The following is a 144,179-nucleotide window of genomic DNA, read 5'->3' on the forward strand; positions in this document are numbered from 1 at the left end:
GTGTTCTGTGTATTTTCCCTGTCCTTGTACATCAGCAGTACATGAGGACAAGCTATAAGGTGATCAGGATTAATGCAGAGAAGATTAGTTGTAACCTGATTCAGCTTTCCCAGTTGAGCAGACGGTCTAGCCCTGTGATGCCATGCTGGCAGGCAGAGGTTGTGCAGGGTCATTCTGTGGCCAGGGTTGCCTGCTTTTCATTGCAGTATTTACTGACTTGTGCAGGCTCAGTGCCTTCTAGAAAACAGAGAGGCAGCCTCAGGATGAGCCTTCTGTGCTGGGTGAGGGCTGTGTCCCTGGGTGTGCTGCGTTCCTTCTTTCTCAGACCATGGTGAATGAAATTTGGCTTCACATTGAACACACCTATAACAGCAGTGAGCTTCTGAGGTATTACTCAGGTGCTACTCTGTTTCTTCTCAACTGAGGTACCCTGAACAGCAAGATCATTGGACTGTCAGCACTAAAGCAAGGTTGAGTGTGGTCTGCAGTTGTAAGGTTTCACAGCAGTGAGGTATTTTCTAAATAATCACAATGACCTCACCATTTTAAATGTAATCCTGGCCATACTGGAATCCTGCTATTTTACATGTTTAATTTTCTAGAATTTATCTATATTTACTCATGGTTGGTTTGTGTTGTTTTGTTTGATTATTCGTTAAGTGATTGAAATGTGTTCTTTGTATGTGTGTATTCATGAGCAAGTTGATAATTTGGGAGTGTCACTGTACTGGTGTGTACCTGTTGTGAGGTGATGATTGCATCATGCTATGCCTCAGCAATGTGCCAAATGGATTGGGGTACTGGGAAGAGAATAAGAAGTGTAAATATTGTGAAATCAAGATGTGGAAACCCATATTCACAAGGTGAGCTCACATTTCTTACACACGCTTAACAATGTACTTGACTTCCCTTAGTTTTTATTGCTTTTGAAGTGAATTAAATGAATTAATCAGGCTGCCTTCATTTAGTTTAAACTGAGATATAAAGAGTTTTGTCTACTTACTGGTAGAACGGATCCTGTTTATATTCATTCCTTAGTGATAGCTTGTGCAGCAGGAATGTTCTGAAGTGTCTTTAATAATGTTGTTGAGTTGAGGCATGGAGGAGAATAATAGAATTTCTTGGGGATCAAGATCCGTTGTCCTCTATGGGATTACCAGTGGCAGGATAAAGGCTTATTCCATAGAACAGAAACAGATGAACTCTTCTCACAGGACACTTCCTAAAGTGAATTAATACAATGCATGAGTTCATGCTGTCAGCAGTTGCATTTTGGTTTGTTCTAGGTCTGATGTGAGAATGTTTACTTGGGAAAACAACCCTGATTTTTCAGTAGGACGCAGCATCTTCTGATTTGTTTGTATTCCTTTTGTTGCCATCCTGGTTGTCATTGTTTCTTTGCCTTTGTGAGGAGGAGGAGGAATAAAAATCAATAGTAGAAATCTACACTACACAAAGAGATGAGAAAGCCATCAGATTTCAGAAGGAATGTCCTGGTAAAAGAGTACCAAAGGGAACACCCAATCTATCCATATTTAGTGAATAGTGAAATGGATAGAGAGTTAAACAGTGGTGTTATATTTATGTTTTTTTAATTCATAGATGCTCTACCAACATGATTCAACTGTATGTAGTTCTCTGACTAATTCTTCAGCTCCAGCATGATTCTGACCATCTTTTATTTTCCACTTGGTATAAATGAATAATATATTAATATGCTGCACCAACATAGTTTCTCTCATAGAAGAAAAAAGATTCCTTTGATTATTTTCTCTTCTTATGGCTTTCTGAACGAATGTGTGCAGGAAACAGGCCGTGGACTTTTGTGGGAAGTCAGATCTTCTGAATGTGACACAAAGGGACTGAATGTCTGCAGTGGATTTAGTGTGGTATTGACTCTCCTGAGGCCAAGCTGTTAGAGCTGTGCTTACCTGCTGAAATAAGCATCGTGTCCTACTCTGCAAGAGAAACTGAGTGCTATTGGTAAAAGGTATTCAACTGAAATTCAGAAGACTCAGATTCCAACCTCTACTGAAAATTTATCTGATTCTTTTCTAGACTGCATGATGTATTGCATTTCATATGTTTGCCGGATACCGCCTTTATCTATCCTTGATCAATTTGTAATTATATGGTAGAATTGTTATCTCTTATGTTGTTACCATGTATGACACAATCTTGATGCTAGTCTGTAAGTGCTACTGTAGTATAAACAAGCCATTGTGAGAAAAAATGGTAAAAAATAAGCAAGAAGAGGAAAAACACTAATGAAAGGGAAGCACAATACAGCTACAATACAGCTAGTATTATTTACCCTCACCAAAAATCAGTTGGGAAAATAAGGCTTCTGCATTTTACATTTATTATTTTATTATTTTACATTATCTGGAATTCTAACGGATATCCTCTTGTAATACCTAAGGTTTCATGTTGAGAAAATGCTAGAGCTGTTTTTTTATTTTAGTTTTGTACATAGACATTTGTTGCTTAATGCTGCAATGATATAACTATCTTCTTTATTTTTAAGGAAATGAGTTATTCAGCTGTGTGATGGTAGGAGTGATACACAATGCCTGATCAGGACAAAAAGTTGAAGAGCACAGAAAAAGCAACAGATGCAAAACCTCCTAGGATTTCTATGAGGTATAGCACTGATGCCTGACTTTGTTTGAACTTCAGCAGGACCCGTGTGGAATTTGCACTAGCTGCCAAAGCAGAATGCCTTAATTTGAAATGCAGTATAAACATGACAACTGTTACTCTGGTCACAGAGTTTATTTACACCTTTGTTGATTTAGGGCATTCTGGAGAAGTTCTAAATTCTTTTCAATGCAAAATGAGGGCACTAGACAAATTTATTTTCTGTCAGTATCATTTGTTGATTTTCTTCACTCTTAAGAAGTACTTCTGTGCAACTACTAACATATATATTATGCCATTGTGTTTTATTCTAGGGATTATGCTGACCTTAAAAGACTTCAGTCTCTCTTAGATGCTCCATCGAGCAAACAACAGGTATTTTTCAGTAGCTGATATTAAACATACTGTAGAGTTGTATAATCACAAATATTGTTGACTATGGTTTGTAGCAGATGCTTGTGTTTCATTATGATTTAAAGTGTTAGTAAAATCTTGTGTGGTGGTTGTGGTATCCTTTTACTTTTCCTCTCCCTTGGCAATATTAATGCTTCTCTGTGGGATAAATCCTACTTAGAAAGGATGGAAGAATGGAACTGAGCCAAATCCTGTTATACTCTGCCATAATCATTATTTAAATCAGAAAAAATATTCCTTTGTTACAGTCTTGAACAGATTGTACTCAGCTATTAACAGTCAAGTAACCTTGTGTATTAATTTTCTTCCATGCCCTTCTAAAATCTCAGTAGAAGGTAGGATTAGGGATTTATTAGTTACAATATCTAATAAAATAATGTAATAAATTAAGAGTAATAAAGAACAGAAAATAAAAAAAAATCTGCATTTTAACCATACCGTCTTCAGAGAATAACAGTTCAGCTAAAAATCTTCTGGGCATAAATATCAGTGCATGAAACTGTTAGGGTATTGTAAAATCTTCACCTCAACTCACTTGTTGAAGCTTGTGTTTGCCATTTCAAGCAATGAAAACCAACATGTGAAGATAGGTGTGAGTCCTGGGGATACCAAAACAATTTATCTATTTCTGTTCTGTAAAAAGAATATGAGAGAGCTTAGGGAAATGTCCATGGAATACAGGAGTAAATCATTTCCTTTACTGGGTAGAGGCATGAATTGCTTCTGAGCAGAAAGCTGAAACAATGAGTTCTACAACCTAAAAGAAGTATGGAGGCTGTGCAAATAAATAATGTATAAGTTGGAGATTCCCTTGAGCATTGCTGTTATAAATTTTAAAAGGCAACTTTCTTTACATTTTATATATTTCTAGGTATTTGTTTTCCAACCTTACTTTGCATCAATTTTCTATCACTTCATTTTTGTATTATGTGATGTATGTGTTTGTATTGTACAGTGGCAGTTAAAGATTGAAGTTTTAACAGCATCTATAGCTCAAGTGAGAAATTGAGAAAGGGTAGTATTGCTTGTTAGCATTTTTGTAAGACTGTTCAAACACACCATTTGCCTCATGATTACCTTCTCTTTCCTCCTTAGCTTTCAGCTATACGTTTTGAAAATGGTCTAATCAGCATAACAAGATCTCTGCAAAATGTTGACAGTGATGGACAAAAACTTCATGATCAATGGCAAGAATCAACTGAAGCTATTGAACTTGAAAACTTCAGGTAAAAGAAAGAGCCAGTATGATGACACCATGTTGTATTTCTGAACATCTTAGTCTTAGACTTGTTGAGTTGTTGAAGCTGTTCATACTTGTGTGTCTGTTACTGGTAGTTTCATGCTTTTACCTTTTTAAACCAATATATCTTTGCTTTGTAAGTTTGAGAACGCTTCCACTCAGTGGAGTGAGCTGTGCAAAGTTAGTATATTCAATTTAAATAAAATAATGGATTGTTTGGAAAGCTCATACTATAACATTAAAATAGCCTCAGGTTATGCAAAACAGACTGTTCTTCAAGATTATTACTCTCTGGAAATCTGAAATTGTGTTATCCTATTGCAAGTGTTGTATTGTATGACATTTCTTAATTTTTCTTATTAGTGTAAAGTTTTGGCTTGTTGAAAGATAATTACCAGTTCAGCATTTTCCTTTTTTTTTTCTTTTTTTTCCCCCCATTAGCATGACCTACAAGAATGAGAGAAATTTTAGTAAACATCCTAAACATAAGCTGTTTCAAGATATTTTTACCTCTTTAATTAAGAACAGACTTAACTGCAGGTCAGTATATTAAGCATATTCATCTCCAATGAGGAGAGATCACTCTTTCTTGCCTTAATCAAGGAAGTAAGATGCATGGATAAGTCCTGGTATATATCTTTCAAGGATAGTCTCTGTGTGGAAACTAGTAGTTTCATATTTTTACATAATCGGATATAATTTTTAAATGATCATTTTAAGTATTAGCTTTGAAGACAAAATGCTTGGGTGGCTGGGAGTGAAGAAGGAGGGATGGAGTATTTTGTTGAAATTTGGATGACCAAAGTTATAACAACTGCTGTGTTTCTTTTGATCATTTGTTATCTATAGTTCGTTATTCTAAATAATTTTCTTGTTTTGATTTTTTAATTTGTGTTTTATAGAAAAACCTGTTTCTTATGCTGCTGTCATTTGAATGAGTAGGAAAACATTGCAAGATCTTCAAATATAGAGGGGTAGAGAACAATGTTTTCTGAAAAGAATCTCAGAATTTCAGGATTTCTATTTATGTTTACCACTGCTATATGCTGTATTTTTCCTTTTTGAATATCAAATACATTTTATAAAGAATTCTCAGTGCAAAATCTTAAAGGAGGAATCCTAGATCATTTAAATATGCTAATATGTAATGAATTGATTTTACAGATGTACTTGAAAGCCATCACAAAATTTGCTTAGTTTGCTTTGACCCCTTGGCAGATTAAACTGAGGAACCATCTTAACTTTGAGAATTTAACTATGGTTCCAAAATGATTTAGATGCCCTTTGTAAATATTCCATCATGTTGGTTTCCTGTCTTTGGAACTGCTGTCACTGCAGTGTGTCAGAATATTAAAAGCTGTGTCCCTGGCCTGCATTACACAGCTTTTTAGGTGAAAAAGTTGATTGGGATTAAAAAAAAAAAAAAAAAAGTAAAATGAAAAAGTCCATCACACCCGCTTAACAACTTCACTGTGTTGGCAGAAGTCCTGATTGGAGATGGTTCTGTTGGCAAAAAAACCTGTGAAACGGCAGTCAGCTTAGCTTAAGTTGCTTGGGTATGAAGTATAACTAAACAGGCAGAAAAAAGATCCTGCTGGCATATGCTGAATATTATACTAAGTTCTCCTGTAATGTGGAATGTAAATGTACCTATAGTAGAAGAGCCCTGCAAATGTTTAACAGGTTCAGAGAATTACTGTCTCTGCACAGAAACGTGACAAATTATTTGCTTAATTGAAGATATTAACTGTCAAGAATCAAAATGTTTTGAAAGAACAACTTTTAACACCCCATATAATGTGAGCTGAAAACAGTTTCCCAATCTGACATACTAACTTTTGCTTGTCAGTATATGATTGCTGCCCGTGAAAGTTATGCACTTTTCTGAAGTGGCCAAATATGGAAGCATAATGAAAAATACTATTATTTTGGATGGAATGTTGGCATGGCAGGGCTGAAATTTTGCTAGTATCTATTTGCAAAACATTTATTTTTATCAAAGCATGTTTAGCCATTGGCATCATTCCCAACTGCAAATGATAAATTAAGAACTGCCATATCACGTACACTTCTGTTCCTTGGAAACTTGCCCAGATACAGATTCTGTCCTCTCAGTGAAAACAACAACAAAAAAACCTTGAAGATACCTGATTTTACGTTTATTTAAATAGGAGAATAGAGACATCTACCTTCAACAGACAATGGAAATAGTGTTTCTCTTACTGGTATTTGTGCAGGACTGCTGTCCCTGGATGCTTTGTATTTTCTGTCAAGTCTTGGTGTTGAACTATATGCCAAAACATAAAAGAGGAAATTCTATAAGGAAATACAACCTTGTATCAAGAACTTTTTTTTTTTTAAGTTTGTCACAATATTTGAATATAAATGGTAAAGAATTACACAGAATGGCATAGAATTCTATGGTGGCGTATATTCTTAAGTTGTTGCAGGCCAATAATCTTATAGCCAATTGCTTCCTGAATCATAATCTTCTGCATAAGTGTGTTTGTACTTGTTTATTGTATTTGGCTCATGTTTTGGATATTTCTTTTACAGGGAGTGGGTTAATCAAGCTCCATCCATCCATTTTCTTAGAGTATTAATTTGCCTGAGATTATTAATAAGGGATCCATGCTATCAGGTCAGTATATCAAAATATGTGTTGAATAAGAGAATGTGTATAAACATCATGTTTATGGTTGTTTTGTTAAATGTATGTATAAATGTGTACATTCTTATGAATGCATATTTTATATGTATATATGTATACACCTGTATTTCTATGTCTGAAAAAAACCCCACAACAGATTGCACATGTGCACTCTCATTGTTATTGGATAACTTGCTCAATTTTTAATACGTTTTGTATCTTCTGGTGTTGCTAACTCTAATAAATGACCTTCAGATTTCCATAGCAGATGATTTGGGCATTGCCCATTGCCATGGACTACATACTTTACCTCTGTGTGTAAATACATAAAACTTCCTTAACATAACAAGTGAACAAAACTGAAAGCTGCCTATTCCTTCAAGCAGTTCAGATCTCTGAATTAGAAACTGCTATAAAAAAAAATATATTTTTCTGACAATTACAGCTGTTATTAAAAAGACTGAACCCCAGACATCTGTTAGGTATTTGTTTTCATGTATTTTTTTTAATGTGTACCTGTGATTACACTACTGTTCTGATTGTAGAACCTTACAGATTTCATGTCTGTACTTTTATTTATCTAATTATTGTAAGTAATTCTAAACTCTGAAATTGCTAAGCGTATCCCAAATCCATTGACTTTGGTGTCTGGAATTAAGATTTCTCAACATTCATAACGATCAGGCTACTTAGGTTCAAGTATCTCTTGTTGCAGTGTTTTCTCTATTGTGACATTTTCTTTTAATTATTTTTTTGTTCATTTGTTTGTTTCATTTTAGGAAATACTCTCCAGCTTAGGTGGGATTGAAAACCTAGCTCAGGTAAAATTCCTCCTGGAATTTTTGCCTACAGTGTTGTATGCTTGTTTGTTATGAGTGGAATAAAATATACTGTAAAAAGTGGTGAAAGTGTGCTTTTGTTTTTTGGAAAGAAGTGTATTCCTCTGTTAGCATATAAGCAGTTGATGTACTTCTTCACTAGTGCATAAAACAACTGACCTTATAACATAGCAGCATTTAACCCAAGACTTCATTAGGAGGTTTAACAAATGCCTCCTGTACTGACAAAAGAATTACATAAGTCAGCACAATTGGTTTGGTCAAAAGAAACTGTAGACTTATGAAGGAAGATGTTTAAAAGTCTCCTGAAATTAAGCAAATGACTTCTCAAAGGTAAAAGCACAGCAAGAGTAACAGTTTGATATCTGTGAACAATATCGATAATCAACTGCTGTAGTTTTTATTTCCTTGGGGATTTTAACATTTGTTCCTCAATGAATGGGAGCTGCCCATGTAGCACTGAAATATGGCATATCTTAAATATGCTTGAAATTGAGACTTATTGTTAGGAGTTTGCATTCATGGAAAATCATGATTTGCATATTTTGTGCAAACAAATGTATATTCTCGTAATGCAATCATTGTTCATTAATATCTACAGTGCCACCTGTATTTCAAAGAAATAATGGTGTGCTATAGTTCCTAGTTCAGGCAGTCACCTGTCTGAAATGCCCTTAATGTCGTAGGAGTCAAAGATTATGTGTTTTTAATATAGTTCTCGTTCAAGTAGTTTGGTTGGTTTTGGTGATAAGCTTTCAGATAGAGAACTGTTCTCAAGTCCTTTGAGGTATGCTGGTGCAAAGCACAAATTACAAATAATACTTTACATAGTAGTGTACTGCTGCTGTAATTCTAGTCTCTTTGTATTACATGCTTGATATTGATGTAGATTACTTATGCAGTGCTTTGGAGAATACAAAATGCCACCACACTGAAGATTTTGACAGTATGTAAAAATATGTTAAGACCAGTATGTATAGATATGTAAGTGATACTGAGAATCTCATCATGAGTTTGTGTGCTAACAGAGATTGCATCCTTGTGATAATTTTAATTTCTTGGTGATTATGCTCCACTATATAGTTATTAGGGATATTAAAAAAAGGTGGACTATCATTTCCCACCTGTTGGACGTGTTCAACACCCCCAGCTGCACCTGCCAGTCACTATTGTGTATGCTGAGCAGACTCTGAGCCTGTGGACTAGCTTTTCCAAATAGTGGCCAATAGTAGATGCTTATGGAAAAGTATGTGAAGAGGAACATCAAGTGATAATTAAATTCTACAGAAAATTCTTTTCAAACTCGAGTAGATTGTAAGAAAGGAATTTTGCCCCTAAAAATAATGCCTTTGTAATTGGTGGTGTTCAGTGGATTTTCCACCGGTGTAATTTTTACATTTGATTTTGAATTCTTATAAGATCTCTCCAGTACGCTGACAACTTTCACAGCAAAAGTGTCACATTAATGTTTTTTTGTGAAACAGATGCACCACCTGCAGGCTATTACTGTACATAACACCCTAGACCTGCGAATTAATTAACTAATTAATCTGTTTCCCCACTTGTAGTGTATGGAAACAGTAGCAAATGGCTATCTAAATTGTGGAGAAGAGAAGTATAATGTAGACAAGTTGGTCAACATGACATGTAAGTGATTTCACTAACATAACTATTTAATAAAGTTTTATTAATGTAATAGTTAATAAGAATGTAATAAAGTGCTCTTAGAATATTTTAATATGATGTTTAAAAACATTGAAAATGCTTGAAATGATCAGTAATTAAGATATTACTAGATTCATTGTAGACTTCATCATAAAAATATGAAGATAGCTGAAATTTTTGTGGAGCAGCATGTCTCGTCTCTATGCATGTGTAATGTGTCTTAAGAAATTAATAGCTCTTTGAAATGGAACAGCATAAGATAATCGTGTTTCAAATACCTTACTCTTGCTTTATTATGAAATTAGTAAAATGGAAAATGCTAAGTGATAAAACTCTGAAAGATGTGACTCCCTTTGTTCCATAGACATTCTTCAGAAGATTGCTGCTGTTAAAAATCAAAGAGAACAGGTTATAGCAAGTGGAGCACATAAAGTAAGAACTTTGTAAATTTACTTATCAAAAGCAATTATCTACTTAACTAAATGCCTTATCCACTTCAGATTTAGTTGACACTAAAATCCTTATAATACTAAGTTTGTAGAGTAAGATAATCTAAATTCTGTTTTCTTGGTATGAGTTAGTATATTTTTTTTCTTGTTTATGACTTAAATGACCTAATACATGGTTATTTGTCATTCAAGGTAATTATGTCCTAAATGTTTCAAATAAACCAATTCCAAATTCTAAATGGTAGTCAAGTTTACACTGTCCTGAACTACATATTATTTTTTCAGAACTTATTTTGAAATTTCTGCTATGATTATTCACTTAGACAACACCGTGTGCCAACCTTGCTAGAGATTACTGTCAATGAAAGGTTGTTCACAATGTATTTTATTGCTGCTTTCTGGCCAAGCTCAGTGAAGTTAGAGAAAAATCAGTAGAACTTGTGATTTGTGATTCTATTGTGCTGCAGTTGGCAATTATGATTAGATAGTAATTTTACTATTTTTTGAAGATCTAGACAAATATTATTTTTTCTATGATATACATATTTAACAAAATATGAGGTTTTCAATTACGTACTGTATAATTTTAAATACAGGCTTAAAAATAGTTTTTTACATCAGGAGGCCTTGATTCAGAGTTCTGAAATGTTTTGCACAGAACAGTTATGACAAGGTTACATTAAATTGGACAGATACTTGTAAGAGTCATAAGAGATACATCCTTAAAAAGTGAAACATTTTTGCTTGTTCTAAGTCTTGGTGTATTTAAATGTACCTGGAGCATACTTTAAAAGTCTCTGAATCTTCTATTGCATTCTTTTAGACATTTTTATCTTTATTTTCAAAATTTATGACTGTTCAGTACATAATTCTTTCTATGGTTGAATGATAAAATGAAAATGTAAAGTTTACATTCATTTATCTTGTTCTGTATTTTCTAGACTTTAGTAAATTTGTTATGTGCCAGAGACAAAAATGTGCTTTTGGGTGCTCTCCTTGCCCTGATTAGCTTAGCAGAAAGGTAGGCTGTTCACAGTAAGCACTTTAATGTTCTGTCTTGATGTAATATTAAAACTGCTGCTTCTGTGGAAGACTTCTTTAAGAAAAAAGAATAAAATGAAATTTTGTTCTGAAGAAGTCTAGGAAGTGTGCTTAATTTTACATTAAAGCAGTAAGAAAGAGAAGTTAAAAAGGCTTTAATAGCTTATACTCTTCAGTATAGTAAATTATCATAGAATTGTTTGAGTTGGATGGGACCTTTAAAAGTCTCCTAGTCCAACTTCTCTGCAATGAAGAGGGACACCTACAGCTACATCAGGTGCCCAGAGCCTATGCATAATGAATACATAACATTTGGGTACATGTACCCTTTCTTTTCTGATGACCATTTTAAAAAAATATTTGTTTTTTTCTCTTTTTTAAATTTTTTATTATTTACTCCTGTTGTGAGTGGGAATAGTAGAAGGAAAGATGAATGACACAGCATCTTTCATTCTTAATAACTTAATTCTTAATGTCTGACAGACCTGTACGACAATTTTGTTACTCAAATGAAAAATTATAACAAAAATTATAAAACTGAAAAGGATAATACACTTCCTTGATATCAGTAATAAGTTAACTAATAACTTTCTCTAGATTTTCTTTTTCCCAAATGTCTTTCATTCTGTTTTTATTTCAGTTTATGAACTTTAAAATATATATATATTTATAGCAGAAATAATATTTCAGCCTATATCCCATCTGCTTAATTTCTAGCATGAAACAAATTAAATACATTTGCATCTTTACTTTTCTGCATTCAGATGTTCACATTTATGTTTTCTGTACTGAGAAAATTGGAAATTGTTGTAGAGACAGATTTGACATAATATATCTTTGTGGCTTTAAGTATTTGTGATATTATTAGATAAGACTGGAGGAAGAGATGCTGGTCAAAACAATGTATAAGGAATGACATTAAAGAGCAATGTGATTTTGGTGTACCTTAATTTGATATAAATGCCAGGAATAATCAATTTGTAGTCCAGAATGTAGGGAGAAGATAAGTGAGCTCACCATTGTTGAGAACTTGCTGGTGATATTACATGAATACGATTTGCTTTCTAAAAGGTGAGAGTTCACTTATAGATTAATTATGTTAAAGTATTTTGTACTTTCTCATTTAGAGATATGTTTATTTAGAGGAATTAGATAATGTGCTATTTTAATGCTCTCAGGGTGAAGTTCTGAAAGCTGTGTATTTTTTGTTAGTTATAGTAATGGTAAATAGTTGATATAGTGACATCTTTCATAGTAATTGTTGTAGACTCTCTTTCTAATGATGTTCTACTGTACAAATAAATTATAATATTACTAGACAGTAACAGCAAATGAGTTTTTTGTTGTTGTTTGTTTGTTTGTTTTGATGTATTCTTTTAACTGCTGAAACCTGAATGGTTTGATGGGAAACAAGTTGAACTCAGACAGTTCCTGGGTTGTTGATTATAAACTAGTAAAAAACTGCAATACATGTAGCTGCTGTAGTTTATGTAGGAGGCTGTGTCAAAACCCACATCACTCTAATCAAATGTCAAGGTCCTGAAACACTCTAAGCTCAGCTGAGCCCGTTAGCTGAGCATAGTGTATCTTCAGTAAGAAATGAAAAGACTTTCAAAGCTGGCATTTCACATATGCTATCCATGTTTCAAAGTCAGAAGGTTTTAAAAATTTAATGCTTACTGATTTCTCATATGTAAATGTAATTATTTTGCATATGATTGGAAATAATGACAATGTAAAAATATTTAACTTCATTTCTGCATTGGAAATTATTTTGATCATATATAAACCAAAGGGTTTTTAGAAAAATTGGAGTTTGAATATAGACAGGAAGCTAATGGACTTAATAGCTTGTTACAAATAATTTCAAATTCAGGTAGGGATCTTCTTGTTTCATCAAACATGAATGCAGCTTTCTGGTCTCAAGTGGAGATGGAAATCTCTTAACTACAGTTGCTCTAGAAAATCCATCTTATTTACAGTGAATTTAATGGAAATCTAGTAGGAACTTTTTAAATTATATGTTCAGTCCTATTGGGTATTATTCAAATCATACCAGTGAAGAATCCAGACTGTAGGGTTATTCTGTTTCCACCAGTGTACTTTACACTTGCATACAAACTTTTCACATGCAGTACTATTCGTATCAGTAATACCACTGACACAAAGTTTTCTTTAAACTCCTTTTTTTCATTATGTGGTCTATTTTCTTTTTTAAACATTTACTGACTTTTTGTCCTCTTTGCTGACAAGAAAAATTAATGAGAAAGGTGTTGTTAAAATCTTTTACTGAATTTTTTAGGCTCACAGCAGAGCTGTTGCGTCTTCTCTGTGCAGAGTCACAAGTCAAAGAACAAGTTAAAATTTATGAAGGTGTTCCAGTTTTGCTCAGTTTACTCCATTCTGATCATATCAAGCTTCTGTGGAGTGTGGTTTGGATTCTGGTACAGGTTTGTGAAGACCCTGAGACTAGTGTGGAAATCCGGATTTGGGGTGGAATCAAGCAGCTACTTCATATATTGCAGGGGTAGGTTTTCTTTCGTGTGCATTTTGCCAGTTATGTGAGAATATGTCATCTTTTGAGATGCATTTTACCAGTCTCCATTTTATCTAATCGCATCTTTGTCTTCCTCAGTTGTGTCAGGTGTCTACAGAAATTAGAAAGCAATTTTAAATGTACTGAATGATCTTGTTGTTTTTTTTTTCCAACTGTACATATTTCATTGGTCTCTTACAGTGTTTTTCATGTTTTTAATTAATTTATTTTTAATTATTTTCTCAGGGAAAGAAATCTTGTTTCTGATCGCACTTCAGTTGGAAGTTTATCTAGTGCAAATGCAGCAGGGAGAATTCAACATCTTCATTTGTCAGATGATTTGAGTCTCGATGAGATACAAGAAAATACTTTCTCCCTTCAAGCAGGTTGGTTTACAAGGCAGAGTTCTTTGTTGTGCATTCACTTACACTTGGGCAAAGGGATTCAAACTATTTCAAAATTGAAATTGAAAATATAGACATTTATACCTGCTGGTATATATACTCCCACCTAGAATGTCAGCACCAATTCAGTTCTGTTTACTTCTAAATGTGCAATATCAGCACATATTTTTAAACAACACTTTTTTTCAGAAAAGAACAAAGGATACAGTGTTAAGCACATGGAAATCATGTATGTTTCTCCTCACTGTATAAACATATTGTGGTTTTTTATTTATTTGTTTTTAGCCTAAGATTCATTTTATTTTGTTCCCTCTTTTCAAACTTACTGTGATATGCCAGTAATGAAATGATTATAGTGGAACATTTTCAGAATGGTATTTGAAACAGGAAAGTGAGGAACTATTTACTGACTAAAACCCTCATCCATCATCCTCCCTGTTCTGCTTGAGGGATGTCTTGTTAGAAGAGCTGGGTGTGAAGATGATTTTGGGGAAAAGAGTAGGAAGTAACGTGAAAGTGTTTGTTTGTTTGTTTTAAATTTCTGTTTCTCCCTATCCAAATCTGTTCTAACTGGTGATTCATTAAATTAATTTTCCCCAAATTTAGTCTATTTTGCTTGTGATTATAACTGGTAAGCAATATCCTGGTCTAGACCCATGAGCTATTCTGTCCTATTTTCTCCCTCTCTTCTGTTGAGGAGGAGGAGTGAATGAGTGGTACGGTGAGCATTTTGCCCATACCTGCTATGCCATCTGAATAGCTTTGTGAATCTGGCCCTAAATATTACTTCTGAATTTTTGTTCTAGCTTGTTGTGCTGCAATTACTGAACTGGTGCTCAATGATACTAACGCTTACCAAGTAGTACAGGTAGGAAGACTTTATTCAGTTAAGTAAGGCACTGTCGTTTAGGATTTGACTTATTTGTTCTTATTGGCCACCATAATTTAATTAAGAAGCAGAATGTGTTTTAATGTGATTGGAGAATATCTCTTTATATAACTTTTGTATGCTTTTTATATAATAGTATATATTTTTTCATACATGTAGGAACACAAAAATATGTGCAAAAATATCAAAGTATGCATGAAGGTGTTTGAAATAATAATAGACAGCTTTACGGATGCACTATTTTCATTGGCATCTCCTGTCATGATTTTGCTGCAATTTTTCTGCAGACTATTAAGTGCCATCATGGAACAATCTGAGAAATACAAACTCCCAGTTCCCAATTGTGCAGCTGAGCTTTGTGTTCTTTCACAGAAAAAATTCCATTTTCTTCAGAGTCTGATATTTCCATCTGCAGGGATGTGCATTTTACAGTGTAATATTTTAATCAGTTCAGGCTATGGTTCTGAAAACTGTTATTAAAAATCTCTGAAATGTATGGCATGCATTGCCAAAGACATAAATATTTAGAACAATAATTCCAGCTAAAGTCCATCACCCACATATTAGCTTAAAATTCTAGAGCTAGAGGTATTTCTAAAAGGAATTAAGAGAACAGAGTCTTGAATATATTAGATAAAAAAAAGTTCATGTATATGTCAAAATAATTGTTCAGGCAAAATGAAATGGAAGTAATTCTAAGAAAAATGTTATATATTTATTGCTAAAATTGTCATTAAACGATATAATTTAGTTAACTTTTTATCTGAACAACATAGCTTTTCATGTTTTAGTCTGATTTGGTTTCATAGAAATAAAATGTCTCTCATTTACATTAATTATATTTTAAAAACATTGTGACTCTTAAGTGACTTAGGAAGTAGAAGTCTGATTTTAACATGGATCAGGGTTTTTCTAAATTGCCCCAGTGAAATGTGATAACTGTACTGTCAGTTAAAATTCCTTAAGGTTAATGCAACACTGTGCAAGCTGGAAGTAAGGTTTTTCAGTCTTAGCATATTCCTCACTCATCCTGTTAAAAGACAGAGATGTTCCCCTCCATCAAAACCAACTGACATCCACCATACAAATCTGAACATAGTTTTATCTATTTTCATTGCAACTGGATTTCCACCCTACAATAGCCACTTCCATTTTCAGTCTTGTTTCTTTCTCTGCTGTTATAACTGTGAGTGAACAAGATGAAGAGACTCAGGTTAGAAGCAGCAGAAGAGTTGCATCACTTTTGTTTATTACTGGGGCTTGTGTAGAATTTTGTCAGGCTAGATATCCTCTAAAGGTTTATTATAGAGGCAAAAGAATCTTGGTTCAGGCCATTGAGTACCATTTACTTTTGCTGTAGCTGCTTTCTACTTGTCCATCCGCTGTCTTTGTCTGAACTTACAGCCTCATTAGAAATCTGCAGACCAGAATGTGCTTATCAGTCAGTGGCACAACTGCGCTGTCTAAAATCTTAGCTTAACTCTACCTTGTGAAATTTAAACAGATACATCAGGACTCACTCAAACTATCATGTCTGATGTCTCTCCAGCTTATGATACTGCCTCATTGTATGCATGCAAAACTGTCTTTGTGATATCTGTTTAAGTGTTAGAATGGTTTCATTCTTACGTATGTTTAAGTTATTTCAGCTTATAAATCCAGTATGCAGTAGAAGGCTGAGATTTTGCAAGACAGTATTAGATTCTGATTTATTTGAAGTAACAATGACTTCTAGCATTCCTTTGCACAGAAACCATGAATAAAAATGTTGACCTTTCTCTGTTTCCAGGCAAATGGAATATATATAATAGCAAAACTGATTTTACCGGACAAAGAAAGGAATGCTGACAAAGCTTATTTATTACAGGTAACTTCCTACATTATAATTGCACGTTGAAATTCCTAAACAGTTCCTGAGATTTTTGCTTTTGTTTTGTGGTTTAAAAGTTTGTTTTAAAGTGCAATGGACATCTTACTTGAAGAGGAAATAAAACAAAATCAGCAATAATAAATGCTCCAAGAAGTAAACACACAATTGTTATTCAGCTTATGGTACTCTATTCTGACCTACTTTGTTTCTCACAATTTATATGGTGTAAAGGAAAATTAATATTTTTCCATTGATAGTCTTTCCCCTAAATCTTCAGGCTTCTCAACATTAGATCTTCTTGTGTGCTTTGGTCTTCATTGGCATTAAGTGAAGACTTTATGTTGTACTAATTTCTGCTTCTTTCTGGTGCATCTTACTGCAGCAGTTAAATACAGGAAAACTTCACATGAAATAGAGCAAACTTTAATGTAAGATAAATATAAGCAAGTAAGTGTAGAATGATTCTTGTTTTTAAAAGAGATTAATTCTCAGTTGTTAGAGGCATTTCCTTATTTCCACTGTTTCAGATGTCAATATCTTATTTCCATTTGATTTACGTCATAATCATCTTTCTTTGATTAGATATATTGTGTAGCATGTAAAGAAAATAACTCTAGATACAGAGAATTCAAGATGCATTACATGAAGAAAGTGTATGTGTTAACTACGTGTTAGTGAATGTTTTACAAATAAACTTTCTTCAGCAGAGATAATTAAGAAACTTTTCTCCACTCTTTGTTTTCTCTAAGTAATACTGCCTACTTTTAAAGAATAGGATGTACTTAAAAATCTGTTTTTACTCTTTTCATTATCATATTAATAATGTAATCTACCTAGACATTTAAGAGCAGAACGTACTGTATGTGTTGGGAATCCCTGATGTTTATAATTGGCTTTTCCATTTGTGCATAGATTTGTTATTAATTTTAGCTTTTCCAACTGTAGTGCTATGCTTTCAGAGCCCTGAGATTTCTCTTCAGTATGGAAAGAAATCGACATATCTTCAAAAGGTATACTAACAAAATGTTTTGTGAAACACCATTACAATACCTTTTAGAAGGTATCATTCCAGTCAGAAAGATATTGTTTTTAAATGCCAGTTTTCAGCAAAAAGAGTAAGTTGCAGGAACTTCTGTCCAGTCTACAATCACAGATAGATTTTGCTGTGTTGCATTAGTGCCAGCCTACAAGATGATGATGTTCAGTGTGGGGACTTCTATTGCCATGCATGCCAGAGAACCTAGGTCTGTAGGGCCTCTTTCCTCCCCTGTGAATCAAGGTTTAAAATTTAAAATATGTTGAGGACATGTTTAAGACCACTGGAGATAAAAACATACTTTAATCTGCAGATTATCAGATGCAATTTGCAGCCCTGGATAGTGGCAAAATATGGATAACTGGATAAATATGTAATTTTTTTGCTGCTCAACCCTCCACTCCTCCTCAAGGGAGTGATTTTACATTGAGACAGTTTACTCAAGAGTGTTAAAAAAGATCTGGATCAATAAGAGGAAAATGCCTTTCATCATTTACCCATTTTTGGTAATTAGCTGGCTGTTTCACCAGGTAGACTATAAAGGCTGTGTAAAATCTAACACTTATATTTGTGGGATTAGAGTGATACTCATATTGCTAATGACAGCTGCCTGGCAGCAGCAGTGTTTCTGTATGATTTTATTCTATATTATAAATTCTGAGAATTACAAACAAAAAAAGATGTATCACGTTTTTACTTAAAAAAAAAAAAAAGATTTTGTACTGGAGTAGGATATCAGTTTGTAATCAATATTGATGGTTGGTGTCAAGTTTTTAAAGTGATAATGTGTCCTGCTTGATTTTTTTTCCCCACCTCAGAAGCCTTCTGTTCCATATTTTCACTTCATTAAAAAGAAACTGACCTCCAGTTGAGAATAACAGTAATCAAACACTGTGTTGTATCTGCTAGCTTACATGCCTTTCTTTTCATCTTTTAGAGTAGATTTTCTGGGACAAAAATTCTAGAATGCATATTGTGGTTCTTTAAATGCAGAAAAATGTTAATCCTATCAGAGGTAGAAAGAGCTCAGATAAGTTAACTGCGAGCATAATGTAAAATACTGCATGAAAAATACAAAAGTAAATGGAAATTTGAAAAGTGCATTGACTTTAAAGAGGCTTAAAGTGTCCAGAGAACTGGCATTTGTAGCAATACCCTATCCATGGAGGCCTTAGTCTAGTTTTGGAAGGTTTCTTTAGATCCTATATGGGTGTTGAGTTAAAAAAAAAAAAAAAGTTAATATCTGATACATTATTCAAGAATAAGTATATCATTTAGAAGATTCCGAATTAAGTACTAATAAATACTTGCTGTAGATTAATAGCTAGAGCGAACACTTTCTGAAGTACATAAAAATGTTAAATTTTTGTAGAATTTTTCCTACTGGCTTGTTTGAAATCTTCATTGATATTGGACATTATGTGCGTGATATTAGTGCTTATGAAGAGCTGGTATCAAAGCTGAATTTATTAAAGGTAAGTAAAGAACACTGTAGCTTTGAAAAGCTGTCTTATTTGCACATACTTAGCACAAGAAAGGCATGAAATATTTTATATTTACTCATTTGTCATTTAATGTATAACCAGGAGGATGAATTGAAGCAAATTGCTGAAAGTATTGAGAGTGTTAATCAGAACAAAGCACCTACAAAACATATAGGCAATTACGCAATTTTAGAACACCTTGGCAGTGGAGCTTTTGGAAGTGTATATAAGGTAAGCTTCCCTTTTGGTATTCGTTTAGAGGTTGTAGAGGAACCTTCAGGAAGTGGGTCTAATACCTATTTTAAACACAAATTTCCTTTAAATTTCAGTAGTGGAATTAGTTACCAAAAGGCTATTATCCCTCTGAGCTTGTTGCTAACAGATGCCCATTTCTTTTAGTGTTTACTGTGATTTTGTTTTTCACTTCCTGTGTGTATAAGATCGATAATATAAGATATTTCTTAGTATGAAGTAAAACTAGTAAACCTAATTTCTCTCTACAAGGAGTTTATCTGTCTATTGCTCACAAGTGTGTGTGAAATCACAGAATTCAAGCAAGTATTATTTCAAAAGGAACATTTGGCACTGGTAAGTTTTTTTAAAACACGATGACAAGCTCACCAGTTTCCTGCTAACCTGCATTTTTAAATTCTTTTGTCTGCTCTGTTTCTTTTGACTAATTGCATTCTATACAGAATAAACAAAGGTTGCAATATTTGTGAGATGGTTTTGGAGTTAGATAACTGATATATATGATAGCCATAATAGTATCCTATCTGTTTCCAACCTATACCAATTTTACAAAGGTTTTATCTTTTTTGTAGGTTAGAAAACGTAATGGACAAAATCTTCTGGCATTGAAAGAAATCAATTTACACAATCCAGCTTTTGGAAAGGACAAAAAGGATAGAGACAGCAGTGTAAAGAACATTGTCTCTGAGTTAACCATCATCAAAGAGCAGGTAGGTCTCATGGACTCCAGATTAATGTACAGGCATTCTGTTAACATCATTAACCGTGACTATTACTTTTTACCTAAATATTTTCAATATAGGAAAAATTCTTTCTGCACTGTTAGCAGGGGTGCAGATGTTTGTTACAAATGATTCTTTTTGTTGTTGTTGGAAGTGCATGAAATTTTCTCAGGAATTCTGTAAACAAATACTTGGATTTAAAAGATAACTGTTTTTGTAATTGTAAATAAATATTAAAAGAAACCTGCAACAGTACAGACAAATCATTAGTGTTCTTTGGCTATGCTAGCAGGAGTGTTGCTATGAATCTTTGTGTAATTGCATATATTTTTATTTTAGTTTTTACAAGAAGCATTTGGGGTTAGTAGTGAAGTTCTACTGCACTGCAGTTCATAAACATAAATCCTTGTTGGATTCTTCCTTCCATTACATAGCTAAATATTATAAATATTATGCCATCAGTCTAATTATTCTAAATAACTAAATTTCTTTCCTCATTGTAGCTTTATCATCCAAATGTTGTACATTATTATAGAACCTTCTTGGAAAGTAAGTATAAATGTATAGACTTACTGTATAGTACATGATGAAGAATTATAAATATACAATAGGAATGCTTACCCTTTGGAAAGAGTGTATTGAATTTGAGAAGTAGGCAATAAAATTTTCTTCAAGAACTTCTACAATTCAGACAGGCTTATATTTCTTTAGAATTGAAAAAGGATGAGATATAATAATTAAATGTGTTTATCTATCAGTAAAACTAAAGTGTAAATGTGTAGAATTCTCATTCTATAGAGCTATAAGCCAAAATTTGTAGTCGGAATACTAAGTAGGGAGAAAAAGTTTAGTGACTTGTGGAATGAACAGTAGCGTGGCTTAGCCATATTGTCTTCATTTTCTTTTTAGAGAGTTAGGTACCTACACGTGTGCAATGAATGATTATTACTGATTGATTAACAGGCAGGGAGTTCCTTATATTTGCTGTGATATAAATAAGTAATGTTCTTGTGGTGCAGTGCAGCAGGGAGGGGCTGCACTCTACTAGTGATGGAGGTAGAAAAATACCTTCTCAGAGTAAGTGGTGAGGCATTGGAACAGGTTGCCAAGGGAGATGTTGGAGCCACCATTCCTGGAGGTTTTTGAGAAAGGTGTAGATGTAGCACTGAGGGAAATGGTTGTGGGGATGGGTTGATGGTAAGTCTAGATAATCTCAGTGGTATTTTCCAACCTTTATGATTGTATGTGTTTATGAAAAAATGGAAAAACAAGGAATAGAACTATGAGAAAAATGTAAAAATATATTTTAGTATCACATACTTCATTATCAAATTCCTTCTGTATGAATATATATTTTAATTGAGTTTTCTTTTATGTAGATGACAGGCTGTACATAGTCATGGAACTCATAGATGGGGTGCCACTAGGAGAACACTTTCACTCTTTGAAGGAAAAGCAACAACAATTTACAGAAGAAAGAGTATGGAATATATTTATCCAAGTAAGGGGCATGATTTTTTTTTTTTTTCACCAGGACTCATCTACCTGTGCTTACTACCTCAATTTATGTTTGTTAGTCTGATAAAAAGAAAAATAGTACTTAAAACAGATGCTAATACCTGATATGAATGTAATTTGTTATGCTTTCACTTAGATTGTCATTAAGAATCTTTGTAAAGGCTCTTTCTATTTGTTAGCTTTGCCTAGCTCTTCGTTATTTGCATAAGGAGAAGAGGATTGTTCATCGAGATCTCACTCCAAACAACATCATGCTGGGGGATAAAGACAAAGTTAAAATTAGTAAGTAGAACTCCTTTACTTGAAGATAACTTCCCATAATGAAAGTGAGTAGAGTTTCTTCACTGAAACTCACAGAAGGTTTCAGATTCCAAGGCACTGGCCACCATACTTGGAAGCTAGTAAATTTTTGTGTTATAATACTCTTTTGTAAAGTATATACTATTGCAGCTTCTGTGATCATGTGATCATTGCCCTAAAAAAAACCCCTCAACCCTATAGTTATATGTCAAGACAGCTTGGCTGTATAGCCAGTGCTAATGAGCACACGAAGTAAAATGGCCATCTGTACTTCTCCACTTTCACCAAACAACTGTTAGCATCCATTAATTGTTCTGTGATCAATTGCAGTAAGATTTTAAATCTGTAATGAATATTTGTGATATATATTTCTATAATTTCTGTGCTGTGGAGAAAGTAACTCAGGGACATGAAAAGTTGTAAGTTGTAGGTGTGTGAATAGTACTCTTGTGTATGTCAAAATTTTACTCTTTGAATGAATTAATACAACTTAAAATTTACATCAAGAGTTACAAACAGTGGAGATACTGTAATTTTTAATATTCTCAAAGAACTCCCACTTCATTTCTTAACACTTATCACACAGAACCAAATAATTTTAATATCACTCAATTGTTATGAGAATTCTTGATGCAAAAATTACTTTATCTTCTTTAAAAATAATGGGAAAAGTAGGCATATACATGTACCAACCACAAAACTATAATTGATGATCTATAGTAGGCAAATCTGTTTAAAAACTGAGATTTTATAGTATTTATACCTGATCAGTTACATACTTAAATTTATTATTAATTTGCGTTGCTGCAAAGCTCGGAATCTTTGTAGTAATATAGCTTTGAAAGAAGGTAATTTAATGGAACATTTGTCTCTGAATGATGAAAATAAATACTCTGAATATAATATTAAAGTAAAATACTATGTTGTTGTATTTTATACCAAGATACTGCCACTGTGGGGCACTCTTGTCTTAGTATAAAACCTTAGTCATAGTTCTAGTCCAAACAAGATTATAGAAGTGTAAATCTATTTTTAAATATAAGCCCAAAATTAACTTTGAAAAGCTTTATATCGCTATCAAAGATCTATAGATATTGAGGAAGTTTTTATTTTTAAGCTTATGGAAAATACAAATTAAATTTTTAATCCTAATGAACTGATTCATTTCAATCTGAGGATTGAAAGAAAGATGTGAAGATCTTGATTTGTGTTTCCCATGGCATCTTTTACGCATTAGTTAAATTTGCATTATCAGATTTTTTTTTTTCAGGCTCTTTTAAGTCACATTTTGTTGAAAATTGAAGCAGCCATTTATAGTCTGATCCTGATTAGGCCAGTGGTTTTTTAAATTCAGTTTTCTGAGTTTAAAATGTGTATCTGTTTTTATTGCAGCTGTTTTACTGCAGCAATATTTTGTTTCTAGCACGGCATCTTTCTGTTTAGATAACCCTAGCTGTGTCTATTCAACAAAACAGAAGACCACACTTCTCTTCAGTGGCATGTACTTTCAGTTAGGTTTGGGTCTTGATGGTCCTAGAGGTCAGTGTGAAATTATTTTCACATCTTTCAGATCTGATTTCAGTGAGATTTGTGAAGGGTTCTGTATGCTCTTTTGGGTGGCATGAACTTTTTGCTGTTTGCAGAAAGTATCTTTATGAAACTGTGTGAAACCTAGGATTATTATATAGTAGCAGAATATCAGATTTGAGACAAATATTCTGTCTTATGTACTAGTTCTAGCATAGATATGTCAGAACAATTGAAACTTCAAGAGTTAGGCTAATGCCAGTTGTTGGAAGAGAGCTTGTCAATGGTTTATGGGCTGGTTTGGCCTGGTTCCATGATGTTGGAGTGAGGGACCCACAGACCCACGTCCCAGGGAAGGGGGAAAGGGAAAAAAGAAAAGGGTGATGGGCCTAAAAACAACAGCAGCAACAATCTGAGGAGGAAAGCTAATTTACTAAATAAGATATTGGAATGCAAAATAACACAATATAATTGGAATTGAAGCTAATAAATAAAATGAAATGAGGGAGAGAGAGAGTGCTCAAGAGCTGAAGGCCTTATGCTAAATGCTGAAGGCAAGATGGCAGTGAGCACCCACTGCTGGGTTGATCCAAAAGGAAAGAGCCTGTGTCTTGTGACACGCAAGAAGTTTTTATCTTTCCCTCTGAATGGATCATGGAAAAATGCAAAGCAATGCAAAGTCCTCTGGGGTATGTAGTTCTTCTCTTCTGAGACAGATGTACCCACAGCAATCAATGATACATAGAGCTGGAGCATTAACTCTTTAACTTCCAATGCACTATGTTAAGATGTGGAATACCAATACCAAAAATCATAAAACTGTGACAGAGCTACCTGTTAATTTTCTAATTCAGAATGTTTGGTTGTTCAGTGCAAATTTTTAGAAGACCTGTTGTTCTCTGATTCTGTGTCATAAAGGCAGTATTCAATAAGTGATACAACTAGAGTCTTCTGTGTTAATCCTTGCTTTGTGGAACCACAACATTGCTTTTTTTTTTTTTTTTTTTGTAGTTATATGACTCATTTAACCTGTCCTCATTAATGGGATTACTATTCTCCATACCATGACTCAAGGAAGTAGTTACAGTACTTAATTATTAAAGCCTCCTTAATAACCTCAGTGAAATTTTCAACTTTTTTACATTCAAATAAATCAACTGTTCAAAATGCCATTAGTGTCTTACCAGCACAAATACATCTCTTTCCACAACTCCCATTTCTATGTGGGGAACAATGCTATTGTTCTTCATGAGGAAGTTACAAACTTCACAAAACTGACAGTAGACTGAGATTGTGAAGCACTGATATTACCACACAGAAAGGTAAATAATATAATAGCTAAGAAGATGGTTTTTTGCAGTGCTGAGAAATAAATTCTCTTCCCATTCTATTGATGGAAGAGTAGAATAAGTATGTACTGTTGTTGATTAAATTTATCTTGACTGTAGGACACGCTCTCCATAGCTCTCTCTTTTCTTCTTAACATCTTCCCAAGCATAATATTAATATTTTCTGAAACAATCTTATTTATAAGACTTCAATGACATTTGTCCTGCTACGCTAAATGTAACATAAACATGTGAAAACAGCTGAAGAGTGTTTCAGAATCTAAAGGATTGTGATTGCATAATTTTGTGTTAATTTTTCTTCCTACTTGAACACTCTCTTGCATGGTTATTTGTCTATTACCTATGATTAAGGATTAAAAAAAAAAAAGAAATCACACTTGATCCTCTTAATTTCTGATATACATGCAAATAGAGGGGAAAAATGACCACTAGACTTGAATTTTATAATCTGAATGTAAAATCCAGTCAAAAATAATAATATATTGGAGAGAAATGGCTCTATATGTTGGAGAGAAATAACTATATGTATTGAATTGCTGGTGAAATTGCATGTTTAATCATAATTTAAGAGTTATCTAACAGTGAAAGTTTGTTTATTTTTTACTATCTTTGCAAATACTTAATCTCTATTTTCAATGAAGAATGCCACATTTCTAGGCATTAGAGAAATTAGTGGTAAAGAAATCCCTTTTGTTCACATTTCTGATTGGAAAAGATTATTACCTGTGAAAGAGGTATTTTCTAATCATTTCTGAGGACTTAGTATGCTGCCTTCATTTTTTCCAGATAAATAATCACTGATGTTGTATTAAGGTGCACTAATTCTTACAGAACTGGTATGTCCAGCTCTCCCATTTTTTTCTCCTAAATTTAAAGTAGCAGGATCTGAGCTTGTTGAATTATCTAATATCTTCATGCTGTCTTCATGGATAATTATGTGAAGGGCTCCAAAGAAGGGGATTTAGAATGATTCACTCAAATTGATTGAAAGAAGTTTCAACATTGCAAACATCTTTGGTTCAATTGGGATTAATATCCCTTGGAGTGCAATACCCAAGATGAATCTAACTTGAGGGCAAAAGGGAAATCTATTGCTGATCCAGTTAATTCAGCGTTCTTTCTACTTTCTGAGCACCACAGAGCTAGTCTTTTGAGCTTGTTATTCAAATAAGAATGATCTATGGCCTGGGTACCTAGATATGGTTTTCTTACTCATTAGAAATATTGTGATCTAAAGTGCTTATTATCTCACTGTAAAAATAGATGGAATGGGAATGTAGTGGGCTCTGTCATACTTGTCTTTATGTAACTCTGTATCCATGTGGAACAGGAGCCTTAAAATATTTCAAATTATATTATTTACTATGCAAATCTTACCGATCCTTCATTTCAATTCTACTTTAGAATTTATTATAAACTGTTGACAAGTGCAGAGACTTTCCTTTGCTGTTTATGTTTGGATTTAGTAAAGTACAGTACATTGTGTCTTACCTGCACCATTGCACAGACAACAGTATAGTTCTGAAATGAAAAGAATAATCTTGACCTACTTGCATGAAACTTAAAAGCGTGGTTTCTAAAGATATCATGGATTATTCTTTTGTGAAAGAATAACTAATAATATCCAGAAGACACTCATATTAACAGAACTGCATGATCATCTTATCTATAGCTTCTGACATGAAGTAATGTTAAGATTCACCATTATTTCTTAACAAAAGCAGTCTTTTAATGAGAACTTTTCACAGAATTACAGAACTGTAGGGGTTGGAAAGGACCTCTAGAGATACACCAGTCCAACCCCCCTGCCAAAGCAGCTCCCTAGCCCAGGTTGCACAGGTAGGTGTTCAGGTGGGTCTGGAACGTCTCCAGAGAAGGAGACTCCACCACCTCTCTGTGCAGCTGTGCCACTGCTCCATCACTGCGCTGTGAAGAAGTTTCCACATACATTTGTGTGGAACTTCCTACGCTTTAGTTTGTGGCCATTTCCCCTTGTCCTATTGCCACGCACTGCAGAGAAGAGTCCAGCCTCTGTTCTCCTTTGAAATTTAATTTCTGAGAAAGGTAGTCTTTCCCAGCTATTTATCATAACTTGAAGGGAGGCCAAATCACTACCAATGCCTTTACATTATTTTTCCATTAATTTGGACATTAGATTGCTATGTATTAGATACAACTCACCATTGTCATACAATTGACTGGAACATGAAATTAGACATGTGGTTTGGATTGAAAACATCAGAGATTTCTTTATAATATTTTTAAAGCTAGCAGGCCAATCCAAGCATAAGTTATTGTTTTATGTGGAAACAGGAAAACAGTACAGTGCAGCACTGTGAAATGTAAAAGGTGAATGGAAGAAAAAAAAATTCAGTTAATAACCTCTCCTTTACTGTTTGTCATGAAGAGAGAGTCATGGGAGATGAGAGTCATCACTGATGTGTGAATGTTTTCTTTTCTTTTTTTTTTTTTTTTTTTTTTTTGTAGCTGACTTTGGTCTTGCAAAGCAAAAGCAAGAAAACAGCAAACTTGCATCAGTAGTGGGAACCATTCTGTACTCCTGGTAAGTACTACTTCGTACAAAATTATGGAATGACTTCCATTTTCAGGGTGTTTCCTTTCTGTTTTTTTTTCTTTTTATTCAGAGCAAAAAGGCAAGCTGCGATAGAGTAGGGTACAAGTTGCAAGTTGCTTGCCAGCCTTTTTTTCTCTCACCCCTTGTGCATTGGCAGTACCAGCATTAAGTTGAAAGAAAACCAAAATATCTCCTCTTCTGTAGTAACTTATTCATCTAACTATAGACTTAACAATAAGAAAAGGAATTTTCAAGAAAAAAAGGAACGTAAAAGTATGATTCAATTTTAATGACTCTCAGTTGGTAATTGATGCTTCAATATTCAGTTACACTGTACATGGGGACAACTTAATTTCTGAAAAATATTTGAACTTTTTGTAGTGAGTTTGTGTTGGATCAGTAGGATTTGGTTTTAATAGTTGAATTAAAATATTTTTGCTGTTTCAAAGTCGGGAAAGGAAAACACATACATTGTTTGAAATTTACATTTAGTGAATGCATAAATGACTGCAGGGAATTGCTAATTGGTATCACAGTTCCACATCTCTCTTGTACAGAATTACTGGTTAAGCTTTGCCTACCCTTACTGTTATTTTGTTACATAAATATGCCTATAGTATGTTCAGCCAGAGCAGATGAGAATATTCCTCGTTCCTGCACCAGCTTGTTCCAGCTTCTTTGCAACACCTTTTTACATACATCTTCTGTTTCTTCAGCATCCTCCTTTTTCTTCTGCTGTGTTTAGCTTTCTCAAGTCAGATGCTGGCTTTCTTGATCTTCTAGTGACTTCCTGTTGCTCTTATTTCCATTAATGTAATTTGCCACTTCCAGCTCCTGTAAAGTGGAGTTTATTTGACATAGGAAATTGAAAAAGCAAGCTACAGTGAACGACAGATAAACAAACCAAGAATATTGCACAGCACACTATCTATAATACTGTTTTCTATTTTCACCAGAACTTTTCATTTACAAAGGATCTGCCGCTCAGGATAAAGACCTGATGCAGCATAATATCCTAAGTAAAATTGGAAGTGGCTTCATCCTAAATTAATTCTGAGACCAGCACTACTATGTCTGTGGCACTGACAGAAGTTTCTTCTCCAATCTTCTCTTCTGGTGACAGCATCTGATGTCTGTACACCTCCCCAAATTCTTGGCTTATGTCCTTGTAGTAAGTTATTAAAACTTCTGAGCTCTTAGGGGGACTGCTAGTGGTTCTTGCTGTTTTTGATACTTGTGATTTCCTAGAAGTCACTAACTAAAACAGTTCCAAAAGTGAGCCTTTGTAATGTGTTGAATATTTAAGTCCACACCTTAAAGACTAATGCGTATCCTGCAGCTGAGTATGGCAATTGCAATGATGTATTGATTTGTTCCCCCTGAATTCTCTTGTAGTGTAGCACAAACCATGAGTGATAGTTTGGGTAGTTGAGTTGTAAAATTTTGATGTAATTAGCTCTGCACCATCTTTTTGTAGCTTCTTAATAGAATTGATTTTTGCTCACTTATACCTGGGCAGCTGTTGATGGGAACCTGATGTGCTCTTTTAAACAAATTATTTACTAAGTGTTCACAAGCTACAGCAATCTTTGGAAATTTCAGGTTCCAAACTCTGCCACGGTGATCCTCAGGGTCCTAAGATATAATTCTTACTCTGTCTACATTCTCTTCTTCTTTCTCCTATTCATTTTTGTGTGAAATTTAACTGATGTCTCTGGACCTTTTCATACTTTGTAGGAAATTACTGTTTGAGAGTAGCTCTGGAACTCACAGATTTAAATACACGCATACAGAGACACACACATGTAAATGGTTGCTTACACAATATTTATTTTTCTTGTATCTAGTTTTCATTCTTGGAAGTGTACCTAAGAGCTAGGACTTTGGGCAATTCTGTCTCTACCTTTTTCGTCATTTATTTAGCAGAAGGTATGAAGATAACCTTTTACTTAAAAGTTTCAGCTTCTTAGTAAGTTTTTTTTGGGGGGGAGGGGCATTATTTTTCACTTCTACTCCAGGAACAATATCATGGGAGCAGTGATCCTTGCCTGTATGCAGTCAGCAGTCAGAAGACAGAGCAAGAACAAGCTGCTGTTGTCTTTGTACTTAAAACATATACTGATGTGAAATTTAAAGTGATAAGTAAAGCACTAAAGTCTTTCCAGTACCATAGAATGTTAAAAATGTTAAAAAGGTTTTGGAAACAAATGAATGCATGGATTATCACCTTTGATGTATTTGGCTGGTACTGTGCATGTCAGTGTGTTTTCTTTTTTTCTTTTTTCTTCTTCTTCTTCTTTTTTTTTTTTTTTTTTTTACAAAGAAACCAGTTCACAAATAACTGACAGACTTTGAACAGAAGTAATGAGGCTGAAGGGCAGAATTCAGAGTATAGACTTGATCAGAGCTTGAACTAGTTTTTTCTTTTTCTTTTCTTTCGGATGATGTAAATAGAGGTGAAGTGCATTAAAGCAATCAAAATATTGTGATTTCTTACCTAGCAAGAACAGCAATATTAGTTCCTGCAGATATAAAAGAAAGGGTGGAGAGAAAGAGATACGTGATAAGACAGCAGTGTCATTTTAGAGTGGCAGAAATTGCTTTCTTCTGAATTGACAGGAAAATGGTTCTGGGGAGTTTGAATTGCAACTTCCCATTCTTGGAGGACTACAGAAACAAAATAATAAGTGTCAAAATAAGTAGTAGCTGATAGTTATTTTATAGACTTGGCTATATATCATTATGCAGGTTTAGATAAAAACATCTTGATGTGTATCAAACATGACTTGTAAAAGTACTGAATCCATTTGTTAATCCAACTTATTGGAAACTAAGTCATCACAAATAAAAACAGACTCAGTTTTATATTTAGAGAAGTGCTCACAAATTACTTATTGCAATTGTGATATTTTCAAATTCTACTTCAAGTGTTCTTCTAATATCACGTTAATTAAATTCCTTTTAATTGATTGTGTCCTTGAATTAAAAAAATACAACAACATGTCCATTCAGAATACAAAATATATCAAATGGATTTGTTTACACTTAATACATTAAAAATTGAGAAGATGACTGCTTTAGGGAATTTATAATGAATTCTGAAGTGATTTTCCAGCTCATAAATCATCAGAAACAATCTGTTCCAAGTTGACGGTGACAGATTCTTTATTATCCAGCTGTCTTGAAGGCCTTCCTAAAAGAGATGGCAAATTGTGAAGGAAAAAAAACACAAAACAAAACAAAAAACAACAAAAAACCAACAAATGAACAATGTTTACTTTTATGTATACCCACCCCTTATTTGTTTCACAAAATAGATTGTAACTTGCAAAGAAGGTGTATGAAAAATGAAGAGTGAAGAGATGTAAGTAAAAGTTTGTTGAGTCATGTTTACAGTAACTGCTTTTATAATTGTATATACACACAGAATTTTTTTCAGAAGAAATCTGGGAAATGCCGTAAATGTTGAGATTAGTTGGCATGCAGTTACTTAAGAATTTGAATGATCTTGAAAAGCTGTTGAAAAACTCTAAAGAAGAGCAAACCTCTTAGGTGTCATTAAGAAACAGGTAACAACATTCCACACTAGTTGTGGTTTTAACACGATCTTTCTGAAACATCACTGTTCTAAAATATCAGAGAACTGGAACTCAAAGCAATACTGTGTGAGGTTGCTTTTGTTGTTATTTTTGTTTTGTTTTGTTTTGGTGCTAGAGTTTTCCTGATGTTTTGAGGAAAATCATATTTCCCTGTAATTAGAGGTAATACTGTATTTTTGTATTTTCCATTATTGCTGCGGCTGTTAGAGAGGATTCTGTTTCTTAATTTATTTTTATGGAGTGCACATTGAGTTTGTATACTGTGTTATATTACCTAAGCTTCACTGAACAGCTGGCTCTTGGAGAGGCTATTTGCTTTGATTAGAAGAGTGACAGAAGTTGAATAATCCTTTTGTTGAACGAATACTGCATTTTTATAAGAGGATCTTCTGAAAGTCAATTAATAGAATTATTTATTCTGGTAATGAAATGTAGCAATGAAATGTAATTGTAATAGTTCAGCTTTAGTTTAGACATTGATATATAATATGTCAGCAAAAAGCTCTGTGCAATTTGAGGTGGGAATCCTCAGGGACAGTACAATTCAGGACAGGCAGATAATGCCGTTCTTTTTTACCTCAACTTGACATAGAGCATTATATTTTATTATGGACATGCCATTCCAAAAAAAGATAAGAAAGGTGAACTTCAGGGATGAACATTAGATGTACTTGACAGTAATTGTTTTATAAAAAGGAACCTAAATGTCTTAAATTTATATAATTTTATAAAGTAACAAGTTTGACTAAATAACAACAGTTCACATTTGAAATGTAGATAACATCGTGACCAGTCTTAAACATATACATGGGAGATGATGTAAAATGAAGTAAGAAAGCTCAAAAATCTCTGTACTGTGATCTCTAGAAAAATGTTTCAACAGAAATGATAGAAGTCCATACCTAAAACGTAATACTATCCATGAGAGAATGCCACATTCTTGGACTGAAAGATAGCCACTTTGGAAGTGACATTAACTAATTTATACAGATATTTTTTTCCTGTCTATGGATCCTAAGAAGGAAAGGGTTTTGCTTAGAAATGTTTAGAAGTGCCTTACAAAGTCAAAGGGTAGGTTTTCTTGATGAAAGTGCGTGTGAAAACATGCAGGTTAGTTTATACTTGTTTTCTGACAAGTGAGGGGTGCTGATATGGCTTCTAAAGAGTTACTTTAATTACTGAAAAAATGTAAGGGAGTATGTAGTGGTTTTATGAACTCAATGATAAATTTAAACTGCTATCTGAAAGAATAAGTTCTGTATTGTAAACTAACAATGTATTTCTTGGAAATAATCTGTTCTATGGGACTTGTGTCACAGTTATTTTAATATATATATTTATTTGCCTCTTTTGTCTTAATGACTTAAGATTCCGGATTTATAATCACTTTGGAACAGATAACAATGATTAAACTCTTTATAAGAATATTAATGGTCTTTTCATCAAACTCATTTATGAGCTTGTAAACATCATCTAGTCCAATGCTACTGGTATTTGTTTACTGGAGTTACTTGTCTTTTAAGTAATATCAAATGAGCTACACTGAAATGAACTGTATTACTCTGACATCTGAACTGCAAGACTTGAATAGCTTTGGTGGGTTTAATCAACTTGGGTTAAGCTGCCTTAAATTATATTTTTCACAGTGGCAGCACAAATTTTCCACACCTACAGTCCTGAATCACCTTGGTGTGGACAGTCATTGTTTACAGGAGCATCATAAAGATGATGAATATTATCAATACCCCATGATTTCAGAGAGGTATGCTTGTGTTTATAAAATATATCTGTTCTTAAGAATTTTTTTTTCCTGGACTACAGCTCAAAGTCTAGGTGCTCCACAATTTCAGCTCCACAAACAGAGCTCAATGATTTTATAACTAAAGATGTAATACAATATTATCCAGAGATGTAACAGTAAGTTTGCCATATGCTCTCACTTGTAAGCAAGCAGTATCTGTAGTTCTATAGAGATTAAGATGCCCAGTTAATAAACTGAGAGATGTAACTTGAAAACGAGTTGCTAAAGGCTTTAGTTTACTCCTGGAAGGAATTCTAGTGGGAATGTAGAGAAGAAAAATGTGGAATGAAATACTTCTATCTTTATACGATCGTATGACATTTCAGTTTATGTCTGATGTACTGTTTTGTTTCTGGACTCCTTCTCATGTATGTTAGGTTCCAGGAAATCCAATGCTTACAATCTTCTAATTGATATGCTGCTGCCATAAAGAGCACACAATCTCTGTGTGAATGGATTTCATTTTCTTCTATGTAGCCATTCAAAAACAAGACATCTAATTCAAGTCAAGCAATTAGATGGCTACTGAAAGTAATGGGGGAAAAAAAAAAGTCATTTCAATAATGAATTTATTCCCCATCTATCTTAAGCAGCTATTTTAGGATGAGATGAATCAAACTCTTGATGTATTTCTCTCTTCATTTGCGACAGAGGGAGCTGGAGCACTAACTTAGCATAAATCTAACATTCAGGAGTTTAATTTTATGTGAAATTGGTTATTTGAGATTTAGGTTTATTTTGGACTTGTTATAAAATTGGATTTGCTAATGCCTGTAGTTATATTCTTGCAGATAATTATTTTTTCATGTCTCCCTTTCAGTTTTAAATATTCATGGGATTTCTTGTTCAGCTCGTCTGTTTTGTACAAAGTACACTGAATGAAGTTCAGTCTGGAAGGCATATAGCTCAATAAGCAAAATCATTTACCATTTTTAAGCGTTCAGATTTCTGTTAAATTGACAGAAGACAAAAGGCTTTTTCTTTTGTTGATTTGTTTGTAAAGTTACATTCCCTAAAGCATCTTATAGAAACTTATAGTTGTAATTCACTGGAAAACGTGTGTCTGGTTAGAAGGAACCAGTTATGAAAACTATTTGTGATAGAGTCATAGAATTGTAGAATCATTTGAGTTGGAAGACATTCTTGAATGTCATCTAGTCCAACTCCTCTGCAATGAACAGGGACACTTACAGCTACCTCAGGGTGTTCAGAGTCTCATCCAGCCTGACCTTGAATGTCTCCAGGAATGGGGCACTTGCCACCTTTTGGGCAGCCTGTTCAAGTGCTTCACTACCCTTATTGTAAAAATCTTTTTCTTCTATTCAATCTGCGTTTCCCCTTGTCCTATTACAACAGACCCCTGATGCATATTACAAGCTCTGTATGTAATACTGGAACGCTAAACTACATATTGATGAGACTTTGATTCTTCCTTGTATTTACTCAGCCATGCATGTGATAAAACAGTTGAAACAGTTCTACAAATTTTTAGCTTAATTAGGCTTTTTTTTTTCAGTTAATGTGAAACATGTTTCTTTTTAACATGCATTAGTAATAGAAACATTACCTTTTCTGATAGAGCCTGTAATGCTTTTAAGATTGTCTTGAAATAGGTTCTTTAAAAAATAAAAGCCTGGAAACATAGTAGTGTGTACATAGATGCAAATATACATAGATTGCTCAGAATGTAATGCCTCCTATATATTTCCATGGAAACTACGACAGATACAGTAAAAACCCGACAATAACATTATTTGATAGAACAAATTCTCAGCTACAAAACACTATTTTTCAACATAGCCACCACTATTAGCTGATTTGCACAGATGAGTAGATCAAGATGCTCTTTGTTTCATGGAGTGACAGCTGTGCATAGCCACACTTCCATGTCAGACTCCATTTTGTCAGACTGCCCCTTTGCTGCCATCTGCCACATGGCAAAAACATGTAACAGAATATTGGTGAGAAGGCTCTACCTCTACTACTGTACCACCAACGTCTGTCTCTGATGTTGTGGGACAACATCATAAAACAGGAGGTGTTACTGTCAGAGCAGCCCTTAAATGTATAAATAATGTATGCACACATATCTCTATATACAAAACAGGAAGTGTTTGTACTTCTAGAGAAATTGATTCGGTTTAGTGTGAGGCGACAGAGACAGTGAACAACAGTAAGATTTAACCTTCAGTTTTAAAGATATTTAAAGAATAGTTGCTTAAGCAGTAAAGGCTTTTTTTTGCTACTGCTCTGTGAGATCCAGAACGAACTCGCTTTCACTGGCACTGAAGGTTTATATATAAAAGCAGTGAAAATATAAAGTTGTGAGAAAAAAATAAAAGATTCTGTCAGATAAATACATGAATCTTTCACTGTCAGAGAAGAATACTCTTGTAGGAAAAGATTGTAGAACACATAGATGTACATCCCTACTCTAATTCTGAAGTACAACACAGAAGCCCTAAGTGTAAAAGTCTTCTGCTCTGTTCAACAAATTTTTATATAAATTTTGTACTCAGAAGAAATATTCTGAAGGTTTATACATATTTTATTAGTCACATTTTAATTAGCTATTCTTTTCTTACTTAGAAACGGATAAAAAATAAAATTCATATGAACATTATGAACTAAGATTAAACCTGAAAGTTGTTTCAGTAGAAGCTGTTTTTATTTCAGTTAAGGTGACCTCTTGGCAGCTGTATTTATTATCTCCCCTCAGTACAAAAAAACCTGGGACTGTGTCAGTTCTGATTGTTTATAAGGCTGCAGTGAAATTATTCAAGTTAAAAGATAAATGGAAAATAATATTGGCTATGACACTCCTGGGTCAACACAAACATATGTGTAAATACGTATTGATGAACTAGATTAGAGAGCTGACTTAACTGGAAATAATTAATAATTAATAAAGAAGTTTTCTTAACAAAGAAAGGTAATGCTTGCTCTAGAAAATTAAAGTATTGAGATTGCACTGTGGGGAGTGATTATACACATGAAAGTTACCTCCCTTAGCTGACTTTACCCATTTTGAAATTATACTCACCATCTGGTGGAAAGAGGATTTACTACACTGTAACATGGAGAACTGAAGGTAGCAAATTTCATCCATGCCCCTATACATTTTTAAAATTGATGGAAATGATTATTTTTTTCCATAGTTAAGCTTAGGATGTCTGAAGGAGTGTGTTTTATGTGGAAGAAGCATAAATATAATAACTATATGTAATAGTTTACAAATATAATTGCTTAAGATTTTCTATTGAGAAAAATAAATACAAGTTAGTGGACAATGTAATAAATTACTATAGAATTAGTTGAAAATATATTTCAAAATACAAAACTGTGAAGGCAAAATTTCTAACTAGCAACTGAAAATGCTTTTTCAACTTGGTCGCTTGAGGGGCTGATTGAATAGGCTGTCCCCAAAGGGCTGCTTCTTGTAGGTGAGAAAAGCAAATAGCTTTTAACAGTTTTCACAGAACCTCTTTATCTGAATTGTCAGTTGTATGGCTCTTGCTCCTTCTTTTGTTGCTATTCTAGTAATTATGGATCTACCATACCTACTAAATATAACCTATAGCTTACAGTAAACTATCCAAAGAAAAGTTTGTAACAAGCAATTTTTTTTTATTTTTCTCCTTTGGGAAACTAAGGGATGAGTAGCTTTTTTCCCTGAACACCTCCTCTTCTGTGATTCAGAGGAGTGATTATAGAGGAGCTATGTTATTTTCATACTACTTTCTAAATACTCACAAAGTATCCTTCAGTAGTTTAGTAAAAAGCAGAGTCTGAAATGTGAACTTACATTTAAGTTCCTACTTCTATTTTGCTCTAATGAGTTTGACTGGCAACTAATGACAACTAAAAAGGTAATCCACTGCAAGCATTATTTTATAGATATCTTAATAAAGAGATCTGAATATGTGAAGCTAATATAAATACAATATACAATATATATATATATCTCCATAGGGAAGGAAGAGTGGGTTAACCATATTTTGTGCTCTTCTAGCCTCCAACTGTTTATGGCTAGGGTAGCTTCCTGAACCAGATACAGTCCTGTGAGTCTTTGTAGAACCACCAATAGCTACAGAAATATCCATTAAAGTGTACATAATGAATCATAAGAATTATTAGGATAAAAGCGATAATTATCGTTCGTTATAAAAAATCTTCTGCATTGGTATTTGCTTCTTATTTCTTGGAACTTTATTATTTTTTTAATAGTAATCACCTTTCTGGGAGTTAGTAACGAGGATTCACTTCTTTAATTAATCCATAACTACCTAGTTGAAATCATGTCTTATTTGAAGATATGCCTTGTATTAAAGAGTGAAATACACTGACCTGTACTTAAATCTGTCAGAAACACTGAGAGTGAACAGTGAACACTGTACCAGAACACCTCAAAACTGCCTTATTGAAGTTCTCATCAGCATGGCAAATCTTCACTAGTTGTGTCTCATGTAAAGTCAGCCCGATAGCATTGAAAACATTTCTTACAATCTTTAGAAGTTCTAGAAAATTAATGCTGTTTTGAAAAGATCATTCTTTGAGCTCCTTCATCCCGTTCCCTCCAAATTCAAGACTTCTTCCTTCATTATTGGAACATCTATCCAATGAAAACTAATGTGACCATGAGCTAATCCTATGAGAATATCATATTTAATGTAGGTATGTGATAGTATTAATGTAGCAGAATCCAGAATGTGCATGGAAAGTTTAAAGTATTCTTAAATAAATACCATGACAAAATGACGTCAGAGAGTAAAATTATAAATGAAAGTTTGATTGTAATAATGTCTCCAAGACTATAGAGGGATAATTTGGTGAAATGATACTATTTTATAAATAAAATGAATATTAATGAGACTTTATTTTTATTTGTTTTTTACCCTAATAAAAAAAATGTGGGACAGTATAAAATTAACTTTTAAAATTGGTTTTTAATTTTGCAAAAATAATTCAGAAGTCTAAACTCTTCGCATTAATTGATATAATCAAGTTCAAAACTCATTTTATGTCTGTTCATGTAGACTATTTGTTATTAAATGCTGATACGATGAGCAAGAGTGAGCCTTCAGAGAAGCAATTACAAAACAGTCTGTTCGAAGATACTGAGAACCTGGAGAATTATTCTGTGGATATATTTCTGTGTCCCAGATTTAGAAGACTTTATCCTTTTACTGTGGACATTCATTTAGTGAAGGGCTCTCCTTGTTACAGTGCTGCAGAAGTAAGCTTTTCAGCATGAATATATAATTTGGAAATGAGCAGTGATGTGTAAACTTAGTGCAGTGGTTATTATGAATAAGTTAATTGCAAGCACTGGGTGACTAATTTTAAAGTGTCTGCTGCCTCTCTGAATATCTGAGACTGTGGGAATCATAGAGTGCAGCATCTGCAGTGCTGCTTTGCAGCAGTATGATCAGCCCTTGAAGCAATGGAAAGTCCTTATCAGCTCTTAGAGTTTCTCCCTTTAAGTATTTTATTTTTCGGTGAATGTATTTTATAATCTGGACATCTGTTTGCTGGATATTTAATTAAAGTCCCTGTCCTATTTCATCCAATCCAAATCTCTTAATCTAAGAATTAAAGACCTGCTTTTACAAATCAACCTGAAACAATGCTAATGGCACTCCCTTGAATTATTATTCTGTACTTTGTACTAAGACAGATTTTTTTAGGATTTTTATGGAATAAATGTCAGTCTGGTTCTAGTAATTCTTTCTGGTCTTGACCAGACAGTAAGAGTTTATACACAGTTGTCAACTGAATTGAATAAACCGTATGTACTCCCACTACCCTTCCGTTTGTGGGCAGCAGAGCACAGGAACAGAACTAGGACCTTTCTTTGACATCCCTCAGTACTGCTGATCCAAATGGTGCAGCTTGACTGTAGAACTGTTTTGCTAGTAAACAAGTACTGTACTCCACCACTGTTTCTTACTAGCAGATGGTGAGGCTTGCCTTTAGAACATGGTGAGGAATTTTACTACTTCATCTCTTAAGAGTAAATAAAAAATATTTGAAATTTCTATTTAAAATTCTAGATTACTGAGTTCATTAGCCATGAAAGAATAGTATCATATACATTTAGGATTTTAGCTCCTCTGTATCTGTTTGTGGTCACTTTGCATAAATTTTGCTTCAGTCATTTACAGTATTTCTTGAGCATGAGGCAGTGTGTATTTATGGTACTGGCCATCCTCATGTGCTAAATATCACACGCTTTTGACTAAATATATTTGTAAGAAATGGTCAGGTAGTACTCATCTACAAGTCCTCCTTTTTCAGTCAAAAGAAAAGAAAAAACATATTAGGTTTTTAGAACGGGAAGTCTTTCAGCATGAGTAAGCAGACCAAATATTTTCAATGATTTCAAGCAATTACGTGTTTTTGTGAAACCATGTTAAAACTACGACCTTCATAAAGCCTATCAGCATTGTATGTTTTTCTGCAATTTCTAAGTCATAGTAGCAACAAATATATTTTTCCTAGGCACCACCCAAAGGGCTGCTGGGGCAGCAATGGTTGCTTCTGTGTCAATCCCCTTTTGTTTTCCAGTTATTCTTTTGGTGACTGCTATACAAGTGTATTATCACCGTCTGTATGTTAAGTTGCCACACTGATCCTTCCTCTAATAGACACATCTAATATATACAAATGAATTTTCTACAAAGCCCTCTACATAACTGGTATCACAGTGAGGAGCAATGATAGTGCAACTCTAGAGAATGTGTTATGTTTTAATATTGTGTTCAACACCCTTTATTCACCTATTTATAGTAGCAGCAGCAAAATTCAAGGGAAGTACCTAAAGAGAAATCTTTGCCTTGCTTGAAGAATGTTGTAAAAAACATCTGACTTGTCAGTCCGTATCACTTCCCTACAGTAGGCTTCCTTCTGACTTTATGTTCTATTAAGGTCAGCTAATGTCACTTCCACGTAAGAATTTATCTAAGGGATGTTACCCCATTTGTTTTAAAAATATATCTTTTGCATTTATTTTGTACAAATCAGCAGCACACCTTCTAGCACCATATCCAGACCGCATCAGTAACTGAATTTACACACAATCTCTTAACTAAAAAAAAAAAACCATTTTATCTAAGGTGTTTATAGGATAATCATAAAGTTGATATACTGACTCCAAGTTCTAAGCTGAAAGGAAATGAAAAATGCATGTTTTCAAGTTGATTTTACAGATGGATATAGACAACTATGTTTTACCTCTGGATATGGAGTGAAGACATTAGCTGAAATAACTGCCGCGTGATTTGACCTTTACTTGTTAAAACTGGAAGTCCAGTGTCAGGATATCCCTACCAATGTGAATTACTGTCATTCAGATTTATGAAAATTACTGAGGAGGAAGTGGAATCTGCTTTGTACTGTGTCAAAATTGAAATTTCAGCCTTCTTGTACTTGCTTTAATTATTTTATTTTATTTAAGTATTTTATTTTTCAAGGGATTTTTTTTAATTGTCATTAGGTTATTGAGTGTCTATTTGGAATCACCACAGAGAATGAATTACGGTAGTTTTAGCAGGATGAAAAGGATTTCATGAGTAAAGTTTGTTTTCTCACATTAGTAGCTAAGTCATATACATTAATGTTCTGAATTAGGAATGATTCAAATCCTTCCAATATATGATTTAAAAACAGTATGTAATGCATGTATCCATTCATTAGTCCATTTTATTGCATTGCCATAATCATAAGCAAGTTCTGATTGCTCTAGTTCATCTATATCCATTAGTTCTGATGACATTACAGAATTGAAATAAGTGGAACAATGAACAAATTTTAAACTACTACTGTTATGAGAAAAAAAGTCTATTGATTTTACTTTCACTTGCAGAATTTGACTAGTATAAGGAAATGCAATCTTTTGAAAGTAATTGTATATGCTCTGGAATATATTGCAGTGACTGTGGTTTTTTTTTTTTCTTTCTTTCTTATTTTTTTTTTAATTGAGGCAAATGCTAGGTGAAAACTATTAATTAAATACTTGTGGTTTGTATTGCTTTTCACTTAGCCCTGAAATTGTAAAGTGTGAGCCATATGGAGAGAAAGCTGATGTCTGGGCAGCAGGATGTATCCTTTATCAGATGGCAACTCTGAACCCACCGTTTTACAGCACCAATATGCTCTCCTTGGCAACTAAGGTATTCAGATTTGCCAGATCAACCCACCAATTATTTCTACATGTGATTGCAAGGTCCATCAGAATTTAGGCTGTAGAAGCACAAGCTGCTCTCTGCTCTGATGTGTGAATGAGCAGGAGTGTTTATCACAGTATGAGTTACTGTCTTGCTATTCTACTTGCAAAAACTGCTTGTAACTATAAGTATATTGTTACTTCTCAGAATAATATATTTTTATTGTTACATTGTGATAGAATCTTTAGATATAAGATTTCTTATCAGTATAATATTGTACATTCTGTTGGGTTGTGTATTACCCTATAGAACTTTGTAAACTTTAGGATATGATTAAAAATTAAAAACTTCCTTTTTGTAAATGTTTCCCTTATTCAGATATTGCAGCTCCTTGTTCTACAGTGGTTATGTATGTTAATGTGACTACCTGATTACAAGTGATATTTTGAACTCTGGACTCGATGATCTCTTGAGGTCCCTTCCAACCCCTACAATTCTGTGATTCTGTGAATGAAGTTGTGTTCTAAGTTGTTTCATAAGTTAAGCTGATGATGTAATGCCTGCTCATCAGATTGTTTCAAGGAAAAGTATTGTATGAAATTTTTAAATAAAACATTGAGTTGTTTCTTTTTTAATTAACTATAGATTTTTTATTTTGCAGATAGTTGGGGCTGTGTATGAGCCTGTCCCAGATGGACTGTACTCTGAAAAAGTGTCATTTACCATTAAAAGGTAAATCTATTTTTTTCTGACATCTTGCTGAAAATATATTTCCAGCAGTGATTATGAGACACTGACTTCTGCTGACTTTAGCAACTGAATATGAAATGTCTATTGATTTAAAGGAGTATGATAGTAACATATGCAATATAGGTGAATCTAACTGCCTGATGGTGTAAGTTAGTGCATAGACACATAGATAGAATCATAGAATGACTTGGGTTGGAAGGGACCTTAAAGATCATTCAGTTCCACCCCCCCTGCCATGGGCAGGGTTGCCACCCACTGAAACAGGCTGACCAGGGCCCCATTCAACCCTGGTCTTGAATGCCTTCAGGGATGGGGCATCCACACCCTCTCTGGGCAGCTTGTGCCAGGGCTTCACCAACCTATGAGTAAAGACTTTCTTCCTACCATCTAACCTAACTCTCCCCTATTTTACTCCCCCTTGTCTTATCACTGTCTGCCTGTGCAAAAAGTCGGTCTGCCTCCTGTTTATAAACTCCCTTCAAGTACTGGAAGGCTGAAGCATCTGTCTCCCTTGAACCTTCTCTTCTCCGAGCTGAACAAGCTCTACTCCCTCAGCCTATCTTCTTAGAAGTGCTCCAGTCCTCTGATCATGGCTCTTCTCTGGACCAGTTCCAGCAGCTCCACGTCTTCCCTATTTGGGACCCCAGACCTGAACACAGTACCTCAGATGAGGCTTTACAAGGGCAGAGTAGGGGGGGACAATCAGCTCCCTCACCCTGCTGGCCATGATGGCCATGATGCATCTCAGGATACTGCTGGCCTTCCGGGCTGCAAGTGCACTCTGTTGGCTCAGGACCAGCTCTTCCCTCATCAGGACCCTCAAGGCCTTCTCCATCAGTCTGTTCTCAAGGAGTTCTCCCAGTCTGAAGCCATATCTGGTATTTCCTTGACCCAAGTGGGATATCACCTGGTGTATGGAACTTGCTTTGGCAGGGGGGTTGGACTTGATGATCTCTTGAGGTCCCTTTCCAACCCCTATGATTCTAAGATCTTGCACTTGTTTACTATCATTTGGTTCACATGGGCCCAATTTTCAAGCCTATCCAGGTCCCTTTGGATTGCACCCTTTCCTTTTTGTATTTCATGTGCACCGTTCATGTTTGTGTTGTCAGCAAACTTGATGAGATTGCATTCAGTCCCACTGTCCAGGTCACTGACAAAGATGCTGAAGAACACTGGTCCCAGTATAGGGCCCTGGTGGACACATTTAGCAGACCAGAAGAGACTCAGTACAAAAGTTTAATTCTACCAGTGCTCTAGTGAATGTACTATACATCAGATTTTTTTTTTTCCATAAAATTACAGCGTTTTAAGTCATGTTCAAGTGCAGTTATAGATCACTGTATGACCACATCCATAGTTTTGTAACTGGTAGAAATACATTTCCCACTACCTTCTAATCCTGTTAATGAAGCAGAGAGAACACAGTAGTGGAGGAAAAGAAGAACCTGTATTTGTTCCACTCACTCAACACATATTTCATTTAATTGTGATCACATCTTCCTGAGGCAAAGTATAGAAATTGAGTTGCTGAACTTCTAAGAGATTCATCTCCATCAATTGTTCATTTTAGAAAAACTCCAAAAATAGCTTTAATAGCTTTCTTTTCCAGTCAGATGTTAAATTCCACCTCTCAAACGCACTTCATAGTGCAAGGAATGTAACATTTTTGTATTATATTTTCTGCACAAAGGGATTTCTATTATTTAAAGACCTTGAGGATAAAAAACAACAGAGAGGATAGGAGCTTGTGGAATGGATCTAGATTTTAAAGATCATGAAATGTTTTGAATGTTTACAAGTATTTGTAATCAGAATAACTGGATTTACTAATTCCTTTCTCACCACTGAAAAATAAAGTGGTATTCACAAATGTTTCCAGAAAATCAAGTCAAGTCAGGGTACATATCAGTATTGCTATGTATTACATTTCCATAAATTTTAACATACCTTTATCAATGACTTAGATGTATGTGAGAAGATAGAGGGACCAGATTCTCCTTTTCATTCTTGATAATAACAAGATACTCTAAAGTGGGAAATTTTAAAGGTTTTTTTTTCCAAGGTCAGCTGTTGATTTACTATTTGTAATTACAGATACAGTATCAGTATTATATAGTTCTACTCTAAGTCCCATATAATTATGAAACTGGCTGATTTATTAATTATTTACTAAGATTAGACAATTTAAATAGATGAATAAATAGGTATCGGCATGAAAAAATAATACTGTTTTTTCTCCTGTCATGTAAGCACTTTCCAGCTTATTTTAAAAGCAGTGGGAAGCTTGAAAAGTTTAATTTTTTTTTTTTATTCTTTTACTATGGATTAATTCTCAAATGAGATATAAAGTTTAGGTTTTAGCTTATTTTTGTGAGATATTTAGATAGAATAGGGAACGTGAGAGAAATTCAGTAACAGGGAATTCTTACTGATAGTATAGATGAGAAAACATTGTCAGAAACAATGTTAATTTCTGAATAACTCTAACATAATGCCTGTTACAGATATGTTATATATATATTTTTAAATGGGTTATTTTTAAGGAGTAGAAAACATTGAAAACTTCATTTTATGACTGAAAATTTGCATTCACTATTTTCATTATTCAGTATTGTCATTAAGATCCAATTTTATTGGATTAAACTACTAATGATAGTTTTTTATTTTAGAAATAATAGTCATTCTGAGACAATTTCTTTAAAACAGGGTGTTGGATCAGTGTATGCTATTTGTTAAATATTACTCTGCATTCAAATAATAGAAAACAATCAGGTCACTGGATTTAAAAGATTTAAGACAGTTCGTAGTACATGAAGAAATTTGTCTATTGGCTTTCATTCCTTCTCTAAGTACAAAATATTCTGGGGATTTAAAATTTGACCTATTATGGTTACTAAGCAGCTATCTGGAATTCCTGAAACATGAAACATAGAACTTAATTTAGGTTGCAAGGAATTCCGGGAGGTCATTTATTCAATTTACTTAAAGTTCAGACTTTAGATGTAGTTAGTCAAAATGTTTTGAAAGATGGAGATCCCACAGCTTCCCTAGGTCCTCTTCCAGATCTTGTCCACCTTTTAGATTAAAAGTGGTAATATATCCTCATATCTAGTTTGACTTTCCTGTTCTACAGCTTGTGTATATTGGCTCTTTCCCTATCACCTTTGAGAATTCATTTCTATAGTTTCTATACTATCCCACTAAATAAATAGTGACCAGATCTGTGTATCTTGCTCAGGTCACTCTGATCGAGGTGTATTATCTTTCTCTGTATCAACTGTTCCCAGCAACTTAGTTTTCAAAAGCTTTTTAAGAATTCATTCAATAGTCTTGGTTATTAATAAAAATATTAAACAGTACTGACTCAGACCCGGTCCTGAAGATTGCTGCTTTCAGCTACCATCTGGACTTTGCACTTCTGATAACACCTCTTTGAGTCAATAATTTCAGGCAATTAGTTACTAAACCTATTGTCCAAAGGATACGGTGGAATATTATGTCAAAGGCCTTGCTGCAGTAAAGGTATCTACACCATATACTACTCTCCCATTGTCCACAGAGCTGTTATCATAGAGAGCAGTCACGTTAGTCAGGTAGAACTGGAATGTGACAATTACATTCTGGCTGTTTCCAGTTACATACTTGTTTTTGTGTTGTTGTTATAGCAAGTGTTTAAAATAATGTTGGTCTGATCCTCTAGTCCTTATCCATAAACTCTTGACTATACCAAGCCAGGTGTTGACCTGCATCCACCCTGACTCAACATTTACCCCATCATTGAAAGAACTGAGGAGATCACCACTTCAGCTCCCTGCCCTTCTCTCTTCATCCCAGTGCTCTGATATCATATTTGGTATTTTCAGGATTAGCCCTTCTGATAAATGGGTGTCTGTATGGATGAGCAGAAAGTGGGTAATAACCCAAGGTCAGATGCATCTTGACAGTCTTTCAATGAGAGCTTAAATCCAAGTAACTTGTAAGCAATAAATTTCACAGTCTTCAAGTAAAACCAGTATATAGGCCTTGGTTCTTTACAGGGCGGCATCTTGCTATACTGAAGATATACCTGAGATTGTCAGCTGTTGCTTTTAATTTGTGATTTGGACAGTTGATTCCAACTCATCTGACTCTTGTGTACCCTCTGTTAGTTCTTAGTCCTTCTCATCTGTTCCTAGGTGACTATACCTATTATGTAACTGTAGCTTTGCAGAGAGAGGAAGAGGCTTCCTTCTGTTTGCAAGTCACAACTCTCCAGCCTTTCCTATCTTGGGTGCCTCTGTCCAATGCTCCTTTGAGGGTAATCTTTAGAATTTGCCTTCTCTGCATTGCCTATGGGTTTAATCTCTCTGAAGATCATGTCAGTCTCTTGCAAATATCTGTACTCCCTGCAGCCCAAGACCCTTCACAGCAACAGCCCCCCATAGCAATTCTGTCTGGGTTGATAGCTCTGATAATAGCTCCAGCTGATGCCTTGCTCTACGGTATTGCCATCACCAAAGCTGCTCAGTACCAGACTGTCTCTCATAGGCTTGAGCAAAGCTTCTGGGCTCCTATGTGTACCTGCTGTGCTATCTGTTGTGACAACTCCTACATCTCTGTTATCTTGCTCTATTTGTTGCAATCTCAAATGGGAAAATACTGCTTGGTAAATTTCTTGCTATGAAGACTTTTGCAATAACATCTTTATAAGCCAGCAGGTGTTCTCTCTTCAGTCTTTTTGTGTAAAATTATTTATGTCTTTCTGAAGTGCACTCATTTTTAATTTTTGAGAGTGTAAGTAATGAAAACTGTTGCCTTGCTAAATTTCTGATTTGTTCCAAGTGCTGTCTGGCATGGTTTGATAAGTACCAATGGAGGAACCCAGTGGTAGCAAAGTTTTTACAAGGAAGTAATTAGCTTTCGTTAGAGAACATTTCTTTCTATAGGTGCTTGACTCCTGATGCAGAGACACGCCCAGACATAGTGGAAGTCAGCTCACTGCTGTCTGATGTGATGATGAAATATTTGGATGTTTTATCTACCTCCCATCTCGTGTTGGAGAAGAAACTGGATCGGGAGAGAAGACGAATCCAGAGGTACTTCACAGAATCTAACCGAAATGCAGTAGCCCAACAACATCAGCTTTCTATTTTACTACAAGTAAGTACGTGCATTAAGCTTTATTTTTGCTTGTCACTCTTGGCAATATCTGAGTTTGGACATCCTCATAAAGCAAAAATAACAGTATCTTAAAAACTGCTTTCATTCCATATTGGAAAATGGCATTATTGTGGAGGTACTTCTGGTTTTGATAGAATCTGACAATATTTAATTACTAATAAATACTTACTATTAATTAATTAGTAATAAATATTACTAATATTTGATTACTAATAAATATTTAATTACATTTGTGAATAAGATTCCACTACAGTGAAATGAATAGATAATTCTGTTTATAATTCTCAAACAATGAAAGCTAGAAAATGGAAAATACACACAATTTTAAATTACAGATTTAAAAAGCAATAATGCTGATATTTCTTAATTATTTCTTACTGTCTGATACACTTGTGTAGGTACACCTCTTAAAGTTCTTTCATTTGCTTCGGTCTGTGTTTTAAGCACTCTTCATGAAGGATGTCAGCATTTTACATGATAAACCAAACTTGCATGTGATCCTGGGGAATTTACTTAAAAAATAGAGGCACAGTTTTGTTTGCGTAGTAAAACCTCACTGTGATAATTATTGCTAAGGGCAATTTCAAAGTAAAATTATAATTTACACCTCTGCCCTTGTCTGTCCAACTATTATGCCACTGTTAGAAACATCAATTTCTTTGATCATGGCTCAGTAGTTTCCACTGAAGTACCTCTGTGTAGTAAAAAGTTTTTCAGGAACACCTCATCCCAAGCTCATGGATTTCTTTGAATATATTGTCTTCATGTGTCTGATTGAGCATAAGGATTGTAGAAATTTTTATTAAAGATAGAAGATTGTTATTTATATTATACCTTGTTTTTCAGTAAAGTTTGTGAATGACTTCCAGAAAAATCTCAACACAGTACTTTCATTTGAAATATGTAAGGTACTAACATAGAAGATACAGGGTAGGATTTATAAATTAAAGCAGTATGAAAAATTATTTTCCCTATTTTTTGAGTTTCCTTATGCTACATGTTTGAAAGGTTACTCTATATCATTATTTTCCATATCTTGATATACTCATTTTCTTGTGTAACTGTGAGGAAATTGGCAAAAATGCTTAGTATGGATGTAAAACTGGTTGATTTTGGATTTCATTGCAATTTTCTTGCTTTTAGAGAAGAGTGCTCGATCCAGATACTTGGATGATATGATGTGACTAATATCTTTACACTGAACTTAAGAGTACTTCAGTTTTGTGTAAATACATAACAGATAAATGGCAATAAATAAATAAATTATATATATATATACTTTCCTTCTCTTTATACTCCTATCTACAAAAAGAGAAGGGAAGTGCCTCTGTATTGTAGGGTATAATGGTTAGTCTTCTTATGCAAGGAATACTTTATTTCCACTCCAGTGGATATTTCATTTTATATGTTAAGTGAAACAGACACAACAGGAGAATCTGAGAAAGATCAAGAACTCTATGGAAACAGAGAGTATGGATCGCTAATGATAAGTGGAAGACCGGGCTGTAAGTTCTTGTTCTAAATAAGACAGAACATATCAGGATGGGATTTTTCAAAATATCTTAGGAGTGCTCCAGGGCTTAGAATTAGAAGGAGCCGAGTTCTTTGTCTGCTGTATGAAGTTGGAGGATTTTTAATAAAAAGAATGATTATTCCTGAAAATTTTTACTTACGAAAAAGGCAATATTCTGACTTAATATATTAGGAAGAATTTCAAGCAGCTGATCCTTAAATAAAAACTGTGAAGTATGGACAACCTAATTAATCTTAGTCAAGGTTCCAGCAAGTCCATGGCCAGGCAATTTGTCATTTTTTCAGGGTGTCAGTGAATTCAGTGTTTCTGCCATGTAGTTCAATGCTTTGTTGAAGCCAGCTATCTTATAGTCTCTCTACTAAAATGTATTTTTTGCCACCTTTTTCATCTCAGTTGTGTCATGTTGTGAATGTTTCGGAAATAAAGAACATGCTTTGTGTCCTTGCTTTTGGAGCTATACACCATAGACCTTTTAAAGCCAGGGTAGAATATCTTTTAAGCATAGTTTAAGATCAGTATAGAAAATGATCAATAGGCAATGTGAAAAATGAGTCAGTAGATGATGCTGTAGAAGCATAGATACCTTCCCTGATAAGTATGCCATAAAATCTATCCTTTAAAACAATCATAAAAATAAACAGTAAGTATCAGCTTCTCACTTATGCTTTTATTTTTCACTGCCTTCCATAGGCATTATTGTTTATGTGATAATAGATGCAGTTGTAAGGTTAAAAAATGTTTAATATAGTTAGTATGTTCTGTTCTGAAAGGTGAAAATTTGCTGACATAACACAGAGTACAGAGTACCTAACACAGTAGTTATAATAGTAGCAATTGTCTTTTATTTCAAGGTAGTCAGTGTTATATTTCTGTACCCTGGATGGGAAAATGTGGAGAGTTAAAATGCAGTTTGCACAAGGTGGTCAAACAGACTAGTGGTGAAGTTGAGCTTCCTGGCTTCCAAGCCAAATCAGACTCCCAATAACTAATAATAAAAGTATATTCTTTATACATTACAGAGATATTACTCATTAACAGTGCTTGGTCTAAGCTGGTCCACTTAGATTACCATTAGTTGAGTGCTTTGTCCTACGGCTCAAATGCACAAGAATGTTCATTAGCAACATAAAAGTTTGCTTTATTAATTTTTCTGTTTTCATATTTTAACTGATAAGTCTTCCCTAATCTAGAGTGCTAGGCAGCATAGCGTAGAGACCCAAGATGAGTTAATCTTACCTCTAAATAGAATTTTTATCTTCAAGTAAGCACTAGTCCTTCCAGACCTAGATTTATAGATATCTCATTTTTATATTTCTGGTGGAAGATGTCACTGCTTGGAGACATACTCTGATTATTCTACTTGCAGCAGCTTGATTCCAGTCTATACTAAGAAACTTGACTTTATCTCTTCCAGAAACAGGTTGTCTGTTTATTGGCTGGAAGTAATGAAAGAAACAATACAGAAGGTTTTAGACAGAACAACATTTAAATTAAAGAGCTGAGGTAGTTTTCTGTCATTGATGGCATGAGTAATCTACCTCCATAATCCACATGTAGATAATTAGAATATTGTATTGTGTCTTTTCAAGATTGAAACATAAGCAGAAACATAAGCAGCATATCTAAAGTTTACAGATAAAATGAGACTTCTTTGTATTTCCGTTATGTCACCAAGAACCCAATGAAAATATCCATTATGTATTTTGTAGGAATACCTCTAAATGCAGAGCATGTTACTGCTTCCATTTATCTTTATCCACAGGAATCAATTCTCTTTATCCTGATCTATTTTTTTCACTCACAGTGATGTGTGTCCAAAGGGGAAGAGTTAAGACTCCTAGCTTACAAATCCATACTTCAGTAACAATTCTGCAACCTACTAGCAACTCTTGTGATAAAAAAAAGCAGTAATCAATCTATTCAACATTTGAAAAAAGAAAAGAAGGGCAGAAACACCACTATTTGAAAAGCAAAGAAGATCAAAATGATTCAGCTGTTTTCACCTACTCATTTTCCTCCACACCCAAGTTCAGTTCTGCGCTGTTGGCAGTTTGATGCCACTAATAATAATGTTGGCAGTTTCTAAACATCGCTACATGCATTACAAAGTAGTACTTAATTAGCTATTTAGTTTGACTTCATCTTTTTTTTTTTTCTTGTGAGTTTAGATATGGAAACAAAAATGGACTAATATTCATTTTAATCTCTTTTTAATTTGGATCTGTATTTTATTTGTTCAGTTTAGTCAATCAGTACTTACTGCAGTCCACAACACCCTGAAAAGAGGTTGTGGTGAGGCAGAGATAGGCCTGTTCTCCCATGTAACTAGTGATAGGATGAAAGGGAATGGCCTCAAGTTGTACCAGGGGAGATTCAGGTCAGGTTTTAGAAAAGATTTCATCTCCAAAAGACTAGTCAGGTGCTGGAACAGGCTGCCAAGGAGGTGGTTGAGTTACTGTCTGTGACAGTGTTCAATAAACATTTAGATGTACTGAGGGACATAGTTTAGTGGGGAAACATTGTTCGTAGGTGGATGGTTGGACTGGATGATCTTGGAGGTCTTTCCCAACTTTGGTGATTCTATGATATACATATACATATTTTTTTTTTCTTAAAACAACTGTGCATGATCATAGCAGGTGTTTTTGTGTTGGTTGAAGCAAAGAGAGAGATTGACTTTGAATCACTTAGAATGTTACAGGTTATTAATGTTGCAGTAACATGGCCTGATCATGAGTGAGGTCACAGGAATGTCATGGAAGCTGAGCAATCTACAAGTTTTTTCTTCATCCAACTTTCACTTCATTGGTTTTGCTCTGGCAGCTTTCTGTTTTGGAATTTGTGTAGCAGGTAGGACAAACTTGTTAAGGATAAACGTATAATGCATTTAATTCAACTGCAATGTGTATGTGAAAGTACTTCAATACAATCATGGAATTTGAGACGAATCTGCATGCTTTAGAGCTAGCTTCACTCTTGACAGAAGTTTTACCCTTCAGTCATAAAAATGTTTAGTGATAGAAATTCTCTATCATGCCAAGGTAGGTAGGGAAACAGTTTGGAACCAGAAGTGTATGAATAGTAACTGCCTGTACTGTCAGTGACTGTGCATCCCTGTCAATCTTTTTATGGCATCCAAAGATAATGTGTGGAAAACTATGAACTTTCCTGAAGAAACTGGAAATTCTAGGCATGCCATAGCACATCTACACTGTGCTACACACTGTATCTACAGTTAGGGTTTTAACATATTAGTCTCACATTGTATGCTTGACAGAGTACATTTGTTATGTATCTGTTGTTTCTTGGAGATATTAGATGGACATATGCATGTGCATATGTGGAATGTATATGCCATCCTGAAATTTCCATCTTCACTTCTAACTGTCATACAACTGTTCTGAGAGGAGAGCAGTAGGTCCAGCAAGTCCACAGAACATTAGATTTACAGAGCACATTCAGACCCATTTTGTTGTGTGTGCCCACTTCTCTCTGCAGGATTTCAGATGGTGAAGTCCTTCCTTTGTACTGAGTGGTCTTAAAGTCTAACTTAAATTGTATTTCTTACAGTCTAAGCTGCATACTTTCACTTAACAGTGGAAATATCTTATATTCCTTCTCTGTCATTTCTTTTCATTGGGCTAAATGATCAAATTCTATCAGTCTTACTTCCTAATTCATGTTTTCTAAGATCTCTGATGATTCTCATATCTCTCCTTTGATATCTCTCCATTTTTAAAAAAAGTTTAGTTGAAACTGGACTCAGTTACTCCTACTGAGAACCTTATTGGTACTGGGTAGAAATATTATATAGTTATTAGAGATTATTTTCCTCTTCACACATCACAGTGTGATCGTTTTTCATAACAGCGTGGTATTGCTGATTTATGCTTTATATCTTATCCATCAAAATCCCCATATCTTTTTCATGTAGAGATGCTGTCTTGCCAGTCCTTTCTCAAGCCTGTGCACAGCTGTTTCTCCCCTCACAGATCTTTTCATTTTTCATCTTTAAAATAAGTTCTTCTTTTCCAGTTTCTCCACTTTGTCAAATTTGTCTTCAAAATCTGTCACTTGCCCTGATGCAACCTTGTATATGGTATGTATGCTGTAATATGACATGATATGCATGTATCACAGTCTGTGCATGTTTAATCAACATTCCATCTAGATTATCATTGGAATTCAGTGACTGTGCTCAATAATTTTGGACCTAGCTCAAAAGGGATCCTGAAAAATTTTACTCACTACCCATTTTCAGTTAAATAAATGCTTGAAGTACTTCACAAGTTCAGTACAACTTTTCAGTCATATATATGTTTATGAGCACTGGCTTGGGAGCAGACAAGAAACAAGGGTTTTCAGAATGTGCCTTCTGATGTGGTAGGGGAGAAATAGTTAATCAGACTGACTGGGGAAGAAAATTGTCTTAGATACAGTCCAAATTGCTATTGGAACACCTAGTAAGAATAGACTCATTTAGAAATGTATTATACGCTTCTTTTAGTATTGCCAGTGCAAAGTGTGATAAAGAACAAGAGATTAATTATGCAAATCTGTCAGGTTCCCTTGCCTTTGGCAGGTGGGTTGAAACTAGATGATCTTTAAGGTCCTTTTCAACCCAGGCCATGCTATGATTCTAGGATTCAATATCCTGAAATTACCTTACTATTCAAGATAGTCATTTGTTTAACCTGATAGATTTGCATAATTTATCTCCTGTTCTTTATTACATTTCATGCTGGCAATACTAAAAGAAGCATGAATTTATTGCACAACGGCAATAACATGAAGAGTTGGAATAATATATGGAGAGGTCATAAAAGCAGTCTGCTTTCAAAATTTGTTGCATTCAAATAGGAGAAATAACTAGGATTGAGTATGTCTGTTCTTTCCACAAAAACTATAAACAAAGATAGCAGCAGAAATACAATTTTATATTCATTAAAGAATCCTTTGCTACAGACTAGTTTTAACACTTAAATGTGACAGGCAGAGCTGCTCTGATAGTGATGCCTCCTGTTTTATTATATTGGCCCACAATGTAAGAGGCACATTCCATTCCGTTTTGTTGCCATGTGACAGGATGGCAGCAGAGGGGCAATCTGACAGACTTGTGTTTGACATGCAAGTGTGAAATTCTCCATGCAGAAAAAATTGTACCCACTGACATTCACTGATGCTTGCTGAACGTTTCTGGAGACCAAGCGGTGGATGTGAGCACAGTGAGGTGATGGGTGCTGCATTTCAGCAATGGTGACAGTGTCAATGGGTTACGTCCACTGGTGCAGGTTTTCACAGCCACAACATGCATACTCTTGCTCACTGCTGGTGAAAATGCATAGCTAGTGGTGGTGACTGTGTTGAAAAATAGTGTCTTTTAGCTGAGAATTTGCCTTATCAAATAATGTTATTGTACCCTTTGTTGTGATTTCCATGGAATCCACATCATTATTTTGATATGATTCTATGATATGATATATGATTCATATTCTATTATGATATGATTCTATGATTTATGATTTTGGAGTGCCCTCCATATATTCCATATTTTGGTTTATAGCTATGCTTTGGTAGGCCAGTCAGCATTTGATCATTTCAGCCTTGGGGAATCTCTCTGTCTTGATGTCATATCCCATCACATCAATTTCACATCATATTTTACTACCATTTTGTCTGCTGTGCAGGTTTGGTTTTGTCCAGAACTCAGCTGCTTGTTATTATTTAAGATAGAATAAAGCTAATTTCCCATAGGTTATATATGAGATCCTACTATCTTTATCTAGTCCTTTATTTTTGTGATTTTCAGAATTTCTTTGTGTCCTGGCATGTTTCTATTTTTAATTTTTCTTCTTTAAGAACAGAGATGCATATTTGAAAGGTTTTGCTCCAAAATTAAATGTAGAGACTGAACATGGTGCCACCTAGAGTGCTAAGTAGGAACTAAAAGTGTGTATGTAGATACACTCATGACTCTTTCATTTGCAGGTTTTCTAATGGGTGCAGTGTAAGAACATTGTGTAACATTTCCTTTATGCTCTTTGTTGTCAGAACCATTATTACAAATTGAGACTTCCAGGCAGCACCAGTGGAACAGCCAGTTACAAAAGTGACTTTTCAGGAAATGCTGATATCCTGGCAGAGAACTCTCAGTCTACATGTAGAAAAGATGAGAAGAGAGCATACGAAGAAATCCTGATAGAGGACAACAGTAGTTTAGAAAACTCTGAGAAAGGTAGTTTTTAGCAAAAAAACCCTCAGAAATACCATTATAATGCTCAAAGGTGGGTTAAAAACTTTAATTTTTAAAATTAAAAATTTTAATTTAATAATTGCTTTAATTTTCTTTGCAGATTTGTTTTCAGAATTAGATGATGAGCTCAATGTACTGGACAACTCAAGTACTCCTAGTTCAAGCCATTTGAAAGAGTCTTCTTATGGTAAGAAACTTTAATAAGAGGGTTCAGTACTTTCTAATAACATAATAGTGATTTATTCTATAATGCTGGATTATTCCATAATTCATTGCAAGTTCAACAGCTGTTAAGGGTCCTAATTAAAAAAAAAACAACTAAAATAATTCTACCTCTATGGCATGCATTTCCAGTATAACACATTTTGCATCACATTTTCTTTGTGTAACTCATACCTGTTTTTTCAAATAATGGCTATGGAAACTGGAATATTATTGAGAAACTTCACAATGAAGTTGTTTTTAGATTTGAAGCATAAGATAATTAGAACTGATAAAAAAAAGAGAAGGCAGACAATGTGAAAACTTTTGTCTCGGTAACAATAATTCTATAAGTATGAAAAAATGGAGTGCCCTGCTAGTGACTGTAGTGGATACTAGAGGTATGGTTTACCTGTGTAGGTGAGTTCATTGAGGAGGAATGCTTAAAGTTTAGATTTGAATTAGGAAGGTGTTATATGACAAAATATGGCATTAATGCTGCCCTTAATTTATTTATGACAAAAAGTTATGTCGAGTGTTAAGTAATAAATTTTGGATTATATTCAAAATACAAAAAAAAAAAAAAAAAGAGATATCAGTAATCACTGTAGACTGCCTGCGAAAATATGATCTCCTATGATCTAACTATTAAATGAAGGGATTAACAAATTTTATTGGTACAAGGTTCCAGGCTTCAAAATCATAAAATAACATAATCTGTTTATAATACTGCTTACTAGCTGGATTTCTTTCAGATTTTGACCCAGGTGCTGGAGAAACATGACCGCTACTAATCCAACTGTCTTGCTATTACTATATGTCTTATAAGTGAATTCTACTTAAACTACATTAACATTTTATAATTTTAACTGGGTAGCCTGCAATTCTATAGGCTGGAGGACCTATGGCTACTCAGCCCAGAGTTTTTTACCAAGATTTTTTGGTGAATTTTTGTTGCTTTATAGTGCTAAGACAGTAACAGTGTAAGATTTCTAGATAGAGAGAATAGCTTGACACTGAGAGAAGGTTGCACAGAAGGTATCTCTTGAGGAGCAGCAGCCTACAGGTGAAATGTTCTGTTCTTATGTTTATTTGGAAGAATTAAGACATTGCGTGACACCTAAAAACTGAATTCTTTGTGGGCTAACTCAGCACTGTATGGAGACGTTGGAAATCTCTATGTAGTTTATAGCTTGCCATGCACCAAGTAATAATCTTGTTAATAATCTTATTCATTTTTCTCTGTTAAGATCTGAACACTAAAAAATTCTCAAATGCTTGCTGCATTTTCTTGCTTGGTTTCCACTGATTTTGTGAAATACTTTGAATGAAGAGATTCAACCAGCACCACTTATTCACAGTAACTGAAGTCAGCATTTCCAGAAGTTCTTGCAGATTTTCTCCAATCCAATGCAATTTAACTGGTGCATAGATAGTTCAGGATTGCTTTTCCAAATAAATAAATAAATAATAGTAATAATAATAAGGCAGTCATACTGTCTTAGATCACCCGTAGTTCTGTCTAACATAATGAATTTAGCAGTATGGGTCAATTGCAATAAACGCTATCAAATTTTTCTTCTTTCAATGGAAAAAGATAACAAAATTACTATAGATTCTGGTATAGATTGGGTTATGCTCTATTCATTGCTAATAATTGGCTAACAATGTATTAATTATCGGACATGGTTTTGTCAGTTGTATCAAAATTACAGTGGAAAATCTGACCAACTTTCATTTAACTTATTCAGAATGTGCTAAGAGGAAAATATGAGTTTAAGTTACAGGTGAATTGTGATCATAAATAGATTCATAGATACATTAGGTTGGAAAGGACCTACAAGACCATCTAGTCCAACCATGATCCTATCACCATCCCTACCCACTAAACTGCTAAATCAAATCCCTTAGCACCTCATCTAAACGCTTCTTGAACAGCGCTAGGGATGGTGCCTCAACCACCTTCCTAGGCAGGCCATTCCAGTGCCTGACCACTCTTTCAGAGAAAAAATGTTTCCTCAAATCTAATCTAAATCTTCCCTGGTGCAACTTGTGGCCATTTCCTCTTGTCCTGTCATTATTTATTAGGGAGAAGAGGCCGACTCCCTCCTCACCACAACCCCCCTTCAGGAAGTGGTAGAGTGCAATAAGGTCTCCTCTGAACCTCCTTTTCTCCAGACTAAACAATCCCAGCTCCCTCAGCCGCTCCTCATAAGACTTGTGCTCCAGACCCCTCACCAGTTTTGTTGCCCTTCTCTGAACACGCTCCAGGGCCTCAATGTCCTTCTTGTAGTGAGGGACCCAAAACTGAACACAGTACTCGAGGTGCGGCCTCACCAGAGCTGAGTACAGGGGGATGATCACCTCCCTGCTCCTGCTGGTTACACTATTTCTAATACAGGCCAGGATGCCGTTGGCCTTCTTGGCCACCTGGGCACACTGCCGGCTCATGTTGAGCCGAGCATCAACCAACACCCCCAGGTCCTTTTCCTCTCCACATTCTTCAAGCCATTCTGCCCCAAGCCTATAGAATTGCATGGGGGTTATTGTGGCAAAAGTGCAAGACCCGGCACTTGGCCTTATTGAACCTCACCCATTGAGCTCAGCCCAGCTGTTCAGCCTATCCTCCCTACCCTCAGGGAGATCAACACATCCTCCCAACTTGATGTCATCTGCAAACTTACTGAGGGTACACTCAAACCCCTTGTCTAGGTCATCAATAAAGATATTAAACAAGATGGGCCCCAATACCAACCCTTGGGGGACACTGCTCGTAACAGGACACCAGCTGGACTTAACTCCATTAACCACTACCTGCTGGGCACGGCCCTCCAGCCAGTTCTCCACACAGAGAACAATGAACCTGTTCACACCATGGGCTGACAGTTTCCCCTGGAGAATACTGTGGGACACCGTGTCAAAGGCCTTGCTGAAGTCCAGGTAGACTACATCAACAGCCTTTCCCTCATCTGCCAATCTTGCCACCGAGTCATAGAAGGAGATGAGGTTGGACAAGCACGACCTGCCCTTTGTGGACTCGTGCTGGCTCGGTCTGATCCCCTTGTTGCCATGCACGTGTCGTGTGATCTCCCTCAAGATCATCATGCTCCATAACTTTCCCTGATACCGAGGTCAGGCTGACAGGCCTGTAGTTCCCCGGGTCTTCCTTACGGCCTTTCTTGTAGATGGGAGTCACATCGGCAAGCCTCCAATCTTGTGGGACCTCTCCAGATAACCAGGAATGCTGATAGATGGTAGAAAGCGGCTTGAGAATCACCTCTGCTAGCTCCCTCAGCACCCTTGGGTGGATCCCATCTGGTCCCATGGACTTGTGACAGTTCAGATGGAGGAGCAGGTCTCTGACCATCTCTGCTTGGATCACAGGGGGTGTATTATGCGCTCCGTCCTGGACTTCCAGGTCAGGGCAAGTACTCTGAGGATAACTGCTCTGTCTATTAAAGACAGATGTGAATAAGGCATTGAGAACCTCAGCCTTTTCCTTATCCTCTGTGGTTACATTCCCTGCCACATCAAGTGAAGGAGAGAAATTTCCCTTACTTCTTCTCTTGCTGTTAATATATTTGTAAAAGAAAATCGATTTTCTGTTCTCTTTTACTGCAGTAGCCAGTCTAAGTTTGAGCTGGGCTTTTGCATTTCTAACTTTCTGCCTGCAAATCATGGCAAGTTCTCTGTAGTCTCCCCAAGTAGCCTGTCCCATCTTCCAGAGGACACAGACTCTTCTTTTCTCTTGGAGTCTCAACAAAAGTTCCCAGTTCATCCACACTGGTCTTTTTCCCCTCCGGCTTGACTTACAGGACTCTGGGACAGCCTGCTCCTGTGCCTTTAAGATTTCCATCTTGAGGAGCATCCAGGCTTCCTGGACCCCTTTACCTCTCAGGAGCAAGTCCCAAGGGATCATAATCAGTACATGTTGAAAAAATCCCTCTAATACAGAACTGGGTGCTACTTTTAAAAAGATGTGCTAAGCTCTTTTGTTCAGTGTTATAGAAACTGATATGCAGATGGTTTGCTTTTTTTATAGTCCAAAAATTGTAACATTTTTTAATAACTTCACATACCCTCTGGTTTTTAATTATACTTTAAGAAAAAGACTATTTTTCTTAGTATAGAAAATATAGTTCTTCCTTTAGCAATCCCTTAAATTGCCAGATGTAGTCTGTATAGATTCTGAATAACAATTTTATGCTCCTTGACATGATTAGTTCCTACAGGAACAGATTATGCACATTTCAGGTGCATAGAGGCAGTAGTCAAAGATGCATTTTTCCCCTCTCCCTGTAGTCCTTATAATTTTAAATGATAAAGGGACAGAGGATAAAGATAGTGAGTCAAAAAGTAACAAAGGGTGATGAGATGATAGCAGCTTATCTTTCTGTAATTTTTCTTATTTTAAAATTAAGAAGTTTCCCAACTACACTGTCGTATTTTTTTAAATCTTTATTTTCTTTTATTTACAGTGTAACTGCACTTCTACTTGTAAAACCAAACAGAAAAAAAATATATCATATATTTTAATGAAAAGTCTTCACTTGAGCTAGTATGTTGAGCTAGTATTTTCAGTGAGACAGAATTTCAAACCTTTATGCCTGGGAGGACCTCTTGGAAAAAAATTTTCCTTTCCTTGAATCACATTCACTTGCATTGCAATGAAGACAATGTACTATTGTAAATAATGCTTCTGAAAGGCATGGGAAGACTAGTTGCCTGCACAGTGATTTTCATGAGGCTGAGAAGGCTTAATGCACAGTCCTGTTGTTGTTCTGTATCTTTCTAAGGAGTTTTTCTATTACCTCATACCATATATGTCTCTGGTATTTAGAGGAATCTTTGATCTTAACTGGCTTGTGACCAGTAATCAAGAAGTTGAGATTCACAGAATCACAGAATCGTAGGGATTGGAAGGGACTTCTGGAGATCACCAAGTCCAACCCCCTGCCAAAGCAGCTCCCTAGCCCAGGTTGTACAGGTAGGCGTCCAGGTGGGTCTGGAACGTCTCCAGAGAAGGAGACTCCACCACCTCTCTGTGCAGCTGTGCCACTGCTCCGTCACTGCACTGGGAAGAAGTTCCCACACACATTTGTGCAGAACTTCCTATGCTTCAGTTTGTGGCCATTTCTCCTCATCCTATCTCCACACACTGCTGAGAAGAGTTCAGTCTTGTCCCTTTGCCTCTCACTTCTCAGATACTTATAGATGTGAATCAGATCCCCTCTGATTTTCTCAAGGCTGAACTGACCCAGGTATCTCAGCCTTTCCTCATAAGAGAGGCATTCTACACCCTTTATCATCTTTGTACCACTCCACTGGACTCTTTCAAGGAGACTCCTGTCTTTTTTGTACCAGGAACCCCAGAACTGGACACAATACTCCAGACGAGGCCTCATCAGGGCAGAGCAGAGGGGGAGGATCACCTCCCTCGACCTGCTGGCCACACTCTTCTTAATGCACCCCAGGGCACACTGCTGGCTCATGGCCAACCTGTCATCCACTAGGACACCCACGTCCCTCCCCTCAGAGCTCATCACCAGCAGGTAAACTGACAAAATTTCTGCAATCAAATAGTATTCAGAATTCCTGTGTAAGAGAACACAGTTCTGCCAGAATATTCTGGTGGAATAACTCTCTAAGACTCATTTAGATTTCCTTGAGTGTTTTGAAAAACAACTTATTTATACAGTTCTAGAACTTAAGACTTGTGCAGGTAACGCTCAAAGCAGTCAAAAGAATGCAGTTCAGTGATTGAAGACTTCCAAGACTAGGATACTGTCATATAAGAATTTTACATTTGGTATATAGCATATGATGGGATGCTGAAGTAGTCATCCCTTAGGTCTGAATTTAACTGTTTTTGAGAGCAACAACAAACTCAGTAGGAAGTAAATACCTATTCAGTGATGTTGGCTGCTTTTGGAGCTAGTAGTTTCATTTATAATTTGTGCTTAATTGCAGGCAGCTACCTTGTGTATTGCAAGTTCTCTGAACACAGAGCTTTTTTTTATTTTCCAGAACAGTTAGAGGTTTGGTGGATTTCACTGTTTGAGAAGATACTGCTTCTTTAATTAAGGCTTTTCATTCAGGGAGATGGTCTGTAAATATTAAATCTTGATTTAATTTTCCTATCAATGATTACACCTGAAAATATTTTCAGAGGTTCTTTTTCTAGATACCAGTAAAGTGAAAGCCAAAGTAGAAGTTTCAATCTTTCCAAGTTTTTCTTAACTTGTATCATGTTCTAAGCTCTTTTCTTGAAATTGCATGGTGAGATGCCTGCAAGAGAAAACACGGAAATGTATTGGAATGTTTCTTGATTATTTGCTTTGCTGTCAATGAATACTACTGAAGTTACTTCTATTATATAATCTACCAAAGTCTGAAATACCACTCAGAAAAATTCTTGGTGACCCATTTGACTTTTTTAAACTGTCCTCAAGGGATCTTCATAGAGCTATTCAAAACAGGAAGGCTAGTGATAATCAAAATCTTTGGATTTTCTGTGTCTTTCAAATCTAACAATGATGGACACAAAACAAGAAAGACATAGAGGATTTGTGTTTCATTTTCCAGGAGATAATCAACTGAGAAATTCCCTCTTGTGAAGCATTTGAACAAAACATAAGTTGTCTTACTCTTCCCATCCACAATAAAGCAGTAACGATGATAAAAGGAAATACAATCCAATTAACACCCTGGGCTGAGCATCAGAGTTTACTATGTGCTCCTTGAGTTATACTAGTTAACTTTCCTACACATCTATTTTTTCATACTCTCTGTCTTGGTTAGTTTAATTAGAGTAACTCTCATGCAAAAGACTAAGGATTATAACCGAAGTAAAGAGTGTTTGATGGGTGCATGTATACACATGTGAATATATGCTGTAATGGCCTTTAGATGGCTCAATCTCATTGTCCTTAGTTAATGAAGAAATTATTCCAATGTATTTTCATAGTGTCTAACTTGAAGGGTCTTCTCTCCCTGTTGTAGCTGCTTAGTGTGGTTCTAACATAATAACAAGTGATAGTAAAGCAGGTGAAGCGTGTTGATTGGTGTTTTGTGATGTTCTGCAACACGATTTCTAGTTTACTTTGGTAAAGTTTAACAAAAATATGCATTTTCTTAACTTTAGCATATAAATCAGAAAATACTACACTCTGCCTTGTACAGTGAGTGATGAGACAGTCTCTTTCGTGTGAAATACCACATGCTTGTAAATATAAGCTGGCAGATTTGCAAGTCAAATGCAGTGAGTCAAATAACTGATCAAGAAAATTTGGACATGAGCTCTTTATTGATAGGGACCATTTATTTGAAACAAAGCATATAATATTTCATATCCAGTTTAGTATATGAATAATTGAAATTTAAAATTCCAGGTAACAACTGTGTTCAAACAGCATTCTAGCCAGGTGCCTTCCATTAAAGTCTTTCTCCCACATATATTTCCTAAATATATTATTCTTTGTTATAGTAAAATGTCTTCTGAGTCTAATTCAAAATCCTTATCTCAAGCAACATTATTCAGGTTCAATCAGAGCTTTTAGTTTTTTATTTGTAATATTGTGTCTCCAGTTTACACAGCTAGATTACATATTCCATGAATAGGAACAGTCATAGGTTTTTTTTCTTTTGAAAGTCCTTTTTTGCTTTCTAGATAGTAGACACTGCATTTTCCTATCTATTGCATCAGACTTAATCAAAATGTCCTTATATCTGTAAGGAAGTACGTTGTTTGCTGTTGCGTATAGTAAGTACTCTTACAAAACCTAGTTTTGGGCTAACTAATGCAGGGTTTCAATGGCTGTTTTGCAAACATGAGCAAGGAATAAAATAATGTTTCTTCTTTTCTTTCTTTCAATCTATCTTTGTATCTTCCTTTTAAGCAGACAAGTTTATCTTAAATAAAAGGTAAATAATTTAGGGATGGGTTAAGGTGAATTCAGTATGAAAGAAGCCAGCCTTCTCCAAGACTGTTTTTTTTTATTCAAGGTGGAGGATCTTAGATAAGTAGGAAAAATAGAGGCACTATTTTTCTGACCACAATTGAAAGTGTGTTTAAACAGAGGATGATTTAAGATTCTCAGAAATATTTGATCTCTTAAAGCTATTATTGTTATAGAACTAGTATGACTGTAATAGTAATACCAACAGCAAGTAGAATAGTGTGAGCTTACTAAGTTTTCTTTTTCCTTTCGAGCTACTACTTGAATGACTAGGTGGCATTGTTCTTATTTTATAGGAGAGCTTGTGATATTACTGGTGTGGAAAAACATCTTAGGTAGTCAAGAAGGTGGGAATTTGTATTAAAAAATTATTGATTGTATGGGAAAAATAAATTTCCTTATTTTCCAGTTAGACCTTCGGCTAGATGAAATGTCTTTTGGTTTAAGCATATATTTATTCCTTCTCTTTCAAGTGAGAAACCATGTAGGATAGAGTGGTCTCATGTCAAAATTAGTGTCAAATAAATGGTTTTATAACAATGTTTTAAGTCTTAAGCTTAAGAAAAATACTTCCTTTAAGACAATACTTTCCAAGTGCATAAATAATTGATTTCACCAAATTTTACTCCTCTGTTTCACATTATTTTTTGGCAGTATGCAATACATGACATAAATGTTCAGGTTCAGTTTTATTGCTGATTTGATATTTGACCAATACCTGGTCATACCCTAGTCTTTAAAGTCTTAAAATCAGTAGAATTATTGATGAAGTAAGTTTGAATTGTTAACTAATAGAATGATGGCAATAAAACCCTGGTAAAACCAGCTTTAGGCAACCCATCCAAGGTCATCTGAGAAAACAGGTAAATATTTTATCTTCTTACACAGACTAGAGATGCTGTTATGACTATAGTGATAACAGTAATGGAATTAAGTACTTAATGTTAATACAGATACATCTCTAGTCATGCACTCAGCATGTGTTCTTTGTTTCAGTGAAAATCTGTGAATTCTGTAGGGATGAAAATAAAATGCAAGCACATTTTTGACGTGTCAAACAGCAAATGTGAATTTAGTTAGTCTACCCCTGATTTTTAAAAGTTATTTTCAAACCATATCTCAGAAATAGAAGGAATGATCATGAATATCTATAATTATTTTTTAATGCAGAGATAACATTTATGCATCCATTTCAGGTATCTTAAAACAAAGCCTTGGCACTTCTGAAAGACAACCTCAGATTAGGTATGTATGTTTTATATTTTATTATAGATTTTATAAATGGTCATTGTGATCAGCTACAGTCAGTCATTTCACAACAGAACAGTTGCACAATTACCTCCATACCTCTATCTCTTTATCCATCTTCACAACTTGTTGAAAGTTTTATCTTCCTGTATCCTATAGGAAAATAAATATGTCTAATACAATAGGAAAAAAATATGAATATATTCTATACTTTAGATGTTTTGGACATGTGAACTTTATATGAGTTCTAAATGAACAGACAAAAACTAGTGAAATGGGATAGACTTTGTTTAGAGTAAACATGAGAAAGATCCAGCAAATACTAATATTTCCTCTACAACCTCTATTGCCAAGCATAACTATAACAGTTTTGCTCTGTGTTTTAATTTGCTTTGTGTTATTTGTTTTTTGTCCATGTTTTATTCTTTTTTTTTAATATTAGAGGCTGTATTGAAGGCCTGGGGTCAAGGCTGCAAACAGGTAATTTTGTGCTTGCAACAATATCAAACTGAAATTCAACTGAAATTAAACTTAATAATTCCCAAGTTTTTAAACATTATTTTTCTATTGTATATACAATATATACTCTTTTATTTCTTCACTTCCACTTGATCTCATCTTGAAATTACCTCTACTCATGCTCAAGATGTGCACTAAGATTAGAGATAAGGTGGCTGTCCTCGTCTTCCATTCACAGTTCTTTGTATTAAGAATAGTTATGATACTATCTAATTTGGGAATTTTGAAATGATAGAAAAACAGAGAAATTTCAAATGAAAATATGTTGTCTAAAAATTGTTATGGAATTAAAAAAAGAAAAAAAGAGTAAATTCCAATAGTACATCAGTATGACCTCATGTTAATGTTTGTTAACCTAGCTCTGTTTCTGCTAAATGTAATTGGAATTTCTTCTATGAAGGGAATATTTCTTAGAGCCCTCATAAATTACCACGTATTTATCCATTATCACTGATGATACAAATTTTGCATTTATGATACTTTTCTTTCATACTGAGAAATTTCAGATACTGTAAGTTGCAAAGCTCTGGCTTTGTAGCACATAGTATTCTTTGAATTAAATAATAGTTGAAAAAATTATTTTGAGTAGCTGGAATATTGATCTTCATAAAAACAGTACTGTATGTGAATGCAAACTTCTATTTCACAGTTTTTTGATATATAAGTTGCATTAGGAATTTTCATTACAGACTTCAATTCAAAATTTGTCCTTCACTTTTAGCACTTTTCATTGCTGTTTAATGATGAGTGCTGTTATAATAGCAACACACACTTAAAACCAGCTATCCAACCATAATTTATCAGAGCTATAATGATCTAGAGACAAACATATTAGCTTTTGCTAATGATTTTGGTTTTGTGTATAATTTAAGCAATTTTGTTATATTTTGTCAGTAATGTTTTCATCTTGACTGAAACAACACAATTTGCATAAGATCCAACTTGGTGCATTCCCTTCTGGATCTAGATATATTTTAAATAAAATCTCCTTCCTGTTAAATGAAAATTCAAATGAATATATTGATTTCTTGAAATCTTCCAATGTGCTTTAAGTTTTGTTACTGTTATGCTATTAAAAATGTTGATTAAGTCTGCATCAGCCTATTCAGACACATTTTTCCATTGCCCGAATAATGCTATTCTTGATTTAAAAACAATAACAAAAAAACAACAGTAGAGTGGCTCAAAGTAAATGACTTTATGGAAACTCCTGAATGGGGTCTCTACCTGGCTTTGAAACACACAGTCATTACAAGTGTTTTAAACATAGAGATTGGTTCACTTAGATTGGTAGGTCCTATTGTTGTTGACATACTAGAAAAGGAACAAAGCTCTATACACTGAAGATCAGAGAAATACATGTTATGTTCTGCTCAGTGATTTCTGTTATCATATTAAACATATTTTTCTTATCAAAAGAAGAATTATCTTAGGGATGTAAAAGAAAGAGAGCTGATTTATTTGCTGTTGTTTTTTTCTTTTTAACACAAGTCATCAACAACAAAGAAGTCAAATATCACAGGATTAGAACCAATGAAAAAGGTAATGTGTTGAGGAAATAAAGTTTTTATCAGTGTCCTAACAAGAACTGAAGATTCCAAGGCTGTAATGGCAAGACAATGCTATTGCTGTTAGAATTTAATCCATCATTGTTAAGACAGTTGGCAGATAGCTGAAAATGAAATGAATGGAGCTAAAGAATTTTTTTTTCTATTTGTATTGTGTCATGTTTTTGATTGTTATAGCATAGTTTCCACCATTACCTAGCTGAATAATGGAGCTATATTCTTTAAGTAGCTCAAGGGAAATGCTCTCTTTCTCTCTTTGGTAGTTAAGAGGAGACTTCAGAAAAAATGTTGAACTGTAATGCCTCTCTCAACCTGTCTGCCAAAAGGCATTGCAACAAAAAATCTGACAGTAGAAATGATGTACTTATCTTCCCAATCATACCAGAAATGCATGTGTCATAGAGAATTACATTGTCTATATTTCTTTGGTTCCTGGAAGGCTTCAACTCAGATCTGGTTAGTCCCCAAAAACTTCAACCTCTCTTCTGACTCGTCTTAGAGGAGTCAACAAAGAAAAAAATCAACAGGAAAAAATGGATGAATGTTTTAGTATTTCTCTCTCCCGTGGAATTTTCATTTTTGTTACTGTATCACTTAAAAAAAGCCAGTAATCTTCATCTGTATATTCTTATTCCTCCTTTTTGGAAGGGTTATCTCTCATGGGGAGGAATTTCTGAGAAATAAGAGAAAATGCTAATTTTCTGATGCAATACAGAGAACACAGAAAATTTGTAGCTTCTTGCAAATCTTCTGCATCTTTCTGTCAAAACAAGCTGCTACAAGAAGTAGCTGTGATAGAGCAGCACACAACACTGCAAGGCAATTTGAAAATATATTTTAATATTCTCCAAACTGTTCTAATAAGATATAATCTTGGAATTTTTACAGGTAAGAGGAGAATTAATTTCATGACATCAAAGTACTTTAAAAAAAAGTGGTTATTCTGTGAAAAAATTGTTTTTTTTTTAATAAATTGTTTATAGTATCTTTAGATTTCCTTATTATGTTAATAATTTTCTCTCTGAGATAAAGTGAATTTTAATGTAATGAATCAGAGAAAGGGATTTTGTTTTGAAACTCTTTATTAGTTCCATTATCTGATCTTTTAAGTTCTTAGATTACTCTTTTTTGTTCTTGTTGTCCTAACACTACTGGGAAAGCAAGTCATGCATAAAAACTCAATATTTAAATCTACAGTTCTCACTATTAATATGTAAAAGCAGTAAAATGAGCTGTCCTGATTTTAGTGTTGTCATCTACAGCATTGGCAGGAATTGCTGTATCACAAAGGAAAGTGCGTCAGATCAGTGACCCTGTTCAGCAGATTCTTATTCAGCTGCACAAAATTATCTTCATCACTCAAGTATGCATTACTGTTGCTTCTGACATTCTATCCATTTCAGTTATTTGCTGTTGTCAAAGTGCTGCTAATTTAGTTGCTCTTCGTTAAAAACAACAGAACTTGACATTTTTGCAGATGGCAGGATGTTTTAAAAATACATTATTTAAATAAAGACTAACCTCAAATATTAGTGTGTGGAGGATGGCAATAATTGAGTCATGAAAAAAAATTATTGGTTCCTCTCAGAAAAATGGATTGTACAGTGATTTATTTTTACAACATTCTGTCATGTCAGCAATATGAACATTTTAGGTGACAATATTGCACACTGACATGAAGAGTACATAAAATTCTTTCTTCTACAGTAATATTTTCTAAGTAATAATTTCTATTATCAAGATGTGGTAATAATTTCTTAAGAAATATTACACTAGAATTCCTATCCTGAATATTGAATTTTAAATATTTGTCAGTGTTAATATTATGTATGTTAATATGTCAATGTATATCTTTTTCAAGTTTCAAACTTATTTTAAAATTGCTTGAATGTTTAATAATGAATGATTGTTAAAGTTATTTCATGCTGATTTCAAAACAAAAAGGGAATTGGTATAAATCTGCACTGAACTTGCAGAAAAAAAAATGTGATAGAAGACTTCTGTTCTCCAGAAAGATGATTGTCATTCAGTTACTTCCAAAATATGCTGTTCATAAATAAACATCTTACTTTGTAAAATGAATGGTTTTTATTTGGAAGTGATGTTTATCACCTCAGGGTATTTCAGACTGCTGAGACAAACTGATTTAATACATAATAGCATAACTGAAATTAGATACATTGGACATGTCCTGAGTGTTTTTGTCTAACTGTCAGATTTATTCCAAGAGATAACCGGAAATAAATTATCACGAACGAAATATAAAATGGTTATTTAAAATAACTGGATTTGGCATTATTTATTGCAATAGTAAGCCCATTTCCTACTAACTGAAATGAGGCAGTTCAGTCTTTATACACTATATTACTCTGATACTCATACGTGCAAGATGCTCATTAATGAGCTTCATCCTCTATGGCAAAGAGAGTTTTCTTTTGTGTCCCGCTTGTCAATGCCAGTAGTAAAAAGCAGTAGTAACAACTTTGATACTTTCATTGTCAGTTGGTCTCAGAATTAGAGGGTATGGGTACCAGGGTCCAAACCTGTACTTGTTCCTGTGTGAAGTATGTTTCTCTAGTACTTAGATTCTTGCAAATATAAGATGGAATATTTTTCTATAATACATAGTTATTTCTACAACTCTCAATTACATATTTCAGCTGACAATTTGAAACTGAACTTTACAAGGCAGAGTTCTTTGCTGTTAGTTCTTGACAATCAAAGCAGCCTTCCCAATCCAGTTTCCATGGGAACATGAGTCAGACTGATCTGTTGCAAAACAACGTAAGAGCAAGCTTTTAAATAAGCAGAATGTAAATCGTCAACCTTTTTTACTTTTTAACTGGTCTGACATCTGATTTCTTTAAAACAAAAGCTAAAATTGAACAGTACTGCCTTGAGCAATGCTGAATTTCTCACGCAGTGAACTTGTCCTTTACCACCCTTGCTTCAGAATGTCCCAGCATGGCTATGGTACATTAACTGCACATGGTTCACTGCAGTGATATGTAGTCTACAGAGTATATTGCAGCCTTTCCTTTGGCATCATTTTCTTTCCCTCATGTATAGGCCTAAAAAGTCAATAATATTTATTTGTAACAGAAAACTGTCTGATGATTTAGAATTTAAACAGTCCCTAGTTTGCCAGAGGAAATTAGGAGTAGCTCCTGTGAGGCCAGTGTATCAGATCTAAATGTATAGCTACCTACGAACAGTGGTTTGTTTCAGAAGGAAAGCTATCTTTGTAAGTTACACTTTGACAGTGCTTTGCATGTGAATCATCAATGGCCAGAAATTTCTTATGTAATTAAATAACTTGCTGAATTCAATGGAGGGACACTTTGTGAATTTGCATCAGTAATTGTGATTATAAAGTGTATACTAAATGACAGAAAATTATTGTTTTACAAACGCTGTCTCAAGATATTATTGCAATAGAGAAACAGAATAGGAGATTTTTTTCGAAGGAGTAGTGCATAGCATGGAATGGTGATCATTGGATTGGTGACAGATGTGACTATCATTATTACTGCAGTGACCAACAGCTGAAGCTCCAGCACTACTATCGGAACATAAAAATGATTTTGAAATCAAGGAGGCAAATCTAGCATTAATTATAATACACTTAATATAATGACTCTTACCTTTAAGTCCAGAAGGACTAAGTTATATAATCTGCCAAGCCTAACAGAATCAGTGAAGTAAGAATTATGTTAATATATATTTAAAAATGGTTTTGTACTGTTGCCTATCACCAGGCTATTAAGCATTAATGTTTCTTTTTGCATGTAGCTACTTTCTCAGTAATGGTACTGCTGATTATGTGAACTTTATGGAAAGTGTAATTGGGTGGTGAAAACATCTGTTTCTCTGTGTTGTATAGCTTCCTCCAGCTTCGCAGTGCAACTTGAAAAGGAGAATCATTGAGAGATTTAAGAAGTCCCTCTTCAGTCAGCAGAGCAATCCTTGTAATCTGAAATCAGAGATGAAAAAGGTGCAGTAAACTAATTACTATCTGTGATCAATTTTGTCTCTTCTATTTGAATTAAGATATGAATATTAATAGCACAAGAATATGAGTGTAGTTATTGCATTTTTTTTTTTCAAAGGAAATTTAGCATATCCTTTATTTGGAAAATATGGAGTTCTCTTTAGTAATCAGTTGCTACATATTGATTTCAAGTTTGTCTCTGATCAGTAGAACACGTAAATGAGAGGCTCTGCAATACAAAACTCATTAGAGCACAGAAAGAGAAAGGAAGAAAAAAAAACTTTTTAATGGCAAAAGCTGAAACATATTAAGTGAGCTTTTGATTTTTGTAAGCTATTCTTCATTTATAATTAGATTGCATTATTGATGTTTTGGCATGACTTCTCTATCAAACCATGAATTTTGAGAAAGCACATAAATCATCTACAGTGTCCAAAATATAGGATGTCCTACTGTGGTGTAGTATGTCAGCAGGAGTTTAGTATCATCAGTTTAAAAATGCCACAGATCTGTAAGAATTGTGTGCCTAAAAAACCATGACTTCATGTTTTCCAGTAGCATACTAAATACTTTCCAACCAGCAAACAGCTAACAACTAAAATCAGGATTTCTGAATGTTCTTCTAAAATCTCAAGTGAACACTGTAGTCAGTAGAGGATTTCAAAAGCCACATTCTCATCTTCTGCATACTGTGGGAGATAGAAGCTAAGATATTTCATTTTTGAATTTGTGACAAATCAGTTGTTAGTTAAGTCAGTGTATAGAGAATTTGACAACGAGGATAATTTTCAGATATCTTTTCAGATATAAGACATAATATAACCTGTCTGACCTAATCTGGTTGTCAGCTATTCATGCTGAATTGTGATATTTTCTAAGGCACTGTTTGCCATGGAATGGACTCACTTGCACTCCAATAACTCAGTCTGCTCTCTGCTTTTTAAATAACTTGTCTGAAATACTTATGTTCCATGGGAAATGACTATGTAATGTTTACATTGGTTTACATTATACATTCAAAAGATAATGAAGGATGCTTCTTTGAGCTATCCGTTTCAGGGAGATTTGCTATTCTATAAATCAACATTAACCAATTCTTCTATTTAAACTGTTAAACAGAATCTAACAAAATATTTTCTATTAATGTATTACTGAATGGATGTTGTCAGAAAAGGGTGCCCAAAAATATGATATGTACATGAAATGTTTCTTATAAAATTTAATCTAATTTTCAAGTGCCCAGAAATAATGAAACCTATTCATTTATGAGTGCTCTCAACTGTAAAACTGTTAACTTCAAAACTATTACTGTCTGAGAAAAACGGAAGAAATGCAAAAAGTGAATGGTAGTAAATCGAAGATATTTGAAACACTGAATGTAATTCTATGTATTCTACCTTAAAGAAAATTGAAAACAGCATAAAGAGAATGCTAGGGAATTGATATGCATGAGTGAATGACTGGCACATATTTTAAGTCAGTAAGAGCAAATAAGTATTTACACTTAGGCACATTTTGAGAATTATACTGCAACCACCACAACAGCTATGCTGGAAAACAGTAAAATAATTTGGAGGTAACTCAGTGCTTTATACTGCATCCGTATTGGGAACTTGCAGTGTTCATTGGGTGACTCTGGAGAGAAGAAGACAGAAATTTGTTTTTGTGTTCATTACTGTTTCATTTATCTAAAATGTGTGTAAATCTCCTTTGACTTCTGATTGTGTGGAAAATAACGAAAAAGGCAGACTGACAATCAGAGATTTATGTACGGAAGGCTGGACCACTTTTACAAAAGTCTCAGGAAGAGTGGAGATTTCAGGTGTTCTTTGCTTTTATCTTTTCTCTTTCTTTTTCCCTTCCCTCAGCTGCTCCAAGGTTCTCCTGAATTGATAGATACCAACTATTTTACAGCAGATTGGCATATGGTACTTCTTTCATCAGCTGGCAAGGTGTTAGTTCCAGAAGATAGAAAAGGTAAAGCAACAAAACCTCTGTAGTGGCGTATGTATTTTTCTAATAAAAGATATGGTACAGAAGTCCAAGGGATGGAATGCCTCCCCTGCTAGGACAGGCTGAGAGAGCTGGGGTTTTTCAGTCTAGAGAAGAGAAGGCTCCAGGGGACCTGAGAATGACCTCTCAGTATCTAAAGGGGGCTCTGAGAAAGAAGATTGACTCTTTAGCAGGATATGTTATGGCAGGGCAAGGGGAAATGATTTCAAACTAGAACAGAAGGGATTTAGATTGGACATAAGGAAGAAGTAGGAGGATGGTAAGACACTGGAGCAGGTTGCTCAGAGAGGTGGTGGAAGCCCCATTGCTTGGAGGCATTCAAAGTCAGTCTGGATGGGGCTATGAGCAACCTGATCAAGCTATAAGTGTCCCTGTTCATAGCAGGGGAGTTGGACCAGATGGTGTCTAAAGGTCCCTTCCATCACCAATTCTATGATTCTATACTATACAATTCCTACACAGTGTAAAGTTATTTTAGAAAATAAATGGAGTCAAATATAAGTTGGACTAGAATTACTCAGTGACATATAATTAACTCCATCTTTAGTCAAAACTGCTATAACTGGCAGCAACCACGCTGAGGAACTACGATTTCTAGTTTAGAGACTTGAACAGTCATATACCTCAATAAAGCAAGGAATGTACTGAAGTAAACTAAGGGAAATGTACAGCTGCATTTCTTCATTTGTGCCATATTCATTCTTCTGAATTCAGAAAAACATATAGCTATGAATGAACTAGAGGATACTGTAATGTTGAAAACTATAATTCTAGAAAGATTGTTGAGAAACCTTGGTTTTGCTGGTCTTTGTCTTGAAACTGGCACATCAATTTCTAGGCTTAATGCAAAAACTGAGAATAATACTAGGTGTCAAGGGTGACATTTGTGTAAGAAATTCATCCCTAACAGAAACTTAAAATACAAGGTTTGTTTTTATTCCCAGAGACAAAAATAAAATAGAAATTGATGAGACATTCAATATCGGTAATTTTTGAATCTCTTAATCTGCTAGGAATACTTTTGTCACAATTAGCTGCTGGCTATGTGCCCTTCTCACTTTTAATTTGAAAGAATAAGAATATTATGTTGCTGTGGATTTTTGCTCATTAAATAATTTAAAAAATATATCACTATTTTCCATTCTTTTATAATGTGAAAACATCTTGCAACTCAATTGCCCACATCACGCCATAAGATCCCTAATGCTTTTGCAAGGAGTCATAATAGTCAGTGAAATAAACTGCTGATATCCAAAATTAACAAACATTCGGTGTCATTCTAAATTATCAGGAATTGCTAAGAAAGTGACGAAATAACATAAACCCCTATTTCAGGAGTATAATATTATTTGCCTCTTTATTCAAGGTATTGTTGGCACTTCTGACATAACAGGAGGGATCACATATGAACAGTTACAGGTAAGTTTTATATATGTATTAATGTATTTCACTGACTGTAATTAAGGTAATTTATTGAAATGAATTTCTTTTAACTTGTAGACCTTAATTGAAGAGGTTCTAGAGGAAAGTGGTTATTACAATTTCTCTTCAAACAGGTGAGTTTGAGTATTCAAATTAAAAAATCATTATGATGTGTTACATGTATCATCTGCCTGTTTAAATGATCACCATTTCAATAGAAGCTTAGTGTGATACATCACTATACTAATACATGGTGTGTGGACTGGAAGAATTGGTATGGGTATAATTAATCTAAGCTATTTTGGCTCCATCAGTTTTCTTCACTAAGGCAGTAGAGTGCTACAAGTTTGACAGCAATCTCCTCAAGCCTTTCCTATGTAAAACAATAGATGAAGAAAAATTTCATTTTAGAATATGTATATTTCATAGAGGTATACTCTAACATTACGGGGTTGAAAGGATGAATCTGGCCTGCTTAGAAAACACAGAAAGCAGAAAAAGTGTTGGCTTGTGCAGATGTTTATGATTCCCTACACAGAAGTGTCAGGGAAAAAAACTGGGGTCTTTGAAACAAGGCATACACCTTGTCCTAGAGATGGTAACTCTTTGCTGCAAGAATCCTTTGAGAAACACAAGAAAAGAGATTATTTGAAATATGTCCATACAATCTATAAGCTTAGCATTTCTTATTCTCTTTACCTGCTACCCTGTATTCTTTAGTAGAATAAAAGTTCACTGCTTCTACCCAGTCTGCAACTTCTGTTTGCAGTAATCAACATTTTAATGCCTGGGATACTGCAGTTAGGTTTTTTGTTGTTGTTGTTTGTTTGTTTAAATAATAATAATTAAAAAATTACCCCACATCCAAAGATGTTTTAAGAAGCTGTAGATCTTGATGCTTCAGTAATATTTTTCAGTTCTGTTACCTCTGCTAATTTTTTCTCCACATGAAACTATTTATAGACTCCAGCTTGAGAAGTTTCAAATGTTACTCTGAATATTTTTATAGCCTACTCACTATATTGGAATTCCTCTGTACAAATGTCTTGCAGCTGCCAGCTGTAAGTCTTGAAAAATCATGATTCAGAACTCCCAAAATAAAATAGTAATTCGGTCTTTAAACTCTCAGAGTACATTTGAATCATGTTTACAAATCACTTCTGCAGCCATGAGATCTAACAAATTTTTTTTTAAGTGTTCTTAGATATTGTAAATTTTTGCGTTAATCACATGCTTCCAGTATTTGGGGCAGTACTAAAAACATTGAATATTTTATGATTAATGAAAAAACTGTGAAAAAGCAAGTCATTTTTAACATTGAGATCAGGCAGAACTCATTAGCTATGTGTTGAATAGACATTTAATTTATAGATGGGCAAAAAGCATCTTATTGCAATTTACTTTAACAAAGCAGGTGTGTACTGATTACGGGCACTAGTAGTTATACAGACTACTATAAAAATAAGATACCTATTAATGGAAATGTAAAGAACACTTAAAGAATACAGGAAAATAAAAAACCTATTAATGGAAATGTAAAGAGCACTTAAAGATTACAGGAAAATACTACTTTTCATGCTGAAGAAGGGTAACAGCAGTGAAGTAATTAACTTTTTTTTTTCCTCGTGACAGCATTCATTCAGGACAGCTTATTATTATTATTATTATTATTATTATTATTTTTGCCCTGCTGAAATTCCCTGCAGAGCAATTGTTCTTCAGAATCTTACATTGTATTTGTGTACTCACCTGGGTTAACAGTGTTGTGTAGGTTCTTTTCCTTGTCAAGATTACCCTACAAGGAAAAAAGAGCAAGAAATATATTTTCACACATACACACAGTCTGGTGAAGTCTGGTGAGTGCTCAGCAGCCTTCTTCACAAGTCATGCATCTTCTTCAGTAGTACTGAAGAAGTGTCACCCATGCACAGTGCTGATTTGTGCTTCGTTCATGAGACTTGTAGCAAAGCAACTAATTTGGGACTAACAGGAAGCAATGAAATGAAATTTATTTAGAAGTTTAGAAGTACGTTGTCTAATTTGGTCATTTTTTTTGTTTCATTTCCTGCTTACAGTTGTCAATATCTGTGTGGAAATGGAGTTGCATAGACTTCCATTTCCTCCACTGCATGTGGGTCACTCCAGTATGTTCTAACTTTAGCTGACAGATACAAAATAGTTACACTGCAACTCAATTGTTGATCTGCCATCAGCAACAATGCACTCTCTAGATTTTTCATTGTGCTGTCAAACCATATTATTTGCTGTTATATATATAATAACATTTAGTTCCCCTGCAACTTTTATTTTAATCCTGTTTCATTTAATGACCTGCTCCTGAATGAATTAGTATTTTTCCCTCTCTTTCTAAAAAAAAGTGAAACACCATACTTTGGCTTTGGCTGTCAATAACACCTAGCTCTTCCCAGAAGACTTATGTTTTCTAAAATATGCTTCCCTCCATGCCATTAAGAGCTTTCAGCATTATTTTTTTGTCTTATACTTTGCCCAAGTAACCAAGCAATCCAGTCTCAACAGCTGTTGAGTGCTGAAAGATTTATTTGGCTGTTGTGTGTCATTAGGATTTGCCTCAAATTCTCCAAGGAATTCAAACAGTCTAGAAGGACAAAACTTATCCTATAGCATCTCTGGGGAGATGTTGTGGCTTTCTGTTTCTTCAAAGTGGCCTACAAGAAAGCTGGAGAGTGACTTTTTACCAAGGCATGTAGTAAAAGGACAGGTGGTAATGGTGATAATGATTTTAAACAGAAAGAGAGTAGATACAGATTAGAAATAATTAAGACATTTTTCACTTGGAGAGTGGAAGGCACTGGAGCATATTGCCCAGAGAAGTCATAGATGGTCCATCTCTGGTCCAAATCCAGATTGGATGGGGCTTTTGGCCACTTGGTCTGGTGGCAGTAAGATTGGACTAGATGATCTTCATGACCTTTGCAATCCAAACATTCTGTGATTCTATGGTAAGGCTCAGACGACACTTCAGAACACCACAGACTTCATTTGTATTTTTTTTTAAGGCTTGTTTCCTCTTTTTAGGACCAATCTCTTTCATGAATTCTGAGCAATTTGATTTGATAGTGTTTGTATTATATGTTTCAAACCTACAAGAATTCTGCTTTGGAACAAAGAATTCTACAACTGCTGCGTAACAACATGCTTCTAAATTTTCCCATAACATCTAGAATAAATAGCTTTATGACATATTCTTACTAATGCAGTCTTTTTGGGGAAATGTATGTTCTTTCCCATCATTGTGGCCCCTTCCTGTGATCCCAGAATTCATGGAATATGTGATGGAACACCAAATTTCAGCTGGGGTCAGTGACATGAAGATGGTAGTAAGATTAATAAACTATATAAAATCATATATATCATATAAAATATATAAATCATATATATCATATAAAATCATATATAATAAAATCATTCAGACAACTTGACAGAGTGATGAAAGAAACATGAATTCTTTAGAAAATTAGGTAGGTTCATAAGAGAAATGTCATGCTTTTTTTTCCCCCCAGTTTCATTATAATAGTAATTACTATCTCAATACCAGTCATTTCATGGAAATTAATGACCAGCTGAGGATAATGACCATCAGCTTTATCTTGAATAATCAACTTGTGCCCAGTTATCTAATGTCCTGAAATTGCTCAGCACTCCAATGATATTACTTATTTGTACAGAAATTCCGTAAACATGGATAAAAGAGGTAATGTTTCAGAATTATTCTATTCACACCCTTCTGCCATTCTTTCTTATTTTTTTAAATCTTGATTTAATATTATACTGCACCTGAGGCAGGCTCCTTGTTGTTCAGAGTCATTTTGTGAATAGGACAAGGAATACTAGTTTCAAACTTTCAGCATGTTTCTTTATGTTAGACATGTAATACCCAAATTGATGTCAAAATCTATATTTAATCAATTGCAGTAAGAAACTTAATCCAAGCAGTAACTTGTTTATATGAAAAAAGATTTGTTATAAATAAATAAAAATAGCAATGTTCAGAGAGTGGTTGGGTTCAGCTGACTGATATAGCTCATATCATATAAGAAGCCTGCTGATGAGAAAAATGTTTTTATATTAATTTTGTAAGACAGAAACAGCCGCAGAACAAGTGAGAATAGAAGAAAAACAATTCCATAATTAAATGCATGTGTTAATATGTTAGCAGTCATAATTTTCATAACTTTGTTCAGTGCAGTCTTTGGCATTGTTATTGAAGTTTTAGAATGAGACAACTAACCATTCATGTACTTAAAAAGAGCTATTTCATGAAGAGGAACACTGTCAAGTCTGCTTCTAATGATAGCTATACATTTTTAACTACTCAAAGAATAGCTCAAGGCATTACTCACAGGAGGTTAATATAGCTCGGGAATTCTGACTTCTGCCTGCTTGAAGCATCCTCTTTTGTACTGCAGCTATGGTCCACCACTGTGTGTCATCTGAAAATGATTGGAGCTTTTTCTATTTGCAAATTCTCACTGTCTTCTTTTTATTCTTCAACATTAATATAGCTGTTTAATTGTGATGCATTACTAGAGTATTCAAATTTGTATTTAGCTTAGTTAATATTTTTTAATGTTCTAGAACAGATCAAATTAGTCAGTAGATGAAAATACATAGCTCCAGCACTCCTGGAGCTATAAATGAATTTTTTTTATTTTGTGATGTCTGGGTGATTTAAGACATTCTACTACATTTTATTCCACTTTCTGTTAATGTTGCATGGCATTTTCTGTTAGTTGTTTTCTTCTTCTGATTGTCTGTGTTTATTCTTACTGATTATGTCTCATAAATACAAAGTAAGATTGTTTTCACCAGTAATATTTCTTGGAGTTATACCAATGATCTGTTGGATTTCAATTCTCCTGAGTGAGGTAAAAAAGCAAAAGCTCAGTGGCATTTTTTGTTTTGTTTTGTTTTATTTTACTTTACTTTTACTTTTACTTTTACTTTTACTTTTACTTTTACTTTTACTTTTACTTTTACTTTTACTTTTACTTTTACTTTTACTTTTACTTTTACTTTAATTTATTATTTTAAACATCTGTAAGAGTCCTTGATGTATCCCCCTTGTAGGTCTGCCTGGTGTTGTAAATATGCAGTCCTGTTCTCAAAGACTGCATCTTTTAAGCGAGCTGTCCTTCCACTAAGAGGCAGTATTGGCCTACCTTTACCAAATCAAAGACTACAAAAATTAGGAAAGGAAGCAGCATGAAAACATGGAATCATAATTCCATCCAAATCTTAGGATAAGGCAGTGATTAATTCTTGTCACACTGGTGAATAGTGTTCCAATGACAACAAAATATGTGGCCTTGATATAGACTGAAGACACTTGCTGGATAGAGTTCATCTCTGCACGTGGCAATAGTCTCTCTGTACTTGCTAGACATAAACTTCAAAGCTTGCTTGAGAAGCAAGTTTTATTGACTAATTACAGCTGAACCAATATTGGCTATACTCAAAGGAGACAATACAAGAGAAATTCTAAGACTTTCTGTTAATGGTACAGTGGCTTATAAACTGAAAAGAATGTATGCCCTAAATGCTGGGATATTAACTGCTGCATATGTCAAAATCATGGCCACATATGGAAAAGTTACTGCTAACTGGATCTTTAGAGAATTTCAAAAATGTTCCTACTACTACAAGGATGGGCAGTAGTCTGTTGGCACAGGAGGATTTTCACCCTTCTGATAATATAATATCAAAATAAAAAACACTTTCTCATCTTGATAGTAAGTCAATCTAATTAAGATTTTTATTTCAGGCCATTTGTTGATGAACCAGTACTATAGGAACTGTAGCAGAAACTGTTTATGATTCTAGTAGTTAGGGAGCATCAAGAGTAAGAGAGTTGAATAGTATCAGGTCTTCTGTGTATAAATAACTTAGATTTTTAGAACCTGGCTGCAATTCATGAGATTGTGCTGGGTGGAACAGAGAAGTGATCCAGGTATCCATTTGATGTAAGTACCAAAATAGTAGATCTTACGGTACCAAAATAGATCCTATGGTAGGACTGTCATTGATACATCTCAATTCACTCAATATGTTGAACATTCTCCTTAGAAATAAAACAGGTGAGAAGGGGCATTTTAGTCCTTTTGTTGAAAAAACAAAGGAGTTTCTGGACTACTGTAGAATTTTGGATCACTGTTATGTATTGGCTCATTGATACAGTTCAATGATGAATTTACAAGTCAAGTGGTCTCCTAACACTGAAAATGTCTGAAGTCCATACGGTCTGTAGAAAAAAAATGAAAGTTTATGAAGCTATCTGTCAGCATTTGGACTGTGGAAATGACTCTTTTCAACACTTGGCAGATGGCTGTGCTCCCTTGTAGAGATCATGTGCCCTGAGCTCTCAGACATACATATATGAGCTTCCATCTTATTGCTAGAAGCATCTGTCATCACAGACTTGCTTGCTCTTGCTTCTGCAGTGGGCCTTTCTACCAGTTTAAGGATAAGATTTACCTTGGGACTGACTTCTTTTTGTCCGTGAGATAGATATCTGCTTGGCAGAATTCTGTTACAGAGCATAGATAAAGCCTGTTAACATAAAATACGTAGGCAGTTACAGAGATTCAGAAAACTCATTGTAGTCTGGAGTCATTCTTGTGCAAGAACTATAAAGCTTCTGTGAACTACATGCATAGAGTTGAAGTGAAGGGGAAATACTCTTTATTTTGTTTGAGTCTTTGATGGTTTGGTCCAGCTTATGCAGTTTAGCTGAGAAGAATGGAGTACTTTTCCATGCCACAGCAAGATGTAAATGAAGGGAATTTTAGGGACTGGCTTGCATTTTTATTAGATTAAGCGTAAGATAGTCTGAAAGTTTCTCAGTGTTTAAAATTCACATTCATACTAAGTTAAAACCTTCTGAACAGTGTCAAGACATCTTTGAGGAGTGGTAGGGGAGGATTGTTACAGAAGTTGTCTTGATATAGCAGTGTAGGATACAAGCAAAGCTGTTCTGGGATGTCAGCAAAGTTTGTAACTTTCACAGTTTTCCACTAAACACTGTAGTTTGTCACTTGCCCTTAAAGGCTACCTTTTTGCTAGTAGAATTTCTATATACAGATAAGTGGAAGACAGATCTTCATGGTAATCCTCAAGAGGACCTCATCGAAGTGTCAGATCCAGTTTTTAAATTCAATTTCAAACCTCCTACTTAAGATTAATTATCTGAAAATTATGTACAAAGTTGTTTGCCTTTCTGGAATTTTGTATCTGTAAAAACACTGTGTTCTCCTGAGTTTTCTACGTTTCCATGGAGTTTTAAAGCTATAGATATCTGTTGTACTGACAGAACTGAAAGATTTTAACTTTAAAGCACTGGATGAAGGCATTAAGAGTGTGAAGCTTTCCCACCACACTTCTTGCTTATTATATAAAAAAAAATAAAATCCAGTGTCATTTTCTTTGTTATGCTGTGAATTAGAATAGAGATTTCAACTTTGGCTATGTAAATACCTCTTTTGTCAGAATTTCACCATTCTCTTACAAATTTGTGCCAGTGTAACCAAGTGTAATTTTGAGAAAAAATCAAAGTATATAAATGCTGAACAGTAGTTTTGATTGATCGCAAAAATGCTGTAAGATTGAGTCTAGATATCAGAACAGAAAGTCAATCTGATTATTGTAAGGTAATATCTGAGCAAATTTTGTAGAAACTGATGAGATGAAGACTAGAAAATAAGCAGTAGATAAACCCAATATAGAGTCAAGAAGAGCAGGAGAAAAAACATAGGAATCCTGGAACAGATACTGCTATGTGGAAGGAAGAATTTGTGGCTGGCACTGACCAGGTGATGAGAACGGTTTGCAGCAAGAACAGATGGTAGAAATCATAGGCCTGGAAAAGAAATGCAGAAAGGGAGGCAAGCTCAAATGTTAAGATGAAAAGGGGCACTATGACAGCTAGAGCACTCAAGTGCACAATATCCTTTCTTATATTGTCAGAAAAGTGTGTATGTTGTCATGTCCTCCAACCTTGGTGATTCGGTGATTCTGTTATCATCTGGTGTTGTCTGCACAGGAATGTAGTTACCCACATCTGTTAGAAGCTATTTATTAATATAAATACCAGAGGCTATGCAGTGCAGCTCCATCACCTTCTGTACTAATTATCTGGGTAGCATTCTAAAGAGGAAACGGGAAAGGAGAAAGGGAGTTAACATCGAGTTGTCCATTGTGCTGAAGTCTCTGGAGACTTTACATCAGCAGCATAAGTTAAAGTTGGCCTGCAAATGCAGTATGCTGCACTCAGGCCTCATTGATTAGCTGTGGGAGACCTTTGCACCATGCTACTTTAATTCTATTTGTGTGCAGTGCAAATTTATAAATTTTGAGTCAGAGTATCATTAGGCAAAAAAATTCCCTGTGTACAATATAATTTTGTCCAGATACTTCTATATGAATTTTTAGTTCCCACACATACTAACTACCAATATATTTTTTTTTCCTCAGGTATTTTTACTATCCAACAAATAACTATCCAGCAAAAGAAGAGAACTCATAATTCTGATCAAAGAATTCAGAACTACTTCCAGTGAAAACAAACTGCCTGTATTTCAGCTGATGCTGTCTGATTATTGAAGGGGAAAGTTTTGCTCATTAAACACCAACCAGAAGGGATTTCAATGTTGAATGACTTCAAGAGACCTCATGATTTTTCAGGATGATACTTGTAACTTTAGCTTTGTTTACAGCATAAGCACTTTACAGGGAACACTTGGAATGATGTTTCCAGGTTTATACACTAGGAGGGAAGGCTCAACTCCCAAGATTCATAGGTTCATAGGTTCATAAGGTTGGAAAGGACCTACAAGATCATCTAGTCCAACCATCCTCCTATCACTATCCCTACCCAACGACTAAATCAAATCCCTTAGTACCTCATCTAAACGCTTCTTGAACAGCGCTAGGGACGGTGCCTCAACCACCTCCCTAGGCAGGCCATTCCAGTGCCTGACCACTCTTTCAGAGAAAAAATGTTTCCTCAGGTCTAATCTAAATCTTCCCCGGCGCAACCTGTGGCCATTCCCTCTCGTCCTGTCATTATTTATCAGGGAGAAGAGGCCCACCCCCTCCTCACCACAACCCCCCTTCAGGAAGTGGTAGAGTGCAATAAGGTCTCCTCTGAACTTCCTTTTCTCCACACTAAACAATCCCAGCTCCCTCAGCCGCTCCTCATAAGACTTGTGCTCCAGACCCCTCACCAGTTTTGTTGCCCTTCTCTGAACACACTCCAGGGCCTCAATGTCCTTCTTGTAGTGAGGGGCCCAAAACTGAACACAGTACTCGAGGTGCGGCCGTACCAGAGCTGAGTACAGGGGGATGATCACCTCCCTGCTCCTGCTGGCTACACTATTTCTAATGCAGGCCAGGACGCCGTTGGCCTTCTTGGCCACCTGGGCATACTGCCAACTCATGTTAAGCTGAGCATCAACCAACACCCCCAGGTCCTTTTCCTCTCCACATTCTTCAAGCCATTCTGCCCCAAGCCTATAGAATTGCATGGGGTTATTGTGGCAAAAGTGCAAGACCCGGCACTTGGTCTTATTGAACCTCACCCATTGAGCTCAGCCCAGCTATTCAGCCTATTTAGATCCCTCTTTAGGGCCTCCCTACCCCCAGGCAATTTGACACATCCTCCCAACTTGGTGTCATCTGCAAACTTACTGAGGGTACACTCAATTCCCTCGTCTAGGTCATCAATAAAGATATTAAACAAGATGAGCCCAAGAGTTACATATCTTCTATTTTAATATACTTTTAAAAATAGTTGTTGCATAGCTTTCTGGAACACTAGTTCAAAGCCTGTAGCCTTACTCGTAATCATTTATGTCTTCTATAGAAAGAAAGAAAGCTTTCTAATATCACCAGACAGAAAATATATGTAGGCTTCCCGCATGAAAATTAAAAACAGATTAAACATCATCAATGTGTTTTTAACATTTAGATTTTTTTTTCTGCTTACAGTTGAATAGTTACAAATTCTAATGCCAGTATGACATGGTAATAGTCATTTACAGCTGGCATAGCACCTGAATTGTACAGTTACTTTTAAAAATGTTGTTTTTACTGCTGTTTGAAAATATGTTTATTATATGTCAGTCTTTAGGCATATATTGTATAGATCTGTGTATATAAAATGCCATATGCAGTACATTTTATATATACATTCAATTGTTAACAGGCTAAATTAAATATATGCTTTGTTGCAAATCAGATCTATAGTACTTAAAAACACTTTGAGAATTTCAACATTCATTCACAACACATTAAATGAGATAGAAATATCTCACTACAGTAGCAGAGAAGGTTTTTTTTTTCTTTTTTTTTTTTTTTTTTGGTCTACATAAGTTAAGAATGGTATACAGTAGAGATGCTTTTCTCTGCAGTTGATACTGTGGCAATCATAACTGATGAAAATAACCAGAAGATACTTGGTGACTCAGTTCTGCTAACACCATTGAAAATGATTAACATTCCACTCATCATATAATAATTTTTAAGTAATTCAGTACAGAAGGGTGTTCTGTACTCTTACAGGCTAACAAAGTCATTGTCTCCATCCTCCCTGTCCCAGTGTTTGTTTGCAACTATAAATTGCTAACTAGCATTAATTTACTATCAGTTTAAGAGCATTATTTCACCTATGAGTGACTTCAACATCCTAAATTGTGAAGCTGAGGAAAATGACCCTCTTTTCTTATACATGATATGTAGAATGTCGTCAGATGCTATCTTCCCATGCTATCTTTTATGTAATAGTATAGTTGTGATAGCAAAAGTTTATTATTTTCTGCTTTAGAAATCAAATTAAAAAGGCAAAGTTGGTCATGATATATACTGTGGTGAAATAAAAGTGTTCTGAAGAAGGAAAATAGTATATGCAGTCCTCGTGGAATGGTTGATGTAAAGGAGAAAAAACAGTTTTGTCTTCAGTCAAATATTCTCATTTTAGTAATAACCACCATTGAATTTAATTATCCTTTAATTATCTCCTACTTTCTTTTTTCCCTGTAACTACTGCCACAGCTAATACTGATCTATTTAGGAGTGATCTCCTTATGCCTGTATGAAGGAGAGTGCCTCCTCACACTAGGTGATGGTAACAGTGTGCCATGACTACTACATTAGCACCACATCTCACTGAATACAGACCCAGACTATAAATTATATTTTTTTAAGTGGACTTTTAGCCAGTAACTTCTATATGTCATCTATTTTAATAGTAAAAATTAAAGATTGTATATGCTGTAACTAGGCCAAAATGAAAAAATACTCATTTTCTACCTGGCAAACCTGAGTGGTATTATTTCCCCTGTTTTTATATGTATCTTTAGGAAGCTAAGTCAAATTCTTTCATGTTTTGATATAAGAAATTTCTTGGATGTATTGCCCGACCAAGACACGTAAGATACCACCAGTTACTGTTTTCAAAATAATTTTATATGCTGTAGATGGTGCACTTCTAGCAATGTTACCATTAAAAATCAATTCCTATTTGTGCTCAGTGTTAGTTTTGATTTCCTAGAATGGAGTAAATAAATGCAGTATGGTTAAATCTAACAACATATGATTGCCATTAGAACTGATTTTGCAGATTTTTTTATCCAAAAAACATTTCACTTAAATTAAGCCTTGATATGCTAGTCCTACTCTAATAGCAGATGAATTCTCTTAATTTTCATTAAAATAATGTTAAAGTCTACACTTAAAAATGTAACCTATTTAATGTTTTTTTTTTTTGCAGAGATGTCTGATAATTTTAAATTGCCAGAATATAATGAATGCTCTAGAAATACTCAAGATCTTATTCCAAGCATGTTTGGAATTAGCAGTGTTTAATTATTGTCTGGATATGTGTGATAGTATAGCATTCATTCATACTTTATGGAATACTTTTTCTTTAGAAATAGAATGACTCCTATTTTGTTTCTCTTAATATATTTGGAATGCTGTTAACTTTGAAACAAATTTGTGTTCATTTTTAACTCTTAAGGATGGAGTACTAGATAGAGTCAGCAAAAAGGGAACTTATTCCAAGTAACTACAAGATTGGATGTGGATTGGTGACATATACAGATGGATCTGCTATGACAAATCAAAGCAGAGAATTAGTGGTTTTCTCTATTCCTTCAGTGGAGTTCATTGGGATATATGTTTTTCCCCTGATTGCAACTGAACTAACATGCTGGCTACCATAGAAAAGAGCTTATATATATATATATATATATATATATCAAATATATGAAATATATATATATGAAATATATATATATATATATATGTTTCAACATTTCTGTACTCTTTGGATTATCTAAACTTGTCTTATTCCAATTATTGGAGGTGGTTTGATACATACATAGCCAGAGTGAGATTAAGACACAAGCAGGGTCAAATGTTGTCTGATTGATTTATTACAAATTCTAAGCAGTTAAGAAATGCTGGGAAGGTAGGCAGATTAGAAATAGTAAATTCTATTTCTAATCTGAAAGATTAGAGAGAAATTCTAGTGAGTGCATCACCATCATTGGTCCAGTAGTGCCCCATGGACAACATCTTGCTGACCTACATGACTGCAAGTTTGGTGGAGGAGGTACCCATTCTGCCTCTGATCTCTTCAGGTTTTTATCCTCTTTGTTCTGTTCTTGTGCATGTTTGGTTGCTTGGCGCAACAGCACATACTCCCCACATCAGGTGATGGGTAGCTGATCATGTGGCAATCATGTGCCTACCTCCTGGTGGACTGTTGGGCATGCATACTGACTGCATGGGGTTGTTTTCTCCAAAACAACCCTAGAAGTCAGCCTGATGTGCATGCATCAGTTGAGATTCAATTATTTCTGGTCACTCAACCACACAATTTCTTCTTACTGGCTTGATCATAGTCTCAGGTGGGTGTCACTGAACAATATTTGAGACAAGAAAGCTTTCTCCCAGCTTCTCACAAACCTACAGTGATTAACCACTCTTTGACCTTGTGCTGATATTGATTTTAAAACCAACAGTTTGAACAAATTGGTGTAACGATAAGGAAAATGGCTGCATTAAAATGCTGGATGGTTGGTATAACCCTGTGTATCACTGTGCATGCCACCAATACTATCAAGGGCCAACATTGCTGAATGAACACATATGGGTATTCTATTGTTCTGAGCAATATTGAAATGAGTCATTTGATCACTTCCAAAGTAGAAATGTAGATTTCTTAAGAATAAGTACTTGGATAGAACTATAAAAACAGTTTTTCTCATCTAGATAATTCTTGCAGGTTCTTAGAATAGTGTATATGGGATGCATGTACAAAAATTCTAGCCCATGTATCTCTAATTCTGGAACTTATGTTTTAAGTTTGAAAATTAAAAAAAAAAAAGTAGGGTGATTAACTGCCAAAGAAATTTATTTGTCTTAGTTATTAATTAATTAATGGCATTAATAAATAAATGTCTTCTGCTGATAATCAGGGCACATTGTATTTTATGTTGTTTGCAAAGTAACTAGAGCCAGTTCTGCCATGAATAATTTCTGTATGGCTAAATTCTGCATAGGAAATACATATACAGCATATGTAGGGAAAGATCGAAAACAAATGCAAGTTGCCCAATATCAGCAGAAAAACTTGAGAATGTGACCTACAGCTCCTGAGTTTCAATTCAATGCATATCCTGTATCCTTCAAGGTGTGTATCTTTTTGTTTTCTTGCATGCTTGTAACCTTTAATGTGACGTGCAAAAATGAGGAAAATACTTGTGACTGTAATTAATTAACTAATTGGAAAATTTTCCGTGACTTGCTGCTAACTGTGTTGAAGGCATTATACTAACTGTGAACAGCTAACTTGATTATTTGTGAATTAATCTAAACTGTTGCTTACACAGGCAATTCCTTCCATTTTCTTGGCTATAGTGAAAAACCTGAGATTATGTAGTGCTCTGCCTTCTATTGACGTATGTTTGAGCAAAACATATCTGACTCATTTCTCAGTCCTCTGTCATATTCCTGAATAATCAAATATTAACAATATATAAAATAATGAGCTTTATTCCATATGGGAATTCCTGGTTACAGTGACAAAATAACATTTAAAAGATTGTTTTTCTTACAGTCACTGTAACTTACAGAAGTACTGCCTCATTATTGGTATTTTATATCAAGAAATTTGGCAACTAGCGCATGGACTTACAGAATTATACCAATTAAAGAAAAAAGGCCAGTGACACTCATTGTTAAAGCCAAGAAAGCTCTTAGTGTTGACTTTCTCAAACTCAGTAATATGCACACTTTTAGCATGTCTGTAATTTGTGGGAAATTCTAGCCTGCTTTTGGGAAGAACTGGCAATTAGGAATCTCAAGAGAGGTAAAAGGAAGAAACCACCTGAGAATTTTTGTTTTGACTCTATGAAGTAGCCATGTATTTGCATTTAAAATCTTCAGATCTGAAAGTTATGTTATTCAATTTGCCTACATAGAAAACAGCAATTGGAAAAGAAAGGTATTCTGAGTTGTTTTGTTTCTTGACTTTGAAGGAAGCTTAATTACATGAATCCTCTCTGTTCAGCTGCTCTCAACAGGAGATAGTGAGGTTCACAACAAGAAACTACTCATTTAAAAACATTTGACATCTGAGTCCTTGAATTCCCTATGAAACTAAAAACTTGCATCTATTAGAATTTTGATTCCTTAATTAAACAAAAATACTATGTTTTGCCATATCTCTTAATTCCCTACTTTCAAAACAGCTGCAGTATGTTTTTAGTTTCACCAACTATGACACGTTCCCTGGATTTACTCAGCTTTGCTCAGAACTTTGATGTATTGTAGCTACACTACTATCTTTTGCCTGCCTCCATCTCCATTGGTACTATATATACCAATATAAGATGGCACTGGGAGTTTGTCTCAGCAATGGAACTGGTAGTCTGCTACACTCAAGATGTTGTTTATGGGAAGAAGCAGTAGATATTTTTATATGTTTGTGTAGAGAGATGCAGAGTGAGAGCACCGTGATTTTTTTATTTGTATAGTTGAAATCTAACTCAAGAATCATTGTTAATCTAGATCTGTTACAGAAAAAGAAAGAATAAGAATTCAGTTAAAAGTGCTTTGCAGACATTTCTTATCTTCTCATTTTGAGGGGGTTCTACCACCCTTTCACTACTACTGTGTTTCCTGTGGTCAATGGTTTAATTTGTTTGGGGATGTTACTATGAGTTGTCTACATCTGAGCCCCATAACCAGGAGGAATATGATATTCATACTGATGGCTCCTTCCTCCTCATTCTAGAACTCACCACTAACAGGCTTCTATACCTTTGCTGCTTCTTCATTAATCAATGAATAAATTGATCAGATGAGTGATATGCACCTGGTCAGTTAAAGAATCGACCAGGTAAAATAAAGCCAAGTAAAACAAAGCTGTACACAGCTCAAGATGTGTTCAGACAAAGTAAGCTTGACAAGCCTTGCAAATTCAGTATGAGTCTTGTGGCCTGTGATTAGCAATGGTACTACTGTATTGCAGAGTTATAGGATTACAGCTTTAAGAACTTTCTGAATTACACTGTTGTTATCCTATGTAGCCTGTGTGCTGCTCTTAATGGACTCAGAAGGTCTCTAACATGCTAGCAATATTCCTGTGCATCTGAAAAGAAGGCCATGTTACCAAAGTGTGGTCAGTAGGGTCTGGCTGATGGGTGATCAACAATATTTGTTTGAAAAGAAGCAATGCTTTAGAGCTTGCCAAAATATGCACTGCTGTTTCTGACTGTGACCATGTGGCCAAACGAAGGGAGCTTATTTTCTTTCAGAGCAGCAAACTGCCATGGTAGAATAAAAAAAGGAAAAACTAAAAACAGGAGATGTATTGTGTAGGAGGGAAAATGATCATCTTTGCCAAAGTAGTGAACTGAATACTTAGGACTTGCTGCCCGTGTATCTGTTGCAGCCTACACTGCAATGTTGATGGATGGGAAGAGAGCACTGCCTTTGTGAATTGAGCAGAACACACCTTCCACTGCTGTCTTGCAGCTGTCCATGGTTATCTGCACTCCTTCAAGGTGGGGCTCCCTAAGAAACAATTCAACTTCTAGCCACTGAAAAGTTTGTGGTGGTTACGAAGATAAGTTACTGGAGGGCAGTAAGTCAGATAATCTCTCTGTAATCCTACTTACTCTTCTCTTTCCTACCTGGTCCTAAGGCAACATAGGGATGGAGTTATCCCATAGAATACCTTCCTGACTGAATTCCTTCAACGGTGTAGTACATACTTGTTCTACTAATTCCGCTCTATCTTTAGAAATTCATTGAAATGATACATTCAATTAGCCTCTTTCAGAATTTTTTTTAAATAATATTTTAACAAACATTATCTGGAACGGAAAGTTTACATTTCTTTAAATTGATCATAATGATTCATTTTTTACTACTCAAACAGGTCATGATACAACAGAATTATACATGATGACGAATGTTGGCACAGCGTGTCAGTTTGATGCAGTGGGCCTAGTGCTCTGGCCCAGAGCCGATGACACAGCATCTGCCTGGAGGGTTATGTGTCTAGTATCTGTTATGATTCATTTGTGGTCCAAATCCAGCAAGTAAAAATAAACTAGAGAAAACAGCGTGCCTAGGAGGATAAGGAATGACCAACTTTTCACTTCTTAGCAGTGTTGGTATGAGCAGTTGTCTTGTGAAGGCCTATAGGAGCCAGCAGCATGATAAACCACAGATGATTTTGTAAAGCATTACAATGCAATCTATTAAATTATGCTGTGCTGCATGAATAATTTCTTCAATTAGGTTTGTATTGCAGACAGTAGACATTAAATAAATGAGGAAGGTGTAGCACTCTGTAACTACAGACAGCTATTCTTAAAGATATCTTCAGACTGTCTTAAATTAATGTTGACCTTTCTGTCATCTTCTTTTGTCAGGGACAAACATTTTCTGTGCTCCTTTACATACAGTTTCAGTGCGAATAAGGAAGCCTGGAAGTCAGTTAGAACTTGGCCTTGAGTGACCTGCCCACTTTCTTCAGAAAGAGCTTTTTCTGAGCGTTCATTATTAATTGATGATGCACTGAGTGATATTCTGTATCGAAAAATAATTATAGAATGGATGGAAATAGATTTTACTGATATGATATTGTAATGGACAATGGTACTGTGTTCCTGTACAGGAAAATGGACTATGAAAATATTTCTCCTTATGAGTATAAAATATTTTTTTTCTATTAGGAAATTAACATTGCATCAGATTCACTAGGTGAAACTGAGTCTACTTGACAGAGCACAGTTGTTGGACAACTATTGTAAAGGTCCAGTAAATGCAAAGTGTAACAATAGTAAATCAACTGAAATCACAATACACTATGAAACATCCTTCTTTCTAAATTGAGGAGATATGGATTTGAAGGCTGGACTATCCAGTGGATAAGGAACTGGTTGAATGGTCATAGCCAGAGTTGCGGTCAATGGCTTTATGTCCAGGTGGAGGCCAGTCACAAGTTATGTCCCCCAGGGGTCTGTCTAGGCACTGGTTCTCCTCCATATCTTTATCAGTGATGTATACAATGGAATTGAGTGTACCCTCAGCAAGTTTGTGGACAGCATGAAGTTAAGCAGTGCAGTTGACACAAAAGAAGGAAGGAATGCCATTGAAAGGGACTTGGACAGGCTTGAAAATTATGTCTGTGAAAACTGAATGAGATTAAGCAAGACTGAGTATAAGGTGTTGCACTTGGGTTGGGACAATCTCAGATATAAGTACAGATTGGAAGAAGAACTCATGGAGAGCAGCCTTACGGAAAAGGACCTGGAGGTCCTGATGGTGAAAGACTGGACATGAGCCAGCTCTTGCAGCCACCAAAGGTCAGCTGTATCCTGAGCTGCATCTAATGAGTGGTGGGTAGCAATGTGACGGAGGGGATTGTCCTACTCTACTGTATTCTCATGAAGTCCCATCTGGAGTACTGTGTCCAAGCCTGGGGCCACAAGCACAAGAAGGATGCAGAGCTGCAGGATCAGGTCAAAAGAAGGGGCCATGAAGACAATCAGAGGGCTGGAGCACCTCTCTTAAGAAGAAAGGTTGAGGGAGCTGTATTTGATCAGCTTGGAGAAGAGAAAGCTCAGGGAAGACCTCACTGCAGCTTTCCAGTACTTGAAGGTAGCTTATAAGCATGGGGGAGACACATTTTTACATGGGCAGATAAAGATAGGACAAGGAAGAATGGGTTTAAACTGAAAGAGGGGAGATTTGGGTTAGATGTTAGGCAGAAATTCTTTACTCAGAGGATGGTGAGGTGCTGTAACAGGCTGCCCAGAGAGGTTGTGGATACTCCCTTCCTGAAGGTGTTCAAGGCCAGGTTGGATGGGGCCCTGAGCAGCAGCATGATCTAGTGGATGGCAACCCTGCCCATGCCACAGGGTTTGGAACTAAATGATCTTTGAGGTCCCTTCCAACCCAAGCCATTCTATTTCATGATTTTGAACATCTGATCAGGCTACCTTTGTCCAGTTTCTTTTGTAGGGCATGAGAACTTCCATCCTCATTAAGTAACAAGGAGAGAAGCCTAATTCTTACCAAAAATGAGAATGTATTAGTCTCCTTTTTGCATTTTCCGGACCATGTGGCCTTTGCATTGTTGGATCTAGCACTGAGGTCACACACACCGAATGGGGGTACATTGCTGTAAGATCTGGGGATCAAGGGATTCTTACAGAAGGTATAGTATCCTATACTAGCAGTTTGTTCTTACAAGCATGATGTAGAAAATTATGTAATATTTCTGCAGAGTGGTGAGCAAACACCTAGCACACTGACACTAACCTAGCAAGTACTCAGGGGAGGCTTGCTTTGTTGAAGCCGCTGCTATAAAGGGATTTGGGAATTTTTTTTCTTTCTTTCTTTTTTCTTAGAGGTACTAATAATGGATAAAGATAATGTCAATATAAACCCAAACTCTGCTCAGTTATTAAGGTATCTGAGCTATAATTCTAATTTTAAATCAATTTTTAATCTTGCTTTTATTTTTGTGATTATTCAACTTCTGTTTCTATTGCTTCATGTATTCCTGACTTGTTTTTGTTTGCTCATGAAGAGGAGAGCATACTTGTATGTAGAGGAGAGATGCATTTCCCCAGGCCACTTTCCAAGGTTTGTTCTTTGAATTTGTGTATATCTCTGTAGATTCACTGTTCTTTTATACACTACAGAAAGATCTAGTGGATATTCTTAGTTCTTCAGCCAAAAATCCTTGACAACAAGCTGAATCTTCTGTTTAATGAAGAGGGGTTACCCATCATTTTTAGAGGGTTTTTACCCTGTCTGTTCTCATTCCTGTTTATTAAGAATGCATACTACAAATGCTCACTGCTTGCTACTTGAAGAAGAAAAGCCCCATGATTGCATTCACATAAACATAAAATATACATATATTGAAGGGTGCCTTCTTTTTTATTTGTAAAGTGAATGATACATTTCCTCTTCATTGAAATGTATTAATAACTTGACAGTAATTATTCTATGTGTTTGCTTCATTATTAAATAAATAATAAGGCTGAAATATCCTTAAAGGTAGTGGCTAACATCCTGTAGCTTTGACTCATTTGTATGTTTATTAAAAAAAAAAACCTGCAGATTTGTTGGGTGCTTTACGATTCTGATATATTTTAGGAAGATTTTTATTTTTCATTTTTTTTTAGAAGAAGGTGAAGATTATTACTGTGTTCACTGGAATGAATAGAAAGAGAAGGGAAGAAGGCTAGGAATCATTATAAATGCTTTGAAAGTTCTTTGTTGCAGTTAAGAACCCAACAGTATCAATTCTGTTCAAATAGGTCAAGACAACTGTATTTTTGTAGTGTTTAGAAGAACTCGGTAGTAATTTGCATGTCTGTACAACTTTTAATCTAAGACTCTAAAGTACTTTATAAGCATTAATGAACTAAATCTCTTAACACCCAACAAGGTAAAGATTAGGATCTGTGTTTTCTAGATATAAAACTTATGCAAGGAAGGGGAGCTACCAGTAACTTAGATCTTTATCCATGGACCTCAACTGTGGTGGTGGTTTTTGTAGAGTGTACTTCCTCATATTGTGGGTGAGAATAGTAGATTCTTGCAAATTTAATGTGATCCTATTTCAGTCTAAGCCATAGGACTGGCTCTTGAATCTTTGACTTGTATTTTAGCCATTGCATTTTTTTTTTTTAATTTTTCCTCACAAAGCACTTATAAGTATATTCTTATAACTAGTTACTTACTAGAAAAAAGTTTTGTAGCTTATTATATCCTAAAATACTTTTTGATAGACATATTAGTTTTATGTACAAAAATTAAAAATCAAGAATTTTATCATTAGCAATTTATTTTTACAAAACTGAAAACAATCAATAAAGGACAGAACTGTTACCATTTCAGAGTTACAAAGAGAGAGAAATTTCCCATAATCTGCTAAAGCATTGACTGAAACAAGAATGTTATTTTTTTCCAAGTCACTGTTTTTAGACAGAAGTATTATGGCAAGGTAATCCACATCTCTGTATTTTATAAAAAAAAAAAATTAGTGTAGTAACAAGACCTTTTGTATTTATTGCTTTCATCACTGAAGTTTTTGTTATTGTGGCATTTTTTTTGTTTGATTTTCTTTTCTCTCTCTGATATATATGTATATATATATTTTTTTTGTGTGTGTATGTATGTTTGTGTTACTGTTAGAAATTTTGGGGCTTTAGAAATGTGTTCTGTGTGGTGTTAGAATTTACATAGGGTGGAGGTCTGCTGTCTTCTGCCTGAGCTACTTGGAAAACCACTGGTACACTGCACTCACTGGTTCTTTCTGTTGGCGAATTTTAAGTTATTCATACTTGGAATTAGAAATTAGAAAATTCATGTCAGATATTCTTTCATTGTTATTGTTCAGTGCATGACACATAAAAGCAAGCAAAACTGATTCCCAAATTCAGTCTCTCATTTTGTCAGTTCACAGTTACTGCACTATACAGCATTCCTTGAACACACACTTCTGCTTCCTCATCTGGCTGTATTTTGCCCTCTCAAGCTCTTCCTACCATTAATTTCAGATTGGTTATTACTCAGCTTTTCAGTAAAAATCTTTGCATAATTCTTCTTTCCAAAGGATTGGAATACTGTTTAATTGATTGCTTCTGATGTATAGTAGTTATGTTACAGGTTCAAAGATGCTTATGTTCTCTGTTAGCTGGAAAGACACAGGTCTTCCAAAGCACTGTCAGATGGATGGAAAACTCTGCTAACATCTATACATATTAAAATGCAGGGTTTTTACTCACAGAATTTAGGGATGTAACTAAGATTTATTGTCATTTGGTATAGCATGAGCTTTTAATTATGCCTTCTAGAAATGGAAGTTAGAGATATAAATGCTAATCTTCCAATTGGTTTGGATTTTGTTTTCTTGCTAAGGCTACTTGCTTATACTAACAGCAATGTCCTTGTAAGTGTTGACTTTCTACAAATATCTCCTAGCTTGTTAGCCTGTTTCTCAGGTGAAAATGTAATTATGTCTTTTAAATGCATTTAGATTTTGTTTTTCCCTTTTTTGATTCCAGACAGTACCATTTGCTTCCTGCTTGTTAGCTCCTTTATTTAATGTTCATTAGCCTGAAACATTCCATGACAAATGTGTTCAAAGTGAGTTTTAATTTATTTCAGGGACTTAATAGGTATTAATTGAGCAACAGTGCTCCCAGTAACAAGCATAAACTGGATCTGTATCTTTGCATCTTATAAATTACAGCCAATGTAGTGAGAGCAAACAGCATTAAAAGATCATTTGGGCATTAAAGAAATTGTGTTTGCAATCAGGACATCTGCCAAAACCATATCCACAGATTTAAAGGTCTTCTAACACAGTTATTTTGCTGCATACATGTATACAACCCCTGACATCTTCATCTGTCAATACTTAATTAAATATTTTAAAGTGCAGCCTGTGTGATAATTACAACAGGAATACCAGATAAAAATACAGTGTATGTGGTGGTAATGTTTGCAAAATGTTGTCTGCCAACAGCCTTGGATATAAAACTCTCTATCTACATGGGCAGATGGATGGATTTCTATCTTATTTGGCACTTCCAAGATATTCAGGTGAGTTGACTAGCTATTCTTATACCCTGTTGTCAATCTCTGACCTGAAACCCCTGGAAGAGAGGGAGGTGATATGGGTTAACCAGCATGGCTTCACCAAAGGCAGGTCCTAACCTGACCTATCTTGTCACTTGTTATGATGGTGTAACAGTATTAGTGAACAAGGGATGCCACTGATGTCATCTGTTTGGACTTCAGTAAGGCCTTTTGTCCTCCATAAAAATTTTATCTCCAAATTGGAAAGATTTGATGAGTGGACCGTTTGATGGATGAGGAAAGGGTTACAAGATCATACCCAGAGGGTGGTGGTCAGTGGCTCAATTTCTGGATGGAGATTTGTGACGTGGCGCACCCTCAACAAGTTTGCAGATGACACCAAGTTGTGTGGTGCAATCAACACACCCAAGGAATGGGATGCCATCCAGAGAGATCTAGAGAGTTTCAAGTAGTGGGCCTAGGTGAACCTCATTAGTTTAAACAGATTAAAGTGCAAGGTCATGAACATATGTTGTGGCAACTCCTGCTCTCACTACAAACTGAAGGGTATAAGGATTGACAACAGCCCTGCCAAAAAGGTCTTGTGGTACTGGTGGATGGGAAGCTGGAGATGACCAAGCAGTGTGCCCTTGCATCCCAGAAAGCCAACCACATCCTGGGCTGCATCAAAAGAAGTGTGGCTAGCAGGTTGAGGAAAGTGATCGTGCCCCTCTATTCTGTGCTTGTGAGATCTCACCTGGAGTATAGTGTCCAGATGTGAAATTCTCAGTACAGAAGAGAAGTAGGCTTATTGGTGGAGCATGACCAGAGAAGGGTCACAGAAATGAGCCAAAGGATGGAACACCTCCCCCATGAGGACAAGCTGAGAGAGCAGGGGCTGTTCAGCCAGGAGAAGAGAAGGCTTCAGGGAGACCATAGAGCAGCATTTCAATATGTAAAGGAGGTCCATAAGAAATAAGGGGACAAACTCTTTAACAGGGTCTATTGTAGTGGGACAAGGGGAAGTTGATTCAAACTAGAACAGAATAGATTTAGATTGTACGTAAAGAAGAACTTTTTACAATAAGGGCAGTGAAGCACTGGAAAAGCTTGCTTGAGAGATGTGGTGGATGCCCCACCCCTGGAGACCTTCAAGCTCAGGCTGGATGGAGTTCTGAACAACCTGATCTAACTGTAGGTGTCACATTGCAAGGAGTTGGACAAGGTGACTTTTAAGGCTTGCTTCCAACCCAAAAGATTCTATGATTATCAGAGTATGAATCTGTCGCTTGAACATCATCTGATTTACAGAACGTCATTATGCTGTACATAAGCCATGACCAAAGCTGAAATGTCACTGGTGCATTGAAGGTGAATGTTTCATTTGAAAATGAGAGAAGATGGATTTTCTGTTCTTTAGATATCAACGGAAAGATAAAAGAATATTGCTATCAGGGAGAACTGTGGACAAAAAAAAAACAACAACAACAAAAAAACAAAAAAACCCCAAACCTTATCATCTGCTTTTGCTATAACTATAGCTTACTCAGGAGAATCAGAAGTCTTTTTCTAAGACCTCTTCTTCTGCCATTTACAATTAGACTCCAGTCCTGAGCTTTAGTTACCACCCAGTAGTCCTTTCTCATGTGATGAAGGACCAACACTGACAAAGAAAAATTGTGCCTTAAATCATTTTAAAGCTCTGTAGCCCTTTCAGAATTCCCTGTGTCAGTGTTTGAATGTGAAGTTAACTCACAATAATATTCTTAAAATGGTTCAAAATCTTCAAACTGTTGCTGACCATAGTTGAAAACTTATTTGGAGTTTGCAATTTGTTTCTCTTTGGAGACATGACATGGATTTGTCAGTCATGGTCTTACATTAATGATTTAAGGAAACTAAATTTTGCATTAAGAATGAAATTAAATCCAGCCTTAAGGCCCATAGCGTATTGTCAGAAAAGATGTTTCTATGATCACACACTTTAAAACTCAATCTTTATTGTAAAATTGCTAATTGAGGCTTAGAGTGAGTCTGCAAATTCAACAGAAAATCTTACTGGAGGAATTGCATGACGATCTGTATTTAAGGACATAGATTGTAAAGTGTTTGAGGAGATTTCATCAGTTTTTGTTTCACACTAGGAAACCACCACATAAAGGAATGCAAGAGAACTGAATACATAAGGAATCAAGGTAAGAGTTTTGAAATTACAAGGTACCAGAATTAGATAAATTTTCTGAAAGCAGAGATAGCAAATGGCCACAGTTACTATCCAGATGAATCTGTGAATGTTGTAGCAAAAAACAACAAAAAAAAAGCAAACTCTTGAAAACTTGGAACAAAATAATTTTATCCTACTATAAAGGAACATAAGGTTCATTATCTATCCCCAAAATTTTAGAAGAGTTTTGCTCTTGGTTGCTATAAAATGCTGTTAAAGGTTAGCAAGTGCAGATGTAATCCTAGCTTTGATAGGTAGCTTTTGCTTCGATACAGAAGGGACAGAAGACTGCTATTGATAATTATGTTTATTTTTCTTACAATGCCTACTTCTCATTCTCACTGCCATCCAACAGGTCCCATGGTAATTCTTCCTGCACTTCATCTCACTGCCCATCTGCTTTAGATCCTTCGCTTCTCCTGCTCTTTATTCCTCTTGGAAGTGTTAGACAACCTCTTCATAATGAAAATGTTCTATTGAGATGAAGCTCTCTCTTTAGCCTGTCTCTAAGTGGCTTTTTTTAATTACTGGATGTCTGATTCTAGCTTGATATCACATCCTCACATTTGATTAATGATTGCTTCTCAATTGAAAAAAAAAAGTGTGGGATGGAGAGAAGAGATTCAGCAGGAACAATAAAACAGAAAAACAGAAGCATCTGTATTCTGTTTCCTATACAGAATACACAAAGCCTTCTTCATCACAGGTTTTTTATTTTTTATTTTATTTTTTGTTTATTTGTTTGCTTGGAGTTTTCATCATGCTTCTGTTAAGTAAGGGCTTCCACGTGCATGCAGTCATTTTGGAAGAACACCTCTGGAATACTTGCTTGCATAGATGCTATCCTTAATGTGGAATAGGAGTCCCTCATCTCTGTTTAGTTTAAACTATTTTGAAAGGAATAGCTTTAAAAATATCTATGTACATAAAAACACTATAATTGTATCCTGTAGTGAATTTGCTAGTGCAGATGATGTAAAATATACTTCCTTTTCTTCCTTTTTCTAGGCCAATAGGGTCATTAGAGAATATAAATCTGGAAAAGGTATCAGGTCTGATCATCTTGCCTCTAAGTAGGGTCACTTAGAACTGTTTAAATGATTACATTTGATCTTTGCCATAAGACCAAGAAGTGAAATCTGGACAGGCTGAATAACTGTGCTGAGGCATTGTATGAGTTTCAGCAGGACAAAGTGCTGGATCCTGAACTTTAGTCACAACAATCTCATGCAACAATAGACTTGGGACAAAGTGGATGGAAGACTGTATAGAAGAAACAGACCTCAGGGTATTGGTCAACACTCGGCTGAGCATGAGCCAGCAATGTGCCCAGGTGGCCAAGAAGGCCGACAGCATCTTGAATTGTGTCAGAAATACTGTAAACAGCAGGAGCAAGGAAGTGATCATCTCTCTGTATTGAGCCCTGATGAGGCCATGCCTTGAGTGCTGTGTTCACTTTTGGGCCTGTCACTACAAGACGTCATCGAGGCCCTGGAGCCTGTCCAGAGAAGGGCAACAAAGCTGTGACAGGTCTGAAGCACAAGTCATATGGGGAGCTGCTGAGAGAACTGGGACTGTTCAGTCTGAAGAAGAGAAAGCTTGGGGGAGATCTCATTGATCTCTATGACTGCCGGAAAGGAGGCTGTGGTGAGTTGGGCACCAACCTCTTTTCCAGTGTAACTGGTGATAGGATGAGAGGGAATGGCCTCAAGTTGCCCCAGAGGAGGTTCTGATTGGATATTAGAAGCTTCTTCCCAGAAAGAGTGATGATGCATTGGAATGGACTGCCCAGGGTGGTGGTGGAGTCACCATCCCTAGAGATATTCAAGAAATGTGGAGGACGTGGTCAGTGGGCATGGTGGGGATGTGTTGATGCTTGGACTGGATGATCCTAGTGGTCTTTTCCAACCTTAATGCTTCCATGATCCTGTTCTTCTATGAGCTCTCATAGATTATTGTGTTTAACCTTTTTTTTTTTTAATAATTTTTCTGCCAATTTCATAGGTGAGCCTTTAATGAGGATCTAAATGAGTAAAATACAAAAAGTAAGCAGATATATCTTTTATCTGTAAGAGTTTATATTGGCTGTCTTGCACTGAATGAAGTGATGTTGATTACAGATAGCCATTTTCCATCTGGCGCCGTAGCTTGACTGTCAGCAGTCATGCTCTGTCCTCACTCAGTAGTTACAAATACTGTTATTCTGGTCATAGCATCTAATTATTAATTTTATTTTTAAATTTATTTTGAGATTGTACAGCTTTTTAAAGCAACAACAAAACCCCTTTGCTACTATATGTACATGTAAATATTATCATGTATAGGCTAAAGATTTAAGTATTTCTAATTAAGAATCAGAGAATTAAAGAGCAAAATTTTTGAATTCTGAATTGATCTTAGCATGCCTCACTCCCCTGACAGGCTAACTCTTGCCTCTAGCTTTGTCTGCTGCTTTATGAGTCAACCTTACATGCTATGTTGTACCTATTTGGCACAATTTTTCTTTGGACATAATCTCTTTCTGTATAGTTTCATGTAATGACAGTTTAGTTTCACAAGCATAATTTCAATGCATTTATGGATAAGTATGGGCCCATGACTTCAGATAACACTGCGGTGTTCTGATTACATGAAGGTTGCTCCAAAAGTAATGCCTCCTACTTCATTATGTTGGCCCATGAAATTAGAGGTGAACGTTTGTGGTATGGCAGTAGAGATTGAACCTTCTCACCAATATTCTGTTATATTTTGTGGCTGTGTGATAGATGGCATCAGAGGGCCAGTCCAGTAGTAGTGATGAAAGTGCATATGAAGCGAAGGTATTAATTTCTCTGTGCAGAAAAATTAACACCCATTGGCATTCATTGACTTTTGCTGAACATTTATGGAGACCAAACCGTGGATGTGAGCACAGTGAGGTGGTAGGTGGTGAAACACTATGAAACAGTGGATCACCTCTCCTGGTGCAGATTTTTATGAGCACAGCATGCTAGTTCTTGTTCATCACTGAAAAAAATGCACTTCTGACAGTGGTGACTGCATTGCAAATCAGTGTTTTGTAGCTGAGAGTTTGTTCTATCAAATAGTGTTACTGTGCTCACTGTATCTGTTGTATTTTCCATGGAAATAGGAGGTATTACATTCAGAGCAACTTACATAGTAGTTACAGCAACAATATTTGGCTTTACACTTGTTCTAGCAATGAAGGATTGTTCATAAAACATGAGTGACTCTGGAAACTTGTAAAGAATTTACAATCTTTCATTAAATTAAAAACTGCTTGACATAAATTCTAACAGAGTGATTAAAATATTTTTAATGTTCTTTCCCTATTTGTTTTGTAGGAAATTGTCACACTATACTCAGTTCATGTAAGTATAGAGTCTATTTTATTGGTGAGAGTTACCTACAAATTTATTTCAAAATGTATTAGGTCATGGTCATTTCAAAGAAAAGGAGCTTAAAATACGATCAGTGCTCTTCACAAGCTAGGAATCTGAATAAAGACTGAAGCTCAGGAAGCTAAAGGCATATGAAAAGATGAAATGCAGTTCATATTAAAAGTTTCAGAACTCTTATGCCAAATGCCTATTGATGAAATACTAAGATTAGAGCTTGACTTCATCAGATAAAATCACCTTTGAGTAATCATGGAGAAATATCCTACTGTGACAAGATGAAACTAGAACTACGGTTACTAAGGTTATTAAGGCTATAAAGGTAATTATGGTTATTGATTAAATACTGATGATAGAAGATATTGTGCAAAAGTTGACGAATGGTATACCAAGAGGTATATAAAGATATTTGTATTTAGTTGAGGAAACATACTGTAAACTATCTGGGCAGCAAGAGTGGGAAAACAGTTAGGTATTAGAGAGGATGGCGTTGACCAGAGAACAGGTTGTCAGCAAAGTATCTTGAGATAAATTATATGCAAGAAATGGAAAAATCAATCAGAGGAAGGAAAAGAACAAGCTAAAGAAGAGTAAATGGGAATGTAGCAAAAAGCGATGACATGAAACATGGCATAGAATTACAAGCTGTGGAAAGTGATCATTAGTAAACTCTGAAGCAGAGACACAGCCCAACCAAGCAAACATATCACTCTATTTGATATTTTGGATTTATAACATAATGTAAAGTAACAGATTAAACCATTTTTCTCTACTCTGAATTTTGCAGTTTTTAAGATGTGCAAGCAGAAGCCCTAAGAAAATTAACAACCCACATCCAGAGCAGCACAATCCATCAAATGTTGTTTTTATACTTTTCAAAATTGTACATGTGTTCTGGAACAGTAAATAAATATTTCCAGTTATAAAACGCTAAAAATGGTACGGGTGGATATTTTCAGAGTCAAGTTTTTGTAGTTTCATGACCAGAAGTGGAAAGAAAAAAATAAGATATTAGAAACCTTCAAACCAAAAAGCTGATAGCAGCTGTGAAGAAAAACTGTACAGAAGATAAAATAGCATCACATGCTAACATAAGGGCAGAAAAACTAAATATATCTTACTGGAGAGCTTTAAACATAAAAGAAACATCGTATTAGAGTCCTCCAGGCATTATTCTCACTAATGGTAATTATTGCTCCTATCACACTTCAATGTATTTGAAAATCATATTCTGGAGTAAGTTGGATGTTCTTGCCACTGAGATGAGTTCAGCAAAAGTACAGCAATTAAAATATTTAAACATACAAATTTTCATCACACTGTAAAGTCTTCACAATTCCTTTAATTCCTCTGTTTTGTTCCAAGAGTGAAGGAACGCCGCCTTTCCCTATCATCCCCTTTGAATTTATGCAACTCTGTCCCTTCTTACTCTCTACTTCTATAGTCTTCTAATCCTCTTCCCTCACAGTTTGCTTCTACTATTTCACCACTCTGTTCATTCTCCCTTTACTTCACTACAGTCTTCAGTTTCTCTTCAGCAGAAGTGGGCATGACTCCTCAGTCAAGAGGACCAAATGTGGTCTTGCAGACATTGAGCTGGTGGCTTTCTTTTTTTGTTATCTTGGTTTTGTTTCTCAATAAACTAGAAGTAATGCAAGTACCTTCTATCAGCTCCTAAATATAAATTTCCTGGCACTTCATAATCAATTTAAGTACATAGGTAGTCATTTGTTTATACAGCTTGCTGCAATTGGTCAGTAAAGTCTTCAAGAGCATTTTCTTTTCCAGTTTTGTGTGATATAGTTCGCACTGAGTAAGCAGCTAAGTTTTAATTTTATTTTGATTCAAATTTTTTTTTTCACTTATGTTAGAATATATTGTATGTTCTCTAGATCCTTATAGATCCTCAAAGATTTCTTTACCCAAGACCCAGAGGACTGGATTACATGTGATTTGAAGGGAGTTCTATTTTCTATTACAGTTTTTGCTGATTCACTGGAAGGAAGTTAGATTTACTGGTCTGTACTCCTGGAAATCTTTCAAGGAATTGCCATCATATTTCCTGTCCTGTCTTCCTTGAATGAGAAGACTTAACTTAAGCCAGTGGTTAACAACTCAGCAACTAGATATTGGAATTCCGTTAGTATACTTTTGGGATATTCTTGAGGGCTACAAAAATGATAAAGGCCATGGAACACACCTCTCTTATGAGGAAAGGCTGAGAGACCTGGGTCTGTTCAGCCTTCAGAAAAGAAGACTTGGAAGGGATCTGATCCACGTCTATAAATATCTAAGGAGTGGGAGGCAAAGGGACAAGGTTGGACTCTTCACAATGGTGTGTGGCGATAGGACAAAGGGAAATGGCCACAAACTGAGTCATAGGAAGTTCTGCACAAATGTGTGTGGGAACTTCACAGTGCAGTGACGGAGCAGTGGCACAGCTGCACAGAGAGGTGGTGGAGTCTCCTCTGGAGATGTTCCAGACCCACCTGGACGCCTACCTGTGCAACCTGGGCTAGGGAGCTGCTTTGGCAGGGGAGTTGGACTGTATGATCTCTGGAGGTCCCTTCCAACCTCTACAATTCTGTGATTGTGTTATCTATTTTCTGAGCATTTTGTACTATTTTTTTAATCTGTTCCAAGGCTTCTGCTAATGGCTTATCAGTTTTAGACATCTTCTTGAAATTAGTCTCCCAAAGCAATGTGGGTGAAGAAACCTGAGAGCCTACATAGCAAACACCAGTACAAAATGTTCATTCAGTTTTACCTCTATGAGTGTGCACTTTCATACTCCCATAATCCATTAGACCAACAGTGTCCATGAGCCAAAAGCCTCATGCATTTGATGACAAATTAGTCATTTGCATTAGCAGTTTGCTGCTGTTCTATCATGTTTTATATTTTGTGTTAGGATTAAATGCTTTTTTTTGACATGAATGTGACTTGCTAATTTTTGAGATTGTTCTTCCTGCTTCTAACCTTTGTAAATTACTGTTCAACGGTCTCAGTTTTTCTTTGTTATTCTAAAAAAAAATATGATTTATATTCCCACTTACTTCTGCTCTGTTTCTATTCTCTGAAAATGTCTTCATATCAGGATTAGTTCCTTAATATTCTAATAAGATTCCTAATCATTAGATAGCTGTTCCTTTTTAGATTGCCTTCCTTCAGAGACTGTTTTCTGGCTTGTCTCCTAAGAACATGTTGAATTTAAATAAGGAAGGTCACTGTGTCAGTATTACTTTGATCCAAATTTCCTCAGAAAACAATCAAGTACTGTCTCTCCTTTTCTGGGTACTAGTTGCAAGTAAATGTAGTTTAAATATGTGTAAAATTGTTTATTATACTCTATTGTGACATTTACCAATCATGTATGCAGATAGATCTCCTCCATTATCAATCTTCTGCGCTTTCTCATTTTCTTTAGCATATCACAAGAGTGGCTACTCCTCTGGATGATTAAGAATGTAATAATAATAACCCTTTTCAAATTAGGCATGGAAATTTTAGTCTGAATAGGTTCAGTGCACTTTATTGACAATTTAAATATTTTTATCCTATTTGACTCAGCTTTCTTTGACATGTAAATACTTATCTATAGATATGATTACTGTGTTGTTTCTATGTAACTAGATCACTTTCAGTTCTGTTATGCACCACATTTTTTGAGATGTTATCACACGAAGCCAAATATTCCAGTTTTCCACCTGACCTTTTGTTTATCATAAAGTATTTGAAAGTTATTTCAAGATTGTCATCTATTGTAATGGGACCATAGTAAGATAAATTGAATTTTTTGGACTGTAATTCATTAATTCCTGTTGGAATTTTATCAAATTGAATGTTAAATGTTTTTTGAAAATATGATCTTTAATTTAATCCTTCAAATTTCTGTTACATTGTGTTGTTTGCCTTCATATCTTTTGGCTTTTGAAAAGGCTTATCTTTAAATAAATATTCTATGTTCCTTAATTTCAAATGTGAACAAATGGTTCCTCTTATTTTGGACAGGGACATTTCCTTCTCTACAGGATTTCCCAGGCTTTCTCAAGTCACAATAAATCCAACTTGTTTGTTTGAACTGTGCCTTAAACTAAATCAGCAAGACCTCTCCTCTTTGCCTGGTCCCTGTTAAGGGATGGGAAGCTCTTCAAAAAAGTACTATGACAGAGATCTGAGTCTCGGTCTGCCTCTCACACCATCCCTGGGTCTTTTCAAGAAAAGAGTAGGTGTCACACTGAGGGACATGGTTTAGTGGGGGCATAGTTCACACAATCACAGAACTGTAGGGGTTGGAAGGGATTTCTAGAGATCATCCAGTCCAACAGTCCTGCAAAGCAGGCTCCCTAGACCAGGGTGCACAGGTAGGTGTCCTGACAGGTCTTGAACATCTCCAGAGAACGAGACTCCACCACCTCTCTGGGCAGACTGTGCCAGTGCTCCATCACTGCACTGTGAAGAAGATTGTTAATGGTTGTGATGGGCTGACGGTTGGACTAGATGACCTCTTCCAACCTTAATGATTATGATTCTTGTTTCTATGATTCATGGGCTCTGCTTTTGCCCTGAGTAATTCTTTCTCATCCTCTTCCTTCCAGTATGGTTCCTTCCCAGTATTCCAGGAGATAGGGTTGTACTGTTCTCTCCTCTGGCCTGAAACCATAAGGCAAACAAATTTCCCACACTGTCTTACTTACTTTCAGCCTGGACCTCTATACATTCAGCATAATACATAACAGGGTGTGTTACACCTATGAGTTTCATGTAGCAGTGATTTGTTGCTGGCTTTTTATGGAAGTTCCAAAAAATAATTCCTTGAATACATGTTCATTATTTTTAGGGCAGTTGTGACTAAGTGAATATATACCACTAAAGTGTTGGAAACAAATACAAACTGAATAAGTAAAATGTTCAGAGAAATCTCTGCAGTGTGGGAAAGCACTGGAAGTCTGGAACTACCTTCAGGTCTGATATTTAAGATTCTGCTGGCAGTATGAAAGAGTCAAGCCAATTAGGAAAACTGGGGTTCAGCTTTCAGTTTGTGTTCAGAGTACAGCCTACCATGTAATTATTATTTTTCTTTTGGGGGCTACTTTAGTTAGGTTTCCATTAACACTATGGCAACAGATCATTTGCGTTGATGACTTTTAGGCCCCAGTGGTACAAATAATCATTATGCAACAACTGATAAAGTGCTTGAGTGAAAAGTTCATGTTTATGACGTGTGTACAAGGAGAAAGAAGAAAGTCTTATGCACACTCAGCAGAGACAATCGGTTTACCACTAACTTGTTGTCTGTACTGAATTTCCACCTGTAGTGCTGTCTCAGAACATCTCTGTTCAGTAAAAACATTCATCAGTTTAGGACTGTTTCCATGAAAACATAACCTCTGAACCTGAGAGTTCTGTTTGCTAGAAGGCAATCAATGTATGGTCTGTTGCAATCTCTCTGACACAGGATTTGTTGCTTTTCCAGTATGCTTTCAACAAGAGTTTTCTTGCATTGTAAAGTCTGTGCAATAGAGATAAGGCCAGCCCCAAGCTTCTGAACAAACCCAAAAAGGCATTTTTTGAGCAGGAAAAAAAGGTACAGTTGTGAACTGTAATCCAAATCTGCATCTCAGTCTGGAATCTTGAATCTATCTCTACTTTACATGTGCTAACAGCCACAGTATGTGGAAAGATTTATGTTTCTTTAGGACTAATACGTGTTGGTGGCTCCTTTTCTTGGCTTTCCTTTAGAGAACTCCTGACTGTAGCAGACTTTTGCAGCTTCCTCACAACAAAGCTTTGCTTGGGTGTGTGACCCTGTTGACAGCTGTCAGAGCATCGCTGCCATTTGTCAATGCCTCTGATGCTTCATTTCTGAATGTTCTGTTGTGGATTGGTTATTGAACTTCTGCTGCTGCCAAGAGATCTGTGCTTTTGAAACTGGTGACATAGACAGATGCCTGTCACCTGTGCACTGGGGGGCGTAGAGTCTAGCAAGCCATGAATGATCAGAATGCTTAAATGAGCAGTGACAATCACAAAGGGCTGGCTATGGTGGGCAGGGCTGGGAGCTCAGTGGCATGTAAGGGCTTTTTTTTATTTCTAGTGAAAACAAAACTCTGAAAGTGAGAACCACTCTTTGTACTGCAGTAGTACCCAAGAGACTGCTTCTCCCTCTGCACCTTTATTATTACAATTAACATAAAACCATGTCATTAACAAGATTAGCATTTTATGTGTGCATGAGGCATCAGCTTGCCAAGACCCACAAGTAAGCATTTGTGTTAAAAACTAATTGCTTTTATTTGAGAAATCTGAAGAACTACTAGCAAAATTAGTCATGGCATAGCCTTTGAAATTTGACATAATTCAATTGTAATTAGATTTAATAAGCACGAGGATGGGTTGAGGCATTGTTAACAGGACACACAATCTTTGAACTCCCATCTGAATGTTGCTTGTGGGTTAGGTGGTTTCTGTGAACTCTCAATACTTGGAGTAGATTTACCTTATAGTACAGTCCATATGTATTCATTATGCAGTCTGAGAGATTGACATGAAAACCTTTCTTGCAAATCAGGACATAAGAGGGATGATGCACCAGCGTAATGAACCTCAGAGCATGGAACCTCTTGAACGTTCTGTAGGTAAACCTGTGGTTTTAGACATGCTGCCTTCAAATTAGCTGCCTTAAGGGTGGCCTCCTTAGGACTAGAATGATTGGGAAGAAGTCACCTTCACTCCTGAAGTAGGCTCACCTAGATCAGAGTTACATCCATGGGGAGATGAGAACTTCTCAGTAATTTTTGCACTTGTTCTATGGGTAAAAGTATGATCTCTTGGCATCTACCTAACACATTCTATAGACTTTCCATCAGTTTGAGAAATAACCAAGAATATTACACACAAACTATCAACGGAGTGAAAAACTGGGATCTGTAGGTGAATTTATTAATTTTAATACAGGTACTGTTACTACAGCCATCACCATGGTATCTAAATACTTTCCAGCAATATGGTAACGTGTGAATAATCTGTCATGAAAGGTTCTTTCAATCTTCTCATCCAGAGAAAGAATGGAAGGAATAAATGGAAACGTGGATTCTGTTAAAAAGTATATACAAAACATTATGTAGCAATACAGATCATGCATTAGAATATATCAATATATTTATATAAACAGATATAGATTTTCATCGTTGCCTTTCTGAGGACTTCTTAGGCTTTGGGAAGGAATTGTGGTTTAAGAAAGTCATCAAACACAATGGAAAATTTATATGTGGAGCAAAGGCAGCTTAACAGAAAATATCTAGTCATCTACATGACCAGTATCCAGACTGAGGCTATAGGCTAAATATTTTTTAAAGAAAAGTAGAAAAAAAAATAGGTTTTGTTTCTGCAATGTGAACAATTTAAGACTTAACAGTGCAGAATGAATACAGCTTTGCATTAATCTCATGCTTAAGCGAGTGAAGAAGATGTGTTTAAGTATGGCAGTGAAACTTCTGAGAGAGAAGAACTAGGTTCTAACACTTTTTAAAGCTGTTCGTATCAAAAGATTTTCTTTTTAATGATAACTTATTTTTACTTCCCAAGAATATGGAAAATGTTATGTACATTGATATACAACTTCCATAATGGTTTCACGTTTAGGATATGAATGGAAAAATGCAGGATAGCTAGTTATGAGTTTTCAGTGCATGTATGTTTGTGCCTCTGTGCACAATAGAGGCAAAACTAGAAGAAAAAAAGAATCAGCATGCGTTGGAAAATGACCAAGATGAACAGAAGAACATGTCAGCTGCTTGTCTTGATGTTGTGGGAATATATGATATCCTGCAGTTCCCTAGAAAAGTTACCTGGCTTTGATTTTTTTCTTTAATCAGATTTCATATGGCAAAACAGAAGCAGGACTACTGACTGTAACAGGTATTCAAACCCAGCCATCTCCAACTCTCCTGCTACAAACTCCAGTTTTAGAAGACTGCCAGACATCAGGAAGATGCAAATTAAACTCTATTTTCATTTCTTCTTACCTAGAATATTTTTTTCATGGAAAAAATAATTTTATGTAAGGTATGAAATATTTCTTCAATCTCCTAATGCCTTCCTATGCTGGTTAAAAAATACTGCATGTACAGATGTGTGGGTGAGTTTTCACATTTCAAGAGATGTTGGGTAGTTTCCCAATGCCTGTTCTCTTCTACACTAAAAATTAAGAGATATGAAATAGGTATTTACCTCTCTTGAGTTCTTTATAAAATATGAGAGAATGGATTTTCATATGATCTGATCCCCAGCATTCTGATAGACTCAGCTACCAAGGGCAGAGTTGAGTCACTGTCTCAAATAAATCACCCGTTGACAGATGATGTATAGAATTGCCCAGTTTCTGAGTTTGCTTACTTATTTGTTGTGGAACAAAGCCTGAAAATGTGAAGTAAACATATCAGGAAATAGAAGGATAAATTAGAAAATCAAATATTTGTTTTTAATTAAAAATATGTTTAAGCAAAATATTAGAACATTTCTGATAGGCCTGATTCAGTGGCATTGCACTTCAAGCATACAAAATTGAGTGTATGTTCAGATGTGTGACATGAAAACCATTTGTAAAAAATTAACTGGAGTAGAATGGTGGCTAAGCTTTAGCTGCATGTGATCTCTAGTACCAGGCATATGTCATGAAAATAGGAAAGGAGTGGGCTGGCATGGAGTCCTTGGAACAAGTTTGGGTTTGTGAAAACAGAGAAGGCAGCATAGCAGAAAGTATTTCCAAGATGGCTGGGAAAGCTACATTTTGTTTCTGAGATACTCACGTCTTGTGGCTTTTTAAAAGAAAATGGCAATCAAACCATCAGAAAAATTGTTTTCCATGTTGCTTAATTTCTAATTCTGATAATGCATATTCTTAGTGCTTTAACTTGCATTTTACTAATGTTTCTGTCCCTGTGCATATTCACTTTTCAGGGTATGCTGGAAGATGCTTCTGTCAATAGCCTGCAAGATTTCTGTTCTATTTCAGAAGAGGCCTAATGTAATAATGATAAATATGATAAGAGCAAGTTTCCAGGGAGCTGAGAAACTTCATCTGCCATTAATCATCAGCTCATCTTTGAATTATTGTTCAGTTTTATGCTTTTCTTGTCCACTTCCTGCCAAAGAGTGACACTAACTCCTCCTTCTGTCTCTCTGTTTTCAGCTCCTATATTTCTAGCTTTGGGGCACTGTCAAAGGGACAACCAAAAGCATGGTGGTGCTGAACGCAGCAACAGCTATCACCTTCATTTTGTCCAGAAGCCAAGAGAGACATATGTCAACATCTGTACTGATCCTGCATGTTTCAGCCTCTGTTGGACAAAAAAAAGGTAAGAAGTCAGAGCTGTTATGTGACTGTTGAATAGCTTTCCTGAAAAGTGGAACTGAAATGGCTAGTGCTTTCTAGCTTAAAAACATCATGGTGGGAAGGGGAATGAAAAGGTTGATTGAATAATTTCAGATGTGGAGACTGTGGACTGACAGCAATTTATGGCTGTTCATAAAGGGAAACACTGAGGATGTGTAATGAATTTCTCCTCCTCACGTTCCCCTCTCTATCCCCTTCTTCCCCAAAAGAGAAAAAGAAAGCGGGAAGCGTTATTCCTTCCAGAAGTTGTGGCTATTATTGCCAGAGGAATGTGATAGTGGTGGAAAGTAAAACAGTGTCTAGAAGAGCTGACATGGGCATAATTAAGAGCTGGCTTTCAGTCCTGACAGTCTGGATGCTGCCTAAGGTAAAGAAAGACTCTCTAGCACAGATGTTAAAGACATGCCCTAAGAAAAGTTCTCTAGGTACCCATTCCAGTCTATTTATTGAGGGAGGAGACTAGGCTGGATAACCTTTTGGCTTACCCTAATTAGACTATCCTAGTGTCCTTAGGCAAGATGGTGTAGTAGACCACAGGACCTGTCATCTTATAAAAAGCATTTCACAGAAGACAGCTAAATCTTATTTTTAGTTATTAGTTTTGGCACAATGAGCACAATTTCTATTGAATTCAACTCAGATCAGCATTTGTTTGAGAGAGGATATTTTCAATTCTCATAATGCAATTAGAATTGTATTAAGGTTGTAGAATTCATTGCCAGAGCACAGAATCTGTAGAAAGTGCCAGCAGCAGGAAAAGGTTGTGAGAGTGGTGACATGTCATCTTTTCTCCCCGCTGTCATTCCTTCTGTCCTTAAGTACTGGCATCTCAGTTATTTAGCATCATAAGTCAAATATTAATTATTATTATAATTATAGTAAGAAACTGTGAATATAAGGTCTAGAGCCTTCCTTTTAATCAATACTGTCAGGCGTGTTTTCTGTATTTTTCTTGCAGCATTTTTTTTTTGAATAGTGTCTATCGTCTTTGCTTGTGGTGATGATGTCACTGAATAGTTAGGCATTGAAACCCACTCATTATGGGAAATAATGTGGAAAAAGTCCCAGATAAATGTCAGTCTCCATTTCACTATAAATAATGAGTAATCAAAAACTCAAACTATGTTGATTCATTGTTTTTTTTTCTGCCACAGTCTGTCTGATTGGTTCCTTATTAATGCTTCAAACTTGGGAGACATGAATCAGTCAAATAGAAAGATCGTGACTAGAGGGATGCCAGTTTGTCTGAAGATAGCTTGTCTAGTCTGTGAACAAAACATGTCTATGGGGTCATGAGTAATAATGATACTCTAACGATCTTTTCCATTTGAACATCCAAATTAGAAAATTAATGCGGAATATGCTGAAACCAAACAACTTAGGGGTATCAGAAAACCTGCTTTTATTGTTCCCGAAGAACTGAAGCACAGTGTGAAATAACCATGGTCTGAGTCTGTGTCCAAGTTAGAGAAACATGAACCTGATCACAGCTATTCTGCCTATCAAGGGTCTCACTTAAACTATAGTAAGAAACAGATCAGTGTAGTTAAGAGCCTCTACCTAATTTGATTCACCAGAGAAATGATTTTGCTTCCCTACAGATATCCAAAGATCATAGAATCTTAGAATCATAGAATTGTTGAAGTTGGAAGGTATCTTAAAGGTCATCTAGTCCAACTCCCCTGCATAGAACAGGGACACAGGGACACCTACAGCTGCATCAGGATGCTCAGAGCCCCTCCAGCCTGACCTTGAATGTTTCTGGGGATGCAGCATCCTCCATATGTCTGGGCAACCTGTTCCACTGCCTCACCACCCTGATGGTAGAAAACTTTTTCTTTATTTCTAACCTAGATCTTTCCTGTTCTAGTTTGAATATAAGTCAACATCTGTACTGGTACTAAACCGAGAGATTTCTCCTTGTTCTATCACAACAGACACTGCTAAAGAGTCTGTTTCCTTTTTTCCTGTTACCCCTCTTTAGATACTGACAGGTTGCTACCAGGTCTCCCTGGAGACTTCTTCAAACTGAGCAGCCCCAGCTCTCTCAGCCTGTCGATCAAGACCTCTTAGACCCACTCCCAACCTTTAAATCTTTCACTAGTCCTCAAGTTCTTTCTCTCCTAGTACATAGTTCTCTAGGTGCAAACTCTGACTCCCTCCACATACTAAACCCAAAGGCTTTTGTGCTTTCCTTTGTGACCCATCAGTCTTTAACCAACTGTCATTAAGCTAAAACTGCATGCACTTCATCATTCATAGCTCCTTAACTTGCAGCACATGTATTCAGCAGCAGATGGAAGCAGGAAGAAAAATCATCTGAACTGCTGGGTTTCATTTCCCAAGGCAGACAGAGACTATAGATCAGGAAGGAAAAAGAAACAGTCTCAATAGGAAGATGCACACAAACTTTGTTGTACTGTAGAAGTTGTTCGAACAGCTGTAAATAAGCAAAGACCAGGAGGGTTATCGCGTTATCAGTGAGGACAGAGCACTTTTAGTGAAACTGAGAAAAAGACTGCAGGCTATGGCAGGCAGAGATTGAAAGGAGTTTCTATGAGTAAGGCGAGTTTCCAGTGATCACACAGACTCAGGTTTATCCGTAAGTAATTCAGCCTTAGTTTCTGCTCTCCTTCAGAAAGTCATTGAAGGATTTTCCTTACCAGAAATTAAGCAAATTCCCAGTTTTACTCTTTTTGTTAGTAGAATGGCTACATTTTTAACATTATTTTCCAAAAACTTCCTGGGATTTTTGAGTATTGGCCTGTTATCCATTTCAGAGACAGCTTCCTTTGCTGTTCTGTGTGAGTTGCTCTCAATTCTGAGTCCATGCAGGACTCGAGACACCCTTTAACAGAGTAGAGGCAATCTCTGATACAGATGTGAAGACCATCTGTATGTTCCTGCAATAGAGAGTCTTGTCCTCAGCTTCCCTCTCATGATGTAAAAAAAAAACACCTTTCCTGAAGACTGAAGACAAAAGTATTCTATACCACATATGTTCTAATTACAGGAGACTGTAACAAAGAGGTGTGTTACCTCTCAGGCTGTTAAGAAGCTGTTAATAGTAGTCAAGTACAGTAAATAGTGACTAGTCCCTTAAAGTAACATTTCCCTTTCCTTTGTAGTTTTAATCCTTCTCTTGTTATCTGTTGAGTAAAACAAACATAACACTCCACGGGCAAGCACCTGGCAGCAGCTAGGGCAGATCACCACAGAATCTGTGGCAATGGAAAGTTCAGATCTGGCCAAAGTATTTTCCAAGGAGGGCATGTAACCAGGAGAGCTCCCCAACATTCGACAGAAAACATCCAAGTCCCTAAGATCAAGATCCCTTCCATGAGCATTGTGAAGCTCTATGTTGCATTACCACATAACAAGCACCCTTGCTGCTGCTTTAGAAGTGATGTGCCAGTGCAGGGCAACACTGGGAGACCTCTTTTCTCCACTTAATGTGGGTGAAAGTGCTGTATAACAGAGCAGTCAGCTAAGATGAATCAGAGCAATGTCAATTTTAGTCTCCCAGGACAGGCAGAAGTGCTTAGTTCTACCTTCCCTAATGCCTTTTCTTACTGACTTAATGTCTTCAGTAGCTGATAAAGTATGAGGAGAATTAGATTATTCCTCACTCTTGTGCAATGGGCCATTTTAAAAGGAAGCCATTATTGCTGGAAGATAATAGCTGTTTGCAGTTTTGCTGTCCCCAATGTTTTGAAGGTGGAAGCAGATGTGTTCTTCACCTACTTGTAACATCCTTACAAAGCAACCAAGAACATTTGCTGAGAGGAAGCTGCAAAAATAAAACAGCAAAAATAACCAAGAATAACTCCCAAATGGTTGAAGATAACTTCAGAAAGTGCTACACACTGTCCCAGACAGTAGCTTTTGGATGCCACTGTAGCAACTGGAAGAATTCTTCTCTAGCTAAGTTCCAGAAAGTTGTTTCAGGATTTGATCTAAAAATAGAAAATACTCCCCATGTAATGGTCATTGAAGAAACCTGATTTCCAGCTGCCCTGGCACATCTCTAAATTAGGCCATTAGCCAGCTACTCACAATTTCCTTCTGCCATTTATAAGTAGCACAGAACGGCAGGGTCTAATGTAATATGATATGGAAAGTTTTGAAGTAGATTTAGATTTAAAATAGAAAATGAAATGATGGTCCTGTGTGTAAGGGTTGATGTAATAGAAAAAAATGTGTTCCCCTTGCCTAATGAATTTACTAGGAAATATATTGCAAATTATGCTCAAATCTCTCTGCTAAAAGTCACCAAATAACAGCTGTGGTTATTTGAGGAGCTGCCAGTGCAGGGCAGATGGGAAGAAAGGAGCGGAAATGCAAAGGAACCTGTGAGGAGGATAGATGCAATATAGAGTGGAGATGAAGAGAAAAGGCTATGTCACTGACAAAGACAGACTGACTGCCAGAGAAACCACATTTCAAATATTGTCTTTACATAGGTAGCTCTCTGGAGACTTCTGGCAGGTGCTTCATGCTCTCAGCATTTCACTGACAAGGGAAAGGTAAGAAGCTATTTAACTGGTAGCCAGTTCTGTTGTCAGGATCCTCCATGTGAAAACCTTGGAAAAATAGTTTGATTTTGCTTTGTTTCTTTTCAGACAGGGTTTCTGAATCATGTGTACATATAATGATACCATCTTTGGAAGACAAGATGAACCACACTTCTATCCCCAGAAAAAATTTCTGCAATTCCTCAACAGAAAGTAACCTGAAAGTAATGGAGAATAACCTCCAGTAATGGTCTTTCTGTGACAAACTGAACAGAACTTAAATGAGGTATATAAAAAGAAGAAAAGGTGTGCACATCCTGCACTACACTGTCCCACCATTGCACAAGGACTTTGTTATAACTCATTAATCTCAAGAGAATCCTGATGATAAAGGGCAGGTTTCTGAGCCAAGAAAATGCATATTTAGTCCTTAATCCAGAGCACATGTTCATTCTTCATATTTCACATCACCCAGCTTTTTTGGCAAAAGGGCTAAATTTGCTGGTTTAGGTGGATTTGATGACTCCTGGCCAAGGCATTAAAGCAAGGAATGAAAGCCCAACCAAGAAAAACAGCCTTAAGGATGGAAATGAATTTGTCTAATCTACTTGTACTAACTGAGTGGAATACACAAGAGATGTTTAAAAGGTTTGATTATGAATTTGCTGTAGTTTGAAAATGAAGCAGCCTTTAATGTGATAGTAGGCACTATGGCATTCAGTATTCTGAGTTCTTCTGCCTATAACTTCACACCAGAAATCAGCATCCTTTGAGTATTTTATGGATACATATTTTGTATACAAGCAAAAAAGAGATTTGACCCAACTTTCTGAAAGTTACAAGGTTCTTATTCCTCTAGTGAAATCTGACCTTTTGGTGACTGTTACTTCTCCAGAAATTATATGCTGAGCTTTTTCTAAAGTTTTCCTTCAGCATGTTAGTCCTAGCATTTGAAAAGCTTGTCCACCTCTTTCCATTTCAAACCTTGGGATCCCAATGTCTTTAACAACTGTCTGCCTCTATACAGGTAGGCCTTGGCCTGGATGGGTTTGGAATTCTTTTATGCAGTATTTAGGAAATAAAAAAATCATTTTATTATAGTGTACTGGGATGCAGACAAAATACTTCATCTGCTTCAATTTTCAGGCAGGTCTCTGGCTGACTAATTCACCTCAAAAACAGCACTCACATTGGCTTTCAAGAGCCCATAATATTTCATGACTATGTGAGGCATTTATTTCTGCTTTGAGCTCTGAGTAGCAGCCTGGTCTGGGTGAAACACACTAGTGTTTGACCATAAGTGGGAGGCTGGTTTATAATTCAGGAATAGCTTGCCAGCATTACTAATTTAGCTTTTTTCTCCTGTTTCTACATATCTGAAGATCTGCTTTCCTGGGGAAGTGTCTGACAAAACAAAAACATGCAGACGTGTATGTGAGATCCTAGAATTACCACATCCACACAGAGAAGCACTGTGCAGAAAATCCAGGAAATTTAATATAGCCATGTCACTACTGCACAGGACTTGGGCTAATAAACCACACATTTGAAAAGGTCTCTGTGGTATAGGAGCAACACAGCTTTCATCTTTCTTTTCCTTTTCTAGACTTGGATGTGGATATGTTTCAAGAACCTCCAGGCAGCACAGTTTTTCAGGCGGGAGGAACTGCCCCATATGTCACAGCATTGGAGATGTGGCTGCTTTTCTAGAGATATGGGCTAAGTGGTAATGTACACGTAGCTATAACCCCTTATATCACCATGTGCTCTCTTGGTATCTCTAAGCTGCTTCTGCTTCTAAGGTTTTGTTCTCAGAAAGCAAGACTTGAAGAATGGCTTTCAGGAATACAAGAAAAAAAATTGTTCCCTTTAACGTCAATGGAATAGTCCTGAAAAGGAACTTGTATTGACCAGCACCTTCAAGATGCAAGCAGTCCCTATATTGTTCCTACTGCACAGAGAAGCCAAATTTGATTAACTGTGATAGGATAAATATAAGGCAGACTAGGATGCAGAAAAGTAGCATGTGTACGTTGCTAATGACTCCTCTGCCTACACTTCATATTGAAACATTCCAAGATACGTCAAAAAGAGGAGGTATATAGTAACTGACAGTGAAGAAAGCAATGTGAAATTTAAGCAACTATCATTTTAGCATTCATCTAAAGAGCAAAACATGGTTATTATGAGGCTAATTAATGAGTCTAAACTAATATCATGAATTAAACATGAATTTAAACTAATATCTAGCTTGACTAAATCCTCACAGTGTCCTATAAATCTGGAAATGAAAGAAGAAGGTCAGTATGACAATACAAACATATAAAATGTTGATTAGAGGCTCTTCTGTTTGTTATATTTGCCTGTTCTAGTTCTTTTGATCTTGAAGATTTGAGTTTTCTTATCTGATTTCAACTCAAATTACTTTTAAAAATTGGTCAATTGTTCAAGCTAAAGATACAGTAACCCACAAAACTGATTTGTTTCTATGAAATGATCTTTCCTCAAAGATTTACAACATCAATACAAATATATTCTACAAAATTCCACTGTAGCTATGGTCATTCAAATGTTAGGAGTATGTGACTTCAGTTAGCTCAGTGATAAAAGTTTCCTTCTCTGCCTTGAAGGGCTAAAAAATTCTCAACTCATAGAAAACACAATCTAAGCAGAAATGCCAGGCAATAGGAAATAGAAAAGTGATTGAAGTGTCTTATATATGCATATTCCAGTCTCTGTGGGGAAGCATTTGCTGTCCTTTAGAGACGGTTTGATCACCTCCATATGGACTGTTGAAAATGTCACAGCCTGCAATTTAGCTCCCTGAGAAATACAAGATGTTTTCTTCCTTCTCTCCTGTAGAACTTTCTATCACCTGCCATATTCCTCAGTCACTTCTAGAAACTGTAAAATTAGGAATGACAAAGCATGGAAAAATGAATCATAGGTAGAACTGACAGCTCAGAAATATCAGAATGTGCTGTAGGTGGGACTTGATTTAAAATGGAACATGAAAAAGAGCAGGAATTCTTTCAAAAAGATAAGTGATATGCAGAAAGCAGAAATTTGAAGGCTCCAAAAAATCCTTGTGAAAAGAGAAATGGCAAAAACTCAGCATAGCCAAAGGAACATCACAGAGACCTCTATAATTAAGCCAGAAGATGTATTAGGATTTACTGGTTCATTTTGCACCCAGCCATTGGCTTCTGAGTAAGACTTTGTCTGGGTATCCGTTATTTCCACCTCTTTAGATCTTGGAAAAATTACATTGGCTCACATTTATTTCCACTTCACAGGTTTTTGTGCTTTTCATGATTTAGAACTCAGTATCTGACAGAGTGATGCTTTGTTGATATTGATATAATAGTTAAACCTGAGTCAGCTGCTTTAAAAATAATTTTACAGGGTTAATTTTTTGTTCTTTATGACTAAGAGTTTTTTTCCCCTATACCATGCCCACAATCATTTACTGTGAAGTCTGTGAGACAAAGTGATCTGTATAACTATGAAAAATTAATCTACTATAACTGTGAAATCTGTCATAGTTCCAAGGCCCAAACACTTCTTTAAATGTCAGCATGGAAGTACAGCAAGTGTATGTCCTCAGTGTAGCTGGCAGTCAAAGTAATGTTTTGTGGCATGCAGTACAAAAATTGCATTTATTTCTTTTTTATAGGACACTCATACCTCATTTTGCTGAAACAACAACTTTGAATTCTTTATCATAAAAGAGTAAGGCTTCATTTGTGTATTTCTTGGTTTCAAAGAGATTCAACTTGAAGCTATGAAGCTGGAAAGTCAGTTGGAGAATTACTTGCCTGACAGCTGCATATGGGAGGAAAGAAGAGAGAGAGGAAAGCAGAAAGGTACCATGATTCTGAATGCTTCCTTATGAGCTCAGCTTAGGAAATGGAGAAGCCAAAGTGAAGTATACTGTAAGGGAGGGGATGAAATGTTGAAAAGAACAAAGAGCAATTACTTTGTGTGATGAAAAAAACACTTGCCGGACTTTCCGGACACCAATCCAGAGAGTGCTGATAAACCTGCACCAACCTGAGAAGTCACTGATAGTTACTGGACCAAGAGCAAGAGTGGAAGAAAAGTTCTATTTTGCAAGGATGAGGTAAGTGCCAGGAGGGGGAGGGAGGGTGGTATTTATTTTCCATTCATTTTGTTTTCATCTATCTCATTCAGTATATTTGCCTGAGTTTTCTGTTGGAAGAGTAACTTTGTTCCACTGGAACAGAGTTGAAAATGAAACCAGTTTTTGTTCTTGATGTATATTTGTCTTGGGAACAGTACTGGCAGATCCATGCCAAAGTCCTGGCCAGCTTGGGTCGTGTCACAAAAGCAAAGACTATGTACAACTTCAAGAAACAGCTCCTGTATGTTAGATATTTTAGCTTGGCTTCCAAAGGAAAAGAGGCTCATGTTATGAGAGAAGATAGGAAATGTTTAATCCAAAGCAACTGAAATCAAAACAAGTGATACCAAATTAGAATATAGGCCAGAGACTTGGAAGTGTCTGATTTTTTGCTCTTCAGCTTGCTTCAATGGTCTCATGGTCTGTTTGTGCCCCTGCAGAACAGAGATATGTCTCCCATTGGTGGGAAAATTCTGAGATGCTCTAATGCCACCTGAAAGAGTGTCAGAATGCCTGTGGCACGTGGCTTTTTGATGTTCAGGCCTACAGTGGACTGGAGAAACCACAAACTTCGTATGTAGGAAGGTGTAAAGAGAACAGCATTAGTGACTAGCTGTATAATGCACACAGAGATGCATAAATATAAGTTGGGATTTTCTCCGAAGTGAAATCCTTGAGATCCTTCCTATCTCCCTCTAAAATACCATAGCACACACTTTTTCTGAGAATTGTTTGCAAAGATGACAGTGTAAGCATTAGTTCTGTTTGAACATCAAGCTTTTTTACTCAAGGAAGACTTCCTTCTCCTTCCAGCTTGCCTGCAGTACTTCCCTGGCTGAAGAGAGGGACTCTGATGGTGAAAAGTGACAGAATCAGTCCCTCTGTTGTAGTTGAATGATGGTGATTGGCATGTGCACGACTTATTCAGAAAGGGTATGAAGAGAGGGCAGAATACATACTCTCTCATCTTAGCACATCTTAAGGACAAAAGAGGCTGGTGGTTAGGAAACAGGATTGTAACAGAGGAGGCCAGTGATCTCAGAGCAGGTTTTAAAGACTACCTCATGGATCAAGCTGAGCTCTCTGGTTGTCCATATTTCCACGCAGACTGCTTTTTCAGTCTGTTCTTAGATTAAAAAGAAAATAGAGACATTTTATCTAAGAGGTTCTGGTCATTCTTTCCATACAGAATCTGCTGCAACTTACTTCCTTTTCTGTAAGTGCCACATTCCACAGCTAGCACAAGTATATATTCTTTTAGAGCTTTATCCAGCCAAGTCAGCTGTGTTACTGTAACATTATTTTTGCAAGCAATGCCTCAAATATCCACAGTTTCAATAGCAGGAGCATAGAAGAAATGTTATTTGAATAGGTAACCACTGTTAACTTTCTTAGTCTTGCTTTCATCTTTCTTGGCAAATCGTTTCTGCAGTGATTTTTCCAAAAAGTACTTGGTGGCAATTAAGAGAGAGAAACGAGCTGTTAATCAGAAACATACAGCTAAAAGGTCATATACACCTGGAGCAGAGATGGCCATGTGTGTTGCATCCATATTAAATGGCATATGGACAAGGTTTTTTTTTTCATGGCTGCCTTTGTCATTAAAAAATTTGCATCATTCTTGCACAGGTGGCTTAAGCCAGAATTGAGTCTGGATGCCTCAGTTATACACTGGATACCTGACTACATCCAGTGCTAGAGAGGAAAGATGTTTAGGTTATCTGCCAGAAGGATATACTGAGCATTTCATGCACCCTGCTAATGTAGAACAGAAATACTAGTGGTAAGCATACTGAGGAGACGATTGTATAAAGAATGCTGTACACTGAAATTTAGAGGTTAATAAAAAGAAGCACATCAAATTCACCTGAGATTCATGGGTACAATGTATTTTATGAAGTTGCTATTAAGCTCTGCCCTTCCTTTCCTGGATACTCAAGTATCCCATATCCACAAATCCTTCCCTTAGCCTTCTTATCAGCAAGTTGACCCATGATCACCTTGGTGTCTACTTTTATGCTATGATGCTTTCCATATGTTGGCTCCCACCTTGTACTGGTGCCTGATGATGTTTCTCCCCAGGATCAGGTCTGAAGACTTTTCTTTGTTGATTTTTATTAGGTTCTTGTCAGCAAATAGCTCCAGCATGTTGAGATCAGCATGTTGAGGCAGCACAGCTGTCTGATGTATCAGATGATTCTTCAGGAAGTAGCCTGTTTCAGCAGAAACCTGTGCTTTGTCTTACATTCTGCTTAGGTCAAATCATGGATTAGCACCACTTCTGAGGACAGAATAGCAAACATTAAAGCCAAAGGCAAACAGCAGTAGCAGTATTGAAGACTCTTATTGTGAGGTAAGGGTAAATCCAGAGATCAGTGAGAAGTATTGTTTCCTTTGTCATTTTCTGCACTCATACCTCACTCATACATCTAAGCTCACCTTCAAAAGCTACAACAAGCTCTTAGTCTTAAGGCTGCATTTCCACCTATAAGTATTTCTCTGTCAGAATTCAAGATGGTATAATATTAGACCTTCATCAGAAGTCAGATTTCCTGCAGTGCAGTCATAAACTTGCTAGAAGTGATTGAAAGAGAATCTCTTCAGTGACAAAGAAATAAATAGTTTAGGAAAAAAATGGAAGACTGATAAAGAAGGGGAGATAAAATGTGAAATCAGTTCAATTTTATGTTAGCTGGGATGAAAGCTGTAGTGGTTTAGGAGTTGTCTCATGACCAAGGCTTCTACTATCCAGTTGACACCTTCAGGAAGAGATGGGACAGAAAACTAAAACCAGGAACAATTATAGATAGTGAATTCCTTGGAAAATGCATTGCACTAACCAGGACTCCCAGATCCCTTACCAATGAATTTACCATAACATTATTAAACCATTTTCGTAGAAAAGGCATTTTAGATGTTCATAGGAGAATAGGATCAAAGTTCAAGAGTTTAGAGTTCTATACTCAAAAATGTCAGGACACTACTGCTATATTGCTAGAAATTGTGGTGTGTAGGGAGAGATGACTGCAGACTGGCAGCAAGATTCCTTTGACAAACTTTATCTTGTCATTCAAGCTTCAGAGGTTCTGTAGGTCTCATCAGCTTCACTTTTTCTGATGCCTGATCACCTTTAGCTGAAATTACTCTTGAGGAAAACAGAGATCTTCATTCTGAAGTTAGACTGTAAATTCCTTGAAGAAATAAAACTTTGCATTTAAATAAACACAAATTAAAATGCTTGAAATACCAATTTTATTTCACAAGATTTTCAGTTCTGTTAGAGACTGACTTCAGTACAGAGATGATTTCTGGCCTGTGTTAATTTGTTGAGAGCTGTATCTCTTACCCATGCTAATAGCTTCTCAGCTGAGGTGCCTCAGTGATTTCTGGAAGATGTGTTTCAAACTGCATCTTGACAGAGCAGATACTATTAAATGAGAGTAAGAGTGTTGGAATCTAGGTCTTTATCAAGGTAAGGCTCTTGATTGAAAGCTCTTGAGAATGGATTAAGCTTTCACAGTCCTTTCCTGTGTAATCACTGATTGTTTCTGATAGCCACTGTGCTGCTTATCTCTGTTGTTCTCTGTGTTTCTCCTACCACGCTGCTCTGCAAATTTAGCATTTTCTCTCCTTGCCTCTACTACTTTTCATCTCCAAGGCAATGCTGAGATGTTGAGACTCTCTTTATCTAGTCTTAATATATTCAGAGAAAGCTGAATCATTCTGGAATATCTCAAAAAATTTCCACTCTTCCTGAACCATTCACTATAATTCTGTATTTGAGGTTTCCAGATCTGCACTGTGGCTATCATAAATGAAATTTATAGCGGCAGAAGTAAGTAAGACACTTTCATCCTGAAAAAACATTCAGAGGAATATGGTTGATTTTCACAGGAAAATCTCATTCTCCAGCACTGAAAACTTGTCTTCAAAGAAATTTAGAATCTCTCTCAACTGTACTTAGAGTGAAGGAAGGCAATTGATGTGATGGATAGCTTATTCCCTGGAGTGCCAGCAAGTGCCTGTTTGGAACTGTGCATTTCAAAGGGTCTTTATTCACTTAAATCTTCTGCTATTTCTATAGGTCAAAAGGGAATATGTAAGGCCAGTTGAACAACTGTGCTGGATCAGAATAACTATCCATCTAACCTAATTATCCTGATACCAGAGTATCTGTGGAAGGATGACTAAAGAAAAATAAGAAATGGCATTTGACATTCCCCCTAAATCTCTCTCAGGCTCCTCCTGACTTGGATATGTGTTTTTAGTATATTTAGCTAGTCCCATTATATTTTCCTTACATGCACATCTGTAGTTTTCCTTTGAACGTATGTTCATTTTTAGCACCCCCAAATCATTTAGCAGTAAGTTGCACAGTCTTCTGTACATAATCAATACTGTGAATAATTGAATTATTTTGTTTCGAATTATTTTGTTTGTATTGGACCTGATTCATGTTGCCTTTATTTGCTGCTCTCTGATTCTGAATAATCAATCCCTACCCATCAATAGCACACTTATTTTTTAAATATATGCCACATCACTCTCAATTTTCCAAGCTGTACTGCCTCAGGCTGTTATTTTTTCCTTAATATGACAAGATCATCCTTGTTGACTTTTTCTATACCTTTTCAAAGACTCTAGTATCTTTTCTTAAATGGGGCCAGAAATGGGTATTGCATTCAAATTGTGGGCAAACATGGATTTGTGCAGTCATTGAATAATGTTCCATTTTGCTCTCCATTCCTCTTCTTACAGTGGCAAGCATATGAGTTGCTGTGTTGATCACTACTGTGTATTGAACTGTTGCTTCCACAGAGTCACCTGTAAGAGCCCCAGGACCTCCTGAGTGGTGAATATCAGTTTAAAGCCCATCACTTTGTGTGTGAAGTTATTACTTTTTCCTATGCACTTTTCATTTAATTTCATCAAACACAACCTGATTTTATTGCACATTTTATTTTGTTTCTGTTTTGCTCCAAGACTTCATATTGTCAGTCTCCACTTTTCCTAGACTGATAAATGTGGTGCAACCAGTGAGATTTCTCGTTCCATTTTTCTATCATTTTCCAGGTTTTCTTATGAATATGTTGACCAGTAAAGGTCCCAGCACAGAATCCTGAAAAATTCCTCTTGATTCCTTCCTCCATCAATAGAACTGATGGTTCTGTTTCCTGCCTTGTGTTCATGTAGAACCTTACCTCTATTTAATAGGTGCTTTTGGTCAGGGCCTTAGTCAAACCTGAAATTACAAATAGGCTGCACAGGCCGGATGACCATTCCCCATGAGGCAGCCGATGTTTCCACACATGCAAAAAAATCAAGATTATGGCCTTTTGTGTAAAATCTGTTCCCACCCACTCTGTCTGGATGGATTATTTATGATATAAAGCTTATGCTGTGCCCTGCTAAATTCATATACTTTCTATTAGTTTGCTCAATACCAACATCACTCTGATTTTCCAGTTAGTCTCCAGTGGGCCCTCCATATCACATATGTTATCCTCCAGTCCTAAGTGCCTGGACTGTATTATATGAAAGGTTATACAAGTCTATCAGGAATTCAGCTATTTCATCCTTGAATTGCTTCAAAACTCTTGGATGATTACCATCTGGTCCTGCCAATGTTCTTTATATTATTTGTTCCCCAGATGCTGTTGTAGTCACTTAAGCATTTTTTATGTTCTGAACTAACCCAAGAGTTTCTTTACAATCCTGAGTAGGACAGGTAGTAAATCAACAGAGTGACTGAAGTTCTGAAAGCACAGATCTTGCTGTTGACACTTGTTTTGGGCCAGGTTGTTATGGTTTGCTTATATTACCTCAGTTAACTGGTAATGGAACAGGTAATGTTAGTGCAGAAAGGAAAGTGACAGTGTAGTATGGAGATGGTCATCTGTCATCATTAGTCATTAGAGCTGGCTGTGCTTAGAGCACTGACTGTATTGTTTGGGGAACAAACTTCTGTGGTATCAGGGAACCAAAACTGTGGAAGTCTACGCAGTTCATTCCACCAGCATCTGATGTCTCTCCACAAAATCTCTGAAGATCTACTTTCTCTGAAAGTAGAGATGTTAAGCTGGAAACTAAAGAGTGAGAACGGTGCATTGAAGGAGCAGGATTGTGAAGCAGACATGATGTACTGTGTGGTGTTGGTGCCAAAAGAGCACAGATTAGGCAAATCCTATCTTAAAAAAAAACAAAGAAAAACAAAACAAAAAAAACAACGACCAACCTTTTTACAACCTAACTACAGCCTCCAGGGAGCTCAAAGATAAGAGCAGATAACACAGAAATAGGTCTGTCTGAAGCGGCATGACATTCCATGCAGTTTTTCATAAAAGAAATTCTAAGACTATTCTTACACTTAAAAGTGCCTTTAGATTAAGTGTTTTTTGAGGCAGGTGACTTCAGCAACACAGCTCTGCCACTCAGCAATAAGAACAGATCAGGACTGAAAAAGCTTACCAGGATAACTGCAATCTCATAGGGTATATTGGTTGAGGTCCAACATGTTCCTTGCAGCGTTTTCTCACAACATTGCCATCCAGGCAGAAAAAGCACAGAGTAGGAAAAAGAGGTTGCGTAACCCATTGGTGCACTCAGGGCCTTGGAGGGTCTATGGTATGCTGACCTCATGTTTTCAGGGTTTTCAAACCTTCTCCCCTGAAAATCCTGGCATGTATCTGGAGGTTGGCACAGCCTTAGATAGTGTCTGTAAAACATTTGACTTGCCAACTGACTTATCCCTGGATCAGCAGGGCCCGTCTTCATGACCTCCAGGCCTTATGAAGATTTTTTTTCCATGTTGCTTTCCAGTCAATGAGAACACTTCTTTATTTCAACATCTCTACAGTGGAAAGATCATAGTTCTCTTCCTGTCAGCTTACAGCCCCGCACAGCTTCTGTCTCTGTAAGTTAAATGTGTGGAAAGCACTAAAACGAGCAAAACAAACCCCTGAAATGTACATGCAGACATTTCTTAGGCTTTTGTCTGAGACTAATTCTATAATTTATGAAGTTGAGCCTTGAGAGAGCACCTTGTCTCTCCCACCAAATACAGAGATGTATCAGATAAGAATTTTTTAGCCTAGTGATAATATTAGCTACAGGTAAAGAACTTGCTTGAGCATTCATCCTTAAACTAAAAAATGAACGTCCGATATGCAGCTTAATAACAGATGTTTTTTTCCTTAAGAAGACATTACACTGAGTTGATCTCATTTTACTGGCCCCAGAGTCCCATCAATCCACAGCTAGTTCAATGTTTTAAAACATTATTTTAGAGTTACCTAAGTATCTGCTGTGCTCTGGAATGTACTGAAGTATTTTTAGCTTCTAGTAACTGAATATAATTCAAAATAAAGATCTATTCTGAATGTAGAATTATTTTCTGAAAAACAAATCTGTATATTATAAATAGATGGTAGTGAAAGGAGGTAAGAAAATTAGCCAAAAAAGTTGCAGGAAGATTTTTGCTAAATCTTGTTTTTGGCAGATACAGAGAGAGAGATGAAAATATTTTAGAGAACTGTGAGTATCATGATGAGAAATTACCTTGTCTGCCCAAGTTTCAGTTACCTCTTGGTACTTTCAACCTCCTGAGAGTTAGATAAGCATTCTAAATTGCTCTGGTACACTGGTTCATGAGAAAACTATGCTTTTTTTGAGGCATTTGGGTCTCAAGTGGATCAAACCACTGTCTTGGCTGATTAAAGTCAGCAGAGATTAATTCCAGATCCTGTCAAATTTTGGTCAACTCTTTTGGGGTTCAGTTTTCAAAGAAGTTGACATCCTCTTCCATATGTGTCAATATGTGTGTGATATGCCATTGATATGGTGATACATTTTTTCTCTTACAATTAATGGAAGCCATTAAGTTATCATTCTTTAGAATTTTGCAAAGCTCTGCTATTGAGTTTGAATCCTTCCATGATTCCAGCTTTGATGTCTTAGGGTATTAGTGGGACATTAGCTAAGAAGTGTGTAATGTGCATGCAGGTTCCTGAATTCTATCTGGTGAGTTGGTTGCTTTTGTGACTCTGCAATTGATTCCTTTTGCTTTCATTTCAAAGTCTCACTTTCTACATCTGAGCAGCAGATGTGTTGTAAAGTTCAGTAAACCTTTTTGGAAAACGCTGTCTATATGAAATGTTTGAAGAAATGCTTTAGAAATGTTCGGTCATTTTCTATATTTTTTCATGTTTAGCATTCTGATTATCATATTAATTAAACCAAGTAATTAAAGAACTTTTGAGTGTAGTTTGCAATCCCCTAATAGATCTCATTTGATCTGGTTCTCAAATATTTATTTATTTTGCTCTTTTCTTTGTCTTGATGTATTACCAAACTATAATACAACAATTTAGCACCATCCTGTTTTTCCTTAAGAGACTCTGTGCTGGGAGTTGACTTAACGGTCAAGACCCAATTTGATACTCTATGTGCTCTGAGTTCAGCTCTATTATTTCAAAAAACTAATCCTCCTTGATTCCAATGGCTGACTGGGGAGTCTATGGTGGGCCTGCAGTGAAAAGAGGTGGAAATACAGGTCTCCTTTCCTTATCTTTTCCCCATCTTCAGCACCTAAAAGTTTCGAGGTCCCTTCTCACTGTCTCTTAGCTAAAATATCTCCTAAACTTTTACAGAAGAAAAAACGTGAATGGGGCTAAAGAAAGAGGTGTATGGAGAGAATGGTGCAGGGAAACTGCAAGTTAAAAATTCCTTTTTTTTTTTTTTTTTGAGATGTGATAGCAAGAGGTATTTTTGTTTTTGTTGTTTACAGATGTATTTTATCACATTTACTTGTAAATTGTATTTCCTATTAATCCTCACATAAAACAATTTTGGGGCAATAAAGTTTCATTAACACAGTTATCTTCCAACAGTTACTTTAGTACAGAGGAATTCTGGTTGAAATCCCATACAAATACTAGTTTTTTGGCTCAGAATTCAATGATTTTCAGATTTTGTGGTTCCCATCCCACCTTCTCATATAGCTAATCAGAGGTGACTTGATGAATAGCATACAGTTTAGAACATCTGTGAATGTTTCATCCAAATCTGATTTTACCTTAAGAGTCTTTGACATATTTCAACATCAGTTACTAAATGCTATCTTGTGCAGTTTTCATACTGGATCATGGTTAGGATTGCCATTGAGAGCAAACTTAAGAGATGTCTTATTTCAGCCTGGTGTCTACTTTTTACTACTGAGCATGTCTGAAATTCTAAAATTACACAGTTTTGAGAAAAGTGCTATTTAGTAACTGAAGATGCTCACTCAGAAGGTCAGAGAATGGATTTTACTCTTCAGGCTAGAGATATATGCAGTCACCTAGAATTGCAAAGCTAATATTGTATATATTAGTTTGTAGAAATTCCTATTCATATTCCTGATCTACTCGTCTCTTTTACTAAGTCAGTCCACAAAGACTGACTTAAAGAATACAATTGCTTATAAACTTTAGCAAAATAATCCTTCACTCTTGCTTAAAAAATAGGAAGGTAAATCTGAGTTTTCAATGTTGTAGCCTATTAAACTGTCTGATGTTTACTCTGATTGTTGTGAACAGCAGAATTTAAGAGCAGGTGTACTAATCTCCCACTAAATAGGCCATGGTTTAAACATGACTGTAGTAGAAAAATAGTTGTACAGTTTTGAAAGAATGTGCTTCTTCTCCCCTCCCAACTATTTCACAGTTTTATTAAAGCTTTTATTCTCCATGTCACAACGCAAGTCCTTCTCAAAGGTGTCAAAAACTTGTGATTTCTTCCAGGGTTAGGATTATAGGGGAGTAGCAATTTGCAAGCATGCAGGCAGTTTTTTATAAGGGCAGGTCTTTGGTCATGAGACCTGCCAGCACAGATCTCCTGTGGTTTTCAGATTGTTTCCATTTCCAGGAGGTCAGTAGGGAGCCCAGATGTCTGTGTAATGCTGATGTTAGTGGGCATCTTCTCATTGCCCTGGCCATTGTCTTGGCAGTATGTGCCACACAAGATAATATTAATGGTAATGGCTCCCTTATTCCTTCTCCCATATCACTTCCAAAGGAGAGTGTTTTTCCTCTCTGAATCAAGTTTAAAAAGAAATAATTGGTTGTGTCAGTGTATATAAAGTGATACACAAAAACAGGCTGAACAGCACAGACTAGCCTATAGGAAATAAATAGCCAGAGTGTAAGCTCTTCTTTGGTAATGAAAGAAACCAGAATGGTTTTCTGGAAACTAGTGCTTTTTCCACTTGATAAATAAAATACTTTGTTTTCTTCACTTGCTGCTTTTCACTGTACAGTTATGAATTATAAAAAGACCTTAGTGGCTCTCTGCACATTTGTATGAACATAAATCATTTTCCTCTTTTTGTCTCTTAGAAAGAAGACTCTAAGTACAGCATCATCAGATACTTTCATATAAGGATTACTGGTTATGCTCCTTTCTGTAACAGATAGAAATGGCTAGATGTCTCCTAATGCACCTCCAAATATTCCCAAAGAGTGGCCATTGAGACAGTCTCTGAATTTGCATTTGAAAGGTAATGGCATGATAGTAAAAAAAGCTAAATTGAACTGATGGAAGTATATTGCCACTTTGTCATAAATCTGCTATGTTTCTTTGTTGCTTCTGATGCTTGCTAGGATATGAAGGATTGACTTCTGGCATTCATTATATCATAGCATCGTAGTAATGGCTGAGAAATCACTCTCGGTAAAACCTTCCATTCATCTGGCAAAATTTCTGTTTGGGCTCAAATTACTTATGCTGGTCCTTCTCTCAAAAGTAACATATTGTTTTTTGTTGTTGTTGTTTTTGTTTGTTTTGAAAGCAGTGTAATACTCTTTAGTGTTGGTAAGATAAACACAACTAAAGAGGGGGAAAAAAAACTGTTACAAAATGTGATTCTTTAATCATTAAGAAATGACTAACCCTTATGACTTCAGACCTGCTGGCAGTCATACCTAAGGAGTGTAACCTTTTGTTCTGAGCTCGGAAAAGTTTCATTGAGTAGGAATATCAAAGTAATGTTGTCAATGCCATTTGCCTTTTTGAGGCAAACTTGAGTCATTCTGTCAAAATATTTTCAGCATATTTGATTGTGATTGTGTTTGTGCAAGCCAAGGGACATTTCATATTTACAGAGGAGTATGTAGCTAACAATCAATATAGTTCATGTAAACACATGTTTACTGTCAGGTAAATATGTACACTGCACGTGTGAGTTGTGATGTCTGAAGATTTATTGGAAAAAATGGCTCTTGGTATTTATTCTTTTGCTTCTCTGTTTCTTCCATTAGCTTATCATAAGAAGGAAAACAAATTCAGCACAGAGCAGTAAGAATCTAGAGCTCATTGTGATGGATGCCACTTTCTAATATGAATCGTCTTGCCTGTACAAACCTTCAGAAAGGAAAGCAACATGCCAATGAATTTTTATGTGCAAAGTTAAAGGTGGGAGCAGATCAGTGAAAATGGATAGGAAAAATCTTTTAAGAAATGAGGGTTTCTTTTTTTCATTATTATTTTCAAACTGTAGCAGGAATTGAAAGATTGTTCACATTTACCATATGAGAAGTAGCTTATATTCAGCTATTCATCTTGAAGGAGGCATGATGAAATTTTTTTGGCTATTCCATCTTGGTTTACAAAACCACAGGCGTAAATGCAGGAGCTGTGCCCAGGAATAACAGTAATGTCAGTGAAGTGATTCCTGTTACCACAAGAAAGCACTAATCTAGTAAGGTGAAAGATAGTGTGTTATGGGGTTGACTTTCTGATGGAAACATTTTATTTCAAATCACACAGTCTATCTTTTTAAATAAATAAATATTTTGAAATAAAACAAAAAAAAAAAACAACCATAATCAAATAATAATCTATGAGTAGAGCCTGCAATGCTTTAAAGTCTGTGCATATCCATTCTACTGCAGTTTGTTTTAATACAGCATTAAGTTGATCCCTCAGAAACTTCACACAGTGAAGTATTAACATGGTATTTACTGTGACAACTTGATATCTAGTCTGAATGGTCCCTTCTATTTGACTCTCACAGCCAAATCTGCTCCACAGGCTGGACCATATTTGGACTAATGGGAACAGTGTCACCTGCAATTTTATTCTCTGGCTTTTAGGTTAGGCTCAACCTGTAAATCATAAAGATATTTCTATTTTTGTTCCGTATTTTTGGCTCACCGCTTTTAAATCTGGTGTAATATGTGAGAGTTTTAGCGTAACCAACAGGGCTCTGTTTGACTATATTAATGAAAACTGGGAAGATTTCTTCATTTCTTTTCACTGTCATGTTTTAATCTTTGGTGATGCAGTCAAGGATCAGAAGAACATGCTGTGAAGGAAAAAATGAATAGATAAATTAGTTGGTCAAAGTAGCAGGGAAACCTGATTTTAAATAAGTCCTGTGTTTTTCTGGGGACAGACATAATGAAGGATTCTCTCAGGACAAACCAGTCCTCACTAGTGAAAGCTGTCATCCAGGAGAAAGTTAACAAAGGCATAGGAAAGAAAAACGATGTATCTAGAATAGACAGAAGAGAGTCAGAATTAGCAGTGGGGTGTAAGGTACACATAGCAAAGTCCTCCTCAGAGAGAGAAAAGCACAATTCTGTGAGTTTTCCTTTGTCAGTCACTCCCAGTGGAGAATGTGACCAATGCCCAGTCTTTTTGATCTTCATTTAATTACGTTAGATGTTTTTGGCGAGGCCTGCACCTCAGCAGGACAGAGCCCTGGGAGGCACAATGGCAAACCAAGAGACAGTTGCACAAATATATTAAAGTATTTCATTTCACCACTGATCCCTAGTGCTCCAAGAGATCTGCCTTTGTATCTCCTGAATGCTTTGAGGTTTACAGTTTTACAACAGAACTGTAAATCAGAGCCAAACATGGGCACCCAGTACCTAGTATTATAGGGCTTTTTTTCCCCCAAAGACTGATCCATTCAGATGCACAATACTTTCAGGACTTGAGTATAATCCATCAAAGCTTGATTTATCTCAGAAATGGCATTGTCCTAGGCTCTTCCAATGACCAGAAATAACTTCTGCTACCTCAAAAAAGAGAGCAGTGAGGTGGGGCAGAGCACTCTCTTGTATTTCATATGAGATTGAAATTCAACAGGAAAATTAGTCATTGCCATTTTAATTACCAGTGTTTGAAATACAGAGAAACATACAAAACAATGCACCTTAGCACTTCAACCCCCAGTGAACTGCAGTTCCTTGTTATAAGCAATACAGACAGCTTAAGAAAGAAGTGAAATTTAACAAAAGCTGCAAAATCTACTTTTAAACTTATCACTGTCAAGAGCTTGCATTTTTTGTGTTCTACTTTAATGAGAACTCTGCTCAACAATGGGTGATCTTAAAGGAGGCTTACAAAAAATTTAATACTAGCTGCTTACTGTATCTTGAACTCTACAAAACTGGTGTTTTGCTACTCTCTGCCTCCAACAGTATAAAATGTACTGTCAGCCTTTTCTTTTTCTATCTCAGGCATACCTGGGCTCACTGAGAGTAAGAGGTTTCTACTGAATCCTGAAACTTTGAGAGAACTTCCCCTTTTGTCAGTCAGTGCACCAGTAAAGCTATTGGGAATGGCCCAGTCTGAAAATGCAGGCATAGACTAGCAAATTACCTTTGACTGACTTTGCAAAGATAAGCTTATCCTATCTTCTCCCCACATGCCCATCTTTGCACATTTCTCCATGTTATCGGATAAAGTATAATGCTCTAATGTGTATTCAGCATCTCCTCAAATTGTTTCTGAACTTAGCACCATGAATAACAACAACAAGATGTGTCTAAGTGGTTCTTCTTTCCAGACTAGACCTCTGCGTTGGGCACTGAAGTAAGGTTTATGCTTGTAGGAGTGGAGAAAGGTGCTACTCCCAGTTTGGAATGTGCCAAGAAGGACTGAGTAGCCTAGATAGCTCTGGGAATACTTCTCTGGAGGCAGGGTCAAGGAAGACAGGAATATAATGATGAATGATACAGGTGTGTTCTCCTGCCAGGTTTTCATAATGGAAATAGAAATGTTACTTCTAGGAAGGAGGAGTTTAATTTTGTTTAGACTTCTCTGTCTGAAGATTTTCTATTGGAATAATTATCCATGGGTTGATAGTGATAGGACAAGGAGGGATGGTTTTAAACTAAGACAGGAGAGATTCAGGATAGATGTTAGGATGAAGTTTTTCATTCAGAGGGTGGTGATGCACTGGAACAAGCTGCCCAGAGAGGCTGTGGATGCCCCATCCCTGGAGGCCTTCAAGGCAAAGCTGGGTGTGGCTCTGACCTGCAGGTCTAGTGGTTGGTGACCCTGCCCACAGCACTGAGGTTGAAACTAGACAATCTTTGAGGTCCTTTTCAAACCAAGCCATTTTGTGATTCTATGATCCATCTCATCTGGGAACAGTGTGTCCCCAACAAATTATTCTTATATGACCATAGAATCACAGGATCACCAAAGTTGGAAAGCACCTCCAAGATCACCCAGTCCAACCATCCATCTATCACTAATACTTCCCACTAAACCATGTCCCTCAGTTCAACACCTAAACATTTCTTGAATGCTTCCAGGAGTGATGACTACAGCACCTCCCTGGGCAGCCCATTCCAGCACTTGATCACTCTTTTGGAGAAGTATTTTTTTTTTTTTACATCCAACCTGAATCTCTTGTTTGTCTTTCCACCAGATGATTTTTGAACCAGGTGTGTGATATCACCCAAATCTGAAAGAAAAATGGAGTTCTGGAGGACAGTAAGGGAAGGAACATGTGAAGCTCAGTGTTCAGAACCTGATGGTGGTTGCAATGGAAACCCTACATGACAGAGATGGACTTATACCTGTATCAACTGCAGAAAGAATTTCAGACAAAATTTCCATCTTTTTGTAAAGCAAAATTAGCAAGCCTTCAGATGACAACCCACAGAAATCTGAACTCTTTCAGTCCCAGGACTCAGTGAACTCTGTCTTTTCTGCAGACTTTCAAACACGGAGAAACTGAAGAGAGGTAAAAGCTTTCTCTTTCCTTTTTCCCTTCTGTGCAGTGGCATGTTCCTGCAGCATGTACTGCACCTGTCCTGAAATAAGGATGGGAGTGAGGCAGTGCAACATGCTGCAGGCCATTATGGCCATCATGCTGATTCCTTAAAATTGACCCTCCTCAGCTCAGATTTTAGGGGCAGAGATGTGTGTGGGCATATCACTCCCTGTGCTCAAAGCTTCACTGAAGGTTCTTTCTCTAGAACTCCTACACTATGTAGGAGTGATGCCCACAAGCACTTCCTCACAGGATCCATCACAAGATAGCACCAATTAGCTACATACTCAAGTGGGATTAGGAATACAAAGGGTTACTTTTTTCCTTCTTGTCTCCCTCAGGTGAAATTCTGCTTGACACAATCCAGGCTACACTGAAAGCACTGCTATGAAATGTGCAGTAGGTTATTTTTGCCTTGGCAGTGCACTCTGGACTTAGTATTTGAAGACAAAGGACATGAAGCAGTAAAATATGCCAGATTAGAGTATTTGACAAAGATACTAATAAAGCTGGCATAGATGCATGCCAGTGAATTCACATAGCCAACATATGCAGATGCCTTTTTTTTTCATATTGAAATTACTTCTTTTTAACTTCCCTGAAACAGGAGGAGAAGCTTTCGGCCTTTTCAAACCCCTAACATTTGGATTTATGAGCATGCCACCCATATTTCTGGGTGGAGAGGACCGCCATCAGTAGCCTTGCCATTGCTAAAATTAACTGACATCTTAGGCTACGTAAGCTGCTTATTCCCAAATGTCAAGTCACAAGGAGCACTTACAGCAAAGAGAATGTTAATGGGATGTTTCTGAGAATAGGCACTAAGTATGGAAAGCACTGCAGCAAAGAAATGTATGTTTGAGGGTCATCTAAGTATCTTAGGCACCAACCAGCATTCTGTAACATGGAAAGCTGGGGAGATGCACATTGCAGAGGGAGTTACGAAACTCAGTCATTTTCTCATACTGAAAACTTAACATTAGCTTCCCAGCACAAGGAATATTTATTCTATTTATTCCTTAGCTTAATCGACAAACACATTTTTGACCCATCAGTCCATCTGTATACTGAGATAACCTTGGGACTGTGGCCATCTCATTCAGATCCCAGGTTTTCTTCTGACCTAGCACATTAAAGGATAATGCAATAAAGGAAATACATGACAAGAACTGGTTTGTGTTTTGCAAGTGAAGACATGGACTAAACAGCCACTACCTTGACTTACTAATATCAGAGTCAGAGCAGAAAGAAGGGAGATGCAAGCTGTATTCAGGGTTAAACCTGTATCTTCTTAGAGCTATAGAATCATAGAATATTCTGAAAGCATTGAAAGAACCTATAAGAATCATTGAGTCCAACTCCTGGCTCCACACAGGACCAAATTACTATAAAAATAATTCAGTTAGGATACACACCTTCCTATGAAAGTATGAAATTAGTCTATGAAGCTTATGCCCAGAGAAGCTGCAGATACTCCATTCCTGGAGGTGTTTAAGGGCAGATTGGACGGGATCCTGAGCAGCCTGATCTGGGATGACAACCAACCCACAGCAGGGAGTTGGAACTAGGTGACCTTTGAGACCCCTTCCAAACCTAGTCATTCTATTATGAATGAATAATATAATTTCTATAGAATCTATGAGCCTCTCTGCTGCCTGTGAGCCTTTTGAAAAGGTAGCATGAAATGCTCTGTGGAAATCTGGGACCAGTGCCGTATATGCAAATGAACAGACCACTGGTGTAGATTTGCATGACATCTCCTCTAGTATGAGAAAGGCATACTGGATTTCAGATCCATCTCTTCCTTGTCTTTTCAGAACTTTGAAATTCACTTGGAACAGTTCACCCTCTTGATTCTTGCTGCACTCACCCTTCCTTGAAAGGGAAAACAACTTACTGATCTGCATAGACCTTAGCATAACTGACCTCTGCTCAGCTGCAGTTTATAGGTGAGAAGGACTGCAGTGCTGCCATACACTTCGTAATGAACAACATTACATCTGTGATTTCATAATGTTTCTAGCTGAACAGTGAACAACAGTGTGTTGCTAAAAGATACCAGTGGAGGTAGGAGCTCTAGGCATTGCTCCAGAAGTAAACAAACTGTGAAATATCTCCAACTCGCTGTCATAAAATCTCCCTTTTGCTCCATTCCCCAGAATGCTTGGCAGAATCAGGCATCTTCTCCTCTGCCAGGTAAGCAGAAACCTCTGAAATGTTTGGTCTGTTGCCTATGTTAAATAGCATGGGCTGAGAAGCAGAAGAGCAAAAGTAAATCAGTTTATTGTTGGTGAACCAACAAGTTCATGACCTTGAATGACTCAAGAAACCCAAAACATGGTCCCAAAAAACGTTTTTGGAAAGCATGTTGTGGTTTGTAGAAGCCACTACTTTCAGGTGGCAGTGATTACAGTGAGGAAGATGGTATCTGTCTGGGTAAGATGGAAGGTATCTGTCTGGGTAAGAGGAAGATGGTATCTGTCTGTGGGGAAGATGGTATCTGTACTCTTATCCTGACATATCCTGCAGAATAATGTTTGTATGGCATCAGTTGAGTGCCAAAAATGTCATATATTGTCAGTTATTTACTGTGTTATTTGCGCCATCTGAAGGGGACAGTTTTTCCATCTGATTCTAACATAGCTTTGTCGTTATTATTCACCTAGATTTCCATAGACACTAACCTTTTTTTTCCTTCCTATTCTGCCTCTTCTTCCTGTTACATATTTCTGTCAAGATATCTTAAGACCCAGCCTCCTCATTACTGATCTCAGCACTGTATATGACATTATGACAATTTCATGCATACATAACTTCACATGGCTTGCTTCTCCTTTTTGTCAGCAATTATGAGATGTCATTGATGGTGTAAGAAAGGCTTACCGTGCTGTTACAATTTCACATTGACAGATAATCTAATGGGAATAAGGAGGAGAGGGAAGAACATAAAGACGTAGAAAATGAATGCAGTAGAGGAGAACTGGGGAAATGATGAATTAATGAAATAATTTAAAGAAGACTAAAATAGTTTTTAGGCTCATAATTACAGGGTATTCTCTGGTACAGTGAGTCTTTGACAGTTTTCTAGTCACAGACTAAGCAGGAAAAAAGGAAGGATGAAGGATGTATTCCTTAAATGCATGCTGAGCTATCTCTGTGTTATCATCTATATTACAGCATACGCAAAATCAGTTATAGATAGACATTCATGCGTATTCGTGCAACCTCAGCCATTTATATCAGTTTTAAATTGATTACTTGATTCTGGCTGTATCCAAAATTGATTAATTGGTCATAGAAATAAAATCACACATCATCAGGGGCAAAGACAGATAAAAAGGGACTTCACTTCAGAAAGCTAGGGATAACATGGTTAAGAGTAAAAATGTGTGATGACTTCATCACATTGCTATGCCTCCTGAAGCATTTTCTCTGCAAATGAGTTAGTTATCCCTTACATGGAAGCTTGTTTATTGAGACCATTCTCTGTTCTATGGTGGGTTCTTACAGGATTTTATGCAGAATAGAAGGAAACACACAGTTCTGTGTTTATGGTGTATAACAAAATGTAATGGAGGTGTCTGATGTGATGTTAGCCTAGATTCTAACACAGTGGTGAATTTTCCTTTTACTTCTTCTAGTGGCCAGCCCAACTCCATGCTATCAGTTTGGATACTTATAATGATAATCTCTAGAAACAGATATGAATTTCTCATCACTTATGTGTATTTGCTTAAATACATATCGGTCTTAACATGTTAGATGAGCCTGGGTATGATTTTGTTTCTTCTGTGGAATATACTCTGAACATCCCAACATCTAGTGCTACCAGGAAAACATTCAACAACAGCTCTTTAGAAAGCTGTGAATATGAGGTTAGTAAATATAAAGTAATAAAAAACCAACAATTTATATATATAATTATTTTATAATCATATAATTTATAATATTTATAATTTATAATAATAAATGGAAATAATACAATAATAAATGTAAAAATACAAAGTTAACATCATGGAGAAGAAATGAAATAAAGAAAATACACTGATGTGTCTTGAGAATATTCAAGACAGTTAGAAGTGCATGCATCTCAAGCCAAATTCTTATGCTTATTTTTTCCCCAATGAATGAATTGTAGAAGTAGACATTCATCTTGATGTTTAAGCCTCCTGTTTCTAGAAATGAATGTTGAAAAAGCTGCAGAAGAAGAGTAGTGGAAAATATGTAATGTAGTTAGCCAAAACAGTATCCTGCAACAGGAGGAAAAAAAAGTGTTATCTGATCCCAAGATGCTTACCTTCACATAGGCAGACTGCTACCAGAGGTAAGTTACTGTTGTTAAGTAAGTGTGAAATAGAATCACAAGATGTTACCATTCTGTGACATTCTTGGGTAAAGAATATAGGGAAGTTAAACAGAAAAATGAGAAGGATGCCAAAGAAAGTCTTACTTATGCCTGCTTCGTCTTTCATAAGTGATCAAACAAGACTCTGCCTAGGTCAGGGAGCTTGGAAGAAATTTTAATAGCATCAGGCTATTGAACCAGTGAAATAAAAGAACATGCCAGACCTCTGCTTGCAGGATGTTCAATTACTTCTATTTTATTGCTGATTCAAGAGAAGAGGTTCCTGGGCTTATCTGTCAAATGCTTTCATAAGCAAAAGCACAGAACTAGATCCTGACAGATAGTGAGCATCCATGGCATGTCACCAGATGGAGTCCTTTTAATCTTTATTTTGTGTAGCATTTCTTATACCTTTTCCTCATAATTTTACTTTTTCTAGAGAACTTTGGATTGTAGCTTTCTAGCCTCTGCTTTGATTTGACAGTTTTCCATCATGACCTAGAAGAAGTAATATCTGAACCAGAAAATCTCACTCAGTAGATGAAGATGGTTCTCTGCTGCTAGTGTTCAGCGTAGGCTTGGGCTAAGGAGGGTTTTGTTTAATGAGGATGAGGAAGGATGGAGTAAGTTCTTGTCTATGCCAGTGCCCTGCAGAAATAGATGAAAGTATTCAGGTACTACATCCAGATTCATGCTGAAAACACTGCAGTATGAAATAATTATTTACCATGAAACGGTGAAGATCTGTATAGTCTCTGATTATGGTGCATCAAGAAGTAATCAATTTTTCATAGTAGCTATTTCTTGAATCAAAATAGTCTGGCTTGTGTAAACAAATGTTTTCCTTTAAACATATGCTGCTCATATGCTTTGAACAGAACACATTTTCAGTTTTTTCAGCTAAGGAGTAAACATGGCAGAAAGAGGCATTTTGAAACTTCTGTCCTTTTCTGTCCGTTGTACTGATTCTTACTAATTAGTTCAGTGTCCTTTAGTGTATAACCAAATTGCAGCTCAACTCTGCACCCTATGTGAATGAACAGACATCACCACATCAATGAGAGTCCATATTTTAACTTTCAAAGAAGTGTTTTGTAAAACACTGGAGCATAACACAGTCAAGATTTTGGCTAGAAGGCATGAAAAAAATCTTCTTTTCCATTTCTCAAAACTGCCCAAGTCTGCTCGTGACCCAAAGTTGTGCAGTGTTTTATGTGAAGATTTGGATCTGAGAAAGTTTCTACTGTACCAGTGTTCTTTCTGATGAGTGCTACGTTTTGTTCATACTTTCACCAACATTTTGTGAGCCTAATATATCAGTTTCCAAGCTTAACCACTACTTTTTTCCATCTGCTTTTCTCTGTGGCCTCTCTTATCTCTGCTTATGTCAGAGTTAAGCCAGCACTTAAGAACAAGAAGCAAACAATGTCTTTAGAAGTGAGATAAGCACAAAAAAATTTGGGCCAATTGCTGCTTGGCTTTATTCCCAACTCTTCCACTCTAGCTCCAGATTCTGTTTCACAATTAAAAGAAAAAATGAAATTGTCTGTCTCTGAATGATATACACACCAAGAGCTTTCTACTAGGGAAAAACATACTGTAATCAAGAGCCCACTGAAGGCACATAACTCATATTCTATATGAAAATTTACGTCTGTCAGAATAAAGGAAGGCTCAGATCTGTGCTAGATGTGACAAACACCTGACACAGGAATAACAAAAGCCTTTCAGATAAGTTTTCAAACAGTGATAACTTAGGAGCTCAAAACAGGATTACTATCAAGAGCCAAGTCACACAGACCATATTTTAAATGGTTCTCTGTATGCCTTCTCACAGTGTCAGCAACTTAATTAGGTTTGTCTTTAAATTCTTTCAGCAGAAAAAAATAAGTAATGCAATTGAACTGGCATGGCAGTGATTTACAATTATCTTGTACGCAGTCAAAGGCAAGCTCCTAATTAAATTCAGATATTTCAGATAGTTTCAAAGACCAAGGAAGAGAGGAAAGATACCCTGGTGTTTTTGAAGCTATTCTTCAAATTTGTATAACTGCCTTCTCATACGACCTCAGAATTCATCAGAATTTGTTCAGTCAGTTCCTATCATTTGCAAAAAACTGCCTTGGAATTGCTATATAAAGCATTTCTGCTGTCTTTCTGTAAGGACAGTGGACTTCAATAGGGATAATCAAATTTACTCCTCCATAACACCTTATGTTAAATAGTGCCTCCAGTGAAGTCAGTAGTAAAAGATTTGATCAGTTCAGAGGAGCTAAGTATTTGTTCGTAAGTATCTGTTGATATCAACAAAAGCCTCCAGGGAATAATGGAAAATTACATTTCTACATTATTTATTTCAGTGTTAGAGAACTCTCTCGTACAAATTAAACCTTAGGCTACCTCTGACTTCTGATCAGAAGCATAGATTAAGGGGTGGTCAGATGTGTAGGATGAACTTGCTTTGATCTGTTGTCTACAAAATACTGAGAAACAGTGCTATTTATCATTTTTTCAGCATGGTGTATCCCTAAATGGATACATTTGGTCACTTCCTAGGTGTAGCTGCTATAGTTTATCTAAAAGACAATCATTGTTCTGACATTGCTCTTCTTACCTTTCTGATTTCTACCCATTACAAAGAAAACATAAGACGAAAGCATACTGATAATGGCAAACTAAAATCAGCAGATGCTTGCTAATAATATTAGACTTTTGAGTATAAATTTACCCTCATCTCATCAGTGGTGTCCATCATAAAAAGTGCCAACATCTTCAATGCTTAAATTGAAAAAAATCCAATTATTTTCTTCGCTTAAGTATGCTTTAAGATCCTAATTGATTACCAAAGGCAAGATTCTATCCTTAACTGTTCTGAAATGGGATATACAGGAACATTCGAAAAACATACATGAAGATAGAGGGCTTTAAGTGTTTATAATTTGTTTTTAAGATACAGCTATCATCAAAATTCAGTGAGTATCTATTTGCACAGCATGCAACATGACAAAATGTGCTTTGTACAAGAGATAGTGAGCATGTATCTATTCCCTAGAGTCTGTCAGAATATTCTGTGGGTGCTCTTTTGTGGTAAAGCTGCAAAATAAGAGATGCATTCAGTTCTAAGTTCAAATCCATTCTAGAGACACCTTTTACCAAATGCTTCTTCCAGAGAAATCTCTGAATTCCCAGAGGCTGACCAACCATACATTGATTTATGCTTCTGTTCCCTTTTACCTTAAATTCAAGCCTCTTTTTGCAACTTCTTTATTGCCCCTGAATATGTGTAAGCTTCTATTTTTAATATAACCACGCAAAGTTTTTTCTGTTGATCATTAATTAACCTGGCTGATTAGCAGCCTAATCTAAATGTTAAATTTTCAGATGTACTGCTGGCAAAACATATGTTCAGTCTTTGCACTTTCATTATGTTTCTTCAGATAGTTCTGCAGGTGAATGTTCTCCTACATTTGATATTTCAGTTTAAATGGATAAAGACTTGACTAGATCTTTTCATTTTGATTTTTTTTTAATTTATTTTGATCTTTTCCAAAATCAATTAACAATATTTTCTTTGCTGCATTCAATGAAACTGATGAGCATGCCTGTACTCTAACACAACTGAAAATATAATCATAACGAGTAAGAAACAGCACTGAAATAAAAACTGATTTATAGACAAGTTTATCATGTACTCAACCTACTATAAGTCAATGATTTTCTAAATGGTAGCCCATGGAGGTTAAAAATCTACAGTACTTTTCAATATTTTCTTTTCATTCCAAAAAAGCACTCAGCTAGGAGTTAGAAGGTTATTTTGCATTAATAAGCCTTTTCTCATTTTAGGGAAAAAGAGAACATTGTGAGAGCTGTATAAGGATAATCCTCATTAAAACATTATTAGCAAGGCACACTATTAGAACTGTTAAAGCCACTGACCTTGATTATAAATGAATAAATTGCTTAATGAGAATTGTATTTAACTGGGGGTATTATTGTCAAACAGGGAAATTATATGAAAGTTAAATACATCACAGTGGTTATTCTACACAATTAAAGATCTAGGAGGAAAGAGATTAAGGAGGAGAGTATGAGAAAGTAGCAGTTATCAAATAGAAGTACATTTTTAAAAGCATATTACAAGAGTCTATTAAGTAAAGCTAAATAAAAGTCAATGGTGCATATTTATTTTGTTGAAACTCATCTGAAGCTACTTCTTGTAAGACTAGAAAATCTTCAGTTTAAGCACCATGCTAAAGTGCTATTCTGTAATCACAGAGTACCTGGTTGGGATAAAACTGGCACATCTGCACTTATCTTAAAATGCCATCCTCACATATGTCCTTCCTCAAGGTTCTTGCACGTGTTGATGAGTTTTATCTGCTGTGCTAATTGATAGTTTTTTGAGTGGTTCTGTGCTTTCAGGGTTAGATTTTGCTCAGAGTTTTCAAACTTTGTGGTACATCCTTTCCCAGTTAGCTCTGCTGGAAATTGCATGCCCTCCTGCCAAGAACATCTTGTGAATGATAACAGTGCAGACATAAATGCTTGCATCTAAATCTGGTCACTGAGATAAAACCTAGGAATACATCACTGTATTTGGTTTACTTTTGACACGGCATTTCTCAAATTAGAGCTTATTTCAAAATCACTTTATTTAAGGAGATTTTGTCCAAGTTAAAGTCCAGTGTGTGCGAAGCATATACTTATTCACACTTCTAAAACATGCTTTAAGGAAAATCAGCAAAGTTTTTGATCATGCTGTACCCCTCAACGTGGTTCTACGTAGTCTATACTGCGTATTGTTGACAACCCAAGGATTGGATCACCAGTACATCCCATGGAGTTCAATCTGGTGAAGGATGTCAAAGACAACTGGAAGGGCATCTATAAATACACAGCTGGCAAAAAGAAGACTAGGGAAAATGTGGCTTTCATGCTGAATGAGTTAGGAGACCTTGGGACAAAGAACATCGAAAAGAAGAGATGGCTCAGGGAGGGATCTTAACCATGTGCATAAATACGTGGTGGCGGTGTGGGGGAGTAGAGAAGTAGAGACAGGCTCTTTCCAGTGGCTTCCAGTGACAAGACAAGAGGCAAGGGACACAAAACAAACAGGAGTTTCTTTCTGAACATCAGAAAACACATTTTTACTCTGATGTTGGCCAAGCACTGGCACAGGCTGTCCAGAGACCTTGCGGAGTCATCATCCCCTATGGTGATCTTTCAAAGCCATGTGAACACAGCCCTGGGCAACCCACTCTGGGTGTCCCTAGTTGAGCAGTGAGATTGGACTCCAGAGGTACTTCTTAACTTTGGCCATTTTGTGATTCTGTGATTTATTTTGGGCAGATGAACTTTACTC

General features: G+C 35.9%; 1 protein-coding gene across 1 annotated transcript; it reads left to right on the forward strand.

Moving 5' to 3' along the window:
- The first annotated feature begins 2,565 nt into the window (after positions 1-2,565).
- Positions 2,566-82,263, forward strand: NEK10 (NIMA related kinase 10). The gene is made up of 35 exons (XM_065753473.1): positions 2,566-2,643; positions 2,955-3,015; positions 4,150-4,280; positions 4,736-4,834; positions 6,851-6,935; positions 7,724-7,765; positions 9,352-9,430; positions 9,813-9,880; positions 10,839-10,918; positions 11,923-12,009; positions 13,241-13,465; positions 13,721-13,860; positions 14,685-14,746; positions 16,557-16,634; positions 17,583-17,647; positions 19,046-19,148; positions 19,260-19,388; positions 19,982-20,119; positions 20,635-20,680; positions 21,511-21,632; positions 21,829-21,931; positions 27,313-27,388; positions 40,842-40,971; positions 41,627-41,697; positions 46,644-46,857; positions 54,464-54,647; positions 54,766-54,852; positions 64,021-64,069; positions 64,515-64,552; positions 67,422-67,522; positions 70,043-70,153; positions 72,019-72,127; positions 73,530-73,582; positions 73,664-73,719; positions 82,094-82,263. Exons 1-35 carry the CDS (start codon positions 2,570-2,572, stop codon positions 82,143-82,145), a joined length of 3,348 nt encoding a protein of 1,115 aa, XP_065609545.1. The 5' UTR covers positions 2,566-2,569; the 3' UTR covers positions 82,146-82,263.
- The last annotated feature ends 61,916 nt before the right edge of the window (positions 82,264-144,179 follow it).

This window comes from Cyrtonyx montezumae, unplaced genomic scaffold, assembly GCF_038088225.1.
Source record: "Cyrtonyx montezumae isolate F1298 unplaced genomic scaffold, pur_monq_1.0 scaffold_8, whole genome shotgun sequence".
Classification (NCBI taxonomy): Eukaryota; Metazoa; Chordata; class Aves; order Galliformes; family Odontophoridae; genus Cyrtonyx; species Cyrtonyx montezumae.

Excerpts from the sequence above, each read along its gene's own strand:
- NEK10 (XM_065753473.1), top strand. The coding sequence starts at position 2,570 with ATGCCTGATCAGGACAAAAAGTTGAAGAGCACAGAAAAAGCAACAGAT. Across the intron at positions 6,936-7,723 it reads TAAGGGATCCATGCTATCAG|GAAATACTCTCCAGCTTAGG; the intron begins GTCAGTATATCA and ends GTTTCATTTTAG. Across the intron at positions 21,633-21,828 it reads TATGGAATATATTTATCCAA|CTTTGCCTAGCTCTTCGTTA; the intron begins GTAAGGGGCATG and ends TCTATTTGTTAG.